The sequence below is a fragment of the Pongo abelii genome, chromosome 2 (assembly GCF_028885655.2).
Source record: "Pongo abelii isolate AG06213 chromosome 2, NHGRI_mPonAbe1-v2.0_pri, whole genome shotgun sequence".
Classification (NCBI taxonomy): Eukaryota; Metazoa; Chordata; class Mammalia; order Primates; family Hominidae; genus Pongo; species Pongo abelii.
In genome coordinates, this window is record NC_085928.1 from 175,653,131 (window position 1) to 175,797,309 (window position 144,179).

The following is a 144,179-nucleotide window of genomic DNA, read 5'->3' on the forward strand; positions in this document are numbered from 1 at the left end:
CATGTGAAATTGTAATCCCCAGTGTTGGGAGTGAGGCCTGGTGGGAGGTGACTGGATCGTGGGAGTGGAGTTCTTGTAAATGATTTAGTAACATCCCCCTTGCTGCTGTATAGTGAGTGATTTCACACAAAATCTAGTTATTTAAAAATGTGTGGCACTTGCCCCTTGTTCTCTCTTCCTCCTGCTCCATCCATGTAAGACGTGCCTGCTTCCCCTTTACTTTCCACCATGATTGAAAATTTTCTGCCTCCTTTCCAGAAGCCATCATTCTTCCTGTACAGCTTGTGGAACTGTGAGCCAATTAAACCTCTTTTCTTTATAAATTACCCAGTCGTACATATTTCTTTATAGTAGTGCAAGAATGGACTAATATGCTCTTCATGCTAATAATAATCAGTAGCCAATTTCTGGAAAAACACAACTAGCTGTAATTTTTTTAAGGAATGTGACTTGTCATGTTAATCTTACAATACTACATAAATACCAAATGATAAAGAATAATTACTTTCCAATACTTAAAAAACCGATTGGGCTAAATGCCCTGATACTGGTTGGACTTACTACATTTGTTCTTTTCTAAACTTAGAGCTAATTTTCTCTCACACTTTGGAGAAATATACCTAAAAGGTTTATCAAAATTAGGTAATAGTTCCTGTGGCTTTGTGTATTTATGCTAAGATAACATCTCACCACAGTCTGCCCTGTGGGAAGGGTTTTATTCCATTTGGTGTTTTAATACTTATACACTGTTAATGTTTAAATTCACCAAACTTTTTGTCATCTATGTGCCCACTGAAGTACCAAGGAGAAGCCGAAGATACTGACTTCCATGTTTCTACCATCACTTGGGAGTCCCTGAATTATATTCCTTCCTCTAAACTGACCTTTAAGTGGTGATATCAGTAAACAAATTCACATAGATTCTGTTAAGCAACTGTTTTTGTGGGTTTGTTGTTGTTGTTGTTGTTGTTATAACCTTAACCTACATTTCTGCAACAGTGCTGGGAAAAGTAGATTCATGTTAGCTTTTTATAGAACAAACATGGAGAGGTTTATGTGCTGGCTAACACTTCTTGTTGCATTTGGCTAAATGCTTTACAATAAGTCAAGGAATGTCTAGATATAATTCAAGAGCACACCAATTGGTTGTCCAATATGGGACAAAGTAGTTCATGGGATCTTTTTATATGACTAGGACTTGTTATATCAAGCAGTTTAAAGATGTTCTGTGAACATTTGTTGTTTTCCTAATGATTAATCTTAACAAGTATATTTTTAAAGGGTCTTTAATGGTGTTGAACAGGTGTCATCCTGTTTTATATATCAGAGTATTCTACATCAAAAGGAGACTTAAGTGATTGAGAAAAACACAGTGCAATCCGGAAAGAATGACACCTGAAACAAAGATGGTGAGTCTAATAACCCATCTATCCTGTGTGTGGTTGTTTTTTCTCAGAATGAGGGAGAAGCTATAAAGCAAATATCTTTATTTACAACAACTCATAAGTAATATAAACACTGACTTGGCTCTTATTATAACTGTATCTAGGGTACTATGAACTTTGAGTGGCTGAGTGAAGACGGCAGACCCATACTGTATCTAACTATAGACACTTTTTGACCAATAAACAATGGGGCGTGCGGCCAGGCGCAGTGGCTCATGCCTGTAATCCCAGCACTTTGGGAGGTCAAGGCAGGTGGATAACTTGAGGTCAGGAGTTCAAGACCAGCATGGCCAACATGGTGAAACACCGTCTCTACTAAAAATACAAAAATTAGCCTGGCATGGTGGCACACACCTGTAATCCCAGCTATTTGGGAGGCTGAGGCAGGAGAATTGCTTGAACCTGGGAGAAGAAGTTGCAGTGAGCTGAGATTGTGCCATTGCACTCCAGCCTGGGTGACAGAGGGAGACTTCGTCTCAAAAAAACAAAATAAAACAGAACAAAACAAAAAAACAAAGAAACAATAGGACATGCTTTAACCATCAGTATACAGACCTATACATTCAATTTGTCCTATCCTGAAGGCAAATTTTCAATGCTTAATTAGCATAAATAATATACACTCCTTTGTTCTGGAACTTAAAATACTCTGACTTCTCTCCTTTAGTAAACTACTCAGTGAATTTATTCAATGGCATGTGCTCCCTTGCCAAGCATGCTAATAAATGCAGCTCTGTAATTTTTTTAATTGCAAAAATAAGACAGTTTGTCTACAGAAAGTACAACCATTTCTCTTCTGGAATTGAACAATTTTCCTATTAATATGTTAATATTTCTGGGTCCAGGCAAGGGTTGCCCTGTCCCAGATGGTACACAACCTAACTTTAGACTTCTATGCATCCACTTTTTAAAAACGTTTGAATTACAGAAAGGTAATTCACATATGTACATGTTTGTGGCGATTTGAGGATAGAGGAGGTGAGGCAGAGAAAGAGTCAAATGAAGAATATAATTTGAAGGCATTACATAAATAATTACATTATTTTATATTTTGTTTCTTGGTAGCAGCATTCTGTTTCTATTATAAGGTGTTTTAAAGTGGCTGAGCCTCTCATTTTAAGATTCTTTCTTGCCTTTATATAAAAAACAAAGAGACCAATGATTTTCTGTGCTTATTTTAATATCTCCTATTGACATTCAATTCTTATTTTAATTAGGAAACATAATATTGTAAACTATGGTGTACAGTGCTTCAAAATTTAATTCATTTAAAAAAGATACCTTTTTACGAGTGGTAATGAAAATACACGTGACTAAAAGCAGAGCACTGATAATTTTGGGGGGAAAAATTTATTAAGGAAAGAAAGAAATTGAAGCAGGCCATTGTTTTAATATGCATATAATTAATTGTAGAACTTTATATTGTGAAATTTAATTAAACACGTTCTAGCCATTTGGGTTTTAAAATGCTAGGTAAAATACTAAGTTAAAGATGTGAGGAATCAATATTATCCTTCTGGCATTTTTGTTTCAGCTACATAATAACTTTCTTAGTAGGTGTGTAAAAAAGCCCCTGATATTTTTGCCTTGATCTAAAGGAAAATACGTTCTATAAAGGGTAAATCTATTAATTAGAGACCCACACAACTTTCTTTCTTGCTGGTGTAATCGTTAAATTGATTTTTCCAGTCCATCATGTAATTGTTCCAGCGATGGAATCCTGCTTTCCACTCCCATTCTGCTTCATCAATATTTCCTGTAAAATATGGAATAAGTTGTATTAATCTAAATTTTTATCTGTTTCATTAACTGAAAAATAATTTCGAATACAAAAGCCATTTTCTCTAACTACACTGTAAAGCATTATTTTCTTTATTTATTGTTTATTATTTGTTATTAGCTCTCTCTGCCTGAAAAGAGATTTTAATAAAATCTTTACAGATTATGTGAAAATGCAAATAATACATATATAATTTATATAATATATAACATATAAAATGGAAAATGAGTTTATATATTGTATTATGTATAATTACATTACATATATTTTCTTTAGTTTTCAGGAGGATATGTGGATATTATGCTCTTTTCTTGACCTGCTTTAAAATAACACAAATTTCATTTAATGGTCTCATTTACATATATAGTTATATAACAGATAATTATTTCTGATGAAAATTATATATTAATACAGTCATCCTTAGTATTTGTGGGGAGTTGGTTCTAGGACCTCTCAGGGATACCAAAATCCTCTCATACTCAAGTCCCTAATGTAAAATAGCATAACATTTTCACATAAGCCATGCACATCCCTAGATAATTCATACCTAATATAATGAAAGTGCTGTGTAAATGTTTATTATATTATATTGTTTAGGGAATAATGATAAGAAAAAAAGGTCTGTATATGTTTAGTATAGATGCATTTATTTATCAAATGTTTTTGACTCATGGTTGGTTAAATCCATGGATGTGTAACCCGCAAATACAAAGGGCATACTGTATTTATTAATGCATAAGGATAACTTTGTAATTATCATTCCACATGGATTTTTCCCTTATTATAATACAATGTTTTATTTTATTTATTTATTTATTTTTGAGACAGAGTTCACTCTTGCCACCCAGGCTGGAGTGCAATGGCGCCATCTCGGCTCACTGCAACCTCCGCCTCCTGGGTTCAAGAGATTCTCCCTCCTCAGACTCCCAAGTAGCTGGGATTACAGGTGCGTGCACCACCATGTTTGGCTAATTTTTGTATTTTTGATAGAGATGGGGTTTCACCATGTTGGTTGGCCAGGCTGGTCCCGACCTCCTGACCTCAGGTGATTCGCCCACCTCGGCCTCCCAAAGTGCTGGGAATAGTCATGAGCCACCATCCCTGGCCAATACATTTTAATAGGAAACAATGTTAAGTCATTGTTTCAGCCACTTACCGTGAAAGCAGTTTATTAATTGTGTTGTAAAATAGAAAGATGATTAAGATAATTCCTGCTTTCAAGTAGTTTGCAAAGTATATGCATGTGTTAGGAGAAAGGAGCATGTAGGCAGGAATAGTGTGAGGCAGTGAACCACAAACGGTCTATATACTTCAACAACTTTGAGATTCTGATTTATTTGGAAGTGTATTGTTAAAAAATACAGATTGTGAACAGTAAAAACTATTAAATTACAATTTTTTAAGACATATATTTCTGTTCCTGGTATAAAGGCATAATAAGCATTATATATAACTGTGGTTTTCTTACTTTTTAAACTTTTAGAATGCTAAGCTACAGTCATTAAACCAACAAAAAATTTTAAGTAATTTCATGTATACTGAAAATAGGGACTGGCAACTCTTTTAATATATACTTTTCAGTTAGAAATCTTTGAAATTAATTAAACTTTGTAAGATGTTACTTTGGAGGAGAAAATTTAGTGACTACTTTTAAGCTAGTACAAAAATAAAAATATTTAAACATTTGTATAGACATTACAATATCCCTTGTAATTTAGGATATATTTAGGTTTGAAATGTTCACAATGCTTGGACATTGGAAAAATATTTGAAAGTTTACATAAAATGTTTCACTGTCACTATAATCACAATTTTTTTGTGAATAATAGAACTTCTATAAAGGGTCAAAAAAGATTAGATGTGGAAGAAAGATGTTAAATATCATATCAAATCATCCATTTTTATGGTCTTTTAAAAAATAACAAAATGTTGTTTTAAATATTACTTATGTAAAATAAAAACTCTAAAGTCCAGAAAAAAAATTTCTTGATAAATAAATTTTTGGTAATTTAAAATTTAGACCATGAATTTTAATCCTTATAGAAAGAGTCCTAGATCTGATTTTCCTTTCTTGTTCGTGGAATAATACCAAATTCACTGATTTACATAAATTTACATTTTTTCCTGTGTGTCTTAATCAAATGTCTATACAATTTAGTATTTTGAAATGCTTTTTAGTTCACCAATGCTGTATAAATCTAAATCTGCTTTAGAAATAGAGGGCATTGATTGAGACAATAAAATATGAAACATTTAATTATTTCTTAATGAAATCCAGAGAAAGCGAATACACCATAATGAGTAAATAAAATATTGAGTTTGAAATAAATCAAATTCAAAATTAAACGTTTTCCTCTTTCCTCTCCTTTTCTTAGTCCTCCTCTCTTTCTTTTGTCTTCTTATTTCATATTGGCTTGTTTATTACTAAGAAGACAAAATCTAGTCACAAGTCAATTTTCACATTATTATCAACATCAGCAATATTCATGATTAAAAACCATGTAACTTAAATGGCTGGAACATCACAATAAAAAATTTAGGGCTGGCACATTATAAACAAGGATTAAACTTGATTAGCAAATTTTAACTTATTTAAAATTTGAGGGAATAAAGACCTTTATGGTAGACAATGTATTTGCTTTACAATTGATTAATTAAAACATAATTATATTGTAGAACAGTCATAATGCTCAAACAATGTAAGTTTCTTAGAATTGTAACCTCAACCAAAATGCAGGCTTCTAACCCAATGTACTTATTGTGAAGGGGATCAATATATATTTTGTATGAATTCAGAGATACAAAGGAAGAATAATGCTGCCACCAATGTTTCTTTTCATGCCTCATGGTGTCTGAAAGTCCACAAATATAATGAAAATAGCAAGGTTGATTGTCATTCTCTAAGTGTAAATATTTTTTATGAGAAAGGGAAAAAATAATCAAATTCTGAATGAGAGGAGAAAAGGAAATGTGTAGAAAAGAGAAAAAGAAAGTGGAGGCTTGATACTAAATTCACAGGTCAAATATTGATGTGACATTTTCTTTAAAGAAGATAAAAATTAATTTTAGAAATAAAGAACCCTAACTTATAGAAAGAGTTTTATTATTATTTTTTCTTCTTTATAGTGGTAACATTTTGTGTTTTGGACACTGTGAACATAATGGAAAGATTACCATAATATATTATGGCTTTAATTATATTTTATAAAGAAAAATGAATCAATTGATTGACCTTTCCAGATTCTTATGTAGAGAGTAAATATAAAGTCCTCTTTATTCATACTACAATGATCATACTATATAATAATATGTATAAAAAGTGTCTTAATTCATAATATCAACAATAGGTCACATAGTATTTATCCATTGACCTCAGCTGATGGCATTTAAATAATACGTGTGAAATACAGTATTACAGAGAAGTGAAAATAAAAGAACAAGGGCAAATATATAGCAGAAATGTAAATAAAAGAAAAAAATTAGAGTTGGCAAATGTATAGCAGGCATGGTAAAAATCAAGGCCAAAAAATAAATGAGTAAATAAGTATATATTAATAGGATTTTAAATCTTCAATATTAATAAAGCTTACAATTCTCATGACTATTTTTCAGAGAAATATCTTCATTCTTGTAGAATTTCATGCATCTTTATTATTTCTTAAATAAAAATGGAGCATAAATAAATAAGGACATTGAGGACCTTAGTCATATAACTATGTAGTAAGAATATAGTTGATTTAAAACATATGTAACCTTAGAGACAGATAATTTACTTTTTGCCAAAGAAAAATAATGTGTTAAAAATAATGTGTTGTTACATTACTTATCACCCCCAATAAAGCTTATAAAATTTGTATTTAATAAATATATAAATATGTAAAATAGGAAACTGTATTATCTATGTTTACAAAATAAAAATTTATGTCAAGATTTTGAATGATCAAATAGACATATCAGCTAAAAAGATTATCTAATACTTAAGATAGTTTCTCAATATTTATAATGTACACATATGTATAGAGATATTAAAAACAAGTTTCTCCAAAGCAGATCTCTGTGTGCAAGGGCAAAGCAAATTTGCAAGTACAAATGTTTAAAAGAAAAGGTAAAAAATATACACACAGTTGACCTTGAACAACATGAGTCTGAACTGCACAAGTCCACTTATATGTGGATTTTCTTCCACCACTGTCACTCCAGAGACAGCAAGACCAACAGCTCCATTTCCCCTCCTCCTACTCCTCAGCCTACTCAATGTGAAGATGACAAGTATGAAAACCTTTGTGATGATCAACTTCCGCTCAATAAATAGTAAATATATTTTCTCTCTTATGATTTTCATTTTCTTTACACTAGCTTACTTTATTATAATAATATAGCATATAATACAAATATTATTCATAAAATATGTTAATCAAATGTTTATGTTATTGGTAAGGTCCAGTCAAGTAGGCTTAATTAGTCAACTTAATCAGTAGTTAAATTTTGGGGGATTCAAGAGTTACAGACAGATTTTCAACTGTCCAGGGGTTGGTGCCCCTAACCCCCAGGTTGTTTTTCCAGAGTCAACTGTTTATGCAAACATAGATGATATTTCCAAATTTGCATTCAGAGACAAATTTACTAGTAAATACTTTTACACTAAAACAAGAAAAAGCAAGTTTAGAATAATTTTTAAAGCATAAATAAAATAAAATAAATTAAGATAAGTGAATATATTCCTGATGCGAATGAACTAGCAAACAAAAGCAGCTATTTGGAAGAAAGACCCTACCTCAGAAATGAAATTATTATGTTGATGCCATATAATATTCTTAAAGTCTAGACTCTAAGAAGACAAAGGTAAAAAAAAAAAACTCCTGAATATAGTAAAAGCTTATACATTTATGAATCAATAACCAGAACATGTCAGTTTCTCATTTAAAATTACTAAATGGCTTTACTTAGGATATAATTTAAATTCCTTAGCGTGATGCACAAGACACTTCATCTCTGGTTCCTGCTTATCTGGCTTCTCTCCACTTTGCCTTCATATTGAGATTCAGTGCAGGTATCTTCTCTTCTTAAAAGCTTTCCATGGTCCTGGGCCCTGACTCCACTTCACTGTGAGTAAGCAGACCCTGTCATTTTCATCTGTGCAGCTCTAGCTGCTAGTGCAGTTCCTGGCTCACAGCAGCAGCATATAGGCTCTGTAAATGTTACCAAATTAGTTGACAAAAAAGATTTTTTAAAAGATAAATTATATTTCTATTAGGTATCTTGTTATACATCTGATAAGATGTCCTGAAAAACATTCAGAAACTAGTTAACTGTCAACTACCTAGGAAAGATAACCCATTTAAAACCACCACAAATGTCTATTTAGAATTTTTTTCTCTTTCAATTTTTTATATTTTTGTGGGTAATTGCTATTAGGAACATTTCACATTAATCTTCATTAATAAATATTTTGCAAACCAGTCGCCCTCCCCACCCACAAAATACTTATGTTGGCTTTAACAAAAATGTTAAGTGGTGTTTTGGAGAGGGGATTATACCAGGATTACTCATACTCATTGTAATTTTGACAACATATTAATCTCGTACTACGGATGCAAGTGCATTTTCCACTCTGTAGGAAAATAAACTGTTTGAAAATTCAGCAAGGGAAATGGCCTTCGATGAAATTCAACATCCCCTCATGTTAAAAATTCTCAATAAACTAGGTATTGAAGGAACATATCTCAAAATAATAAGAGCTATTTATGACAAACCCATAGCCAATATCATATTAAATGAGCAAAAGCTGGAAGCATTCCCTTTGAAAACCGGCACAAGACAAGGATGCCCTCTCTCACCACTCCTATTCAATATAGTATTGTGAGTTCTGGCCAAGGCAATCAGACAAGAGAAAGAAAGTGTATTCAAATAAAAAGAAAGGAAATCAAGTTGTCTTTGTTTGTAGACAACATGATTCTATGTTTGGAAAACCCCATCGTCTCAGCCCAAAACCTCCTGAAGCTGATAAGCAAATTCAGCAGTCTCAGGATACAAAATCAATGTGCAGAAATCACAAGCATTCCTATACACCAGTAATAGACAAGCAGAGAGCCAAATCATAAATGAACTCCATTCACAATTACTACAAAGAGAATAAAATATGTGGGAACACAGCTAACAAAGGATGTGAAAGACCTCTTCAAGGAGAACTACAACCACTGCTTAAAGAACTAAGAGTACACAAACAAATGGAAAAACATTTCATCCTCATGGATAGGAAGAATCAATATTGTGAAAATGGCCATACTGGCCAAATGAATTTATAGATTCAATGCTATTCCCATTAAGCTACCATTGACTTTCTTCACAGAATTAGAAAAATCTACTTTAAATCTAATATGGAACCAAAAAAGAGCCTGCATAGCCAAAACAATCTTAAGCAAAAAGAACAAAGCTGTAGGTATCACGCTACCTGACTTCAAACTATACTACAAGGCTACAGTAACCAAAACAGCATGGTATTAGTACCAAAAGAGACATATAGACCAATGACACAGAACAGAAACCTCAGAAATAACACCACACATCTACAACAATTTGTTCTTTGACAAACCTGAAAAAACAAGCAATGGAGAAAAGATTCCCTGTCTAATAAATGGTGCTGGGAAAACTGGTTAGCCATATGCAGAAAACTGAAACTGGACCCCTTCCTTGCACTTTGTACAAAGATTAACTCAAGATGGATTAAAGACTTGATGGTAAAACCTCAAACAATAACAATTCTAGAAGAAAACCTAAGCAGTACCATTCAGGACCAAGGCATGGGCAAAGACTTCATGACGAAAATCCCAAAAGCAATTGCAGCCAAAGCCAAAACTGACAAATAGGGTATAATTAAACTAAAGAGCTTCTGCACAGCAAAATAAACTATCATCAGAGTGAACAGGCAACCTACAGAATGAGAGAACATTTTTGCAATCTATCCATCTGACAAAGGTCTAATATCCAGAATCTAAAAGGAATTTAAACAAATTTATAAGAGAAAAGCAAACAACCCCATCAAAAAGTGGGCACATAATACGAACAGACACTTCTCAAAAGAAGACATTTATATGACCAACAAACATATGAAAAAAAGCTCAACATCACTGATCATTAGATAAATAGAAATCAAAACCACAATGAGATGCCATCTCACACCAGTCAGAAAGGCAATTATTATAAAGTCAAGAAACAATAGATGCTGGTGAGGCTGTGGAGAAATAGGAATGTTTTTACACTATTGGTGGGAATGTAAATTAGTTCAACCATTGTGGAAGACAGTGTGGCAATTCCTCAAGGATCTAGAACCAGAAATGCCATTTGACCCAGCAATCCCATTAATGGGTGTATACCCAAAGGAATATAAATTATCCAACTATAAAAACCCATGCACCACCAGGTGCAGTGGCTCATGCCTGTAATCCCTGCACTTTGGGAGGCTGAGGTAGGCGGACCACCTGAGGTCGGGGGTTGGAGATCAGCCTGACCAACGTGGAGAAACCCCGTCTATACTAAAAATACAAAATTAGCAGGATGTGGTGGCATATGCTTGTAATCCTAGCTACTCAGGAGGCTGAGGCAGGAAAATCGCTTGAACCCAGGACACAGAGGTTGTGGTGAGCCAAGATCATGTCATTGCACTCCAGCCTAGGCAACAAGAGTGAAACTTCATCTCAAAAAAATAAATAAATAAATAAAGCCCATGCACATGTATGTTTATTGCAGCACTATTTACAATAGCAAAGACATGAAACCAACCCAAAAGCCTATCAATGATAGACTGGATAAAGAAAATGTGGTACATATATACCATGGAATACTATGCAGTCATAAAAAGCTATGAGATAATGTCCTTTGCAGGGTCATGGATGAACATGGAAGCCACCATCATCAGCAAACTAACACAACTAACACAGGAACAGAAAACCAAACACTGCGTGTTCTCACTTATAAGTGGGAGCTGAACAATGAGAACACATGGACACAGGGAGGGGAACGATACACACTGGGGCCAGTCGGGGGTGGAGGGTGAGGGGAGGGAGAGCATTAGGACATATAGCTAGTGCATGCGGGGCTTAAAACCTAGATGGCAGGTTGATAGGCTCAACAAACCGCCATGACACACGTATACCTATGTAACAAACCTGCACGTTCTACACATGTATCCCAGAACTTAAAGTAAAATAAAAAAATAAAATTCTGCAAAAGACCAAATGGCTCAGTATACATAAAACAGTTAAAATCTGGCAGATTATAAATTTTTATGTGGTATGAAAAATAATAAATAATAAAGTTTTTATTTTCTAAAAATAATTGCCTAATGGATGAATGATAAACACACACAGAAAATGTGAATTTGTATGATACAATATGCTTAAGTAAATGTAACAACTCATATTGTTGACCTGAGTATTCCTTGGAAAAAGGATAGTACTTTATACCTAGGCTAGCAATTTTAGTATAAATTTTCAAAGCATATTAATATGACATAAATCTAATAAAAGGTTAGAGGCTCTCTATATAAATATGAATATATCACATATATATTCACCTTGATACATATGACCTATTAATTTGTTATATTTTTATTCTTCAGCTTTCTATGCCCAATTTTAAATCGATAATAATATCTTTTTTAACCAACTCGGTAATATGAGTGATTTCAGTACTTTAAAATTATTTCAAATGTCACCAAGTCTTGTTTTGATTGTAAAACAGAGACAACTTGCTTTGTGTGTGGGTTTTGGGGAGATAGAAAAGATGGGAATCAATTTTTTTTTAATGCCTCACAGGGTAAAGAGAAGGGAATAGTCGTGGAAGGCAATTTGTGAAATAGTAAATTTATAAACATATTGGCATAACTTTTTCAGTTCACTTCTTTGTGATCTTTGTTTTGCATGTATTGTCTCATTTAAAAAAAAGTCGTTTTCTTTCCTATGAAAATAATAATTATAGGTTTTTTTGTGTGGTTGTTGTTTTTTGTCTAGCCGAAAAGGACACTGAGTAAATTTTCACCAGAGCTAAGTCTATTTAACAAAGTCTAAGGAATTAGAAAATATTTTAGTCCACTCAGACTGCCATAACAAAACATCATACACTGGTTAGTTTATATATAACAGAAATTTATTTTACACAACTGAGGAGGCTTTCCAGCAGATTAGACTTCCATCTAAGATCAAGCAACAGTAGACTGTTGTCTGATGAGGACCTGCTTTCTGGTTCATAGATGGCAGTCTCATTGCTATGTTCTCACATGGAGGAATGGGGGAGTTCCCTCAGGATTTTTTTTTTTTTTTTTTAGAGCATTAATCCCTTTTAAATGGGCTTTTTCTCCATGAACTCATCACCTCCCCCAATAATTCACCTTCTAATACCAGCACATTAGTGGTTAGGATGTCAACATATGAACTTTAGGGGGACACAAACATTCAGACCCTAGCAGAAGAGAATGCAAAGGTGAATTCACCCACAATTGCTAGTGGAGGTGAAGATAGAAGAGATTATACTGATATTTAATTAAGTCTGCCATCATAATTAAGAAACAACAACATCATTCTTCATGTATTTGAGTGTTCACTGAAAATCTCTTCTGTCTCCATCACATTATTATTTTTCTGTTTTTGATCAGTTATTAAACTTATCATGGAATGCATACTTCTTTATGCAATAAATCTCAATCATTAATTGTTCTGTTGTAATTTTGAGTATGGGGTAAGATCATAGAGTGAACTAGTATAAACTTAGGCTAGGCTTTGTGAAGACTTCATGTAGTTTAAAGTGGAACAGTTAATTTAACTTGATTATTAAGTTATTCAAAGCCACTTGTTTATTTGTTTTGTTTCGCTTTTAATGAGGAATTGATAATTCAGGCATATTAAGACAATAAACTAGTTGCATTATTTTCTCCAAATCACCTTTGCACTCCCTCATCCTTGACTGCCAGTCTTGCTAACTGATTAGCAAATAGTAGTAAATGATTCTCAAAGTAACCAGTTCAAAGGGTATTTTGGCCCTTAAATTTACACGTGCTTTTTAGCGTTGGTAAGCACAATTTATTCAAAGGTCAATGGAGGAATTATTGGATCTAACTTTTTTCCTTCATTAAGATAATATGAGGGACTTTTGTTCTTTAAATAAATTTACTCTTCCACTTTTACTGAAAAAATATTATTATCCTTGACAATGGGTCATTTTTCTACTTCCTTTTCTTTTTTCAAACAGGTATGAGATTGTAATATTGAATAGTTATATCCTTGTGGAAATCTGAATTTGATAACATTTGAAATAAATATTGTGAATTTTATTTCTTTCAGGTGTATGCAATAACAGCATAGCCATGTGCTGAAGTATGGTCTGAAAGTTAAGTGTTAGAATTTGTGTGTTTAAACAAGTCTTAAGAATCATTTTATTTGAGAACATTTATTGCTCAAATGTAAACTACTGCTGAGGTGGTACTTACAAAGGTTATTAGGCTTCCATCTTGAGTGAGGTAAACATTTTTCCTTTTAAGAAAGCCAGCTAGTAGTTATTCTTTGAAATTTTTCTTTACATATAGAGTTGCTTTAAAAAAAATTCCAAAAACTTTAGCCCAGGTCATCTGAATAACACATTCTCAAAACATTAAAGATTAAAATATTTGAAGTTTTGTGACTTGAAAAATATAAGGTATGGCAAGAACATGGGCCCTTAATCTTTTTAATCTGTCCACACTATTTATTTATAAAACCTAAATCCTTGTAACTTCAAACTGATTTTGTTCAAATGTAACATTTTTATTACTAGTGAATACGTTACGATAATTGTATCATGCATTTACTTCAAAATTATAAAATATATCTAATATGAAAACCTTATTATGGGGGAATTAATTAGAAAAAATGGTATAATACAAAATTATATTTTCAAGACACACTGAACCTAACCTCAAGCGTGGTCCTAGACCACAGCTAGGTAGGTATTTCCATAGAGCTCAGCGTTACACAAGCTAGGAATTTGTTCAACATTGTATGGAAAATAGCAGCAGCTGGCAAAAACTTTGGAGGTTGTTTATTTAATCTGCTTTCTGGCAGGTAAGTATTTGGAAATAGAAATTTGTGAAGGATAGTTTTAAAAAATGCTGATATTCAAATTTTATTGTATCATCACATAAATTGCAATAGATCACACGTGATTTAACCAGAAGGGCTCAGCTTGGCTTATAATAAATAAGTCACTTAAAATAACTCACTCATTTTATCTCAAGTTATAACCTTCTCATATAAAAATATTTTAAATAAAGATTAATAATATATAGTATGTGATATGATAAATGATAGTATCTCTTTGGGTCTCTTGGCAGATTAATGAGTTACCTCATCGTTATTTACACCCGGAGGACACAAGGATGGTACTGTTGCTCTGCCAAGAGAAGCAGAATCCCATCTCTGGTTATATATTATGTCACAGAACATTTGGTAATACACAGAGCACTGGTATATCAGAAACATTTCCCAAGCAGATGGAGTACATAATTATAATTTTTGTGGGTAACGTCTGATAATCAAAAGGCAAATTAAACAATCAAATACAGCTCTGAGATGCCCATATTTGCTGAAACTAGCCCCCAACTTATCTAAACAAGAAATGGAAAACATCTCTGTATTATGATACCTAATATACAGCCTGAAAATTACAGAGCGTCATGATGAACAGAATAGCAAACTCTGAAGGACTTGACCAGCAATATGTCCGATGGCTGAAAACCAATTACTTTTAGAAAGTATACTTAAGGAACCACATGGATTATACACAGCTGAAATTTTAAAAACTAGACAGTGAGTTGGATATATGTCATATTTGTCAGAGAAGATCAAACTAAGGTGACACATGTTTGATCACTCAAGTGGATTGAAATATTTTCTTAATAATGAATATTGAGATAATACTCTGAACAAATTTTCATAGTATTTCCTTACCTATTTCTCATCAATCACTTTCTTAAGACTAGTTAACTAAATAACTATTTGTTTACATTATGTAATATTATATAATATTACATTATGTAATGTGTGTGTGTGCTCTTAGATAAATATTTCCAAGTTCAGAATATTTAGAAATTTTTTTATTGTGTTTTTAAATATGTAAACTTTGGAGATTTTTCTCCATTTAAATCAAGGTTCTATTACTTATCAATAAATCTGTTTTTACCAATTTATGCATATTTATTTTTTAGTTCTATACATTATGATTATTTGATATATTTATTTCTTTGTCCATTAATTAATTCCACAAAGATTTTCTGAATAACAAGTACGGCTCTATTTTAGTTTCGTTTTTCTATTTTGTATTTCCACACGGTGAAATTTATATTTTAGTTTTCTTTATTTAACTACTAAAGTACTGGTCATATAGTAAGGGTTCAAAACATATCTAAACTTGATAGAAGAAAGTCTTAAAAATAATGTATTCATTAAATCAAGTTATTTTAAAGTCAAAGATACATATAGTAACTCCATCACCATGCCTTGGAGAGTATACTTCATCCCTTTTTTACATAACCCATCATCAATTAAATAACCAAACACTAAAAACACACACACCTGTCATTTCCAAGACTTTTGGAAAAAATAATGTCCAGAATCGGCATTGTTGAGCACGTAGTTTCGTCATTATTCTTGTTGACTCTGTATTCAAGGTTAGATATTTTTGTTCAGTGCTTTTGAAGACAGGCCATCTTGTGCTATTGTTCTGAGTCCCATTTGGATTCCTAAATAATAAAATAGAGACATTATGGTAAAATTGAAATCATTGTTAGATTAAAAAGAATATTGTTTTCTAACACTGTTCACAAGAGCTTTAAAGAGTTTAAGACAGAAAAAATGTGGGCATATATTGATGATATGAAATATAAGTGAACTGGGCTTAGTGGTTTTAGTACTGAGAACCACTATGTTATTTAAAATTGTAAGAATTAAAATTTAAAGTTGAATTTTTTATCTGCATTTCTGCTTAACATATTGGAAGAAGAAATTTTTTATTTCAATAAAATATATCTTCATTCACACTTAAACGTGCTCAAAGGGTGGTGTTACTTTTGTTTCATTATCTTCCCTTATCCTAGGCCCAAAAATTTCACAATAAGGAATCATATCATCTACTCATCTTTTGCATCTATTTCTTTCTATATACTCTTATTAATACTGCCTGAGTTTAAGACCAAGTTTAATTACAAATCTTATTATGTAATAATCTCATTACTCCAGGAAACTTCTTTCAGTCCCACTTTTAAGTTTATCTAACATTTCATAGATCTGTTTACTAATTAAAAATCTTTCAATAATTCTTCAGTGGTTTCATATTAAGGTTAATGAACATGGTACCACCCACATTTCCAAATTTATTTTCAGATATTCTTTTTATAAACCCAGCCAATAGGAATTAGAGAATTAGGTAGAGTTCCCCAGTAAATCCCTCCTTTTTTCATTTCTTCTCTTTGCTCCAGCTGTTACTTTTGCTTGGAATTCTTTTATTTTCCAATTTTATGTGTCTAAACTCATTCAAAACTTTCATATTATCTTTTTATGATGTTTCCCATGCTTATAGTTGTGATTTGAAAATGAATAACTGTCGACTCTATCTTTTCAATATCTACAGTGTTGAGCTCATTTATACCTTTATAGCACTCAATAATATATTAATGCCAAGGTCACACAAACTCAGAGTTTTTTAAAAGTGACTCTACACAGTCACTACATCTGTAGATTTCCTTATAATATATCTTTATGTTATTAGTATGAGTTAGACACAGATCTAGCCTCTAGAAATATAAATATGAAACACGAAGTTTTCCTTAGGGAATTTATAAGCAAGAAAACCCAGGGAAACAAAGAACTACAACATAAGATAGCATAAAGGAAGTCTAAAAGAAGGGCCACAAATTGTTCAGAAGAGGGAGCAGTCATTACATGCTTGAAAGGAAATTACCTGATGGAATGGGAATCTGGCTGAAAGACAGGAAATAAGGACCTGAGCTAGAAAGGAAAGTTGGGAAAGCTAGAAAAAGGGATAGAATTAACATAGACATTAATGATTAATCTACTTCTTAGTTCAAATAATGATGAAAAAACTAGTTTTGTTGAATTCTAGGATAGAAGGAGATACCATTGACTTTATGGACTTAGGATATTAGTGTTGTCACATTAAGGTCTAACAGCCCTGGAAAATTGTTTGAAATCGAACTTGTAGGCATTTACTACTCTTGAGGAACTTTTGACTAAATGGCTAGTGTGAGCATAATCTTTTAGAAATATTGATCTGAAGGCAGTATTTAGAATAATCAAGAAACTATAAAGTTTTTCAGCCTTTTCTAACATAAACAAAAGATTAAAGTGACAAAGATAAGTAATTCATTCCTTGCTCTTATTCTACCTTATGCTAAATCATATAAGAAAAACTCTGGTTGAACTTTTCTAAAAGTTCAACACAAAAAATCCTTCATCATTCAGATACCTTCTGTATATTATTAATAGATAGAAATTTTGGAGTAGTATGAGCTGATCTAAGTTTGTTTTGTTTTGCTTTGTTTGGCCAAAGTCTCTAAGTCCAGTAGAATTTGGAAGGAGAAGTAAACATTCATCCAGTATGATTATCAAGGGGCAGATTTTTGCCATCAAGAACTTATATTGAATATGCACCATAAATTCATATTTTATCAGAGATGCAGACATGTTCAACCATGAATTCAGGAGCTTTAGAGACAAATAGTTTCTTGATGTACTAGTTTATTTTATGGAGGAATTGGATAATTTAATAAGAATTATTAATAATCAGAGCTATTCAAGCAAAACCAATATCATAACAGGATTGAAACCTCCTGCTTTAGGGTATTATTTGAGAGAGGTCAAGAAGAAAATTTCTCCAGATCACAGATGACACATTTGTCTAGGTAAATTATGTAGTCTTTTTTCTTTCTTTTAAAGCTGTAGAAACTAACAAGTACAGCTGCTGGAGGCTGGATATTAAACCAGGAGAACCGATGGTCTGATTCAGTACAGCAATTCTTATGTTCCTAAATTGCCCACTTTTCTTCTAATTCTGCTCTAATTTACTTATGGCACCATTTTAACTGCGCATTCATTTCTGTCTTCTGTGAATGGCGACTTAAACAGAGCTGACTCGTACTTGAGTTCAAGAGCAAAGCACTAATGACACTGCCAGTGAGTGTTCATTTAACAAACTTTGTCCTATGAAATAACTCATGACATACCAAATTGTAATTTAGAGATAATAAAATTCCTTTGCCTATAGATGCAGATACAGTTTTCAAAAGATTGAAATAGCTATTGAAGTGATGAAGTATTTTATTCTATAATTTGAAGAAATCTCCAAAGACTTACAAAATAACAAGAGAGACAATTCTGTCTGTATCAATTAAAAACTTTGTGAAATACAACATATTTCCACCATACACAATTCCAAAACACTACCTATTTTTATTTCAAAATTATAAGATAAATTTAAACATCTTGACTTTGCTATTTCTCAAAGAATTTTTTGTTCTCGTCACAAAATAAATACTTCAAAATAGTAATAACTAAAATTTTCCATGAAGTTGTATGTGCTCTATTTTTAGTATCAGGTTCTTTTTCTACTTTGTGGTATACCAAAATGCTCTACAGATCATCCATTAGAATTTTCTTTATATGTAGGTTTGAAAGGTTTTAAGACATAGCTAATTTAACAACAACAAAAAGCAGAATATATATTTTTTTACATCTGTGTTACAGAAAATTACTTGCTTGTCATTGATATTTGAGTACATAGTTGATAACTCATTTTATGAACAGATTAAAGAAAAAGACATCAATTGATTCAGCATGCCCTGATATGAAGAAAAATTACGCATCCAGCTTCAAAAATAAAGTATTCTTGGAATTATAGAATCCTAGTGTTGCCTACCTAAGCCTAAAACGAGAATTAAAATTATCCTTAGGAATTCAGAGACAGTTATTTCTAAGTAAGCTATAGTAATTTTTGAGAGAATATATTTTAATTAGCTTTAAAAATCTAGTAAAATGAAGCTATAGTTAATAGTTATATATTAAAAGTCTAGATGAAATCTTTCACTGTCATAAGAGGTTTGAGGAAAATATATTTTTAAAATGTTAAAATATTTATAGTTTCCATTCCATGTCACTTAAATGAAATTCTATTTTAAAATAAGGAATAGAAGGGCTATAAGAAGACCTAAATTTAGAAAACAGATTCATTCATTCGTTCAACCAATATTTTTAAAGTGTGTACTAGATCAGGTATTATTTGAGTGATAAGAGATTCAACAAATACAAAATAGAAATTCCTTTATCTTGCCATTTTTATTTGATGAGAAAGACAATAAATAACATCAATAAAGAAATGATGTAATATGTTAGATGACACTAGGTGCTAGTGATAATAAAATGAGGAATGGGGATAAATAGAAATGGCAGGTGAGTAAGTATCAGTGTGTGCGTGGCGGGGGGAATGATGAGGGAGTCTGTAATAAAACATGTGATTGTCCTTTGTCTCTGGTTCTCACAATGTAATCTCTAAACACTTGGAATCTCATGCTATGCATGATAGCTTATGCTAACATGATGCCTTATGGTGAGTATCTAATAACTTATGCTCATGAAATGACTCAGGGTGGGGATGGCCACACTGATCATCTTAGGGTAGGGACTGGCCCTGCCAGAAAGACCATCCATGTGGTTAGAGGGTTGAGACTTTTAGCCATGTGATATCATACTGACCTCCATGGAGGGGAAGCAGCTGAAGATTGATTTTAACCATGCAAGCAATGATTCAATAGATCATGCCTATATATAATAACAAAATCCCAATAAAAACTAGAGATACAAAGCTCAGGTGAGCTTCTTAGATTGGCAATACTCCATAAGTACACAGGCACAATAGATGTCATGAAGATAATAGATCTCTGAGGACAAAGAAGTTTTGCATTTGGAACATTCTAAATCCAAGATGCTCTATGTGTCTCATTCCTTAGCTGGTTCTAATTTATATCTTTTTGCTATAAGAAAACTGTAATTGTAATTACAGGGCTTTCCTGAGTTCTGCGAATAGCTCTTGTGAGTTATAAAATCTGACGGAGTCCACAGGGACTCCATATTTGTAAACAGCTAGTCTGAAGTGAGGGTAGCCCTACGGACCCTAAGCTTCTGACTGGTGTGAGAAATTTTGGACCAATTTAGCAGACTGGAAGATTAAACTTGACTTTCTCTAACTCTGGGTAAGGGAGCTTTGTAATATTTAATAGAAAATGAAGTGAAGACTTGAGGAGAAAAGGGATGAGCCAAACAGTTGTTTGGGGAAATAGTATTTCAGCAGAAGGGATGGAAAACAAAGATCATGAGAAAAACATGTGCTTAGAGTTTTCCAAGGAAAGCAGCGGGGACAGTGTGACTAGAGTGGAGGGAGCAAGGGAGTGAGTGTAGGAGGTGAGGTTGGAGAGGGGACAGTAAGATCACATTATTTAGTGCCATGTATGTCTTCGAAAGCATTTTGTGCCTACCCAGAGTAAGAGAGGGAGGAATTGGAGGGTTCGCACAAAGAAAGAACAAGATTGACCAGGCACGGTGGCTCACACCTGTAATCCTAGCACTTTGGGAGGCAGAAGTGGGCAGGTCATGAGGTCAGAAGTTCAACACCAGCCTGGCCAACATGGTGAAACCCCGTCTTTAATAAAAATACAAAAATTAGCCGGGAGTGATGGCGGGCGCCTGTAATCCCAGCTACTTGGGAGGCTGAGGCAGGAGAATGGCTTGAACCCGGGAGGTGGAGGTTGCAACGAGCTGAGATCATGCCATGGCACTGCAGACTGGGTGACAGAGCAAGACTCCATCTTGTGGGGAGGTGGGGAAGGAAAGAATAAGATCTAATTTACATTGTTTAAAAGATCAACTGTCTGTAGTGCTGGGAATAACTACCGATGGTTCAAGGTGACCAATTAGGAGGCTACTAAAATAATTTAGGTGAGAAGTGATGGTTGCTTGAACTAGAGAGGTAGTGGCAGAAATTGAAATAGTCAGATCTTACATGTATTTTGTAGGTAGAGCCATTACTAGGCAGATAGATTAGATATAAAGAGGAAAGGAGCAGGCAAGGTTGACTCCAAAGATTCTGGCCTGAGAAACTGGAAGAATGAATGTAGTTGACATTGCTGAGATAGGAAAGACTGCAAGAAGAGCATGTCTGGAATGCAATATCAAGAGTTCACGGCTGGGCATGATGGCTCACGCTTGTAATCCCAGCACTTTGGGAGGCCAAGGCAGGCAGATCACTTGAGGTCAGGAGTTAGAGACCAGAGTGACCAACATGGTGAAACCCCATTTCTACTGAAAATACAAAAATTACCCTAATGTGGTCATGCCTGTGATCCCAGCTACTTGGGAGGCTGAGGCAGGAGAATGGCTTGAACCTGGGAGACAGAGGTTGCAGTGAGCTGAGATCTTGCCACTGACTCCACCCTGGGTTATGGAGCAAGGCTCCATCTCAAAAAATAAAATAAAATAATAAAATAAAATAAAATAAAATAAAATAAAGAGTTCACATGTTAAGTTCACGTGTTAAATTTTACATCCAAATGGAGATGGTAAGTAGGCAGTTGGAAATTTGTAGTTACTCTTGATTTTACTGATAGAATCTCTGCATTTCAATTAGATCCACAAGTTCTTATTCAACGTGTATTTTGTATTGGAATGACCTTGCCTAGAATGTGACACACATTCCATGATTAAAAGTGAAAAAATAACAAAAGTTAGAATAGCTTTGTACTGAATAGGAGATTAGACAATATTACTTCAAGGAAACTTCAAATTCATTTAAAGGGCATAATATTACTTTTGATAAAAATAATCTAAGCAACAGAAAATTTTCTTTTAGGAAAAATTACCCGGAAAAGAGTTAACTGAAACAATTTAAGAATAAAAAATCTTTGATTATGAAATACTTCTGATTATATGCTAATAAAATAAAGTGCTTCCATGAGAAATATTTGAGGGCTGAATTGTGACATCATAAAGCTCAAATAATAGAAGACATGAATGGGATATTTTTACTTAGTAATGATTAGTAAAATAATTGGGAGAAAAGAATTATTGAAAAACAAGATGCCATTATATGTGGAAGGTAGCAAGCGTATCTTTATTGTTACCTCTCTAATATTAATATAGATTTGAAATTATTTTGGTCAAAGGTTTTCACCAATTAATTAAGAATCTGAAATCAATTACTAAGATAAAATAGATTATTTTGTATGTATCACTATTTTAATGGTTACAAATTCAGTGTTCTTAGATACTCACTTTGAAAAATTCATTAAACATGATATGGGCTCAATTCTGTATGTATGTGTATTGCAATAAAAACTGATTTAAAATGTTTGTTGTGCTGATGTCTTCCTCCAAAAAGTGCTATCATTGCTGTCTGGGCACCTTAAAGTGGTACATTTGGTTGTTTCATCTTACTTTTCCTATAAACAATGTCTTTTATTGATTTGCAAATACTTTTTCTCATTCTGGAGGTTGTCCCTTTTCTCTGTTGATTGTTTCCTTTGCTGTGAAGAAGATTTTTTTAGTTTAATACAGTTCCATTTGTCTAAATTTGCTTTTGTTACCTGTGCTTTTACAGTCTTAGCCATAACATCTTTGCCTACATCAACGTCCTAAAGTGTTTTCCATATGTTTTCTTCTAGCAATTTTATGGCTTTAGGTCTTAAGCTCTTTAATGTAATGTTCTCCCAGCTACACTAACAATGTTACTCAATTTACAAATTTCAATACAGCTATAATATTATAAAATATACATAATGCACTATACCAATTCATAGGATATACAATGCCTATATTTCCCCAAAGCATAGCTCCTTGTCCTATTCTTGACCTACCGTCTCTTCAGACAGACCTTCCTCAGGAAACAAATTGAAGTAGCAGTGTTTATCACTTCATATTGTTCTATGTACTTTAGCTGTCCTTTTTCCTTTTTTCTCATGAGAGGGTAAGTCTCATTCAAACTGTCATTTGATTGCTTTGTTCACAACCTGAAATTGTGCCTGACTCATAGTGTGCAGGCAAGAAATATGAGTAAAATAAGTAAGAAACATCACAACTGATGTGTGGTTACCTCTTCGTCCTTCACAGTAAATGTTCACATTTAAAAACTACTACCACAAGGAAAATAGTTCACAAATGACAATTTCTGTATTTTTAAGAAACACAGTATTCCAAACCAAATAATGTGAAATTCTGCTTCCAATAACTATTTGTTGTGGCAATCAGACACCCTGGGACAACTTTTCAGTGTCTCACATGCAAACTATTTTTTACCATGTTCACGCCTGTAATCCCAGCACTTTGGGAGGCCAAGGCTGGTGGATCACGTGGGGTAAGGAGTTTGAGACCAGCCTTACCTATATGGTGAAACCCCGTCTCTACTAAAAATACAAAAAAATAGCGGGTGTGATGGTGTGCACCTGTAGTCCCAGCTACTCGGAAGGCTGAGGAGGAGAATTGCTTGAACTTGGGAGGCAGAGGTTGCAGTGAGCCAAGATTGTGCCACTGCACTCCAGCCTGGGCGATGGAGTGACACATCCATCCAAAAAAAAAAAAAAATACACAGATTGCTTAAATTAAATAAATTAATTATAGTATTTATTCTTAACTATATACCCAAATAAAATGAGTTTAATATCCACTGAATTTTATTACAGCAACTTAGTATTAATCGGCGAATGCATTACCAGTAATTTAATCACACTGGCTCCATTTTAATCCACAAGGCAATGTCCTAGGTAATTTGTTAGTTTTATAAAACCTTTTATTTCATGGTTTTCTACAAGCTTCTAAGATGAATCTTTAAAGATACAAGAAACATGTAAGTATTTTTTCTTTGCATACTTACACATATACATGAGCTGTCATAGATGATATAACAGAGTACCATAAATTGGATAGCTTACAGACAACAGAAATTGGTGTCTCATATTCTGGAAGCTGGGAAATTCAAAATCAAGGCACTGGCAACTTTGGTGTCTGATGAGAGAGTTTACTTCTTGGTTCATAGACAGCAGTCTTTTTTGCTGTGTCCTCACATAGTAGAAGGGAGAAGGGAGCTATTTGAGGTCTCTGATATAAGAGCACTAATCTCACTCATGAGGGCTCTGCCCTCATCACCTAATCACTTTCCCAAGGCCCAACCTCCTAATACCTAATATCATCACATTGGGAGTTAGGATTTCAACATATGAATTTTGGAAGCACACAAGCTTTCAGCCTATAGAGCAGACAAATGTGTGTGTGTGCATGTCTGTGTGTTTGTGTCTCTGTATTCTGCAACTTGAATATTAGAAATACCCAAAATAACTGAACAAATATCATTTATATAAAATTTTATTTTATATTATAACATACAAATGAAACACTGTAACAATGCCAAATTATGTAAATTAAAAATTATATTTTGAGCTTCAGAGAAAATCAGTCTTGTCTATTTTTTCATGTCCAGTGCCTATCATAAACCCAGGAAAACATACACTGAAAAAAATGCTTTTTGCAGTAAGAATTAAGTGAATAGCTTTTGGAACTTTGGATGTATCTTGGATCAATTCAGTATCAGTTCTAAAATAAAACTTTCCACTTTATTAAAAAAGAAATTCATCTTTTCTCATGTGTTAAGTTAAAGAAAAATGTCTTGTAAATATTAATCTTCTAAAACTCACATTTATAGAAAACTCACACTGATTCTTCAAGTGTCGTGAGATAGCAAAACGTTTGACTTCAATGTCCTTCATCTGCTGATGAGGAGTCATTATATAGATGACTTTCTCTTAAGCCTGTTCACAAACTAAAATCTAACTCAGATTTTCCAAGGCCCACTTATATTCTCCATCTTGACTTACTATAGTTTGTTAGGAAGGTCTTTATAACTATTCTTTTTGTTTTCTGGAAGATGTAATAAAGGCAGAAAAAATTAGTTACTAAAGCAATGTGAACTGTATAATAATGCAGCTGTGCATAGAGAATGTAAGAGGATTATTTGCAATTTAGATTATATTTAATGCAAATATCTCAATCTAGTTCATTTTTATTAGTTGCTTCCTCCCATCTCCAGATATTTCTATTGCTAATGGTAGAAATGAGAAAAATAATTACCAAAGAACAATTCCCTAGATTAATTATAGTTTGTTCAGTTTTTTTCTTTGTCAAATAATAAGGTTTGTTATTTTTGGGCAGGAATCAAGGTACCTAGAGGGACAGGATTATAATAGCATACCTTAGAAATTTACAAAAATTCATAAATTAACTAAGGATGATTTCTTGTATCTAAATATACTGTGCTATAAGAGTCCATGGCCAAGTGGCTTATTAAACTTTTACTGTTTCATCATTCCTGACTTGTGGATTGGAATACATTCTCAGCTTCACAGAGAATTTGGATATAGGTTTTTATGAGAAAAAGAAGGGAAGAGAAAGGGAGAGGAGAGGAGAAGAGAAGAACCCCACAGGAAATATATAATCTGTATGATCCTTTACACAAATTTGATCAAAGGCAAACCATTTCAATGTGCTAAACTTTCTAGGAAATAAAAAAGACTTATTTTCATTCAGCACTAATAAAGAGGAACAAATTACACTTCAGTTAAATAAATACTAGGAAGATGACATATTAGCTGCACATAATTTTCAAACTTTAAGAAAAATTAACAGCTGTAGTAAATGGAGGCATGCAAAAATATGGGATGAGGTTTCATCACTAGCAATAAACAAAGACCAATTATGATATAATATAGCTTGACATGTGTTATCAAAGTGGATGCCTCATAAGTAAGAAAGAAACATTTGGTTTGAAGGGGAAATAAAAACACACATAAAAATGTAAAACTGAATCCTGCATATAAGGTGAGACATCTTGAGTGATTTCTGGTATCAGAAGTCTTACTTTACTCTAATCATTTGTTTTATTACTAGATCCTAATGAAGAGCCTTGTTCATGTTGTCAATCAGTATTGTTAAGCTCTGTTCTGTTCAAGAAATAAAATCGAGTAAAAAATGCCTTAAGCACACAGAAATATTTTTTTCTTTTTAATCCAAATCAAAATCTTCACGTATTTTCACCGTTGCTGAGATGTAGTGTGTTTTTTTAATCCTAAATTTCTAACTGGGAATCAAGTGCCCACTTAAAGCATATTTTTATATATTATGTGAACATTTTAATCTTAATAAGTATTTAAAAGAGGCTTGTGTACTTAACCCACTCTCCTAAATACTTCACTAAAGTAGTTGGATAGAGTCATGAAAACAAATTGATTCCCAGTGCACAGTTCTCTTTTAGTAATTTCTTTGTATTGCACATCTTCAGTTATTCATCAGCTGAAAGGGCAAAGAGTTGCCACACAAAAGATCTCTAAGATCTTTAGTACACTGTTGGTATGATGGATGAACAAAGCTTTCATGGTCTGGAAGATTATTCTGTCTTCTTTCCTCTGCATTGTTTGGATATAAAGGTTTGCATAATTAGCTGGCGAGTTAAAAAGGAGATACGAGGCAATGTTTAGCCTCCTCCAACTTCAGAAAATGAATTGAGCTGAATACTAAATCATATTAAAGAAAATCAGAAACTTTTTCTTTCCCTTCCTTCCTTCTTTTCCTTCCTTCTTTCCTTCCTTCCTTCCTCCCTCCCTCCCTCCAGTCTCTCCTTTCTTCCTTCATTCCTTCCTTTATTCTTCCATTTTTCCCTTTATTCATTAGCTGAGCAAGTGCATCCAGATGTCTTCCCTAATTTGTAAATGTGAAGATGCATTATGTTTGTACCCATTTTCATTTTCTAACGACAGCAAAGCAACTGTTATTATTTGGATGTGATCGTATGAATCCCAGAGGAGTGACAGCCTAATGATCTGTAGAAAGCTCAAATGTACTTTCAAATAATGGCACTAGAACACTTATTTTAATAAGAGGGCAGACTTTGCATTAATTATAGATAAGAAAACAATCTCAAACTTGAAACAAATTGGCTTCTTTTTTGAGTCTTCCAAATTCTATCGGTTTTGCTCTTATTCATGTCTGTTTGCTTTAGTCTGTGCCATAAAATTGATGGCAGCAAGCCCACAGTTTCAGGAATGAGCCTAGAATTGCCAAAAAATATCCTGGAAACTTAGTTTTGTAGTAGCATATACAAATCTTAAAATAGCTTGATTTTAAATGAGTACTTAAATATTAGAAAAGACTTGAGAAATAATACTCCAAGAAAATTATACAAAAACTTAACTGTGATGTTTTCTTTAACGGATAGTTTCAGCATATCAAATAATTATTCTTGAATTCAAAGTTATTGACTTTATATCACTATTCACTGGAGGTCCCTATTTTTGACTAATCACCTCCATTAGACTTTAAGGCTCCATAATAGCAGACAACATGTCTGTTTTGTTGACTCTTGTAGCCTTGCATAGAGTCAGTGTTTGATAAAAGGCTGTTTGGTAAAGGTTTTACCTAAATAAGTAAACCATTAGACTAATTGTATTAGAAAGAACCTTTAAAGTGATTAGAATTGTACTGCATACACTTGAAACTACAGTGTATCTTTTCAAACGAAAAATCAAAGTGTGTGTGTGTGTATTTTCTCTTCTAAAAAACGGGTGTGGATATTGGCTAAGAGATTTTGAGGTTGTTTGAGATCTGTTTCAGAGGTATATGAGTAAATTTAAGAAGAATATACTTTAAAAAACATTTGTTAGAAATTTTGTATCTATTAGACACTGAACTAAGCACTTCTTATGCAAAAACTCAGTTAACATTCACTATAATTCTTTGAAAGAGGCAATTTTATTATTCAGATTATATAGATAAGGAAGCTGAGATTGTCCAATATCACACAACTCGAATGGCTGAGGTAGGTGAATTTTCAAATCTCAAAGCCTACAATGTCAAAAACATAAATCTGGTGTTTTCATGATTTCAACTAAGTACCTCAACATTAACGTTAAAAAAATTGATATTACTGTTTTCTAATAAAAAGCAATTTTGCTGAGTGTTGTGGTGTATACTTATAATCCCAGCTACTTGGGAGGCTGGGCTGAGTTAGAAGGATTGCTTGAGCCCTAGGGTTCCAGATATGCCTGGGCAACATAGTGAGCTCCCCGTCTGAACAAAAAAGAAGAAAGCAGTCTTCTCATGCAGTTTTTCTAAGACAAAACAAAACAAACAAATAATAAAAAAAAAAAACTAGAGTATATAGTTGCATACAGAGATACAAATGGAATATAAACAAATTTCATTTTCAATGACAGAATTACAAATAATACAGTTTTTAGGATAATATCTAGCTGTGGGTGACTATCTCATCTCCTTATTTCTTTACTGCTTATTCAAAACATATATCTATATCATCTTACAGATAACTTAGTAAACTTTGATAAATAAAACATTTTTCAACTTTTAAGTTAAAATATTTTCTCTATTTTATTTGAAATCTTTACAAAAATCCTATCCAATTTTCAAAATATTTTGTCTCTATTTAGCGTTGTGTTTCCTTCCAAATGGCATAGATCTCGTCTTGGAATCATGAGAATATAATTGCCTTACATATTCTTCCTGCTTTAGAAAAGCTGACGTTATTTTAGTTGAACTTCCTTTTATGAACCTACACTCCTGCCTAGTAGTGAATTTAGGTTAAAAATTTTAAGGTGTTGAACCTAGTGTCATTTTATGTATTAATATACACAGTGTCTAATATGCAAAGAGGGGATTTTAGGTAATGTAATGAATTTAGTGAAGCCAAAATTTTAAATATATCTATGTGTATTTAATTTTATTCGTACATCTACATAAAAGATGTTGTATATAGGGAAAGTAAGATGAAACAACCAAATGTGCCACATTAAGGTGCATAGACAGCAATGACACTATTTATGGAGGAAGCTGTCAGCACAACAAATAAACATTGTAAGTCAGTTTTGTTACCATAAACATACATACAGACTCGAGCCTAAATCATGCTTAATGAATTTTTCAAAGTGAGCATTGAACATTGAATTTGTAACGATTAAAATGTTGATAGACACAAAATAATCTTATTTCATTTTAATAATCGATTTCAGATACTTAAGTAATTGGTGAAAACTTTAACCAAAATAATTTCAAATCTATATTAATATTAGAGAGGTAACAATAAAGATATGTGTGCTACCTACCATACAAAATGCCATGTTATTTTTCCATAATTCTTTTTTCCCAATTATTTTACTGATCATTAGTAAGTTAAAAATAGCCCATCCATATTTTCTACTATTTGAAAGTGTTACAATGTCCCATTTAGTCTTCAATTATTTCTCATGGAAGTACTTTATTTTATCAGCGTGCAATCAGAAGTATTTTATAATCAAAGATTTCTATGCTTAAATTATTTCAGGTAATACTTTTCTGGGTACTTTTTCCTCCAAAATTTTTTTTCTGTTACTTGAATACTTTTTTTTAATCAAAAATAATATTAGGCCCTTTAAAAGAATTTAAAGTTATCTTGAAGTAATATTGTCTAATCTTCCATTCAGTGTTTTATTCTCTCTAGTATATCTGCACAAAGCTATTCTAACTTCTGTTTTTTCACTTTTAATAATGGAATATGTGTCACAATCTGGACAAGGTCATTCCAATCCCTGACAACTTTATTTGTTACTAAATCTAGTTGGAAAAACAGACCTGCATTCAGGCCCTACTAGAATTCCAGGCCCCAGGGCTATTTTTACTTTTTTTCTCAAAGACAAATATGTCTTTATTAATACCAAATATAATACTAAGCTCAAAAATATCCCCATAAATTTTACCCAGGGTTTCTCTGCTTTTCCTATAGAATAAATTTAAATTCTCCCTATGACATAATTTTAATTGTACTTGACATCAGATGTATTCACTGCTGCTACTCTCTGTATAGATAGACCTCAAGACTAAAGATAACCTCTTCATTGTGAAAAAAATGAGATTACTCTTATCTGGAGAAATAGCATATGAGGCCCAGTAGTCTGTTGATTTTTTAAAAATCCACAATAAAGAAACTGAACTGACTTTTTTTCAGGAAGCTGTTTGTTATTCAATAATTGAATTTTATTGCCTGACATGTGCTAGGAATGTGGGCAATGGATACAACAGTAAACAGAACCTGTAAGTCACTGATCGCTGAGATCCATCAGTTTAATGATTGGAGATTAATAATAAATAAGTTGATTAATAGATATGAAATAAGGTAGTAATATCATCTATGAAGAAAACATAAGCAAGATAACCAAATTTTTTTAAAAATGTGGTAATTTGGAACTGGCTATTGAGTCATAGAAAGGAGTTCTCAGCTGAACTGAAGAAGGGTATTGAAAGCCAACCTTCCTTCCTGCCCTTCTTGGCTACAGCTTTCTAGCTTTTGCAAACAAACAGAAACATGAGAAAGATGAACAGACTGGACTTTACAGCTCTCATGCATGCTAAATATAGCACAAGCAATTCCTTCTAGACTCTTCTGAAATGACAGTGATGAATGTGATTTCTGAATGACTTGCTAATTGCAGCTAAGTCAGTCACAGGATTTTGTTTCATATGTCCAAGGCGGATATGCCATAATGAAAACCGCAAGGATAATTATTTTACATTGAAAACTATTATTTAATAACTTACAATTTAAGTGTACCTTGGAAACAATCTCAGGACTTTCATTCAAAAATGTCTATCTGAGGGAATGCTGAAGAATCAGAAGCATCTTGTTTTATTAAATTTTATACTGCTTTATAATTACAGCTACAGAATATTGTTATGATCAAATTTGTTTTTTGCATTTTATATAAGTACATCATTATGAAATATGGAACAAAGCATATAATATACATTATAAAGATAAATAAATAGAAAGATTTTGAAATTAGAAATTAAAAAACTGTCTTTTTGGATAATGTTTACTTACTACACCGAGCATGGTAACTTTATAAGAAAGATGAGAAGTATTCCTGCCAATAGTATATTCATCTTATGTTTAACTATTGTTTTTCTGATTTTAGGACTCCTAAGGTATTATTTTAGGTACCATAATTTAAAATAATATTTTACAATCAAGACACACAGGTGGAAAAAGTAACCCACAAAAATTAAAATATTAAAAGAAAGTTGTGTGACCTAAACTTTCCAATCATCGGTAGCTTTATTTGTAAAATAGGGATATTGATGCATTTTACACAGAGTGTTTGTAAAGAATACATGCAAAATCTATGTGGAATACTTAGAACCCTGCTTGGATCTTAATGAAACTTTTAATAAATGGAAACTATCAAAAGGAAGAAGAAGATCATGAAGCAGAGGAAGGGACTTTAATGAAGACAGCTACAATACCATCCTATTATCAATCTAGCTGTTGCTTACAGACTCATCCATACATACACCCAGACCTATTTGCATCTACAATAAAATACATATATACATATTACTCACTGGGCAAGTTTTCACAATAACCATGTGAGGCAGGTTTTATTAGAGAAACAGAGAAATAGAGGGAACAATTAACTTTGCAACTATGTGCCAAACATGGCTTCAAAATCCAGCTATTTTCCTCTAGTGACATGCTCTTTTTGGTGCATCATGTTATGTTGGAAATTCAAGTAAGAGTCAAGGCGTTTTCTTTGGAGGTGAAAAAACCCAAGAAATTCATACTTAAGTGTGTGTTTCAGTTTTTAAAGTCTAACCTGAATTATTTCAATATTTTTTGAAAGTAATAAAAAGCATTTCTAAAAATTTAATTAAAAGTAATTAAAATAAATAGTATTACATTTTTAAAAATGTTTATAATTTTAAAAATCATCATTCCAATTCTTTTCTAGGAAGTGCATTCTTCCAGGCATGCGTTTACCAGTAAGTCACACTATTTTTTTATATTGTTTATACAATGATAAGAGTTTTAGCCACAAAATAGTTTTTAATCAAAGTACTTATTTATTTTTAGGCTGTACCTGTTTTGCTACTACCATTTTAGCCGGTCATAAGCTGTTGGGAATAGGTCTCTGAATCTTCTTCTGTTTTTGAGTGCTGCCCAATTCATGAATCATTACTTGCTCAAATAACCTCTGTTAAATTTAGTTTTCCCAAAGTATTTTCTTTTAACACTATAAATCAATGATTCTCAATGGAAAGAAAAATTAGAATGAGGACAAATTTTGGTAATTAGTAGACACATCCATGTAGCAGATGGTACCAGACTGATTTTCAGGACTTTTAAATTTTCCAACCAGAGATTGTAATAAAGATATATATGTCCCCTTTTTACCTTTAAAATTACTGTTATTTTGGCCGGGTATGGCGACTCACACCTGTAATCCCAGCGCTTTGGGAGGGCGACGTGGGCAGATCACCTGAGGTCAGGAGTTCGAGACCAGCCTGGCCAACATGGAGAAACCCCATCTCTACTAAAAATACAAACATTAGTCAGGTGTTGTGGTGGGTGCCTGAAATCCCAACTACTCGAGAGGCTGAGGAGGGAGAATTGTTTGAACCTGGGAGGCGGGGTTGCAGTGAGCTGAGATAGCACCACTGCGCTCCAACCCCTGGGCGACAAAGCAAGACTCCGTCTGAAAAAAGAAAAAAAGAAATTACTGTTATGTTGACCTAGTATTACAGAAACAAGTAAGACCTTACTACTTAAAGGTTGTAAAAAGTAAAAAGTCAAACGACCATTCAGATTCTGAGTTCCCGAAACATAACTTCACCCAAATTTCTGTTCTCTATACACTATTTTGACAAATGTATCCGTTTTTGCCTCTAATTATTCTTATACAAGGTGATTAATATCTGTCTCTCCACATTCTTTCATCCACAATATCTTGCTAGGGTCTAGTCATAATATTACACACACTGCATATACACCTATATTTAGCTATTACCCACTTCAATTTTGCAGGACCACACTATATTAACCCTCACTGTCCCCAGCCCAAACATTTTATGTTCTGTAATTTCATTAATGTCCACAGCTTGTTTCCAATAGCACATTACACTCTGAGGTGAGAACTGTATGCTGCATGGTTTGGAATCACCGGCTTTGCAACCGGAGTCTGCTACTAAAAGCTGGTTGAATTTGCATGAAGTTATTCAAATTATCAGAGAATATTTATCCATTGATTTGCAGTAAGTGATATCAAGGAGACCAAGTTAGTTGGAGTATAGTGAGCAGAGAGATAATCTTATCAGAGATTGTCAAATAATTTGTCATATGGGCCCATTTAGATAATGATAAGAAATTAAGATTTTATTCAAGATAAAATAAAAAATCACTGAAGAGTTATTATCCAGGCAGTGCTAAGATCTGGCTTATATTTTTAAAGGATGGCTCCAACATAGGGAGGAGAATAAACTATGGAGAGAAAAGGGCAGGACCAGGGAGACTGGCTATTGTAGTAAACCAGAAAATATACCTTGGTGGCTCAGATTAGGCTTGTAGTTCTGAAGATAATGAGACCTAAGTTACGTTCAGATCCATTTTGAAGATCAAGCTGATAGAATTTGCTGATGTGGAATGGGGAAAAATTTTAAAAATAGGAAAATATGTTTTGTTTTGTTTTTTTGTAACTTGTAAATGGAGACATTTACAGAGATATACATTCATGAGCATTTACAGGATGTTTAATGTCATAGAAATAAATGATTTTTTTGTTTTGTTTTGTTGTGTTTTTTTGAGACGGAGTCTTGCTTTGTCGCCCAGGTTGGAGTGCAGTGACCCGATCTTGGCTCACTGCAAGCTCCGCCTCCCGGGTTCACGCCATTCTCCTGTCTCAGCCACCTGAGTAGCTAGGACTACAGGTGCCCACCACCAAGCCCGGCTTATTTTTTGTATTTTTAGTAGAGACGGGGTTTCACCGTTTTAGCCAGGATGGTCTCGATCTCCTGACCTCGTGATCCACCTGCCGGCCTCCCAAAGTGCTGGGATTACAGGCATGAGCCACTGCTCCGGCCAATGGATGATATTTTTTAAAGGAAGAGTACAGGAAAAGAGAAGAAAAGAGATCTAAGAACTGAGCTCTGGGAAGATTTAGAGATTGGGAAGGTGGGAAGAATCCATATAATAAATAATTACTCGTATATTCAAAAATTATTCATTGACTACCTATTGTGTGCCTAATAATGTCGTAGGTACTGGGAATATAATTGCAAACAAAATAAATGAAAAGTCCCATCTTTTTAGAGCTTACATTTTGGTGAAAGAGAGAAAGATGAGCAAGAGCAATCAGTTAAGTAAATACATGCTAAGGAAAATTTTAAGTGTGTAGGAAGTTGTAATGAGTTTCTAACTCATTCTATTCACTTGCTTAATTCTGCAGTACAGACACTAAGAAATTTAGTACGCACTTCTAAAAAAAACTAAAAAGTCATATTCTTACTGAGCCAAAACAACACTGTCACACTTAATACATTTATTTAACAATAATCTGTTAATATCATCCAATTCCCAGACTATATTTCTTACTATTCTAAATTACTAAATATGTAATGGACCTAATAATTATAAACAATGTACACTCTTAAAGAGAATTCTGGTTTGGTTATTTTTCTAAAGGTCAAGTTGACAGCATTTACTAATTAAGTGGCTGTGGAGAATGATGATCAATATTGATCTCGAATTTTTTGGCATAAGCAAGAGAAATAATGAAGTTTTTTTTTAACTGAAGTGGGGAAGTATGTGAGGAGAATGTTAAAAGTAAATTAAGAATATATAAGTTTGAAATGCATATTAAATACTTAAGTAGATATGTACATAAGGCACAGGGGTTTAGTCAGAGACCTGGGCTGCAGATACAACTGGAAGTCATCAGTATGCAGATGTTAGTTAAAGCAGTAAAACTGACTGATATCACCCATGGAATAAACATGTACAGGAAAGAGTGGTCCAAGGACTGAGCTGCAGTACGTTACAATATTTTGACATGAGAAGAAATCACAAAGGAGACTAAAATGGTAAGCCTAGAAAGGTTAGAAAAAAAAAAAAAAAACTCTGATGATTTCTGGGTTTCCATGACTCCACTGAAACAGATGCTTCAAGGAGGAGAGAGACTACACACACATCAAATACTGATGATAGGCTAAGACGATTCAGAAATAATTAAGTGACTTGGCAACATGGAAATACAGACCAATATGAGAGTAGCTGGAATGAGATAATGGGATAGTGAAATAGTTTAAATTTAGAATGAGGGGATAAAAGTGAGCAATTGGTAGAGGTAAATTATTAGTGAGTTTTGCTTCAAGAAGAATATGAAAATGGGAAAGTAGCTATTAAACAATGTGAGGTCTTTTTTTCAGATTACATATTTTTTTTACAGTAGTAAAACTACATGAATAATTAAATGGAGGGCAAAAATGATTTTTTAAAAAAAGAAGAAAAATACTTTTAGAACTAAATTCTTGCATAGTCATACGTTGATGGGCTCTAGAGAATCCCACCGGCAAGTCTAGATGGGAGGACACTGGCATAATCGACATTGCAACTTGAGGGAGGTAGAGAGGATTTGGCCATGGTTTTTGATAGGTTAATTGATTTTGCGATCTGATTAATTTTGGGTTTTGTTTTCTTGTATGTGAGTGTGTAAAACGCAAGTTTGTAGCTGTGCAAGTAGAGAAGAAATTTTTGAGTTTTGAGAAGACAGAACAGGTATAAATATCCTTTAGAAGCGTTGAGGGAATAAATTGGCTAGAGACATTAATGCCAGGCAACATTAAAGAATCTCCTGAGTTAAAGGTCTTGAATTTATTCACATAGTGTTTATACATGTTTATATCCAGACACATTAATTAAGCTGTTTGATAGCAATCACATATTTAAACATAAACAAGGTTGTGATTCTTGCAGGTGAGAAAGATTAAGAGAAAAAGGCTAAAGCATTGCACAGTTTATTTGTATGAACACTGAGATAATTAAAAATGTTTACAAGATTTTTAGTAGATAGAAAGAAAGTAAGCTAGATGCTAAAACGTCTTCAATGGATGAGTAAGATTCAGCAGGCTTTAAGCAGATGAATGCAGCAAGAAAAAAATGTAAATGGTATACTCTGATATAATCTGGTAGAATCTACTTTAAGAGAGTTTATTCTGTGGAAGAAGGAGGAATAATGTTTTGAAAACAGTAACGAGCTCTTAGTAGATATATATACATATATATGGCTCTATGGTACATGAAGAGCAGAATAAAAAAGTCATCACTTGAGAGGGGTGAAGATGGAATAGAATCTTCACAATCAGTCAGGCATCTGTTAAAGCCAAAAGGTAAAAGAAGTGTTCATGTTCATAAATTGAAACTGCAGTTAGTTTTGCTGCCAGATTGCAAATCGCAAAAGAAGAGTTGAGGGCTTTAGAAGCTTAGAAAATGTGTTAGTTTGACTAGTGTAGATTTCAGCATAGGTTACTAAAGGTTACTGCTAGGTTACACAAACCTGTTTCTGAAGGACTTTAAAACATGTTTCTTAGTGGCATACAATGTTTTGTTACATGTTTTAATTATTTAGCATGATATTTGCACAGTCATATGCACATAGGCAGATGGAAACACATGTCTCTTCATATGATTCTGTAAGATCTGAGACACAGCACAGATGGATGATAGCAATAACCTAAATCATTAAACATAAAGATCATATTTTTAATCTTTACCAATCTTTTACTTTTATTTTTGTTAAACTTACTTTCTTTGCCTTTAGAAATGACACAGTTCTTTTTCTAGTTTTTAAAACACTTCTTCTTACTTTAATTTTCAGTCCTACATACGTTCTTAACTCATGAAATGGCCCTGGGTATTGCTAAGTAAGAAAACTGAATAACATTAATTGATTTTCCTTCCTTCTCACACACTCTCCATATCTACCTGATTACCAGAGCTCATAGATAATGTTCCCTGAACATCTGAAATCCATCCTCTGGCTTGTCTTTTCATTCCCAAAGTTACTCCCCAGTGTAGACCATTTGTATTGCTGCCCTGGAACGACAATGTGTCTCCTCTCATTCTCCCTGTCAGCTTTCTTACTCTCTTCTATGCCATTCTCTCTTCTGCACACAAAATGATTTTTCTACAATTCAAATTTGATAGCATTCTCCCCTCACAAAAAAAAAAAAAAAAAAAAGTTTTCACATGGTGCTCTTGGCATGTAATCTAAAACAAGCTTGGTTTACAAATGTACAATCTGGTTTCTTCATAGCTCCCCAGATTCATGTCTCCTCACACCTGCCTTTTTACTTTCTCTTTCTCTATCACCTCTCGGTCTTTGCCTGTACTGTTTCATCTTACCCCAAAACTTTTTATTTCTTTGAGAAAGGTTTTTATAAGCTTCTAAGACTGGACTGAGGTTCTCCTATGTTTTATTTCCCAAGCCTGTAGTTAATCATAGTATAGTTCTCATTATGTGGTTTGATAAATTGCTTATTTGCTGTTATCTGCCAGCAGTAAGTGGTAACCTCGGTGATGGTAGGCCTGCATTTTACTCTACAATATATTCATACTGACTCCATAGCACCTAGCCCGGTGCCTGGCTCACAGTTGGTGCTCAATAAATATTTGTGAAATGATTATAGTAAATCATACAGATGTGAGGTAACATTTAATATGAAATATCAGATACTTTATGATCATCATTTACATTCATAATGTTGGATAAAACCAAAAGGGATTAGAATCAGATACACAAATAATGGTGTAAACACATCTTTATAATAATAATTATATAGTTTTTTAAATCTGCCTAAATAATAGCCAAATCATAAATGAAGTATTATTCTAATTGTTTAATAGCCATATTTGGTTCTCTTTATGACAGTGTTGAATGATTATGCAAAACTCAGTTATTAAATTAGAGAAAGAAAACAGCATGACCAGAACACTATAATCTTATAGAAACAATTATAAATCATGACACCGTGTCTTTAGGAGGTTCTGTTAAATAAATACAATCAAAATCTCTAACTTTAAAACAACTATGATCGATCATATTTTCCTTAAGAAATTATTACTTTTTTGGGGGGTTGATGGAGTGGAGTAGGAAATGTAAATGGTATCTAATTTTCATTTCCTTTTTAATTTTAGAGCTAAAAGATGACAAAACTGAAGAAAATGTTTCACTGAGTTCTTCATGTTAATTCATTTAAATTTTTTGCACTGGTATTTTTTATAAGTTCAGTACAAAAACCTTGAAGATTGAGGTAAATTATAATTGAATTACAATGTTTGTCTACCTTTCTGACATAATATGATTTTTATTTTTTCTGCGATCTCTCATGATAAAGGCCATTTTTAATATCAAGTCATATTTTCTAGAACCTTATTTGTCTAATAAATTTCCTTAAGAAATATAAAGTTCTCCCTATTTAGAATAAAATAATACTTTAATATACCTAAAACATAGTTGTTTTCAACAACCAGTTACCATCAGCGGCATAGTACACGCAGATATTTACTTAATAATGATTGAGATAAAGACAAAGAAATGTTATTATGAGATTTATTTATTTATTTATTTATTTTTATTTATTTATTTTTGAGACAGGGTCTCATTCTGTCACCCAGGCTGGAGTGCAGTGGCATGATCTTGGCTCATCACTGCAACCTTTGCCTCCCAGTTTCAAGTAATTATCTTGCCTCAGCCTCCAGAGTACCTGGGACTACAGGAACATGCCACCACCCTTGGCAATTTTTTTTTGTACAACATTTTTAGTAGAGACAGGGTCTCACTATGTTGGCCAAGCTGGTGTTGGACTCCTGACCTCAAGTGATCCACCAAACTGATCCTCCCATAATGTTGAGATTACAGGCATGAGCCACTACACCTGGCTGACGTATTTTAATGCAAAAATTATTTACTCATAGTGAAAATTTTATGCTTAACATTTGTTTATTTGAATTTCCTTTAATGGAAACTGACAACCTAGTATATTGTTGCTCGTTTTTTTTTTGTTGCTGTTGTTGTTTTTTGAGACAGAGTCTCGTTCTGTCACCCAGGCTGCAGTGCAGTGGCGCGATCTCAGCTCACTGCAAACTCCGCCTCAAGGGTTCACACCATTCTCCTGTCTCAGCCTCCTGAGTAGCTGGGACTACAGGTGCCCGCCACCACGCCTGGCTAATTTTTGGTATTTTTTTTAGTAGAGACGGGGTTTCACCGTGTTAGTCAGGATGGTCTTGATCTCCTGACCTCGTGATCAGCCTGCCTCGGCCTCTCAAAATGCTGGGATTACAGGCGCGATGTTGCTTGTTTTAAATAATGCTAAGTGTTTCAACTCCAGCTATTGAAAAACAGTGACAGATTCTAGCCATTAATTTATATATGCTGATGGAAAATAGATTTCAAGATTTATTTTAATATGTCAAATACATACCTAATTTTTGCATACCAGATACCTATACCATATGAAAATAATAAAAAAGTCATATTCCTTTTAGTAGCTGTTGATATGTTTAATTTGTAATACTTTAGTCACTTTTATGAACAAATGCTACATAATCTGTGATGTTGTAAGATTATCTTTAAAAATGTATTTTACTTGAATACCAATTTGGTCTTTTATAAACATAATAAATAGATATTTAATTTTAAACTCTATGAGTATAGATCTGGTGAGGTGGCTCATTCCTGTAATCCCAGCACTTTGAGAGGATTGTTTGAGCTCTGGGTGGTTGAGGCTGCAGTGAGAGCTGTGATTGCACCACTGCACCCCAGCCTGGGAGACAGAGCAAGATCCTGTCTTTTCAAAAAAAAAGGCTATGACTATACTGTGGTTACTTTATTTCTGCTAAGACTCAAAAAGACTAATTTTGAATCACATCTAGATTGCTATAAATGTACTTCTAAAGAGCCATTCATATCTACAAAACACAGGCATATACTGCAGAAAAATGCTAAATACAATTTTCTCTCTGGATAAGTTAAGAAAGTAAAACATAAGAAAAAAGAAAACTATCAATTATGGAGTAACATACTTACAGTTTTTATCCCTTTTGACTCTATATATTATGTTAAGTTTAAAAAGTAAGAAAGCCAACGACTATGCTTACTTTATTTAAAAAGTAAATGATCCGTATGTATTTCTCAAAATATTATTAAATTTTTAATGGATATTATAATGTTATTTGGTATTTAGCTTATGGAAGAAAAAAACCGTTATGGACTTTCATGTTTCTATATTGCAAAAATGTTAATTTGTATTTTATGTGGTCCTCTTGAGGGATTGGATGGGCAAAATTAAGCCAATATAAGCAAACATATTTAAATCCAAGTATAAAACCATAGCTAAACCCAACTTCCATGTGGTTTAAATTTTAAACATGTTTGAGAGTTTTCAGCTTTTGTGAAAGCATTACATTATTGCCAAATTTGAATGTTCATGTATTTTTTTTGTATGGCATTCTGAATAAAACTTACTTTTATTGTATACTTTTAATGTTTTTATTATTATGCACTAAACATTTAGGATGAATGAGCAGATTTTAAATTTTTTATATCCAATGTGCATTACAATGTTATTTTTCACTATGTATATGTCTATATAATCCTACATGTATAACTTTTTAGATCCATTGCACAAATTTATCAGAGGTGTATAAGGCAAATGTTTGTGAGGTATATTTTACTCTAATAATTCACCCAAATTTCCATGCATTTTCATAACACAAGGGTTATGTGCTTTCATAATATAGGACTCCCCAATGATAATGTACACAAATCCTCTAAGAGAAGTGTCATGGCTTTTATAATGATTAAACTTACAGTAATAGCAGCAGCTCACTTTAAGGATGTCTAGTACATCATTGTCTTAGTTAAATTTCTTTAACGGTCAAATTTTTAAAAAGTATTATCATGCTAAGAATTATTTTATCATAGTTTATGGGAAAATGCTCCTATTTCCACTCTTTCATTAGTATTTTACAGGGGTCAGTAGAATTTTCCACATGCCTAGGAAACTTTTATATGTTTATTATTATTGGTAGTGTAAGTTACTATTAAAATTACTATTCTTAGTCATGCTTACTAAGTGACAGACATCAAAATAATTCTTTAACATCAGTTACAGAGTTGAGATTTATTTTGTAGACAAAGTAGTATGTTTCAGATAGGCTATCTTTTGCTGAGTTTTTAAATATAAATATCTGATAACAAGTATTAGTTGTGTTATCTTCAGTTACACCCAGTGTGAGGTAAGGATATTCTTCTGTTCAAGTTGTGATATTCTAGCAGCAGATTCTAGTTCACAGAAAGTGTCTATGAAAGTTATCCATATTATCCCTGCTAGGAAGATTATGCCCACTCAAAATATCTCAATAGACATTACATATGGTGTTCCAGAAGAATGCAGAGTCCCAGCACATCCATTTCCTTCCTGTGTGTGCAGATAGGCGTATTTTAAGAGATTCACTGAGTACTTTGCATGGATTCATCACTTAACGTTGGTTCTTATTTTATCTTTGGATGTGTTATTTTATTGCCAGATTTCTACACTGAGGCTAGGCTAGGATATTGTGCCAGCCAAATCATCTACTGAAGGCATGATAAACATGATAGGAAATATGAAAACAAACACCACTAGTCGAAGTGCTGCTGGGAGTGGGGATGCATTCTGTTCTTTAGTTCTGTTTTGGGGCTATCTGGAGAATTAAGTTCCTCCATTTGAAATGAATGGTAAGTTTTTCAACATTGGCTCCCTTAGCAGTGTTTGAGGTAAGCTTGCTGTTACTGTTTCATTTTCTTTCAAAATATTTTGGTCTTTAGTATACGGTTAAATGAAGAACTGGTGTGGTGCTTTCATCTCAAAGGACACACCATGACATATCCAGCTGATAAAACTGATGGGGAACTTTTTTAAGAACAGAGGATTTGGCTCAAGATTAATATATTACAACTCTAACTAAAATACGTAGTGGAGTGAAGTATCCTTTTTCTTCTACGTCTTATTGGAGTTATAAGTTAAATTGACTGAAATTTATTGCACGGTGATAATAAAAGTAGAGCTGCATTACCTAATTGATATTTAAGATGCAAGAAATCTTTATTTTAAAAAATTGGTCATGAAAAGAGCAGCAATGTTATATTTTAATTTGCAGAATATAAAAACCCAACAATTGAAACTATCTTACTCAGAAGTGAAAAAGTAAAATTGTAGGTGAATTTAAAATTGAAGATTAGATCTCTCCATTTTGTAGGCAGTTAGACTCTTGACAGAAGGGTTAAATTTAGAAATGATCTCTACATATGCAGGTGCAGGTTTAAGGCTTCTTCTATCTGAATTTCCATTTGATACCTAAGGAAACCAGGCTGATAAAAAAGTGAAAACATACTTACCTACATATTCATGGATGGATAACAAGTTGTATGTAGATGTGCCTAAGAGAGCAGTGTAAGTGTGTGTGTGTGAAATGCAAGAATGTGTGATAAATGAAAAAATAATAAAATTATTTTAAACATAAGGGAGGTTTTGCATGAACAGACAATGGTAATGCTCTAGGAATAACTGAATTCTCTGTGTCTACCAAAAAACACTGAACTGACAAAAATTAATTTGATTTGCTCTTAGAAAATTCTATTTTTGGAATTCTGTTCTCAGTATTATATTTTTAATTTGTAAATTTCAAATAAAACAATATAATAATTTAGAATAATATTTCCTGAGCAAGATGATAGTATACACAGATAACCATAGTTTTACCTTCCTAATGCATAGAGTTAGAGCCTAAACACAGAAATATTATTAATAATAAGTACTGAGCCCAGTGAGGATTAAGAAATAATAATCAAAACAGTAAATTTAGAGTGACAAGGTGGCTAGGTGGTCTAGTGAAAAGAAATGGGCTTTGGTGTCAGAAAGACTTGGATACAGAAGCCCATTTCAAACCATATATAGTCTTTTGACTATTTTTCCTCCTTTCGTTCCTTTCTGTCCTTCTCATCTTTCAATCTCCAGAGATTCCTTTTAGTGTAGATTAGTTCAAGCTCAAAGTATCTGAAGGCTGTATACTAAACACTGTGAATACTGACCTTCAAGAACAGACAGAGGACCACCTGAATTACATCAGGAATAAACAAGTTTATATACATAAATGTTTTTGCATTCTCAATATTTTAGTACCAAGTCTACGATATACAATTTTATCAATAGCCGAACAGTTTGGAAGTTCTAAAAATACTATAATATCCTTATCCAACTATTTCTTTGAATCAATCTATCAGTGGAAGAAAAATGGATCTCATGAGTCTTTTGATTTTTTTTTTGAGGTCCCACTACAAGAGTTTATCATGTATTTTATCAAATCTTTATCACATAGTTTATCAAGTATTTATCAACATTTATACTCTCTATATAATTTTAGACATTATCTGTTCTTATTGGCATGATAATCTAACCATTTATTTTGCATGTTACACATAAGGAAACAATAAAATGATTTTAGTGTACTTTCAAACAAACGGACGGTTTCATGCTTAAACTGGATTTAGCATGGGCATTTCCAATTTTCTGTATAATAACATCTTTATTTCATTTGAAAATTTATCTCTTATTTGTATTTAGAACTCAACTACTGTAGAACAACAGAAAAACAAAAAAAGAGTTATATGTTTTACATAAAAATTTCCATTTTGTTTTTCATTGCCAGTGGCATAATTGTTATTTATTTGGGCTGTATTTTAATCTGGTAGTTTCTCATAACGAAAAAGGTTTCAATATTCTCTCAAAGAAAGCATAATACAGTGAATATGCATATACTCTAATTGTGTGTGAGTATTGGAGAGGTGCTTCCTTAAATGCCCCCTCAGATATGAAAGTACAGTCTAGACATTAAAGGACTGGGGTCCATAGCACTTTACACCAGTATTAGTTCTACGAGAATTTTTTTCTATACCTCTTTCTCTGTGTCCTCATTGAAAGCTACTAGAAATGTTCAATATCCTTCATAATGTAATAGGATTTTTACATTTTTCTAATTACTCTATCATCATTACTTTTGGTCTGAAGCATTCCATGAGAGTCCCTTTTTTTTTTCTATCAGGATAATTGTTTAAAACTTTTTTACCAGAAAAAAAATCATAAAATGAGAGACTACTGTGGATTTAGCAACAGAAGTTGCAAAATTATAATAAACAGTGCTCTGAATCATACTATTAAATAAGGCTACTTACCAATAAAATTTACAAGATAATTTAATATGTAGTTGAAATCTTTCTATTGCTGTACTAATTTTTATATTATGCTTAGGTATTAAGTAATCAAATCATTACGTTTAATATTTTACAATAATCATATTTTATTCTCTTTTATATTTTCTTCCTTATTAAATAAATAATTTCTCATTCTAAAATTACTAAATATTGCATTTTCATCATCTTATTCTTTTCCATTTGTAGATATTTGATTATGTGTCTATATCTAAAGTATGTTCAAACTTCTGGTTTACCAGTATTTTGTAAAGTCAATGCTATCTACAAAATAATATTTATTCTTTTTGAAATCTCATTGAAAAGTTTATTACAAGCATACTGTGTTACAACTGTGATTGAACTTATCATTTTGATTCCTTTACTTCAAAATCTTTTCTAGTCCAGAAAAGAAGGAAAAAATGTTGAAACACAATAAAAATAAATATATGAGTTAAAAGCATATTTTCTGTAGAAATTTCAAGGATAACAAAGGACAATTATAAAGATAAGGTTTAATTTTATATTTAGTAGATAGCCATTTATCTGACTCTAATATTATTTATTCTTTATATACAAATGATCTGCACTGTACTAAAGGAACATAAATAATGTAATTAAATTTAAAAAGATAAAAAACAACCAGTTCAGCTATCACCTATAATTTAAGGTAGAGATTAAAAAAAAAGTCTTAATTTACACATACTCTAATGTAAGTCTGAGTAACTAACAGATTATCTGACCCCAAAATTGATGGAGAAAACAAGATTAGGATTTGTACGTTCTAGAAATTTAGTAATTTTTCATAAGTGTTAGGTTTCTTTGACTTCCGCAATGATTTCATTATAACAAATATAGGTAGTATTCCTCATATTACAATATCTGAATTAATTGTATACTAAGTATATAAGATTATTGTAAGTAGTAAATTTAGTAATAAATAATTTGCACATGAAATCTGAGATTGCAGTCTAGTGCTGCAAATAGAGTTAGTTTAAGGTTTTGCAAATAACACGTTTTCTGGTTTATGTTATTCTCCTCTCATTCTCTATTTCAGGGTTCATTAATGTGATTCAAAATTTTTATGACTACCTTCTTTGAAATATTTATTCCCCAGATGTTTCCATTTTTTAAGAAGATAAAATGAAAGAAAAATCCAAAAAGAATAAAATAAATGCAAATACATAGTTATAGCTTTAGAGATTCAAGTTAAAGGAGAAGGCAAGCTTATTTTAATCATAATGTTAATAGTTTAGTTTTTGCTCTTATGATGTTAATCCTTACATTCCTCAGCTCACTAATCCTTACTGGAAACCTGAAACGTGCATGCTGAGCCCTGCCTAGCCGAGAGCCAATCTTCAGGAATTCAGCCAAATCTTAGAAATGCAGCTTGTCCCTAGAGTCCCCATTCTCCAACCCTTGCTGGCCTGATTGCTTTTCTGTCTACCAACCCCTGGGCCCTTTGCTAAACTTCTCTAAACTTATGTCTGACATACTTTTCAGCTTTTGTCAAAATTTTTTTCCTTGGGGCTACTTCCTAGTCTCTGTAGTCCCTAACTTGCAGTTAGGTTTACCAGATTTAGTGAAAACAAAGCAAAACACCCAGTTAAATGTGAATTCCAACTAAAATACAAATAATGTTTAGTATAATTATGTCCCATCAGACTTATGGGTCATATTTATACTAATATATATTAGAATTAGTATTATACTTACACTAATTTTTAATTTATACTAATGTTTAATTATAAATCATATTTATAATATATATTAGGATTAGTAAATATTTATAATTAAATTAGTATTAGGATTAGATTTATAATACATATTAGTATTAGTATTATATTCATACCAATATATGTTAGTATTAGTGTAATACTTATATATTTAAAATAATGTATATTACATATATATATTCCTGGTTTAGCTTATTTTCACATTTAACTGAATGTCCTATATTTTATCTGGCAATATTAATTATAGTATGTATCTGGAATAATTACATACAGTTTCTCAAATTTCCATAACAGCCAAGGAGATAGGTATTAACACTTTGATTTTAGAAATAAAAAAAAAAAAACATTAAGGGCAAAGGAGATTGAATTTTTGCTCTTTTCCTTCCCTAGTGGTTTGCAAAAATTCTAATAGCGAGGGAGCAAAGTTTAGGGAAGATGGATCTGGGTTCCTCCATCACACCACAAAGTTCAATTTGGAGTTCTGGTTTTCACTAATAGCTGTGGAATTTTGAGTAGCTTCAGCTCTGTAAGCCTCCATATCCTTATCAACACCTGTTGAGGATGATGATACTTCTTTAGAGAATTGCTATAACCATGAAAGTGAAGTCCTGAGCAGGGAGCTAGCAAATGTTAGCAATTAATAAATTTAATTGATGTAATTTTTAATATTATAGATATAAAATTATGACTCCAAAGGCTACCTGGTCAGTACTTTCTTTAGAATATCCTGACAATACAATAGGCTAAATTATTATTCTTGTTTAAATATTACATAAGAAGTATATTCTTTAAGGACTCAATTATTTTTATTACAACATATTCATTATATTTTAACAGATTAATTTTCTATTAGACATTACATAATACTTCTATGAATGTTCAAGGACACACAGAGAGCAGCACGTACATGTTTTGTGGTCTAGGGTCAATATTTTGTGACTACTTATACCAGCTTGCTTATGAGAAGTTATTTTCCCCCGGTTTCTTGTCATGCAATTAGACGGTGACCGCTCAGTTCTATTGTAAGATTACTTGCCTTCTGCCTATGCCTTCTTAGAAAATTGTTGTTTCTGATTTGTCTTTCATCAAAAAAAAAAAATCAATGAGTAATTCTTTTAAAGTTTAGGGCACACTACAAATCAATAGGTTTCAATATGACCTTTTCTATGGAATACATATCAAAGAAATATTTGTCATACTTTTTTAATGTTCAGAATATCTAGGATGTTGTCTATTTTTCTCTTTGCTACTTGTCTCTTGATTCCTTTTATTTTAGATCCACGTAGTCTTAATTACTGATGATCTAAGTTCTAACCAAGTGGTTTGCATTGTATTTACAAGGATAGTTTTCTATAAAGAAAGTAAATAAAATTAAGTAGATAGAGATGATGATTACACAAAACCAGATTAATCTCTATAATCGCTATACCATTCCCACCAGTTCACAATCATGTTGCAATATTCCCCATGAAAAGGCAAAGTCAATAAAAAACACCTCTACCCTCTCTTGTCCAACCATCCCCTGAGTTGACTTCCCTGATCCACTTTAGAGTAATGATCTTTGAAAGAGTTGCCTCAAATTGCAATTACTGATTCCTCTCTTCTCATTCTCATTTGCATCTCTGTTAAGGTTTTAGTTCCCACCATCCCATCAAAACACCATATATTTGCTACCAATATGTCCACATTTCCAAACCCACAATCATACACAATTTCACATAATTTTCTTTGTACTCATTCTGTATTCTATACGGATACTCCTTTCCTGAAATATTCTCTTTATTTAGTCTTGAGTGGATATCATGTTCTCCTAGTTGCCTTCCAATTCATTTGGCTACTCCATTCTCTCTCTACAGTTTTCTCTTCCTCCTCCCACCCGCTAACCTTGAGGTGCTTAGATATGTGTTTTATCTAAAACCTCCGTAAGTGAAATAAACCTGTCTCATAGCTTTAAACACCATCTTCGTACTTTTAGATACCAAATTTATATCTTTGTTTTATCTAAAACTTCCATTAAGTGAAATAAACCTGTCTCATAGCTTTAAACACCATCTTCATACTTTTAGATACCAAATTTATAGCCCCTTTTTCTCCCTTGAATTTTAGATGTCTTGGCACAATAAAAATTTAAATATAAATTAAACAATTTAATTTAAATATTTCTGGAAAAACAGGTCCCTTAAACGAAATGTCTGAAATAGCACTTTTGATTTCACTCTCCCAACCACATCCTCCAATAGTTGTCAATATCTCAGGAAATGTTACCTCTACTCTTCTGGTGGCTCAAATAAAAAATTTTGCAGTATAGTATCCTTGTCTCAATTTATTCTCTCGTATTCCACATCCAATATCTCAGCAAATATTGTCAGACCTTCCTTCAAAGTATAACCTGATTCTGATCATTTTTTCCCACTTTTACCTAATCTATGATCATTTCTTAACTGGACTGCTGTAATAACCTCCTAGTTCTTCTGTACACTTCATTCTTGTATGCCTACCAGTCAGAGATTTCTTTATAATGTTTGAGCCAAAATATACTACTCAAATTCCCGAATATTTCATAACTAAATGTCTCACTCAGGAAAGATTTCAGAAACTCATCCAAGCTTCAAATCATATATCTTGGTTCTTTGTACTTCTCTGACCTTACCTCTTATCACTTCCCCTTCACATACCTATTCCGGCCGCACTATCTTTCTTGCTGTTCCTGCAACATCCCAAATACTTTAGTGTTAGAGGTTGTTCTCTCTTCTGGGAAAATTTTTCCCCAGATATTCACATGATTTACTCTGTCCCTCTATTTTAATAGAACTTTGTCAGAAGCTTTTCGTGACTGCCTTACAAATGATAACACATTCTATCTGCATCTTGCTCTATGCTTCTGTGTTTTATAGTTTTTTCAGAACTCTCACCATGATAAGATACAAATATATTTGAAAGCCCACATGCATCAAGCATTATTGAGGTAATAGGGATGCAGCAGTAAACACAACATAAATAGGCAAAGATGACAATGACAAAGCAAATAAAAAACAGTGAGGCATGGAGAACAGAGAGAAAATCTTTACCCTCAAGGGCCTTACAATCTAAAGAAGGAAAATAGCAGCAGGTATAATTTATTAAAACTCATCAATCTGGCCATAATTATTTTATACTGAAAAGTATTGTTTAATAACTTGTGATTTTAAAAGCAGTGTACCTTGAAAACAATCTCATGACTTTCATTCAAAAATGTCTATCTGAGGGAATGCTGAAGAATCAGAAGCATCTTGTTTTATTAAATTTTATACTGCTTTATAATTACAGCTACAGATAAATTGTTATGATCAAATTTATTTTTCACATTTTATATAAATACATAATTACAAAATATGAAACAAAGCATATAATAAAGCTATAAAAATAAATAAATAGATTTTGAAATTAGAAATTATAAAATGTCTTTTTGGATAAAGTTTACCTCCTATAATGAGAATGGTAACTTCATAAGGAGGATGAGACATATTTCTGCCAACAATATATTCTTATGTTTAACTATGGTTTTTCTGATTTTAGGACTACTAAAGCATTATTTTAGGTACCATAATTTAAAATAACATTTTAAAATCAAGACATGCAGGTGGAAAAATTAACCCACAAAAAGTAAAAAATTAAAAACAAATGTTAGTCGTATGACCTAAACTTTCCAATCATCAGTGGCTTTATTTGTAAAATAGGGATATTAATGCATTTTACACAGAGTGGTTGTAAAGAATACATGCAAAGTCTATCTGGAATATTTAGACCCTTGCTTGGATCTTAATGAAACATTTAGTAAATGGAAGCTATCAAAACGAAGAAGATCATGAAGCAGAGGAAGAGACATTAGTGAAGACAACAACAATACCATCCTATTACCAATCTAGTTGTTGCTTACAGACTTATCCATAGGTATACCCAGATCTATTTGCATCTACAATAAAATACATATATACGTATTATTCACTAGGCAAGTTTTCACAGTAACCATGTGAGGAAGGTTTTATTAGAGAAATAGAGACATAGAGGGAACAATTAACTTGGCAACTATGCGGCAAACACAGCTTCAAAATCAAGCTATTTTCCTCTAATGCCATGCTCTTTTGATGCATCATGCTATGTTGGAAATTCAATTAAAAGTCAAGGCCTTTTCTTTGGAGGTGAAAAAATAAAAAAAAAAATAATTCTTAAGTACTGTGTGTTTAGGTTTTCAACTTTTTTTTTTTTTTTTTTTTTTTTCCTGAGACAGAGTTTTGCTCTTGTTGCCCAGGCTGGAGTGCAGTGCCACAATCTTGGCTCACTGCATTCTCTGCCTCCTGGGTTCAAACGATTCTCCTGCCTTAGCTTCCCGAGTTGCTGGGATTAAAGGCGTGCACCACCACACCCAGCTAATTTTTGTATTCTTAGTAGAGACGGGGTTTCACCGTATTAGCCAGGCAGATCTCGAACTCCTGACCTCTGATGATCCTCCCCTTTCGGCCTCCCAAAGTGCTGGGATTACAGGCATGAGCCACTGTGCCCGGCCTAGGTTTTCATCTTCTAACTGGGATTATTTCAACATTTTTAGAATTAAAAGTAATTAAAATACATAGTATTACATCTCTTAAAAATGTTTATAATTTAAAAAATTATCATTCCAATTCTTTTCTAGGAAGTACATTCCTTCATAAATGCATTCACCAGTAAGTGACACTAATTTTTATATTGTTTATAAAATGAGAAGAGTTTTAACCACAAAATAGTTTTTAATCAACATACTTATTTCTTTTTAGGCTCTATCTGTTTTGCTGCTACCATTATTTTATGCTGTTAACCTTGTCTTCTGTGTTTGTAGTTTTAAAAATATTTTAGGTGTGTTTCTGTTCTTATGTTTTTGCTAAATTCAATAAATAGAGAATCATTAGCCTGAGTCATATCTGATCGTGGAACAAAAAAACTCCATACAGAAAAATATTTAAATTCACATTTTATTTACTATGTTTTGTTACTTTGCAATATTTAAGCTATTATTTCTGACAGGTCTTTTGAAGCATTACATCTATGTGTACATTCCTGAAATTATTACTTTGATTTCTAAAAAAAGATTTATTAATATTAGACTGAACTTAATATGTACAAGTGTCCTGAATGTTATACTTTTTCCAACTAAAAAACGTGCAGAAACATAGAAAACAAATCAGATTATTTCCAAGTAAATCGATCCTATAAATGAGATTTTCCATGTTTTAATGAGCCATTTTATACTAAAAGTGCATTAGTTCTTTTCTGCTGCACTGCGAGAGAGCATTCTGAAATATTTGATCAAACATATCTCAGTTTTATAGCTCTCTTTATAGATTTGCCCCTTTGGGGGACATCGGATTTCTCTATCTCATTCCACTGTCATTCATTGTAAAATATTGCTGCACTCTGAAATGGTTCTGAAAGTGATCTTATATACACTTTAAATTGTCTCATAACACAATTCTTTCTTTTCAAATACATTACACTAATGGGTATCCATTTTTTTTTTAAACCTACATTTATATTCTCTCTGTTAAAATTAAGGTAAGTTACAGGAATACTACAGTGCATTTTTGCCTTATTCTTTTCTGAGTAACTCCTAAATTAATTTCTAAGGAGAAAAAAAGATTTAAAGTGATAGAACATTGATGCTGTTATGATAGCAATAAAATAAATCCAAGGGGATTTAAGCCCTGATTCTTTTTTAAAGCTATGAAAATGTTCCATTGGGTTAATTATGATAATATACCACAAATAATTGTAGAATCAGAGGGTAAGAATTTTTCTCTTCACTCTGGAAGCCATGTGAACTATTATCTGTCAGAAAATATAATTATAAGTCTGATAATAATTGGACTAGGTGGTCAGATGACAGTCTCACAAACTTAAACTTGCCTCTAAGTCTCATGATGTCTAATTTTAGTCTGTTCTCTGCCCTTACCTCTATAACATTAACCAAGCAGGTATAAGCATGCTAACACTTAAAATTACAAGTTTGCAACCAAATGCATTTTTGTAAGCATACTTAATGACTGCTTTTAAGAATTCATGGTGAAGGCAGCCTGGCGAATGTGTAATACAAGGAAATGAAAGTTAATAGCCTTGAGTCACAGTTAATCATTGTTCTGTCACCTATTAGTTGCAATTCACTTTTCTTCTATGGAACACAATTTTCTCACTTAAAAAAGTTAGATAGTCTCATCATTTCAGCACTTTTAAATTCTAATAATAGAATGCATATACCTCACACCTTGTCATTGTGATAGTACACTGTTCATGTTAAGAGTATCTTTAACTGATATTATTTTGATATATTGAAGAGACCTCTAAGAATTGTATTGTGGTAAAGTTCTACAATATTTATTAGTTGAAAAATATAACAAAAAGTAAATTCAATTATAATTTGGAAATTAATTTCTTGGTGAAGGGATTTCCACAAATACTATATAATAAGTATAAATATATGCTAAATTCTTATACAGACATTTAGAATGAAGTAGCACGATTTCTCCACCCATAATTTCTTTGACATTTCCCCAGTTTTTCTGTTGTCATTTAAAAACATGGAATGATTCCAATTAAAAAGAAAATATACCCATTTGGGAAATAAGTGATGTTAAAATACTGTTCAGTCCATTTTTTATTGCGTCATATAAAAATATACAAATTAAATGCTAAATATTAAATTAAAATTACATTAAAAGCATTAGAGAACAAATTATGGAGTGTATTTCAGGTACTTTAATGACGTTATGGACATCTATATGGCCACCCTTCCTTCAGTGTGGGTGTGTGTATCTCAAATCAGAAACAAAATTGATTCCTTTAGGAATCTGTCAAATCTGCAATTTCTGATTATTACAATTAAAATTTAGTAAAAAGATGAATATCTATTTTCAAATTGTCCCAATCATTTTAAAATACCTTGTGTATTAACAACATTTGGTTAGCGTGTAATTGTCTTACCTACCCCCCATTACAAAAATCAAGAACTGTTCTCATTTACTTTTTTCCAGATCAGTTAACTTCAGTGGTGAAAAATTTATTAATACATTTTTGTTCAAGTTTAATAAATTGCTCATTCTGTGATAAATGTCCTTAAAGTGTAAGGGAATAAAAAATAAAATATTATGATATGAGAATAGCAGCATGTGTGCTGTGATGTTACTTTCAAACTACTTTGTTAAGTAGCTCCTGATTTTATGATATCAAAACAGGACAAAATAAAAGTGACATGTCAGAACATTTATTCCTGGCAAAAAGCATTAGAAAATATTAACCATTTCAGAGAGGTTCAGAATAAATAAGTGATAAATAAATAAGAGGCTATGAATGAACGAATGAATGAAAAAGTATAGAAGCAAGTAAATTGTCTCAATATTGAAGTTTACCTTTATTTGTTTGAAAGCTTAATTGATTAAGTAGTTTTGAGTCAGGAAATTAAACAATTGTACTTTTTTTGGTGCGGAAGCTAAGTTTAATCTTAGATGAGAATAGAGCATGAGGAAGAACTGATTTTTTTAAATAGAGAAGTGGAATACAATTTTCTGTCAATGACAAGTTTTAATGGCAATGAGAGAGTTATATTTATATTCCCATTTTACAGATAAGAAAAAAATATCAGAGAATTTTAAGTAGCTTGCCTAAGTTTACATATACAAAGGATCTGTAAAAAGATTGACACTGGGAACATTACATTGGCTATCACACATGATCTGGAAGGCTGTGTAACTGCACTGTGAATGGTTCTCTCTGAGATTTTACACTGAAGAAGCTCTGAATGAATATAGCACCAAGGGAGGATATTATAAAGAAAAGATTATCTGCAAGAGTAGAAAGAAGCTGGAGGGGTTTTGTAAACCAAGTTTAATTTCACCAATTTTCTGTACCACTGGGATAGTATTGACAACATTTCATTAAGTTCTGGTTAACTTAATTTTTTTCACTATCAAGTTATTTCTTGGATGGGTGATTGGTAAACGTATTATGTTGTACTGATATTTTCACATATATTATAATATAAAAGACATAATGCACATATAGACCTGTGTGCTATTTAGGTAAAATTTTAATTTATTTCTACAGGTAGCATTAGAGGAAGAACAAAAGCAAGTAAAATATATATAGGTAGCAATTCCAGTTAGCAAAGGCCTAAATTATATTATGACTTCTATTTTGTAAGAAATCTTACAACACTGAAACCGAAGAAACCAAATTTGCATGTCCTTTAGTGCTAGCTCAAAATAACCTTTAATTTTACTAAGAAATCAAATTTAAAAATCTTATATCTCTTTGATAATGTATAAAGTAACTGAAAAATGAGTTTTATATAACTGAATGAGATCTATAAAAGTTAAGATGCCCTTAAAATACCAATGGAGAGGAAAGTTTTGGACCTTCACCTTCATCCATGATAAGGTGAGATTAGCCTTCTCATCATAAACAATTATAATACTGGACAGAACAAACAAGGCAATGAATTTCAGAAACTGGATAATGGGCAATGCAAACCTACGACAGTTAAGAAAAGGGGAATGCCAATTGATAATGGAATAACTGGAAAAATAATCCTTGAAAACTATAACCTATCAGTACTGAATCAAGAAGGAATAGATGTCTAGATAGCTCTATATCCTATGAAGTATTATATTTATAATAAGATATTTTCCCATAAGGAAAACTCCAGATCTAAGTGGTTTCATTGACGAAATATGTTAAATATTTAAAGACTTAAATAATTCCAATGGTTTGCAAACTAAAAAATCTTGAAGCAGAAGGAAGATTACTACATTTTTTTTTCTCAGAGATGAAATCTGTTCTGTCACCCAGGCTAGAGTGCAGTGCCATGATCATAGTCCACTACAGCCATGAATTCCTGGGCTCAAGTGATCCTCCTGCCTCAGCCTCCCATGTAGCTGAGGCTACAGGTGTGTGGCACCATACCCAACCAACTTTTTTTTCTTTTTTTTTAAAATGTAGAGATGGACTCTCTCACTTTGTTGCTCAGGCTAATCTTGAACTTTGGGCTTCAAGCAATCCTCCTGCCTTGGCTTCCCAAAGTGGTGGGATTACAGGCATGAGCCACCATGTTCAGCCTAAGATTATTCTTACATGAAAGCTTTACAAAGAAATTAAAATAAATAAAATTGTATACTTAACATTTTTCATGAATAAGAGGAAAACATCAATAAATTATATTATTAGAAAACAATATAAAAATCTATTAAAATGACACTATATTATGATAAAGTTGTTTTTATGCTAGGAATGCAAGATTGTTTTAACATAATTCACCACACTAACAAAATTAATGAGAAAACAAAGCAACAAAAATATGATGGTCCTTTCAATAGAAGCAGAAAGAGCGTTTGTCACAATTTAATATCTATTTATAATAAAGACTCTCAAGAAACAGGAATAGAGGAGAATTTCCTAAATTTGATGAAGGGCAAAACTATAGTTAATATAGACAATAGTAAAATGGTGAACTCATTCCCTCTAAGATTTGAAACTATATGCTCTCACATCTATTATTTAATATTGTGCTAACAATCCTAGAGAATGCAATAACAAAATCATCAACAAGAAAACAACAGATATAAATATTGAAAAGGAAGAAGCCAACTGTCTACCATCATTCACAGAAAATAGCTTATTTAACCCCCAAATTAAAAATATTAATAAATCTACCAAACTTTATAAGTGAAATTAGCAAGGTTGCATGACATAGAAAATCAAGCGTATATTTAGATACTAGCAAAATCTAAATTTTAAAATACATAAAACTCTTAGGGATAAATTTAATTAAATATATCCAAGGACTGTACATGTAAAACTTTTAAATATTTATAGAAACTAAAAAATAACAAAATAAAAGGAAAGGTATACCATATTCATGGATTTAAAAGCAGTCATGTTAATATGAACATTCTCTTTACATTAATCAATAATTTCAATGCCTAATCAGCTTTTGTGAAAACTGAGAAGCTGATTCTAATCTTTATTTGGAAATGCAAAACTAAAATAGATATAACTGTTTTTTTACAAATCGAAAGTTTTGTTTGTGAAAACACAGTGTACTCCTTTAAACTCTCCAATTAAAAAAATACTGTGTAGACATACTATATAAGACACTCCAGTACTGGCATAAGAATAGACATGAGACCATTTAGTGGGACAGAATAAAATGTACTACTTCATATCCACACATACATGGTCAGTTGATTTTCAAGAAAGTAGCCCAGGTAATTTAGTAAGTAAAGAAGCGTCTTTTCTAAAGAATAATGATGTAATGTCTGAATATTTATATGGGAAATAATGAACCTCAATGCCTACATTAAAAGTTCATGGATATGAATGTAAATATATTAGGAATCAAAACTAAAAAGCTAAAACCATAAAGCAAGAAGAAAACAGAAAAAAAAAAACAGTCTTCACAAATGTTGGTGTAGGGAAATATTTATTTGATAAGCTGGAAATAAATTAATAAGCTGAGATTCATTGAAATTCAACATTTCAAAAATCAAAGTAAGATATAAAGTGGGAGAAAATATTGAAAATACATAGGATATGTATCTTTTCTTATTGTACTTTAGGTTTTAGGGTACATGTGCACAATGTGCGGGTTAGTTACACATGTATACATGTGCCATGTTGGTGTGCTGCACCCGTTAACTTGTCATTTAACATCAGGTATATCTCCTAATGCTATCCCTCCCCTCTCACCCCACCCCACAACAGGGCCCCATGTGTGATGTTCCCCTTCCTGTGTCCATGTGTTCTCATTGTTCAATTTCCACCTATGAGTATAAGAATTCTTACAAGTCAATGAGAGATAAACCCAATTAAAAATTGGCAAAAGACTTCAACATTTCAAAATAGAAAAAATACCAATGACCAGTAAGCATAAGAAAAGATGTCTCACATCTATATCCATCAGAGAGAAACAAAATAAAAGCACAATGAGATGTCATTACAAAGTCAGAAGAACAGCTAAAATTGAACATTGATTAGTTGCGAGTGATGCTGAAGATGTGAAATAAGTGGGGCTCTGGTACATCATTGCTTTTGGGAGTATAAAATTCTCAACTAAGGAAAATAGTTGAACAGTTTCTTTAAAAAAATAAGCATGTGCTTAAACAGAACCAAAGACAAAAACCACATGATTATCTCAATAGATGCAGAAAAAGCCTTTGACAAAATTCAACAACCCTTCATGCTAAAAACTCTCAATAAATTAGGTATTGATGGGACGTATCTCAAAATAATAAGAGCTACCTATGACAAACCCACAGCCAATATCATACTGAATGGGCAAAAACTGGAAGCATTCCCTTTCAACACTGGCACAAGTCAGGGATGCTCTCTCTCACCACTCTTATTCAACATAGTGTTGGAAGTTCTGGCCAGGGCAATTAGGCAGGAGAAGGAAATAATGGGTATTCAATTAGGAAAAGAGGAAGTCAATTGTCCCTGTTTGCAGATGACATGATGGTATATCTAGAAAACCCAATTGTCTCAGCCCAAAATCTCCTTAAGCTGATAAGCAACTTTAGCAAAGTCTCAGGATACAAAATCAATGTACAAAAATCACAAGCATTCTTACCAACAACAGACAAACAGAGAGCCAAATCATGAGTGAACTCCCATTCACAATTGCTTCAAAGAGAATAAAATACCTAGGAATCCACCTTACAAGGGACATGAAGGACCTCTTCAAGGAGAACTACAAACCACTGCTCAATGAAATAAAAGAGGATACAAACAAATGGAAGAACATTCCATGCTCATGGGTAGGAACAATCAATATCATGAAAATGGCCATACTGCCCAAGGTAATTTACAGATTCAATGCCATCCCCATCAAGCTACCAATGACTTTCTTCACAGAATTGGAAAAAACTACTTTAAAGTTCATATGGAACCAAAAAAGAGCCTGCATCTCCAAGTCAATCCTAAGCCAAAAGAACAAAGCTGGAGGCATCACGCTACCTGACTTCAAACTATACTCCAAGGCTACAGTAACCAAAACAGCATGGTACTGGTATCAAAACAGAGATATAGATCAATGGAACACAACAGAGCCCTCAGAAATAATGGCGCATATCTACAACTATCTGATCTTTGACAAACCTGACAAAAACAAGCAATGGGGAAAGGATTCCCTATTTAATAAATGGTGCTGGGAAAACTGGCTAGCCATATGTAGAAAGCTGAAACTGGATCCCTTCCTTACACCTTATACAAAAATCAATTCAAGATGGATTAAAGACTTAAATGTTAGACCTAAAACCATAAAAACCCTAGAAGAAAACCTAGGCATTACCATTCAGGACATAGGCATGGGCAAGGACTTCATGTCTAAAACACCAAAAGCAATGGCAACAAAAGCCAAAATTGACAAATGGGATCTCATTAAACTAAAGAGCTTCTGCACAGCAAAAGAAACTACCATCAGAGTGAACAGGCAACCTACAAAATGGGAGAAAATTTTCGCAACCTACTCATCTGACAAAGGGCTGATATCCAGAATCTACAATGAACTCAAACAAATTTACAAGAAAAAAACAAACAACCCCATCAAAAAGTAGGCGAAGGACATGAACAGACACTTCTCAAAAGAAGACATTTATGCAGCCAAAAAACACATGAAAAAATGCTCACCATCACTGGCCATCAGAGAAATGCAAATCAAAAGCACAATGAGGTACCATCTCACACTAGTTAGAATGGCAATCATTAAAAAATCAGGAAAAAACAGGTGCTGGAGAGGATGTGGAGAAATAGGAACACTTTTACACTGTTGGTGGGACTGTAAACTAATTCAACCATTGTGGAACTCAGTGTGGCAATTCCTCAGGGATCTAGAACTAGAAATACCATTTGACCCAGCCATCCCATTACTGGGTATACACCGAAGGACTGTAAATCATGCTGCTATGAAGACATATGCACACGTATGTTTATTGCGGCATTATTCACAATAACAAAGACTTGGAACCAACCCAAATGTCCAACAATGATAGACTGGATTAAGAAAATGTGGCACATATACACCATGGAATACTATGCAGCCATAAAAAATGATGAGTTCATGTCCTTTGTAGGGACATGGATGAAATTGGAAATCATCATTCTGAGCAAACTATCGCAAGAACAAAAAACCAAACACCGCATATTCTCACTCATAGGTGGGAATTGAACAATGAGAACACATGGACACAGGAAGGGGAACATCACACTCTGGGGACTGTTGTGGGGTGGGGGGAGGGGGGAGGGATAGCATTGTGAGATATACCTAAAGTATAATAATAATAAATAAAAATAAAAAATAAAAAATAAAATAAGCATGTGCTTATATATGTTCCTGCAATTCCTCTCACTTTTTACTCAAAATAAGAGAAAAAAAATCTTCTACAGATTTTGTACAAGACAAAAGTCTTCCAGAAAAGTATTTGTAGAATGCTAGTCATAATATCCCCAAAAGGAAACAACGTATGAGTGAATGGATAAACAAGTAGTGGTACAATCATCCACAGGAAATAGTACTTAGCAGTGAATAACAAATAAACTACTTACACATACAACACAGATGAATTGCGACTCTATTATGCTGAGCAAAAGAAGCGAGACACAAGATTATATAGGCTATGATACCATGAATATAAAGCTCTAGAAAAAGTAAAACTAATCTGTAATAAAAATAGAATCAGTGATTGACTGGACATGGGGAGTAAGAAGGCTGTTTGCAAAGAGGTGGGGGGACTGTGTTCTGAGGCAATGGAATTATGCTTTATCTTTATGGAGTTGTACATATTGGTAAAAATTTACTGATCTTTATGCTTATTATGTATATTTTTACAGTATGTACATTATATTTCAATGAAGATTATAAATAGTAAACATAGATTTACTAATTAAGAAGAATTTATTAAAACATTTCATGAATCATGAACTTGAAAACTCATTTTCCTAAATGATGATTACAGTTCCAATTCTACTTTTACTTTCTTAATAAGACATTTTGAAGTTCTGAGGAAGTAGAGACTAGAAGAGTTTCTCAACCTTGGCGTTATTTACATTTTGGAATGAATAACTATATCATTGTGGAGTGCCACCCTGTGCATTACAGGGTGTTTAGCAGCATGCTGGGCCTTTACCTTGCTGGTATCATCTGTATCCCTAGTACTGACACTCAAAAAGGTTTCCAGACATTGTTAAATGTCATTGGTGGGTAGAAAGAAAGGGGCCTAGGAGGAAAGTCTTTGCCCTTGGAAATTACAGATTTGGGACATCAAGTCTGTGGTCAGAAAGACGTGGATAGATTTCCAGACCTAACAGTTATCAACTTTGTTTCCACTGCAGTTCACTTAATTATTCAAACTTCTATATTAATTCACATGTATACTTTGAAAATAGATAATGAACATCAGGATATTAACATTATGCTTGACATCAAATCAACCCTTAACACAAATATATAATGTTATTACCTCTGTTCAACTGTGCGAATATCGTCTGCAAATAAAATTACTAAAATAACATCTTGTTATTGCTACACTACTTTACAGTTTAACTGTTTATAGCTTATGATCTCCATAACATATATGTATGATTATTATTAAAATGTCAATTTTTATTTATTTCCCATTATAAGGTTAATATTAAATAACCTTATTAATTAATTAATAATTAACTAAATAATTATTAAATAATCCTATTAAGTGTCAAAGATTTTCTTCTTCGGTCTGTTATATGGGTGCCATAAACAAGGCATTTAACACATCTGATTCTTTGTGTTCTCCATTGTGAAATGAGAAAATATAAATTCCTTAATGATTGCAACTGCAAAAAAATGAAGTCCTTTGAAAACTTTAGGTTTCAATAATTTCAAAAATCATCCTTAAATCCTTAAATGATTTACAGTTCCTAGAATTTAAAGAAAGAATTAAAAACATATATAAATGATGTAATATGGATAAAGCCTCGAGGGAGAGAGCAGAATGAGATATAAGTAATTCTAATATACCTCTAAAAATAAGCTGATCCTTCTTTCCTTGAGCAGAAATTTATGCTGATGTTGAGAAGGAATAAAATATTTTACAGCTACAGGTAATATAATAACCCACATATCTTGAAAAGGCAATATAATATTTTTTACTCATACTATCTTTTACCAGCTCTCGTTCAATCATTAGCCAAATATTTGTTAAATATGATACATACCCATCATAGTACTTCAATGAATACCAAATCAAAACCACAGATTCTGTTTCAAGAACGTAGTTTAGTATGGTTGAGGAAGAACAGCTTACAATGAAAGAGGAAATAGACAAGTTACAGTCAACTTCTGTGAGAGTGAACAAGAGGTCTGAAGCAATTGCAACTCTAGGAATTAAAGAAATGCTGCATGAGATGTGTAGTAGATTAAGACCTTAAAAAAGTAGGACTTGGTCATTAAAGAGGAAAGAAGTAGGTGTTCTAAACAGGGCACATTGCGAGAAGAAAGTTCTAAGCTTCAGTTAAGCTCAGAATCTTTGGTATTAGTGAGATAACTGGCTTACCCAGAACCTGGTGTTACTGAGTAATGTGAGTTGCAGCAAGATTATAGAGGCCTTTTAATGCTAGGTGGAAGAATTATAACTTTATCCACAGTGAATAAGTATTAAACGATTTTGAAAAGAATTGTACAATTGATATTGTAGAAACATACATACAGTAACATGACATACAAAGAATTCCAAATGGAGGGTGGAAAAGAACACCTGAAAGCAATAATGTAACTATCAGCGTTTTGTTTAGTTATAAAAGATAGTGTGATAGACTGAATTACTGCATCAGTCAACTTATGATTGATGTAAACACTTCTTGTATAAATAAATTTCTAAATTTCTATTTTTTTAAATTATTCACATTGGTGCAATTTACTCCCATGTATAAAATGTGATTTGGGTTTACAAATGTAGTGGGAGAAAAAAAAAACTACTTTATTTTCTATAGATACACACACACATTTAGAAAATATATTCTAAATGGTTATTTTTTCTGACTCTTGGGGACACAATATCACAATACTTATAATATATGGGGGAAATACGTTTTTTGTAATGTCTCTGATTATCTAATGTCATCCATAAGACTGCTCAGGTGGAGAACGGCTTAGCTAAACCCTCATGGCCCCAGTCAAACACAGGCTGCCTCAAATCTGATCAGGCCTATTAGGAAAAAAGAAAAACCAAACAATACAATGGCAAATGTTGTGTATTTTGGGTAATCTGAGGGCCAACTGCATCACCATCATGTCCCTTCAATTTCCTAAGCAGAGATATATTACTTCATGTATCAGGTATCATGGTACCAAGCTGAAGAGCTTGGGAAGAAATAGTCCTACTCTGATGTAAATCTGTGAACGTTGTAAACTTGCAGGTTAAGAAGTATTCTCACATTAATTTTAGTTCTCCAACTAAGCATCTTTTTCTATAAAAACTTTGTCTAACATTGTTGAAATACTTTGAAATATTTTGGAGATGAAATCAGAAGATATTTTTTATAAAATTTCTATGATGATGATTTCTTTTAAACACTCTGACACACGGAGTTGAAATGCACTTCATAAGAAAAAATAAAATCAGCTTTCGTACGAATAGAACAAATAATTAAAACATTTCTGTGTCTTTATACTAAAGTCTACCCCAGAGACCAAGCAAAGCTAAGCCAAACAGATCAAACCAAGCCAGAGAACAATGACAAAAATCAGCACTTACCCATATTTTGCAAAATTTGCCCAACGTTTCACTAGGGATCTACTCAAAATTTCCTCATCTTTTGTGTAATTATCTCTTCTTTCCAGAGGTAAACCAAAGACAAATTCAATTTCATAGCCATGCATCACTCCCATCCATTCTGGCCACGGAAGTTTGGAGGATCGGTGTTCAAAATAGTAGAAAAAGGCATTATTTCCCCATTCTGAGAACTTCTTGGTGAACTCCAAGGCAGGGCATATGATATTATAATCCCCAACAACATCATCCAAGGCCTCACGGTAGTTTTCAGGTCTCTGATCATCTACCCAGTCTGTGTAATGAAAAAGGATGGATTCCTTTCCAAACTCACTCACTCCTGGAAAAAATATTTTTAAACCTTCCTGAAATTCTTTTCTAGTTATGATACTATTGTTATCTTTGCTGAAGCCAGGAGCACCATAGACTAAAAAAGCTGTCCCTTCATCTTTATTAACACCCACCAAAATCTCGGTTTTTTTAAATTGTCCAAGTTCAAGTAATATGTCTGGCATGTCAGTGAGAAAATCACCATCCACGGTCGGACCAAAGTTTACTGACAAAAGAGTCCCATAGGGGACAACAAATGCTTCATTCAGAAGAATTTCTTGGGGATCTTTATTTCTAAGACACTTGATTATTTCAGTCTCATTCTCTCTAGAGCAACCAGTCAATTTAGCTAAGGTCAACGTTCTGTTCCTAGCTTCATAAAGAGATATTACCGCCCAAGGGGCATTAGAGGATCCACTTTGCAGAATGGCTCTGGTGAACAATGAATGGCTTCCAGGAGAAAGCAAATGCAGGCTAACTGAAGCTGCTCCTGCACTTTCTCCAAAGAGAGTTACACTTTTAGGATTTCCACCAAAGGCTGCTATATTTTTTTGAACCCACTGAAGAGCCAACTGTTGATCAAATAAACCCATGTTCCCTGGAGCCTCAGGATTTCCTGGTAAAGCTAAGAATCCTAGGGCACCCACCCTATAGTTCATTGACACTACAATAACTCTTTCAACCCGAGCCAGAAACTTGCCATCATAAACATGTAAAGATGATGTTCCAGTTTGAAAACCACCACCATAAATCCATATCAATACAGTGGCATTTTTTGGTTTAGGTGCTGGAATCCATACATTTAGATATAAACAGTCTTCACTGAGGTCAGTGTTTGGGTTCCACATCTCTGATCCATGGAAGCCTGGAAAACTTTGATCTATGTTCTGATAGCAAGAATTTGCATATTTTGTGGCATTCCAAATATCAGACCACTTGGTCAGAGACTGTGGCTTTTTGAATCGAAGTCTACCAAGAGGTGGCTGTGCATAGGGAATTCCAAGAAAGGCTGTTACCGTGCCACCAAGAACTGTCAAGTTCATCCCTCTGACTTTTCCATTCTCTGTTGCAATTATGATGTCATCTTCAGTATGTGACTTCCCAATAAGCATGCAGAGCAAAAGAAACCAAAAGAGAAATCTGATGCATATGATTGTGACTTTGCTACGCATATTGATTTCTGAAAGAGAGGTAAGTATAATGTTTTATAAGCCTTCTGCATATAGCATATTATACTTTATTGATGATAATTACCTAAAATATAGTAGTTAGTAATTCTACAAATTATGAAAACAAATAAACCTGCTTCTGTAAAGGCCTACATAGGAAAAAATAGAAAACAGAGATATTTTAGTTTTCGATTTAGAAAAAAAATAGTGGAATGGAAAATTTAAAATATTTATTTTAGGGATATTTATTGTCAAATCTTTGTAAGGAAGAGCTAGTATTTTAAATAGAATGTTTGTCCTAGTCAAATTTAATGTTACTTCTGACTATATGTACAGCTCCACCAAAAAAGCAGTAAACAGTAGTCTACCTATATCAGATATAATTTCTGCCTTGGTAAGAGGAGAAAATACAAGTTCATATATTCTCTGAAATATCATGGCTGGCTGGTTCTTGGCAGAATTGTTAAGTAGGTTAAGAACTTTTAAGGATCAATAGATTGTCATTATTGTCCTTTTCTGTTTTCCTTGTCTTTTCTGTAGTCCCTTTTGCCAAGTGACATCTTCCTCTATACAATCCTATTATACAAACTGAAGAGAATTTAGACAATTTATTCACAGAATATTAAGTAACAAATATATGGTAGTCACCATTTATTCTACAAATTGTGAAAACTAATAAACATGCTACCACTAGTAAGGGCTATGGAAAAAATAAAGAGTGAAGGCTGAGGATATATTCCAGGTAATTTCTCTAAAATTTAATAAACATGAGGGACTCTCTACCAGATTTATAATGTCGACAGAGAGAACCAGGGGCTAGTTTATAATGTCTGGGAGAAGATTGTGGCTTAAGAGGAATTTTATACTCAGTATTACTTGATATGTATTAATATTTGTTATAGCAATTTGTTAACAGATTAAAGTATATGCAACCAGTGAAGCTAAATGTGTTAGCACAGTCAGAATTATTTGTATTTTTTATAGTGAAAAAAATGACCGAAATTAGAGGATCAAAGCTTAGAAACTATTGGGCCACATGGCAGAAGCAAAAATAATCTTTGTGACCTACAAAATCATAAGTATTTGACATTTATGAAATAATATTTAATGGATGACATAGACTATTAGAAGATATTTAAGTTTTATCAGAAATTCATAATGCAGATGTGAGTTTCTTTTCAATAAAGAAATTAAAAATCAGATTTGGAAACTCTGTGACAAAGAGGGACAGCAAAATGTGATGCAAATATCATTTAAAAGAACTAATGTCTCTTTTATTTTTTGAGATAGAGTCTCACTCTGTCGCCAAGCTAGAGTGCAGTGGTGTGATCTCGGCTCACTGCAACCTCTGCCTCCTGGGCTCAAGTGATTCTTCTGCCTCAGCCTCCCAAGTAGCTGGGATTACAGGTGTATGCCACCACACCCAGCTAGTTTTTGTATTTTAGTAGAGATGGGGTTTTACCATGTTGGCCAGGCTGGTCTCAAACTCCTGACCTCAAGTGATCTGCCTGCCTCGGCCTCCCAAAGGGCTGGGATTACAGGCATGAGCCACCGCGCCCGGCCATAAAAGAACTAATGTGTTTATATAAATACAAGAAACCTGACTAAAATAGTCAATTACAAATACTGATTCTCATTCACATAATAATAACAAAGATCCATTAACGTACAAAGTCTTCCCTTTATTTTTTCTCATGCTGTAATTAGGTTGCTGTAATCCAACCTACACAACCAATAAACGAATCCTACAAACACTAAGCATTTGTATTAGTTTTTTCTTTGTTTATTTAATTTAGATTTTCTCAAAGAAAGAGAATAAATAACTATTCTAATGCCTATGTCCCAAACCTAGGATATCATATTTCAAATCAGCCTAATTTACCAATGATCATAGGATATCTAGTGACCTACAAGTATTTTTTGTCCCAATAAATATCTGAATTTATTAATCCATGGTCTGGAGCATTTGGTTCAGGGCTTGATACTTAATGGATATATCTATTTCTATATCTAACAATATTCATATGTATATGCGTATATATTTACATATAAAATGACTGATATAATAATAAGGTTTTAAAAAAGTCAAGCCACAAGATTATTTTTTCAGTTATGTTTGGTACAATTAGATGTGTGCTAAGATCAATAAAACATAATTAAAATATATTTTTAGCAGCATTTCTACATTCATGATATTTAGGTGCTATTATATATAATTTAGGTATTATTATATAATGTATCCCTGTCATATGCCATTTATTGACAGGGATACAGTCTAAGAAATGCATTGCTAGGTGATTTAATCATTGTGCACACATTATAAGTGTACTCACGCAAACTTAGATGCCATAGCCTACCACACCTTTAAGCTATATGGTATAGGCTGTTGCATCTACGCTACAAATCTGTACGACATGTTCCTGAATACTGTAGGCAATTGTTAGAAAATGGTAACTGTATGTGTATGTAAACATAGAAAAGGTACAGTGAAAATACTATATTATCATTGTATAAGACCACCATTATTGATTGAAGCATCATTATGTATTGTATGACTGTATCATAAATCACAGTAAATAAATAAGTAAAATATAACAATGACTTAAAGTTTCCTGTTACCTGACACTAATAACATTTCAGACATAATCAAAGTTTTAGAGGCACTACTGCTTCAGTTCGTTTTTCTTTCTGATAACTGCTAATCCCTTTCTCTTTAATAAATGCAGGAGAGCATCTGGAGAAAAACAAAGTGCTAGTATGATTTTTTTATTTTCTTTTTTGAAAACATCCTCTGGGAAGAAAAAGTGAATAAGGTGCAAAGCTGATTGGGCGGTTCGTTCTAAGCTGCAATTTAATTAATTAATCGCATCATCCTTGGTTGTACCCATTCTCCCTCTTGCCTAGCTCAGTCAATGTTCTAAGTCTAATGTAAAAATCATCTATTTTTTTCCTTGATTTTATTTGAATATTAGTTTGTCTTTAGAAACCAAACACAAAATTGAAGTAAATTTTGTTCTCTGATAGTTTTCAAACTTGTTCTACAAACAGTTTATATTATTGCAAAGCAAGTACTACAGTTGCTACAAAACTGTATTTGTGTTTTGTGTAATTATGAAATGTGATGTTTCATTGTTTATGTTAAACAGTTGCTATAACATCTAAATGGCTGTAATATCTTCCCATGTCACTTAACTTGATTTAATACAAAATTTATTTTATGTTTATATTTATATTTTATGCTGAGTAGATCTTGTTATATAACAATATGGTATGAATTAAAGTCTTTAATTTTTTGATAATGATATCTTGATATCTGAGTCATCAACTTGCAAATAATGTAATTGGTAACAATCAAAGCAATCCTTGTAAGTATGCATTCATTGCAAGAATGACAATATAATGCCAATTCATATGTATTGTTGCAGAGTGTTATATGACATATTATTTAATGTGTACTTTAATATAAAAATATGCAGATGTTCACACACTGTTAGTGTATCGTAGGCTAATGTTTTTATATTTAATTGCAGTACTTTATTTTTTAAATAAGCATCACTTTGCCCTTTTTATAATCTGGTATTATCTATTCTAACATGCTACTCTGTAGTTTTGCCTTAAAAGACTTTAAAAATTTTAATATGTTTATCATGTAATTGAGCAATCAAAAGAGAAATAAATGAAAACATAATAAAAATATTGAGTCTATATCTCAAAATTTTTATTAATGATTAGGATATTCAACAAAACATTATCGTTGTTCTTTTTTTTAATTTTATTGTTATTATACTTTAAGTTTTAGGGTACATGTGCACAACCGTGCAGGTTTGATCATTTTTCTTTTAATAAATTCTGGTGCAATTGGATACTGTCTCATATGATTCTGAGAGAACATAGTATCATAAACATTATCATAAACATGGGGCACATTTTCACAAGTACAGCTATGTATCTGAATTTAGATCAATTTGCTTATCAAAATAGTATTTAATATTGGAAATAAAGACAGGAGTTTTTGTTTGGAATTGAGACAATTCTAGTTTTTGAGGAATTGAGTTTTTGAGGAATTTGAGTTTTTGAGGAACTGAGTTTTTGTTTGGAATTAAGAAAATTTACTGGCAATTTTTGAAAATGCTAAACTGTTAAAACAATAACTTTCAAATAAAAAAGGTGACTAATCTTTTTTTGTATTTTTAATTCAATTTTGAAAGTACTATCAAAATTCCCTAGCTGATTTTAACAAAAAATACTAAATGTTATATTATAAGATGTGAGTGTGATAAAATAATTTGTATAAAGAGCTATTTATTTGGGATACTTGAATATCAATCAGATTTTCAAAATAATGGACAAGCCAAGAATTTTTAAAAGATGTTCAAGCAAATATTCAAAATATTTTCCCTGTGTATAATTTCCCTATCTTTTAAAAAGTTACAATTAAATAAATATTTATTTCTACTCGGAAATAAACCCTCTTAAAATGGTAGAGAAACAGCCATCTAGATAATATTAATATGGTCTAGAACAAGCGCTCTTAAATGTATTTGAAGAAATTGGAACAACGACGTCTTTATATCAAACTTAAAAAGCTTGTTTTGTTGCAGACTAAGTGAAGTGGGGAATTGAGGAAGTCTGATTATAAATAGACTACATCACTGTCTTTCAGGGATTCTTCAGCTATGCTTTAGGCATGTATACATATAGAAGACACTACATTAGATATAAGAAACTTACGATGTGTATCTGTCCTCAATTAGGAAGAACATTTACAAACTTCATTGTGTGAATAATTTGAACATTGATTAGAGCGATTTCTTGAGTCTTCTTTGAAAATTAAATCTTTTCTTAGGTTGCTATCTATTCAATTACAATTCTCTTAACATCTGGGACCGTCTAATTTTGGTAAGAATGAGCAGATGCTGGCAAGAAACCATCGAAATGAAGATAATATTCAATGTAAATATATATTATACTTATCAAGAAATGACTCGAAGAAGGAACCAAATTTATAGATAAGATGTGACTTATTTAGCTATTATTAGCTTCTGTTTTATAAAAATGAAATATGGAATACATCCCAAACATATTTTTACAATTAAAAAACTAGGACAATACAAACAAACAACAACAACAAAAGATTATGAGAACAAAACAGAACTTTGATAACCCAATTAGAAATTTATTTGGCATCCAAAAGGCTACTTTATTTTATATCCAGAGAAAATTCTGAAGATTTTTATTCAAATGTTAAAGTCACACTTTAAAAGCTCATGCTTATCCTTAAACAAAGTAACTACTTATATAAGTAAACTATATTGTATTTATTGTAACTATGAGATAGTTTATATTAAGGAAGGCATTACACAGACTAGTGACAGGAGCTCCTAATTGAGTTTATTATCATGAAATATATTCATAAAAATGTAGAAGACATACTCATAAAATAAAAGTATATAATAAATAGAAATCATAAACAATGAAATCACATTTCAGTTTACTTTTAATCATTGATAGATTTTATAATCCTTAATATTTAATTCTCTGGTTAAAGTGGAACTGATGTATCAAAATAATAGTTTTACAAGATTATAGGATGAGCAGAAAGTATACTTGCTTACTATTTCTATAATAGTAAAATAATAGCAAATGTAAAATATTTGCTACAATTTAAACAAACATATAAAAAGGGAACAAAAAGGGCAAAGGGGACATGTTCATAAATCACTGTAAATCAAATTAGAAAACAGGTTTTGTTTTTATTTACATAAAATAAACAGACCTTTCATTTGCCAATTGTTAAAGTTTTAGGTGACAAAATGTTGATTTAGAAAAGTATTTTGTTCAGGAAAAAATAAGTTAACTACTAACTTTATCCCATTTAAAAAGAAAAAAAAAGTAAGACTAATCAAAGATTACACAGAGATTCAATAAACAATGCATTTAAGGGTAAGCCAGTATGAAATGTTTTTTTTTAGGAAACTCACTAAGAATATCACAGTGATTCCACACGTGCTATGGTCCTTTATACAGAGTTGAATAAATTCATTATTTTCTCAGCAGTTAAATAAACAAAGTCTGCGTTCCCTGAATAATAGGAAGATTTGATGCATGTGCCTGCTGGCTCACTTCCTCTGTCCCATTTGCGAGCTTCAGTAACTGTTCCCCACAGAGCACCAAAGGGACACAACAAACACGTGAAGAGATCACTCTCATCCCACAGAATGAGCTTTACAGTAACTTGGATCTCTACACGAAGATGTAAATTCAGAGCAACTTACCCGATTCTCTGCAACAAAGATAGTAAAGTTTGCAAGGAGTGAAAATCATGTAATACTTCGGGGAAATGCAGGATGCAGCTTCTGCTCCAGCCTGTAAATCGGACTGCACTGACATTCAGTGTTACTGAATGTAACAATCAACTGTTACTGACAAAGCTCGCGAGAGTTGGCAGCAGCAACTTGATCTAGAGGCAGCCAATCTTTACTTTCTGACATCTGTTCAGAGGCTAATGGTATAAATGCAATAGTGATTCATTTACAGAAGTATTACAGGATGCATGCTTTACAATCGCAGGTAGTCTTCTAAGAATGAAGAAAAAAGCATAGAAGGCTCTTTAACTAAAATAATCTGAAATGTAACAGAAAATGCATGTTTCTTTTAACACTAAACTTTAAAAATAATTTCCTTTTTTTAAGAATATACATATTTCCTATGCTTGTCTTAAGATTTAAAGATGTATACATCATTCTAAAGAAGTGCTATTATCAAAATCCATTATAGCTTCAATCTGTGCTAATTATGTAGTTAGAGAAGATAGTAAAATAGAAAATAAGAAACAGAATGCTCTAGATATAAGCTATGTAAATCAAAAACTTAGTTCTATTAACTGAATGGATGTCTCTGATATGTATCTCCTTTCAACCCCCACACTTCAACACTTATTTAAGTCATACAAATTTCAGCATTGGTAATTTCCTATTCACAAGACCCTGCAGGCAGTCATACATGATGAGAAGCCACAATTTTCTGGTCAAGACAGGAAAAATAAAATGAATAACCTTCACCAAACTCTATAAAAGAGCCACATTTGTCAACTTGCAGTGCACATGCTCTGGAGAATATATTTATGTCTTTGGCGCTTATCTTTCTTGAAATGATGTTCAGGAAAATAATTTTTTAAAAAACCTTTAATGAACTCCTTAATCCCTATCTTCTCAATGCAATATATTCTTAATCTTCTGTAAGTGATAGCTTTCACTTTTAAATCTCTTGCTTTTGGGCTCTCTATGGACTAAACAGAAGGCATGTATTAATATTTGCAGGTGAGCACTTTTTTTTGCCTTTTAATAGAGTGTTAAATTTTCAAACAAACAAATATAATTGGCATTTGTTGTAATTCTACCTTATGCCAGTCACTATAATTGACAATTTATATTAAATATTTTATATTATTTCAACAAATATGAGTTAATATTATTAACCACCTCATCAGATGAGAAAGCTAAGGTTTCTACAAATCAGAAGCTTACTATATTTCTTACCACTAGTAGCTGTTGGAAAACAGAATTTTAATCTGTATTAGTCTGTTATTTCATGTCAACTGCTTCCTAGAGAATAACCATTTTGGTCTTTTAAAATTATCTTTTCTGTGAAAATTGCTACTTAGGCAGTATTAATTCAATAATAAATATCACGATCACAATAACTTATAATATATTTAGAATATAGTTTATGTAATAACAAGTTAGTTACACAAAAGGTACAGAATACATAATCTATCTAAAAAGGAGGAAAAGGAGATGGAGCACAGTGGTTCATGACTGTAATCCTAACATTTTGGGAGGCCTAAGTGGGCAGGTTGCTTCAGTCTGGGAGCTCAAGACAAGTCTGGGCAACATAGCAAAACTCAATTTCTACAAGAAAATGGGTCAGGCATGGTGGTGCACGCCTGCGTTCCCAGTTACTTGGGAGGTGGCTGAGGTAAGAGTATCACCTGAGCCTAGGAGGTCAAGGCTGCAAACCACGATTATGTCACTGCACTTCATCCTAGATGACAGTGTGAGATCCTGTCTCAAAAAAAAAATTAATTAATAAATCAATAAAAGCAGGAAAAGGCTTTTTAAATGGAAGTATATTGACAAATTTGCGATGGTTTTTATAGTGATGGCATTTCTGTTTAAAATATAGTAAATCTGATGTTCCACATGAGAGTTCATGGGTTCAATATACATGATTTTTAAAAATCCAAATGTCAAAATTCTTCTCTCCAACACAAGTCCACTGCATTGTTTCCTGTGCTAGCATACAGTCAGCCTATCAAACCCGGCAATTATTAAAGAATATTTTGTGTCGTTAGTGAATTCAGCAGAGCATTTTACATGCTTCCTGCATCTACTCACTGCTATGTAAAATATGTCACATATGTATATATACATATTTCATTTTCAACTTTAAACAGGAAGCCAAACAATAAAATAATTGGTTTCAAGCAGATCTTTATCTTTAACGCATGTTTAAACTGGCTGACTAGCAACATCAACTGATTACACAAGTTGGCAATTTTTCTTCTGCTCAATGTCTTTACTTCAAAGAACCACCTTCTGTTACTGTCCCTGTAGTTCTTTTCCTCACATGAATTCACAGCTATGCCACATTAGTTCATTCATTATTTTAATGCACCTCTAAAGCCTTTCTTCTTCCTGTCTTGAGAGTTTCTTCCTTGTGGCTCAACTTACAGCAGCTGTTTTGCTTCTGTGGTGTCATCATTTTCTCACACACATCCAGCGGAAGGATGTAGGTCACACACAGTGAGCTTGTTTCAGGGTTAGTAGGGAAGTACTATTCCATTACATCACAGCATGGATGGTTAATGATCCTGCTGTTAAATGTTGAGTATGCCTTGTAAGCGACACTGATGAAATACCACAAGACACTTGACACGGCATTAAACTGCTCACATTTTGCAACCATATATGCTGAAGCTTGGGTAGGACAATCATTATGGTCTTGGCTTTGTGATCACTTTCAGTTAGCCAGTCACAGTGGATTTTTGCTTTTAAGGTCCCATTGTAACTCAGTTACCACTGTTTTCTAGATAGCAGCATTCAGTAAGATTTGAGACGGTGTGAAAAACATTAATCCTGTATTATACATTAGTTTTCCTTAGGCATACTGATGCCAAAAAGTGCTCTAAACTTATATTAATTTTATTCATTTTTTTTTACAATAGCACTGCATTCTCTGAAATGAATATGGATAACAAAGAAAAGTATAAGTAAGGATAGATAGATAGATAGATAGATGATAGATAGATAGATAGATAGATAGATAGATTTTTTTTTTTCCTGAGATGGAGTCTCACTCTTGTCGCCCAGGCTGGAGTGCAGTGGCACGATCTTAGCTCACTGCAACCTCTGCCTCCTGGGTTCAAGCAATTCTCCTGCCTCAGCCTCCTGAGTAGCTGAGATTACAGGTACCCACCACCAAATCTGGCTAATTTTTGTATTTTTAGTAGCCACAGGATTTCACTATGTTGGCCAGGCTGGTCTCGAATTCCTGACCTCAGGTGCTCCACCCGCCTCGGCCTCCCAAAGTGCTGAGATTACAGATGTGAGCCACTGCATCCAGCCCAGAAAAGTATACTTCTACATTTTACATATCACAGAGAATGAAAAGATCATTTTGTGTATTCCAATTAATTTTTTAAAATATGTGTATGTGGTTATAGTTACATAGATAAATATAGTGGTAGTCAAATGGCTTATCACCATTCTTCTTGCTTTTTATCTTATGATATTAATTTCCCGTTAAAATATTTTGATTACTGTGTGATATATTATCATATGGGCATATTATGGTTCATTGTATCTCTTGTTACTTATATGATGATAATAATAATGTTAGGTAATAAATATTATTTGAAAGCACTATTCTATCCACTTTGAATACATGAATTCATTTAAAACTCATGAGTACCTTTAAAATAAACACTATTATTATCCCTATTTTACATTTGAGAAAATATAGCCACAAAGGGTTTAAGTAACTTGCTCCAAATAATACAGATACTGAGGTTAGTTTCTGACTTTTTTTATGTATTATTACAATAGGCATTTTGTATATTGATATTTGAGTGCATCTTTTAATTATTTTCTTAATTTATTTTCCCAGAATTGGAATAACCGAATATGACATGGACAAAGTACATATACATATATGTGTGTGTGTGTATATATATATGTGTGTGTGTATATATATATATGTGTGTGTATATATATATTGATATATATGTGTATATATATTGATATGTATGTGTGTATGTATATATATATTTATATATGTATTCAATCTTCTGAAATCCTACACAGACTGTTGAATAGAAATAATTTTCCAGCAATTCTGGCAAAAAAGAGAAATGTTCTTATAATCAGAACTAACCTGAACATGTCTCTAGAGCCCAGGGACTAGACCCTCACAGCTGGATGTGGCAGGTGTTTGAAGGTGGATATCTCCATAGATATTAGAAATAGGTCCAGCGCCACAGGTAATAAAATTCTTTAGTGATGTTGTGGCAACTAATATGGAAGGCCTTGCAGGAAGTGACATCTGTAAGGGATAACACATAGATATTTTGGGGTTAAGGGAGAGTGAGTGATGGGAGGTCTGTGGTGCTTTTTACATGAAGATACAGATAGTTTGGTTAAAGGAGTTTTGGAAAGAGACAACAACAATTTGGTTAGACACTAGAATATTAGACTCTAAGAACAGAAATAAAATCAAGAAAAAGCAACAGCTTCTAAGGAAATGTGGTGCCAAGTGGATTTTCATGGAATTGGCAAAGCCAGCAGAATCAAAGTAAGTAAACAAATTCTGAACTAAATTGTTCAGGGCTTGAGCAAAAAAAGGAGAAACTCATTGTTTTAAAACATAAAAAAAGAGAGAAAAACAGCAAGCTTCTTTGTTTATTGCCTAATTTACTGAATTGGCTTAAATTTACTCTTCTCAAACCCTTGACTATCCTTGGAGTCTCACTCTCAGAAAAATTGCAAAGTAACACGTTATCAAATTAATCAAAGTGCTATTTAAACATCCATATTTCTAGGCCACATGCCTGGGCTTTGGTTTCAGTAGACATGAGGACGGCGTTATACTACTGTCCTCTGTGAAGCTGATAGAGGAAGTTCACAAACTATACACTAAGAGGAAAAGTCCTGGAGCCTGGATACTGAGGACATTTTTGTGCTACCATATATATATATATATGCTTTTTCTTTTTTTATTCCTTATTCTCATGCACAACCGTACCTTTTGCTTCAAGCTAATTTGGAAATACATCATATATAGTCTTTGGTAGCCTACTTTCATATAACCTATCTTAAGTTTTTCCAAAATAATGCTATGAAATATTTTTTTAACTTCATTTATATGCCTATGTATTAATTATTTGTATAGGTACAATATAATTTATCTAACTTGCTTTTATTGTATATGAAGCCTATTTTAAATTTGTCCTGTAAATAGTAACATAAAAATGGACTTAATAATTATAAATATTTTTAAATATTTCTTATTTTCTGTGGAATAATTGCTTAAAACAGAATTCTTCAAAAGGTTATCTATGCTTTTATGGCTAAGACATATCAACCAACTACCTTCACAAAACATCAGCAATTTATACTCTCACCAGATGTCTAGGAAAGTGTATGTTGTTCTCATGCTCAAAAATGCAATTTATTATTACATATCTTCTCTTTGGTCATTTCATTTGATAAAAATGTACCATTTTTAATTTATTTGCTTATAACTATTACCACCCATATTTCAGGTGTTTAAAAGTAATTTTTATTTCTGTACAATTTTAAATTTATGGAAATTTTCAAATTAGTGCAGACAACTTCTATATACTATTTACTCAGATTCACCATGTGTTAATATTTTAAGCCATTTTCAATTATGTCTTCCTTTATACGTAAAATAAAATATGTGCATTTACAAATTATTTTTTCTGAATTATTTCAGTTATTTGCAGTACCAATGTCCTTTATCCCTTACTGCTCTGGTAAGAGCTATGAACATTCCCTTTTCTCTGGCTGTAAATATAATAAGCGAATTCAGTCAACAATCTGGTAATAGAATACAAGACTATTTGTGAGGAAAAGCCCTGTTATTATGGAACAACTCTAATTTAAAGAAGAAAGACAACTAATATATGTAGAAGGAATAACACAGCAGAAAAAAATTTTCAAACCTTGATGAACATACTCATTCAGTTAAGAATTAACAATTGGTGTTAAGATCACTAGATGTATGATTAAAGGAAAACTGGATAGGTGATATTCTTGAGAAACCACACATGCTACAATCCAAATTTTATAACTAAAGCAAAGGGTAAATTTTAATGTCACAAACAGCAGAATCAATAAAATGTTAGGTAAACAATATCACCTAGTCTATCTAAAAATTTTAATTTGAGTCTTTTATTATCACATTGAAGATATGAATTCAACTTTATATTTATATGAAATAAAGAAAATAAATGAAAGAAACAAATTGTATCTCAATGGAGCACCCAGACAATTCCTGAAAGTGGAACATTCTGGCTTGGTCATTTCAACAAAACAATGAAAGTAAAGTTCTATAAAAGCCTGGGCAAAATGCAAGAGACATATTCACATGTAGTATGTGGTTCATGACCAGAAATGGGTTTCTTGGGGGGTATATTTTGGAAATTTAAATAATTTGGTGGTACTAGCTTAGAAAAAAATAACTGAGGTGAAAATTCTTGAAGAAGTGGCCTGCAGAACATTAGGAAAAATATAATCCCATTGTGGTATGCGTGTATACAGACAGACACACACACACACACACACACACACACACACACACACACATACAGAGAGAGAAAGATTTGGAAGAATAGAAATTAAATGACTTTATGCTGAGATTATTTGGCAGAGATATTTATACAAAATCATGGAACCAATTTATTTTTATTTTACCTTATATTTAAGAAAATCAGGAAGAGAAGGAGCTGCCAAATTTTCATTATTGAAATGATATAAACTTCATGTCAAAGCAAGTTAAGAATAATAAAAAGCCAGCACTTTGGGAGGCCGAGGCGGGCAGATTACGAGGTCAGGAGATCGAGACCATCCCGGCTAACACGGTGAAACCCCGTCTCTACTAAAAATACAAAAAATTAGCCGGGTGTGGTGGCGGGCGCCTGTAGTCCCAGCTGCTCTGGAGGCTGAGGCAGGAGAATGACATGGACCTGGGAGGCGAAGCTTGCAGTGAGCCGAGATTGCACCACTGCACTCCAGCCTGGGAGACAGAGTGAGACTCCATCTCAAAAAAAGAATAAAAAGAAAAGAGAAGTTGGAGTTTGAAGAAACTGAGGCAATGAGATTTTAAGGGGAAATGGAGTAAACAAATTGAGAAGAAGACTAAAGATAACAAATTAAAGAAAAAGGAGCAATTTGGGAAAACACTCTAGTAAGAGTAGAAGTTTTGGGGAGGTAGAAGCATAATAAAGACTTCTAGAAAGATATTTGTGGTGAAGTGTAAATCTCTCCTGAGAATCTTCAAACTTGTTGGGAGAAACCAACACTGTTTTTTAAAAGTTCTGGAGCAGATGTGTATGTGGGTTTTTGTGTGTTTCTGTGTATCTGTGTGTGTGCATGTGTGTGTGTGTGTGTGTGTACATGTGCTACAGAGACAGTGGATACAAAAGTATCCAGAGTTGGGCTTCAAGGGATAAAATGGTACAGTCTCATTTAATAAAATAAAGTGGCTGAATATTAAATATGTTAATTAATTAAAAAAATAAAATTGTTATGCTGTTATGTTTCTGAGGTAGAAAATTGTACCATTTTATATGATTTCTTCATTTCTATAATTTGAAAAGTTTCCTAATTTGCATATAATATGTTCAAGTAAAAATAACTTCTTATAAAATAAATTTGATCATCATAAGATCACATTTTGGAGCCATGTAGTCATTTCTAAGATGAGAGTTAAAGAAGAGCATCCAGTGGCACCCTCCACAGCAGGGTCTCACCTTCAAAACCAGGGTCATCTGATGCTGTCTTCTCAGACCTTTTTCTCTGCCTCAATGTTTGTCTTCAGTCTTCTTTCCCTTTATGATCTTTGCAATATTCCCAGATATCTGTCTTTCTGTTATTTTTTTTTGAAACTGTGTTTTATTACTTCAGAATAGCTTTGTAAATGCCAAAATTTACATCTTATTTCTTGGCGAGAGTCAAAAGCTACAATGCAGAAATTGTGAAGTGCTGAGATTCACCTTTGTTTTGGACTTGGATCACCAATGTAATGCCAAATAATCTGATATTTAGCTAAACACTGTATTGCTAGTATATGACTGCAATTACTAAATATAATTAGGCAAATAATAATCTTGATATGTCTTAGTACAATCTGTATCTTAACATTGTTTTTCAGTCTGCTCTTATTTGGTGATCATATTCACAGCATGATTTTATCATAAAAAAGAGATTTACTCAGGGTGTATTTCTAAATACATAGAAGCTTATTTTGCTGGCCATGAAAAAACATCAGTATAATTTACTGCCTCCAAGTAATTGTTTTATTTCTGACTTCCTCCTTAAACCCAATTAATGGTACTTTAGCCCTTTTCTGTATCATCATTCTCAAGTCAGATTTTTGGCTCTGTTTAAATGATCAACATGACATAAAACATAAAGATTTGTGTTACAAATCCCCAGAAACATGACTGGAAGGGACAACTTATTTGCAGGCCTCACAAAGTATTCTTCTGCAAATAGACAACCACATCTAACTGATTTTGATGGACAAATTGTTAAAACTATGTCTACATTAACTTTGTAAATTTAAATCAGTAGTCACAGAAAAGGCATGAAAAGCTCTGTGATGATTGTGTCAAATTAACTGAGCAAATGAATGCCCTAATAACTGGGAAAACTTTTTTTTCTTGGTCTGTCCAGAGGAGATCAGCATTTGAATCAGTAGACTGAGTAGCTCTCACCAATATGGGCAGGTGTCATCTAATCCCCTGAGACCTCACCTAGAGAACAAGAAGGGAGAGAAACAGTGAATTTGCTCTCTCTTCTTGAGCTGGGACATCCATCTTCTGCCCATCCTCTGCTCATCTTCTGCTCCTGGTTCTTGATTCTTGGACATATATCATCCCCACTCAATTGTCAAGCCTTCAACCTTGGACTGGAAATTCCAACATTGATCAGTTCTTCTGGATCTCTGGCCTTCAGATTTGGACTGAATTACACCAACAGCTTTCCTGGCTCTCTAGCATGCAGATAGCATATTGTGGGAATTAGCCTCCATAACCATGAAAACCAGTTTCCATAACAAATTACATCTTCTCCATCTCTATATATCCTATTGGTTCTCTTTCTCTGGAGAACCCTGACTAATACGAGATCTCAAGAGAGAATATGCATTTCTGTCTTGCCTATTTCATTAAGTTTTGGGGAAAAAAATCACATGGAGTAATGCACAGAAATCTTGTTATGATATTGCCAAAAGTTCCATTTATCACCTACCCCATCTCTTATCCTATAGATATTTTATAATTTTCACATCTTTGTAAAACACAGAAGTATACATGTTGAAAATCACTTATAAACTATTTCTGGATTAAAAAAGAAGAATCAAATTGATATTACAAAATAATGTATAACAAAAACACTACATATAAACCCATGGTAACTTGCAACTGAATAAATATTATTGTTAAAAGAAAACTGATAGATGTAAATGCTTGTTGGAAAAGAAACAAAATTGTAAACAGTGAAGAATCCCATGCAAGATCTAAAGAAAAGAATGATAAAGAAAACCAAGAGACAATATAACATTAGAAATTGTAGTAATGAGAAGAGAAATTAATAAAATAGAAGATGGGAGAATGACAATGGGAGCAGCAAAAGAAGAACTGAGTTCTTTGAAATATTCCTATCAAGTATCTGGGAATAATTATAACAAAACGTAAACTTTGTATGATAAATATTTTACATATTTATTAAATACATCAACAGATGACCTCTTCTACCCCAATAGAAAACTATATCGTGTTCACACATGGGAAATCTCAGTCCTGTTAGATGTTCAGTCTCTATTTGTTACACAATTCCAAATAAATTCCCTTCAAAATTTTTAACAAACTTGAAAATTCACTTGAAAAGTTTTGAAAAGTAATGAGCTCAAAATAGCCAATATAGTTTTAGAGAAGAAAAATAAAGAAAAATTATTTTTTCTCATTAGATATATTTAATAACGCACTTCAATGATTAAAATTACATAGCATTTGGGTATATTGCATTTGGATAGTGATAAATAACCTTGTAGAAGAGAATAGAGATTCTGTATCCTCAGTTGTATATAAGGATATATTATATGGTATATTAGAGGGATATTAGAACATGACCTATGTAACAAGTGAAATGAAACAATTGTTCATTATATAGAAAGCATTTTGATTAAATTTCTACTTTAACTATAAACCATACACAAAAATATTTCTGCATGAATTTAAGACCTATGTATGAAAAACAAAATTTTAAAATTAAAAAAGCATGAGACTACTTCAATGGCATTCAGGTAAAGGCAATTTTTCTAAATAAGACACAAAAGGCCATTATAGAGAAACATTTAATTGGAATCATTAAAATTCTAAAATTACTAAGAAAAGCTTAAAAAGTTAAAAAATACACAAAGACAGAAAGATGCATATAACAAGAAAGAACTATACTCACAATGTAGAAAGAACTAGAAATTAAAAATAAGAAGACAACTCAAAGAAAAAAATGATAAAAAGATCTAACAAGCAGTCCACAAAATGGAAAGCCTAGTGGCCAATCAACATGAAAAATCTCAATTTTTCTAATCACTGATGATATGAAAATTAAAAAACAATTAGATGCCAATTCACACAAATAGAAGTTGTCCCAATTGTATGTCTGTTATTGCTCAGTATTAGCCCAGAAGGGAACTAGGAATGTGAAAACATGTTACTGAATTTTATGTTGGTATAAATTTTTAAAAATATTATTGAATATATCAACCCTAAAATCAAAATTCTAGGCATATACACTAATGAAACTGATGCACATATACACAAAAGTCATGCAAAAAGTCTAGATTTTTATAATTTTTTAATAATATAAAGATACTAGGAAGGACCAGATTATGACTAGAAAAATTTTCATGGTCCTAGAGTAGAATAGCATGTAATAATCAAGAATAAAGATAGGCCGGGTGTGGTGGCTCACGCCTGTAATCCCAGCACTTTGGGAGGCCAAGGCGGGCATATCATGAGGTCAGGAGATCGAGACCATCCTGGCTAACATGGTGAAACTCCGTCTCTACTAAAAATACAAAAAAAAAATTACCTAGGCGTGGTGGCAGGTGCCTGTAGTCCCAGCTACTCGGGAGGCTGAGGCAGGAGAATGGCGTGAACACGCGAGGCGGAGCTTGCAGTGAGCCGAGATCACACCACTGCACTCCAGCCTGGGCGCCAGAGCAAGATTCCATCTCAAAAAAAAAAAAAAAAAAGAACAAAGATAAACATCAATACCAAAAGGCTGAGAGAAAACATTGGCATGTGGAATGGCATGATGTATTTTTAATACATTTTAAGTACATACTAATTTTTGTTTTGTTTACCAATGCATATGCATTTGCTTGGATGAATATAATATTTGGAGAGTTGCTATATATGGAGAGATAATATATTTGTAATATATCTATACTATTTATTGAACTTGTTGACTCTTGACTCCTCACCATAGCCCTTAGAAAATTTTGAATTTTAAATTTATTTGTACGTTCATTATTAGTTTTGTCTTTTTCCCCATAGTTACGGATTTTAAAATGAGAAGAAGGACCATGTCCAGTCATAGTCCACTAGTGCTCAGCCCTAACAGTGCAACTCTGGTGGTCATTAAATAGTTATTGAATGAATAAATCCCCATATTGTATACTCCCAACCACATTTGCTATTTTCTTTTTCTAATAATTGTATACTTATTATTTAAAGTCTCTTTGAATGTTCATTTATTTGATTTATATATTCTGAAAAATTATTCCATTCCATTTCAGTTAAATCTTAATGTATTTTTCTTCTATTATAGTTTTTTATTTAAAATAATAGTATGTGATTATTTTCCCTCTCTAGTTTGAAATAGAAAATTTAATAATTATAAATTACTAAAGTTACTAAAAGGTATAAATACCTTTATATTCTTAATTTAATCATTATTCTCCCTTCTTAATATACTTTCATACTATAAAATATGAATTTGTTGACTCCATTTTGTGTTCTACTACTGTATATTTTCTTTTTTATATATTACACTATATTTGGATCTGCATGTTTTATGTTGAGGTTTTCTTTTTTTTTTTTTTTTGTAACCAAATAATATGAACTTTTTTCCTTCAGCCTTTATTTAATTTCTGGGGTACATGCTCAGTATGTCCATGTTTGTTACATAGGTAAATGTGTGCCATAGTGGTTTGTGGCACAGATCAACTCATCACCTAGGTATTAAGCCCAGCACCCATTAGCTATTCTTCCAGATGCTCCCCCTTCCCCTGCTCCCCCAAAAGGTCCCAGTGTGTGTTGTTCCCCCACAATGTGTTCATGTTCATGTGTTCTTATTGCTCAGCTCCCACTTATAAGTGAGACCATGAAGTTTGATTTTCTGTTCCTGCCTTAGTTTGCTAATAATCGTGTCCAGTTCCATTTATGTCCCTGCAAAGGACATGATCTCATTCCTTTTTATGGCTGCATGGTGCTCCATGGTATATATATACCACATTTTCTTTATCCAGTCTATCATTGATGGGCATTTGGGTTGATTCTATGTCTTTGCTACTGTGAATAGTGTTGCAATGAACATACACATGCATATATTTTTATAATAGAATGATTCATATTCTTTTGGGTATAAACACAGTAATGGGATTGGTGGGTCAAATGGTATTTCTGCCTCTAGATCTTTGAGGAATCACCACACTGTCTCCCACAACGGTTGAACTAATTTAAACTCCCACCAACAGTGTTAAGTGTTCCTTTTTCTCTGCAATTTCTCCAACATCTGTTGTTTCTTGACTTTGGACCTTTTTATTTTTCCAGATGAAATGTCATTTTTTTTAAAAAAAAAAACCTAATAATATATCCATCCATTAGAATTTGGCTTATACAAAAGCAGCAGAAAACCAACTTGTATTAGCTTAAGACAGCATAGGTTTTATTTTTCCTACATAAAGAATCTGGAGGTACATGGCCATGAAAGGAAACTAAAAAGTGAAGGTGTTTGTAGTCTGCCATATTGCAACCCTGAACAGAATTTGTATTTTGTTAGTAAGGAAAAGGCAAAATTTGCATAGTATAGAAAACTATTAATATTTACCATTGTGTAGTATTTTTAAAAGTTCCATCAGTTAATTTCATTAATTAAGGAAAAGTGTCTTCTTATAAGTAAAATGGATATTGCTCAATTTATTTATCCATGTACCTAAAAGTTAATGTAAAAGAATTATGATATATTTTAAAATATGGTTTATATCCTATGTATGTTTGTATGACTTTAGTTAACTTTAAAATAATTGGCAATAGTTTGTAAATATATGACCAGAAAAATATTTTTATTTTATTTTTTTTTTTGGAGATGTAGTCTCACTCTGTTGCCCAGGCAAGAGTGCAGTGGCACGATCTTGGCTCACTGCAACCTCCACCTCCTGGGTTCAAGCGATTCTCCTGCCTCAGCCTCTCGAGTAGCTGGGATTGCAGGTGCATACCTCCATGCCCAGCTAATTTTGTATTTTTAGCAGAGCTAGGTTTTCACCATGTTAGCCAGGCTGGTCTCGAACTCCTGACCTCAGGTGATCCACCTGCCTCGGCCTCCCAAAGTGCTGGGATTACAGGTGTGAGTCACCGCACCCAGCCAATATTTTTATTTTTATTGCTAAGCATATTCTGTTTCCTAAAGCACAAATTGTAGTGCCAATAATGATTAGTCCTATTTCTATTTTTCCTCCTTTTCATCTGCCTAAAAAATATAGGCATAATTTTAAGTGTAAGTTGTACTCAGTGCTTAGGTCAATTAAACATCTGAAAAGGCTGGGGTAGGTAGTCACAGAAAACAAAAGGGATGCACTTAGAGTAAATACCCCATTGTTGCTTATGTGTTAATTTTCTTATGTCACACTCCTATATTCAAATTTATAAAAGGGACCTAATTTTGTTTGATTTTGTGAATTTACAAAGATAAAATTCACCTTGAAAATTTCCTGGCACATAATATATACTATATAAAAATTTGGTACTTCCTTGACTATATTAACGAAGTATAAAATATGTCTATTCTTTTTCTTAAAACTTCTTTCAATGTACAGTGTGCCTCTTTCTCTAAGAATTTCATCGTTAAAAAGAGAAAACACACTTAAAAAATGCTACTCATCACTGGGGATATTTTTTGAATTAATTCATCTATTATAGGCGGTTATCTATTACAGGGATTTGTCAGTACCTTTCCCCAGGGTATTCTCTCAGCCAGTTTTATTTCAACTGGATGCACTCATTGAAGCAATTTATCTGAAGATTGAGCATATCTCTTTTATCTAAGGAAGGCAAAAGAAAATCTGGAACATCAAATTCAGAAAGATATTCCTGAATTAGTTAGACACTTACCCAAGGTGATTATGCCGATGGTTGTGTTCATGAAATACAATGGCAAAGGGAGACTTCATGGAATGCATAGGTGCACGTAGGCATTAGTAATCATGGCTCCAATCAAAACCTTACTGTTTTTGCTTAGAGGAAGGTTTGTATAAAATTTTAATATACCACACCCAATCTTAGTAACAGCTGATTATTTATGATACTTTGAAGGCAGATCATTGGCAATGTTTTGAGAGCTACTTTAATCAGAATTTACGTTTTTACTTAAATTTTACAATATTTAATGGGGCTCAATTTCTGTAATCGAAGACTTGAAGTACATTTGTCTGGGAGACTTCTGGTATATGCCTGTTTTCTCTGTATTTTTATCAGTAACACAAGCTTTTCACTCTAAGATATTTAATGACCAATTACATAAACCCCTACTGATGGTAAAAAGAAGTCAATGAGAAATGCTATAACATATGTCTACGTGACAGAAAACAAATATGAACTCAGAGTTTTTAGTAATATATTTTTGTGTAATGATATGGATATTAATGATTTATATATATTCAAGAGGAGAAAAACAGTATCCTTTTTGTGAGATCACTCTGTAAACAAAGACAGATCTTCAAAATCCCATTAGCGTGATTACTTTTCATCATGTTTTCTTAAATTACCAAAGCATTTCATCACCTGTTAAGATAAAGCAGTTCATGGCATCAGCCTGGCACAGAAAGGATTTATTGACTATGTAGTCTGGAATGTTACATAGTAATGAACATCAACCCTGCTTGTTGCCACTCACACTTCACCTTGCAGTGTTGCAGCTGTGCTTAGCAACAGAATGCCAGATGGCACAGAGACATCAATTGATTACTACTCAAGAACAATGTCACTTACCAGAACCGACGACAGATAAATTGACAAAGACAATGCTATGTTTGCAAGCCTGAATAAAGAAGCACTTTAAGTAGATTTATGGCTGCATTTTAAAACATATATTCTTTGGAAACTTTTGTCCAAGGATAAAGCAACAAACAATTATATGCACATTCATGTTTTGCTAGAATCTTTTTTTTTACTGCTTAGATTTCTGTGCCGGTCTACACATGTAGAAGATAATATATTAAATCTTTTTGTTGTATGCTATTGCAAACACCAAATTATCTAAACTCTGTTTTAAAAATGCATTCTTAACTATCTTTTTGTGCTGATCAGTTAACATTACAAACTTGGGCTACAGAGAAAGGCAGTAGAAAAACTGCCTAAAGAATTCTGGAATTCACAAGCTGTCAGCATGAGTTATCTGTTCACAAAGAATGTCTTTTATGAGTAAGCCTTGTTTTTGTAGAAGGCATTTATTATCACATTTGGCATCACTTTATGTAGCATATCTTGGATTGTTTGCACTCATATCTTGGCTGTGCAATATATCTGATGTCCTGGAATGGATGTCAATGCTGAAAAACACATATGCCAGGTTACTCAACTATCTGTGGTAAATAAGTCCTATTGATTTTCAAAAATAATATGCCATCTTGATTGTTGTAGCTTCTTCTCAAATTCATTTGAAGAGATGCTAGTATGATAGCAGAAATTCCATTTCAACAAATGCAGTTTATCGCTGCTTTTATGCAGTGCATGAATTGCCGATAACTATTGTTCCTGATAAAGAATGTGCATTTACTTAAGTTCAAACATAATATTGCTTTGGATAGAAAATTGATCTACTCATATGAAATGTTACCAAAGTGCCTCACTTGCTGCAAGAAGAGCTTTACTTGGAAGACCTAAGAAGACCATTGGAAAAGACACGTCCATGGATCACGGCTCCTTCTGTGTTGAGCTATAATTTTAACTCTGCAAATGTAAATTTATTGTCTATAACTGAACTCATTGTCTCTCAGAACACACTTTCTTGCTGATGGTGGTGGCAGAGGAGTGGATCTTACACTTGTTTCTTAAACATAATTTGATCTCTTCTGGTTTAAAATAGTTGTTTTCACTTAAATATTCTGTCAATATAAAGTTGAAACACACTACGAGAGCTATTTTCTGCTTCAAAGGGTCTCTTTCTGCCATGACTTTCTGGAGTTCAGTGCCTTGCTTCAGTGTGAAGCATTTTAATCTTTATCAAAGGTATTATCCATACACATCATCTTGTCCTCACTGAACTTTGCACTGGCCGTCAGTCGTGAAGTGGTGGCTGCAGGTAGTGCCCCCTGGTTCTAACTGGTTCTAGATTATCAGGCCGGCATTCACTGAGGATGACTGTAGCCCCCAACAGCCTCAGATCACAAGTTTACCTGATTCTGTTCTTCTCTGATTCTAACTTGGGGTGTCTTGCAGGTCACAGGTCCTCTTGGTATTGTCACACATCCAAAGAGAAAATGAATTTCTACAGCTCTTGCATGCCCCAAGCAAGCTGTGAGATCTTTGTGGCACCATTTTTGCCATTCCTTCTGCGTGTGCATGTCAGGCCTCTATTTCTAGTCTTCTTGGTTATCACGTACCTCAGGTATAAGGTCTTCTCTTTAAGCTCACCCCTTTCCCTACCATAGGTTTATTTTATCTTTTCCCAATTCAAGACTTGGGGCCTGGGTCCTTATCAAAGATCTCAAGAACTTAAATATCTGGATATTTATATTCCTAGCACTTTTCAAACATTTATTTCATTTCTAAGTCACAGTAAAGCTGCCATGATATCATTTATCTATTACGTCCTCTATGCACTTTGGCTTTGGCAAAGAGCCATGCTCAGATTTTTAAGTTCCGTCTAGATGTTTGAAATGAAATTTCTAAAATGTAGGGGGAAAATTAACAATGCCTATTATCTTTCTGTAAACTAAAAAAGACATCTAACTTAAAAGTAAAAATTGAACAATAAATACTTTATTTGGGCCGTATTTGACCTTGCTCTAATACAAAGCATGCCATTATTTCAATAGGTATGGAAGCCAGGGTACAACCGAGGTTATTAGGAATAGAATTCTATTGCTTTATCTATAAAATGTAATCTCGATTTCATCCTACCTCAGTAAGACTTTTCCTACCTGGGAAAGACACTTACTCTTACGTAAGTGTGCCATTTAATCCTAGAAGTTGAAAGCTGAATATTATCAAACTTGATTGTTCTACCACTTGCCATCTCTCCAAATTTGGCTAGGTAAAATCTGGAAACTAACTTTTATTATCCTATGTGAACACTAGAGGGTACTACGCATTTCCCTAAAACTGTAGTTCTCAAATAATTGTGCCTCAGAATTACTTTATGGGCATATTAAAGAATATTGCTGACCTCCATCCTCAGAGTTTCTGATTCTTTAGGTCTGAGATGGGCCCATGAATTTACATTTTCTTCATTAGTGGCTTTGCCACCAGCACAGGCAGAGCTTTCTTTGAGCAATTGTGCATCATTATCCTGTTGTGACTCACAATGACATCTGGCTCAAGAGTGATGGAGATGTCCTCATATCTTAAACAATAACAAAATTCAGTGTGATATTCTTCTCTGATTTCCCAAGACCTCGAAAAAGTGATTTCGTGTCCATATTTCCAGTTGCAAATTTTCTTTCTGGCCTTCATACTGGCTCTGGTCTTTTCCTATAAATTCCACCCCTTTCAAATATTCTCTAGGCCACAACACTTTGAGCTTAAGATGTTGCTGTGGATATGTTCATTCTGTACCTGAAAAGAGGCTTAATATGGTGACAGTTCAGAGTCCAAGAAAGAAGATTTACAGATTATTTTATAGGTCCCTCTTTTTCTTCTTTTCTTACTTTCCCTGAAAAACCTGTTTCTTCCTTGGTGTGCATGTATATATATGTTTGTTTTCCTAAAAGATCATGAACTTGAGCTCAAATAACTAGGCTTCTGGTTTTTATTATAGGGATTGGTAATTATTCTGTCTGCCATATGGATATATATCCTCATGAATAACAGATTTGGGACTGGACTCCATAGTGCAATCACTAAGGTCTTTCCTGTGTATATCACTGTAAGTTCGTGAATTCTCTTACGATGTTCAAAAGGCCTACAATTGTGCGAGAAGTAAATATTGGAGTGTCCACATTGGCAATTTTGAATAAAGCTCAGAAGAATCTTGCAGCATGTGTGAGAATCACTTCCATGGGATGATTCACAGGCAACCTGCAGGAAATTGTTGATGAAGACCTTGCCAAACAACAATAAAAAGCATAAGCTACATGACTTCTCAATCCAGCTTATGTAAGGCATGTGCTTATGTGAGAACTGGTATGCTTCAAGCCTTGGCTTGCCTTCCATGGTGCTCAGTGAGAGTGGTAGGGCTCATGCTTGCCAGGCTTATGATGCTGTATTTGCTTCTTGACACATGGTCTCTGCAAGTTTCAGCACTCACTATTGCAGGTTCATTGTCTTCTTCTAAACTCTATTTCAGACCAGATGAGGTATATCTTCTAGGGGCTAAGCTTCCCATCTTTATCATTTCTCCAGTTATTGATGTGACATAAACATATGTCCTTCCATTTAAAGTGACTTCCCTTTTGCTTTTGGAGAACATTTTTGACATGGTTTGGCTGTGTCCTCATCCAAATCTCATCTTGAATTCCTACATGTTGTGGAAGGGACCTAGTGGGAGGTAACTGAATCATGGAAGCAGGTCTTTCCCGTGCTGTTCTTGTAACAGTAAGTCTTATGAGATCTGGTGGTCATCTGATGGTCATTTTAACAGTGAGTTTTCCTGCACAAGCCTTCTTCTTCTCTTGTCTGCCGCCATGTGAGACATGCCTTTCACTTTCCACATGGTTGTGAAGCTTCCCCAGCCATGTGGATCTGTCAGTTCTCCATTAAACCTCTTTCCCTTGCATACTGCCCAGGCTCAGGTATGTCTTTATCAGCAGTGTGAAAACCAATTAATACAATTTTATTCTCTTACAAAAGCTAAATTATGTAAATCAAAAGTTTTGACTTTAAAATAGACCCTCAAAAAGCCTATATTGTAAGGACTTTTTTTTTCTTTTTATATACCTGCTATCTTAAGTTTCCCTGAGGCAGCATGTATTGCCCAGATGCACACTGGAACTTGTGCAACTCAAGCACTAGGATCTTAGGTGTAGGAAGGCAGTAACTTTGATTTAGTGCTATCATTTCTGCTAAAGAATAGCTAAGGCAAAATAATTAACGTAAAAATACTGAAAGCACTATTCAGTAAACAATGTTTTGTGTCTGAAACATGCTACAGTATCACAAGCGGGTAGCACCCCTTTATTGATTAGCATATACTAGCTGCAGGACACTGTTTTTTTCTGATATAGACATGGGGTTTTATGGACCCTTTTAGCCCCAGTGCTTAGTACAGTAATTTGATTATTAAAATTCTTAATATATTTTCACTGAATAGGATAAGAGAAAAAGAAACAGGAGCTCCTAGTCATTTTAAGTTTTTATATTCGTAGAGAAAATGGCAATAATCTCAGGAATTGTAGATTGATCTAGGACAGAAGTTTTCAAAGTTTTGAGACTTTGGACACCTTTATATATTTAAAAATTATTGAGGATTTTAAATATTTTAAAAATATAAACTATACCTATTAGTATTTACAGTATTAGATCTTAAAATAGAAAAAAATTAAAAATATTTATGGATTAATGTATTTAATTCAGTAATAAACTTATGTGTTAACATAAATATATTTTTTTATAAAATAACTCTTTTTCAGATCAGCAAACAGTATAATCAAAAGAGTGTCGTTGTTTCACATTTTTGAAAATTATTTTAAATATCTACATTAATAAAAGACAGTTGGACTCTCATGTCCACTTCTGAGTTCAAACTGTTGTGATATCACATGTTGTGCAGCCTCTGGAAAACTTCACTATACACTCTTCAGATAATAAACGTGAAAAGGTAAACAAGGTCTTAGTATTAGGAAAATAGTTTGACTTTATGAAAACTCTGAAAGGGTCTTAGGGAAATGGAGGCATCTCTGATCACATTTTAAAAACTGTTGGCCTCATTATTCATGAGTGGTTTTGTTGTTTTCTTATAGCTACTAAATACAATCCCGAACAATTAAAAAAAATGTAAAAGTAAATACATAAGCAAAAGAAACAAAGGAAATATAGGGAAAACTATTCATTCACTCTATGTCTATTTAATTCATACCCTTATAAATATACCTGTATGTTTAAAAAATTTTCCTAAACCAGAGTATATTTAATGCGAACTACAAACTGAAGGAAGAAAAAGTTTCCACATTTTTGTATCGATTTGTTTTGTTTGGTACATTTACAAAGGTATGGTTAAAAAAAATGTGTATTATATTTTTCTTAATGAGAAAAATATGACAACCTAGGACCACATAAGAAGAATCAAAATATCACACAATTATTAAATTTTAGTGTTTAATGCTGTCATCATTTATTTCAATAAAAGTTTCAGATATATTGAAATTTTAATAAAATGGAGACATCAAATTTATTATATATCAACCAAATTCAAATTTATACACACTTGAAGCAACTCTCAAATGTGCCTGGGTAAAAAGTGTTTGTAATTCAATTTTGAAATATAAAACTGAAAGATAGGTTGCACATAAATTGGATTATAATTCATCAGCTGTGGTTTGTAGTCTTAAAGTTCAATAATGACTGCCAATATAATAAATATGTAGATAGGTGAGAATTGTTATTTATAATATCAAAATATAAAGCATACAATGAAATTAAAACATTCAGAAATGTTTGTGCATGTTCCAAATGGTCTCATATCTTCTTCCACTGAATTTTTGGAAAGTGTGTTTTTGTAAGCAGAGTGGTAAATGAGAGACATACACACAGAACAGAGAGTAATATAAATAAGCTAGGACCTAAAATATGCTAGAACCTTTGTGTCTTTCTCCATACATAAATCAGAGGAACAACATTGATGTCAGAATTGAGACTCAGACATTCAAATGGTAGAGATTTAATATCTCAGTATTAAAGAACTGAGAAATATACCATTATGATCTGTGTTTCTGCCAGTTATTTGTATTTGTATTATATGTGATTTATTTGACTTCCTTGGGCATTATCACTCAAGATTCCAAGTCACTAGCTCTCTATTTATATTATCTAAAGTCCTTTACAACTCCAGTTTGATTAGCCTTGTTCCTTTGAATAACAGCTTTTATTTTTTCCTGAGTGGTTCATTTTACCTATTCTGTAACCTGTATTTAGAGAATTGATATAGCACCTCAATTCATATATCTTGATATCACCATTTATTTTTCACTTGAAATAATATTTTCTCCATGTAAGAAAATGCAGTTATTCTCAAATGATAGACTGGAGAGCTCTGTGGTTAAGGAGTAAAATTGTATTGAGATCTAGAAAATACCCTGGGCTTAAAGGTGTTGACAAAACAAAAGGTGTTTTGTCAACACCTTTAAGCCCAGGGCATTTTCAGCTTCCTTAAAAAAAAATGAATAAACTTTAAATTGATACATTCCATCAAAATCTTCTCTTAGAAATATTTTACCTTAAAGATTGAAACCACCAAACGTAACAAATATATTCACTGGGGAATACATCATCCTTAAACCAAAGCAGTGCCACTAAACATTTCTAAAAAAACTCACCACATAAGCTTCTTTCATAACAGAAGGATCTGTTATTCTCTGAATGTACAAGTAGTATGTGATCATGAACATCTCATTATAAGCATCTGTGCAAAGTTTCCAGATTCATGCCATGATTCCTACATATTGGATAATTTATCATAGTGCCATCTGCTTAAAAAATGTAGTTGCCAACATGGATGGATTATCAGAAAAAATAAATTATTTTGTGTCTTTTTGTAAATGTTTTTGATGATATATGCATGAAAATTCTGCATAGATCATTAGCTTTTCAAAGCAAAATAAAGTTGTAAACATGGAAAAACCTTTGAAAATAAATTTAATTCCAATCAAAGAAATAACTCTTAACCAAAATGATAACCAAGTATCAGTTGTTCTGGTCAGTTCATGAAAAAATGCATAGAAATAAGCAAAGTGATATTTTGGGGAGAAAAATATTCCATCTCTAAACATTTGTGCTGGTCTCATATAGTTACAAACTTATTTTCATAGAAACATAGTAAATACATATGGTTATTTAATTTCTATGTAAAATTTCCTATTGCAATTTATTTGTAATTACAATTATTGTCCTTTAGAACTAAAGATCATATTATAAGTGATTAACACTGGAAATAAAACGCAGTGCATCCAAGCTTTTCTATATCACAGTTTGTTGAGAAAATGACCTAAAATTGTAGTTCACAGACAATTTGGATGCAGGCAAATTTGAAGTCAGCTAGTCCAACTCCCTTATTTTAGAGATGGGAAATTATTATTCACAGTGATTAAATGTTCACTGTTACAAAACTAGTTGTATTACTCAGGGAGATAGAATACACACACACACACACACGGAGATAGAGAGAGAAAAAATTATTCTAAGGAATTAACTCATGTACCTTTGGAAGTGAATGTCCAAAATTTTCAGGATTGGCCACCAAGCTGGAGACTCAGGGGAGACACAGTCTAAATTCAATGATAGTCTACTGGCAGAATTCCTTCTTGCTCTGGAGAGGTCAGTCTTTGTTCCATTCAGGCCTTCAAGTGAGATTGAATGAGGCCCACTCATATTATGAAGGTCATCTGCCTTACTTGGTGTCCAGTGATTTAAATGTTAATCTCATCCAATAAACATTTTCACAGAAACATCCAGAACAGTGTTTGACCAAACCATGGCCCAGCCAAGCAGATACAAAAAATTACCCATTCACACTAGTGTTTACATTGCACTTTCAATGTTCTATTTCCATTGCTGAGGGAACTCTTTGGGTATTTATACATTTCCTTTCACGGTATTTCTTACACATCACTCTCCCTTCACAGAATTTAGTATATATGAAATTGCCATTACAAAGTGTATTCTAAAAATATAGTGAGTATATGACTCCCCTATTAAATGGAATGAGATGTCTGTACGGGTTAAATAATAAGTTTCATATGTTATATTGATCCTAGGTAATAAGGATCTATAATTTCTAGAATTTTTCATGCTGGTTATAAAATTTAAATAGGATCATAACCTTAGAACTATTTAGAAAGGAGAAGGGACCCTTAAAACTAAGTAAAAGTAATTAACTAAGAGGTTTGCGCCACAAACATTCAAAGGGACCTTCTTGAATAGACTTAACATGAAGTATTTCAATAAAGGTACACATCAGCCCTTTATAAAATTCTTTTGCACTTCTGTGTCCTTATTTCTGCTATTTCTTTTCTGATTTTCAACTCATTCTCATTCTCCAAAACAAAACTGAACCATCACCTACTCCTCCAGTTATTTTCTGGTGGCTCCTTCCTGTGTGCTCCCAGAGTGACTTGTTTGTATTTTCATATTTCAATCCAGACAACTTCCTGTAGCAGAATTTACTCATGTAAGTGAATCAGTATTATTTTCTACAACAAAATTCCAACACATTTAGTTCCCTATAACAAGCATTTATATATTCAAAGTTCTTTTTTTTTTTCTTTCTTTTTGGAAGGAGTCTCGCTCTGTCTCCCAGGCTGGAGTGCAGTGGCGCAATCTCAGCTCACTGCAAGCTCCACCTCCCGGGTTCAGGCCATTCTCCTGCCTCAGCCTCCTGAGTAGCTGGGACTACAGGCGCCCGCCACCACGCCCGGCTAATTTTTTTTGTATTTTTAGTAAAGACCGGGTTTCACTGTGTTAGCCAGGATGGTCTCGATCTCCTGACCTCGTTATCCGCCCGCCTCGGCCTCCCAAAGTTCTGGGATTACAGGCGTGAGTCACTGCGCCCAGCCTCAAAGTTTGTTTGTTTTTTTTTTTTTTTTGAGGCGGAGTTTTGCTCTGCTGCCGCCCAGGCTGGAGTGCTGTGGCGCCATCTCGGCTCACTGCAAGCTCCGCCTCCCGGGTTCACGCCATTCTCCTGCTTCAGCCTCCCGAGTAGCTGGGACTACAGGCATCTGCCACCAGGCCCAGCTAATTTTTAAGTCAAACATTTCTGGAACTATGAAAGGAAACCTTTTAATCATTTAGGATTGGTCTTTAGCAATTTTATTATCTGAAACAATTCAACTTCCTGATGATTTTCACGATGACAACTAGTATGTAGATATTTGCTAATATTTATTTTCTTTATAAAAAAAGACTATAGTCATCTTTCAGTATCTTCAGGGGATTCATTCGAGGACTCCTTGCAGATACCAAAATCCACTGATATTCAGGTTTTTTACAGTTGGTTCTCTATAGCCATGGGTTCTACATAGATTGACATGGAGGGACCACTGTAATGTCTTCTGTAATGTTATAGTTTTAGATCTAATATCAAAGTTTCTTTCTGGATTTACTTGTTTACTAATTGCTGAAATATTTGGCTTTTAATTGGATCATTAATTTTAATCATGGTTGAATCATATATATTTAAGGTTATATAATATTTTCATAGGTGTGAAATATTTGACAAAAGGTACTGTGCCTATTCACCCCTTTTTTGCCTTTTTAACTTTTTTTTTAATGTTGTGGGTATATAGTGGGTGTATATATTTATAGGGTACATGAGATGTTTTGATACAGGCATGCAAAGTCAAATAAGCACATCATGGAGAATGGGGTATCCATCCCCTCAAGCATTTAACCTTTGAGTTACAAACAATCCAATTACACTCTTTATTTTAAAATATTCACCTCTTTAGCAATGGCACCTGTCATCTTCCATAATAGGTACTACTCAATAATTGCTATTTTAAAACAATAAATAAATCAGATACACTATGTGACAGCTATTAAGGTAAATTGATTTTGGATTTCCATCAAGACAAACCATAATAAAATTACAAATTTCTTTTTATGCTATTCTTACTATTTTATTATGAAAAGGCTCAAACATATATAAAAGTTGAAATAATTATATACTGAACACCCTAATATCTACCACCTAGATTCTACAATTACCATTTTGCTATATTGGTTTTATCCCATAGCTATCCATCCATCCACTTATCAATCTATCTTAGTTTTTTGATACATTTCAAAGTCATTTGCAGACCTCAGTACACTTTATCCCTAAATACTTTGGCATGCATATCATTGACCTGAGTTCAGTATTTATTTATAACCTTTTTTGAAGTAAACTTTACCACACACCACTTGGTTTTTTTGTAAAAAATACTATGCCTTTCCTATCAAGCTCTTTAATATTGAAGACTGCTTCTTACTCAACTCTATCCCCACCCACCAAATATCTAATAATGACACTGGTAATGAGTGATAAACACAATGAAAATAATCATGGCTAACATATATCAAGCACTTCCTTTGTCCCAGGCACTGCTCCAAACATTTCAAATGATTTAACAAATTTATTTTTCTGTACCTTCTACACCATTTTGCTACTAGCACACTTTTGCACTTTACTAAATTCAGGAGCCCTATGCTGTCTTCGCTTCCGTCAGAAAAGAAGTTAAGATTTAAAAAGCTCTTGAGAGTGTTGAATAATATAAATGGATACATCACCAAAGGTTTTTTTAAAAAAAATCCATCTAACATGGAAACATCAACACAATCCGGAAGAGATAATTATAAATCTATGTTGACTACACCTGATGTTTAGGTACATTTTATTTTGAAAGTCATAACTAAAATGAAATATTAATATCTTATGTGTGGGTAGAGCAGCACTTTATAGTAAACACATCCACGTGCACACTCAAATTTTATGCTCTTTCTAAAAACCTGTGAGACACATAGGACATTTCTTAGTTTCAACTGCATAAAGAAAATCTAATTGGTCCAGTTCAATTTTTAAGTGTGATCACTAAGGTCAAAACATCTCTTAGTTTAGGAACTGGCAGTTGCTCTATCCTAGTATAATCAAATGTGGTTGGAATAGTAGGAAAAATGATCTCATCTGATAAAATTCAGGGCTTCTATTGGGTCTATTGATATGATAGTATCCTTTAATGTTTTTTTTTCTTTTTTCTTTTTTTTTGTCATCGAGAAGCCACTAGGTCTTAGTTCTCTGTTGCTTGGTGACAAATTATCCCAACCAAAAAAATAGAAGGATAAAAACAACCAGGATTCATCGCTTCACAGTTTCTATGGGTCAGGAGCCTGAGTTAGGCTGAGCTTTTTTGTGTGCCTAGCATCTCATAAGGTTGCAGCATAGGTCTGCCAGGGCTGCAGTCTTATCTGGATGCTTGATTGAGAAAGGATCTATTTTCGAGCTCACTCAAATTTTTGGCAAGATTCATTTTTCTTCACAATTGTATGACTAAGTGCCCCAGCTTCAGGCTGGGTAGTGGATAGAGATCACCCACAGCTGTTGTAAGTTGCCCCCAATTCCGGCAGGTGTCTACCTTCCTTGTCATGTTGGGTTTCCTAACATGTCTGTTTACTTCATCAAGCCACTAAGGAGTGTCCCTAGAGCCAGTCTGAAAGCAAGATGGAGTCTTATATAATATGATATATCCATAGGAGTGACATCCCTTCGCCTTCCTTTGCCAAATTCTATGTATTAAAAGCAAGTTACACCTCCTGTCCACAATCAAAGGGAGATTATTACACAAAGGTGTGAACCTCAGGAAGACCCGAGCTTGTTGGGTGTATGTATTCAATAAAAACAGGTTTTATCAGCCCTAGATGAAAACAGCAGAAATAAAACTTTCTTTGAAGTTTTAACATCACTAGCAAATGATGACTCCAGTATTTAAAAATGAATCACTCTTGTTCCCAGAATTAAAACCTCAATATGATGAAAAGTTTATATCCGGCTCTTTTTCTTGGCTCTTTGACTTCCATTACACAGCTTAGCAGCATGAGTCAGTTCAGCCCTGGCTTCAAGCCCCTTCCCAGGTTCATCCCTGGCCTTCACTCGGTATTCCCCAGTGTACCTAGTTGGCAGATGATGAGTTTCAGATGCCTGCACGCCACACTTGCTTCCGAAATTTCAAATACAGAAAGGCATGGCATGGGAAATAGGCCCACAGGATACTGTCTGGGAAGAGAGACCCCAAGGCAAGCAGAAAGTAACTCAACAGAAAGCAGAGGAAAATCAACTGACGAACAGAGAAAATAAGACGATAAAATGAAGGAAATGGCAGGAGTGGAGGGAGACTCTTCTCTTTATGTTCTACATATTTTATCTGGAATATTTTTTAAAATGCAGACTTGGCTATAAGTACAAAATTCTAGGGGACAAATTAATACCCTGAGGGCTGCATATTTTAAAGATGTAAATGTTTGTGAAGCAGGCTGCAGGCTGCTCCTTCTCCATTGGGAAGGATGGCGAAGGTGATTCTGGATGAATGGTGAGCAAGGATGCAATATAGAGACTTAGATGGAAGGGCGAGCAGTTCAGTGGTAGTCCAAAGCAACATCAACATGAAGGGACCGAAACTGAGGTTCGGTCCTGAGGCATATAGTTAAGGATCAAAGAGACAGCTAAGCAGCAAGGTCTTTGGAGTATTATTCTGGGAAAATCCCTAAGAAAGAGGTTGTTCTTGAAGATAATGCTTGCCACGTGGTGAGCTGGCTGCACGTGTCAGGAGTGTAACAGACTGTGGTAGACAGAAGATGTGTCCTACAGCATCAAGAAATCCTGAATGCCCTCTGCTTTAGTCATCCAATGTGAGGCTACTCATTCATTCATCAAATATAGCAGTCAATAAAAGAGATGGAAACATTTTCTTTTGTGGAGTCTGGTATTTTAGTCAAGGGAATCAGACTCTCATATAATAAATATGTACATTAAATAATGACAGTTGATAAGTCCCATGGAAAACAACTAATAGGGCAAGGGGTTTCAGAAGCATTGAGTTAACTATAAAATAGACTTCACTGAGAGAGTGACATTTAAACAAATTATTGAAGAAAGTGAAGGCATAAGCTGTACAGATGTGTCCTGAGATGGAGTCACATCTGCTGTGTCTGAGAAATAAAAAGGAGGTAAGTTTTCTGAGGAGACTGAACAAGGGGTATGTAGTTATAGATGAGAAGAGACAAGTAAGGAAAGACCTTATCATGTAGGACCTTCTAGGACATTAACAAAACTTTGGCTTTTACTCTGAGTGAAATAAGAAGCTATTGGAGTGTTTGGACAGGTAACAGGAGGCCTGGAAATTTTGTTGGTAAGATGCTGCACCTATAAGCAGGCTTCAGTGTCCTCCTCTGTGATTGATTTCAGTTCCTACTCTTTCTGACCTCCAAGCTATAATAATCCTATCAAACATACAGAAATCTCCTGACCTTGCATTTGCCCCTAATTCCAGCAGGTGATACTGCTGGAATATGATCTGGGAAATAAATTTCAGGGATTGACAAATACCTTTGCCTTTTAACTAAGCAGTACCTGAGGAATGTGCTTTAAAATTTTATTTTTTATATTGATGTTTTTGTAGTATATGAACATAAAACAAAATCTAAGTCAGCAAAGGACAATTTTGATGTATTTGCAGGTCACTAAAATCTGATGATAGTGATCTGTATAATGTAAGTCAGGGACAGAGGGCAGTGATGCCTAAAATCATATTCTAATTTCACATATTTTCAGTATACGACTTTTAATTATTTTTAAATGGGAAATGACCCACCTCCATCCTTTGGATTTTAATGTGCCCTAAACACTTCTCCCTTTCTCCACTTCTTACTTTTATCCACACAGATGTAAGCAATTACCTGGTTATTGGACAAAATCTGTTGGTATGCATTTTTCTATTTGACAGAGCTGATCTACCAAACAATATAAACACCGGGGATTTTATTTCTTCTTCCATCTCCATCTCAAACCAGTGTAAAACAGAAAACAAAACAGGAGCACTTGCTCTTCAGACTTAAACTCTTCCCCAGGTGAGTTCTGCCAGGCCTGGATGGAAGCTCAGCAGATACCAAGCCCACATGATCTCACTTAACTCTATCAATCAAGATAGGCTTATAAAACTGACATTTTGTACTTTTTTGCCTTTTTTCTCAATCTGTTAGAAACATTCGGGTGATGTAAAATGTTTATTAGACCTCTTTAAACTCTAGACACTCTTTGTAGATTAAAGCAGACGTTGGTCCTGAGATAATACAAGAAATCTGAAACCCTAGTGATTAAAAGATGGCTATATCATTGTGAAACCATGATTTTTCACTGTTTTCAGCTTTGTGCTGAAATTTCTTGTCAATCTCAATCTTGCAATAGTAATATACTGCTACTAGGTGAAAATGATGCTACATATTCCAGACTTCAAGCTTAATTCCTTTTGATTTACCTAGAAGAATTGAGCACATTTTTATGTCTCTGTTAATAAAAAATAAATGGCAAGTGCAAAAGTCTATCGTAAAATGCAAATAAACAATACCAACACAACCCATGTGGTTTTTTCAATTGAAGAAGATTTATTTATGGGGCATTTATGCATAATCTTAATTGTATAGTTTAATAAGTTTTGACCAATGTATATACCATAAAACCAACAGGCAATCAAGCTGTTCCATCACCTCAGGATGCCTCTAGTGTCCTTTAAAGAATATGATTTTTGAGGACATAGGATAAAAATATAAGTAGTGGAAAACCCAATTTAGAAGGATATCAGGATTTCCAGGGTTGGGTATAGTTCAGAAAGCATCCTTCACACAAATCACATGGGAAACTGAGGGTGTATGTCTTACTTCTGCCTTAAGAGTGTTAACTTCTGAGAATGTGTTGTGAAAATAAATGCTCTAAGAGTGAAAAAAAATGGGTGGAATATCTAGAACATTTAATCAAATAAACCCCTAGAAGCAATACAACACCTACTTTCAATATCCCTGGATGAAACATCAATCTTAAACATCGATTTGCCCATTGTTGATTTGAAGGCAAAAGATTTCCCCTAAGACCTATGTTTAAGTTAGGTGTTTCAGATAGCTTTTTCCTTATTGTTAGACAGAATTGCTGGACATAGACAGTTTAGTTAAGTAATCAGAGTACCTCTTTAAATTTTCAATGGCCTCATGTGTGGCATAGCAGGAGAGTAAAGAGCTTCTACCAGCCTTGGAGTGTTTACTTTTATCATAGGAAAGGAAATATAAATTTATTTACAAAGATAAGTTGCTCACTCATTAGATATTTCAGCTGGATTTTTCCAGACAGTTATAATTTAATTTTTTTTTCCTCTCCTAAAATGGCTTAGCAATCTGCAACATTTATAAAAATGTGATGCAGGATTTTTCTCAGCCCCTTCACTGAACTCCCTGGAGGGGCATCTCCCTACCAGGCCTGTGGGCTCAACCCCTCACAGGAGGAAGCACGTGAGTTGAGCAGGTGTGGGATCCAGGCACCAATATAGGAACAAGCTCTGCGCGGGTACCCCAGCCAGACCAGGCATGTAACCTCTGGGGGAATGCAGTGGCACCCAAGGGAGGGTGCCCACGACACCGAAGCCCCGGAGGTGGTGTTGCAGTGCTCCCTTAGTTCTGCCATCCATGGACAGCAATGTGTTAGCAGCTCAGTTGACCGCTTGCCCCATCATGTGAGGTGGCTACCCTCCATAGGAAAAAGGAAAAGGGCCGGTGTGACAGCCTTTCTGTGTACCCAGACTTAATGGGTCCCAAGCTCTTATCCAGTGTCCAAGAAGAAGGTCACATGGATGGTTGAAGGATGGTGAAGGTGGAGAATTTTCTGAGCAATGAAAATGGCTCTCAGTGGAGAGGGGAGCTGGAGAGGGGATAGGAAGGGCAGATTGTCTTCATCGAAGTCAGGTTGTCTCTTCTCCAAAGTCAGGTCATCTTCTCTCTACTGGTAGAATCTGGGCTCTTATAGGCCCGGGATGGGGAGTGCATGCTGGTTGGTTTGTGAATATGCAAAAAGGCTAAAGTGAAAACGCCACTCAAAGGTGAGTGTGACAGTGTAGAAAACCAATTAGGAAAAGACAGGTATATGTAAAATAGATGAAGGGTGGAAATCAATCAGAGGAAAGCATGCCAAACAGGAGGACAAATTCTTAATCAGGTCTGAGGATTTAACTTTTAGCTTGGCTTTCAGGCTTTAAACAGTCTTTGTCTTGGACTGGGGTTTCACCAGGTACTCCTCTCTCTGCCTAGGCATTTACCTGCCTTCTGTAACTATCAAATGCAAATTGCTTTAGTAAAATAGCTTTAAAGATTTCATGTCTTAGGGAAACAAAATAATCTACCCCAAACAAAACTCAAATAAAGCAAGTGTAATTGTAAATACTATGAAAATTTAAATAAATTTTAAATAGTATATTATCAAATAAATAGTAAAACATTAAGAGAAATTTCTTATCTTTTTTTTAAAAAAATATTTTTCCCTAAGTTATTGGGTTATAGGTGGTATTTGGTTACATGAGTAAGTTCTTTAGTGGAGATTTGTGAGAACCTGGTGGACCCATCACCAAGGAGTGTACACTGCACCATATTTGTTGTTTTATCCCTTGCCCCCTCCCACTCTTCCCCACAAGTCCCCAAAGTCCGTTGTATCATTCTTATGCCTTTGAGTCTCATAACTTAGCTCCCACATTTCAGTGAGAATATACAATGTTTAGTTTTCCATTCCTGAATTACTTCACTTAGAATAATAGCCTGTAATCTCATCCAGATCATTGCAAATGTTAATTCATTCCTTTTATGGCTGAGTAGTATTCCATCATATATACATAACAGAGTTTCTTTATCCACTGGTTGATTGATGGACATTTGGGTTGGTTCCATGATTTTGCTATTGTGAATTGTGCTGCTATAAACATGCGTATGCAAGTATCTTTTTTGAATAATGACTTCTTTTTCTGGGGTAGATACTCAGTAGTGGGATTGCTGGATCAAATGGTAGTTCTACTTTTAGTTCTTTAAGGAATCTCCACACTGTTTTTCAAAGTGGCTGTACTAGTTTACATTTCCACCAGCAGTGTAGAACCATCCACACCAACATCTACTGTTTTTTGATTTTTTGATTATGCCATTCTTACAGGCGTAAACTGGTATTGCACTGTCGTTTTGATTTGCATTTCCCTGATCATTAGTGATGTTGAGCATTTTTTTCATATGTTTGTTGGCCATTTGTATATCTTCTTTTGAGAATTGTCTATTCATATCCTTAGCTCACTTTTCAACAGGATTGATTTTTTTTTTCTTACTGATTTGTTTGAGTTTGTTGTAGATTCTGGATATTAGTCCTCTGTCAGATTTATAGATTGTGAAGATTTTCTTCCTTTCTGTGGGTTGTCTGTTTACTCTGCTGACTCTTCCCTTTGCCTTGCAAAAGCTCTTTAGTTTAATTAAGTCCCAGCTATTTATCTTGTTTTTATTGCAATTGCTTTTGGGTTTTTGGTCATGAAATCCTTGCCTAAGCCATTGTCTAGAAGGGTTTTTCTAATGTTATCTTCTAGAATTTTTATAGTTTCAGGTCTTAGGTTTAAGTCCTTCATCCATCTTGAGTTGATTTTTTGTACAAGGTGAGAGATGAGGATCCAGTTTCATTCTCCTACATGTGGCCAGCCAATTATCCCAGCATCATTTGTTGAAAAGGGTGTCCTTTCTCTATGTTTTTGTTTCCTTCATCAAAGATCAGTTGGCTGTAAGTATTTGGATTTTTTTCTGGGTTCTCCATTCTGTTCCATTGGTCTATGTGCCTATTTTTATACCAGTACCATGCTGTTTTGGTGACCGTCGCCTTATAGTATAGTTTGAAATCAGGTAGTGTGATGCCTTCAGATTTGTTCTTTTTGCATAGTCTTGCTTTGGCTATGTGGGCTCTTTTTTGGTTCTATATGAATTTTGGAATTGTTTTTTCTAACTTTGTGAGGAATGATGGTGGTATTTTGATGGGGAGTCCATTTAATTTGTAGATTGCTTTTGGCAGTATGGTCATTTTCACAATATTGATTCTACCCATCCATGAGAATGGGATGTGTTTCCATTTGTTTGTGTCATCTGTGATTTATTTTAGCAGTGTTTTGTAGTTTTCCTTGTAGAGGTCTTTTGACTCCTTTGTTTTGAATATTCCTAAGTATTATTTTTTTTGCAGCTATTATAAAAGGGGTTGAGTTCTTGATTTGATTCACTGCTTGGTCACTGTTGGTGTATAGAAGAGCTACTGATTTGTGTACATTAATCTCATATCTGGAAACTTTGCTGAATTCTTTTATCCATTCTAGGAGTTTTCTGGAGGAGTCCTTAGGGTTTTCAACGTAAATAAACATATCATCAACAAACAGGGACAGTTTGACTTTCTCTTTACTGATTTGGATGCCGTTTATCTCTTTCTCTTGTCTGATTGCTCTGGCTAAGGCTTGCAGTACTACATTGAAGAGGAGTGGTGACAGAGGGCATCCTTGCCTTGTTCCCATTCTCAGGGGGAATGCTTTTAACTTTTCCCCATTCAGTACTTTTTTGGCCGTGGGTTTGTAATAGATGGCTTTTATTACATTAAGGTATAACCCTTGTATGCCGATTTTGCTGAGGGTTTTGATCATAAAGCGATGCTGGATTTTGTTGAATGATTTTTCTGCATCTATTGAGATGATTGTGTGATTTTTGTTTTTAATCTGTTGATGTGTTGAATCACAATTATTTGTGTATGTTAAAGCATCCCTGCATCCCTGGTATGAAACTCACTTGACCATGGTGGATTATCTTTTTGATATGTTATTGGATTCAGTTAGCTATTATTTTGTTAATGTTTTTAGCATCTATGTTCATCAAGGATATCAGTCTATATTTTTCTTTTTCGGTTGTGTCTTTTCCTGGTTTTGGTATTTAGGTGATGGTGGCTTCACAGAATGAATTAGGGAGGGTTCCTTCTTTCTCTCTCTTGGGGAATATTGTCAAAAAAAATTGGTACCAATTCTTTGAATTTCTGGTAGAATTCTGCTGTGAATCTGTCTGGTACTGGACTTTTCTGTGGTGGTAATTTTTTAATTACCATTTCAATCTCGCTGGTTGCTATTCGGCTGTTCAGGGTATCTAATTCTTTCTGATTTAAGCTAGGAGGATTGTATTTTTCCAGGAATTTATCCATCTCTTCTAGATTTTCTAGTTTATGTGTGTAAAGGTGTTCATAGTAGCCTTGAATGATCTTTTGTATTTCAGTGGTGTCAGTTGTAATATCCCCTGTTTCATATCTCAGTGAGGTTATTTGGATTTTCTCTATTTTTTCTTGGTTAATCTTGCTAATGGTCTAGTAATCTTATTTATCTTTTCAAAGAACCAGCTTTTTGTTTCATTTATCTTTTGTACTGTTTTGTTTGTTTGTTTGTTTCAATTTTGTTTCTCTCTGCTCTGATCTTGATTATTTCCTTTCTTCTGCTGGATTTGGGTTTGGTTTCTTCTTGTTTCTCTAGTTCCTTGAGGTGTGACCTTAGATTGTCTGTTTTTGCTCTTTCAGACTTTTTGATGTAGGCATTTAAAGCTATGAACTTTCCTTTTAGCACTGCCTTAGCTATATCCCAGACGTGTTGATAGGTTTTGTCATTATTGTCATTCAGCTCAAATAATTTTTTAATTTCCATCTTGATTTTGTTTTTGACCCAATGCTTATGCAAGAGCAGGTTACTTAATTTCCATGTATTTTCATAGTTTTGAGGGTTGCTTTTGGATTTGATTTCCAGTTTTATTCCACTGTGGTGTGAGAGAATGCTTGATATAATTTCACATTTCTTAAATTTATTGAGGCTTATTTTATGGCCTGTCATATGGAATATCTTGGAGAAGGTTCCATGGGCTGTTGAATAGAATGAGCATTCTGCGGGTGTTGGATGAAGTGTTCTGTACATATCTGTTAAGTCCATTTCTTCCAAGGTATAGTTTAAATCCATTGTTTTTTTGTTGTTATTGTTGACTTTCTGTCTTGATGCCCTCTCTAATGCTGTCAGTGGAGTATTGAAATCCCCCTCTATTTTTGTGTTGCTGTCTATCTCATTCCTTAGGTCTGTTAGTAATTGTTTTATAAATTTGGGAGCTCCAGTGTTAGGTGCATATATGTTTAGGATTGTGATATTTTGCTGTTGGACAAGGCCTTTCACCATTATGTAATGTCCCTCTTTGTCTCTTTTAACCACTGTTGTTTTAAAGTTTGTTTTGCCTGATATAAGAATAGCTACCCCTTCTTCACTTTCAGTATCCAATTGCATGAAATGCCTTTTTCTACTCCCTTACTTTAAGTTTATGTGAGTCCTTATGTGTTAGGTGAGCCTCCTGAAAGCAGCAGCTAGTTGGTTGGTGAGTTCTTAACTATTCTACAGTTCTGTATCTTTTAAGTGGAGCATTTAGGCCATTTATAGTCAATGTTAGTATTGAAATTTGGGGTACCGTTGCATTCATCATGCTTTTTGTTGCCTTCATTGTTTTTTTTTTGTTTGTTTTTTTGTTTTTTTGCTTTTGCCTTTTAACTTGTATCTTTGTTTTATAGATCCTGTGTGCTTTATGCTTTAAAGAGATTCTGTTTTGATGTTTCCAGGATTTGTTTGAAGATTTAGAGCTCCTTTTAGCAGTTCTCGTAGTGGTGGCTTGGAAATGGAGAATTCTCTGTTTTCATTTGTCTGAAAATGACTGTATCTTTCCTTTATATATGATACTTAGTTTTGCTGGATACAAAATTATTGGCTGAAGATTGTTTTGTTTGAGGTGGTTGAAGATAGGGCCCCAATCCCTTCTAACTTGGAGGGTTTCTGCTGAGAAGTCTGCTGTTAATCTGATAGGTTTTCCTTTATAGGTTACCTGGTGCTTCTGTCTTACAGCTCTTAAGATTCTTTCCTTCTTCCTAACTTTGGATAACCAGATGACAATGTGCCTAGCTGAAGATCTTTTTGTGATGAATTTCCCAGGTGTTCTTTGTGCTTCTTGTGTTTGGCTATCTAGGTCTCTCACAAGACCTGGGAAGTTTTCCTTTATTATTCTCCAAAATATGTTTTCCAAGCTTTTAGAATTCTCTTCTTCCTCAGAAACACCGAATATTCTTAGGTATGGTCATTTAACATAATCCCAAACTTCTTGGAGGCTTTGTTCGTATTTTCTTATTCTTTTTTCTTTGTCTTTGTTGGATTGGGTTAGTTCAAAAACCTTGTCTTCAAGCTCTGAATTTATTTCTTCTACTTGTTCAATTCTATTGCTGAGACTTTCCAAAGCTTTGCATTTCTAAAATTGTGTCCAAAGGTTCCTGAATTGTTGATTGTTTTTTCTTTAAGCTATCTATTTCATTGACTATTTCTCCCTTAACTTCTTGTATCATTTTTTGGATTTACTTGCACTGGGCTTCACCTTTCTCTGGTCCCTCCCTGATTAGCGTAATAACTAACCTCCTGAATTCTTTTTCAGGTATGTCAGGGATTTCTTCTTGGTTCAGATCCATTGCTGGTGAACTAGAGTGATTTCTGGGGGGTGTTGATGATCCTTATTTTATCATATTACCAAGGTTGGTTTTCTGGTTCCTTCCCATTCGGGTAGCTCTGTCAGAGGGAAGGTCTAGGGCTGAAGGCTGTTGTTCAGATTTTTTTGTCTCATAGGGTGTCCCCTTGATGTTGTGCTCTCCTCCTTTTCCTATGGATGCGGCTTCCTGTGAGTCAAACTGCAGTGATTGTTGTCTCTCTTCTGGGTCTAGCCACCCAGCAAGCCTACCCAGCTCCTGGCTGGTGCTGGGGATTTCTGCACAGAGTCCTGTGATGTGAACTGTCTATGGGTTTCTCAGCCATGGATACCAGCACCTGTTCTGGTGGGGGTGGCAGAGGGTGCTGGCTCTGTGAGGGTTCTTAGCTGTGGTGGTTTAATGCTCTATTTTTGTGCTGGTTGACCTCCTGCCAAGAGGTGGCGCTTTCCAGAAAGCATGAGCTGTAGTAATGTGGAGAGGGACCAGCAGTGCGCAGGGCCCTAGAACTCCCAAGATTATATGTCCTTTGTCTTCCAGTACCAGGGTGAGTAGGGAAGGACCATCAGGTTGGGGCAGGGCTAGGTGTGTCTGAGTTCAGACTCTCCTTGGGCGGGTCTTGCTGTGGCTGCTGTGGGGATGGCGTGACATTCCCAGGTCACCAGAGTTGTGTACCTAGGAGGATTACCGCTGCTCCTGCTGAGTCATGCAGGTTGTCGGGGAAGAGGGGAAAAGCCGGCAATCACAGGCCTCACCCAGCTCCCACGCAAACTGAAGAGCTGGTCTCACTCCCACGGTGCCACCCACAGCCTGTTTCCAGGCGGAGAGTGGGCTTAAAAACTTTTCCGAGGCTTTCCGCCTCGCAGCTGCAAAAGAAAAGGGCTTCAGTTCTTCCCCCACCTGTGAAGTCTGCAAGCCAGATTCGCACCCTCCCCTGTGTTCTGGCCAGGAGGCTTCTCTCCTTGCTCAAATTGTTACAAAGTTCAGGTGCGGAAGTCCTTCTCCCAGTATGGTTTTACCCCCTGCCCCTCTGGCCACCCTCCTGATGGATCCCTGTGGTGCCAGGCAGGCAGGAATGGGCCATGGGGATTCAGTGAACTCCCAGGGCCACCCTGCTGCCTCCTTCACCCCTGTATTTCAGTCAGCTCGGCTCTCTAATTTGACTCAGCTCCAGGTAAAGTCAGGAACGTCTCCAGTAAACAGACCTTTAACTTCTCCGGTGGGGGTGTGTGTTCGGGAAAGGAGGGTCTCTCTTTCCCACTTCTGCAGTTGGGGCACTCACAGTATTTGCGGTGTCTCCCTGGTCTTGCAGGAGCAGTCTGCTTCCTTCAGAGGGTCTGTGGGTCCTCTCTGGGTTGCTGGTTTGTTCTTGCAGTCAATCTGGAGCTAAAATTCACAATGCAAGCCTCTGCATACTGCTCTGTCTGGAGCTGCAATCTAGTCCTGCTTGCTGTCCGCCATGGTCTGCTGTATCTCTCATACCTTAAATATTTTTAATATGGAGTTTTACCATGATGATCCTATGATGATGGTGATGATGATGACGAGAGAACTTAATCAGTCTTTCCTAGTACCAGTCTCTGGGCCAAATGCTTTGCATGCATAGCCTCAATGCATCCTCACTGCGACTCTGTGAAATAGAAAGCATGTTATTCCTGGCTTGCAGTTGAATTAACTGAGACTTAGCAACACTAAATAAGTAATGCCTGAGTTGGCTTATCTGAAAAAGTGGCGGACTCAGGGTCCAAAACCAAACAGTATTAATCCAAAGACCTATGCAGCTTCCATGACAATATTTCTCCAAATATGGGCCATGAAACATTTACATCATTGTCAGTGGAAAATGCAGATTTTGTTCTCACACTATGCCTTCTATGTGTATGTCCAATGTTAATTCAATAATTACATTTTGACCATACTCAATTCTTAATACACAATTCCAGCATCTACATTTTCCTAAGAGCTTAGTGTAACTTCGAAGGCCAAGAATGAATAAAAAGGATTATTTCATCCATATGACCAGCTTTTGGAATGGGAAAAAAATAATTTGTGTAGACTTTTCTTGTCTATGAAAATTGCCTAAATATTATGGCATCAGAAGAGAATGACTTATTTTTACTAAATATGAAATTCTGTTTAATGTATAATAATGCAATGATTCTCAGTCATTTGACTATCCCTCTACATGACACAACTAAGGAATAAAACGCATTCCTGTCAGTAAAAGTGGCTGACTGAAGCAGTGATCTGAAAATGGGAAGAAAAGGAGACGTGTAGTTAATTAAAAGACTCTTAACCTCTGATTTATTTGAGAATCCCTAATGGCATTTTTGTCAACCATTACTATTGTTAATTTCAACAATGTGCTGTTTTGAGAGTTGGTGAAAAAAATCATAGAAATATTATTGGCAATATTCACAAGATATTTATTTGTGGATCAAACATTGTACATATAGTAATAGAAGTATAGAATGGTTGGGAATTAGCCAAGAGGAAGGTCCATTTTATCTTGTTTCACTAAAGAAGGATAAAAAATTGCTTGCAATTCAACAAGAGGAAAAGTATATTCTTGCAACACAAAATTGTGGGTAATACATTTTATTGTGTAGTAAATATGTATAAGAAAAAGAGGTTTATTATGTACTGTCCATGCTGACATAGCATATTGTTTATGACATGAATACATAATTTATAGAAAATGATTAAATTATTTCAGAGATTATTTTACATTCTATCACTTATAAGCTATAAATATTTTATTGCTAAAAATTCAATGATCAGTTTTAGCTTAGACTGACAGATGTCCCCAAATTAAGATGTCAGATATTTGAGTTATACATTCTGAATAAAACCACAATGCCAAATGCTGTCACAGAATGTAAAGAAAATTGTCATATCAAATAAGATGAAGTCAGTAACGATCCATATGTTAAAAAGTCGTAATTGTGAAGGCTGAGTCATTACTTAGGAATTTGAGTTTTAGATCTTTAAGAATACATCATTGACATATTAACTATTTCTCTTTCTCTGCATCTATATAATGCAGCAGTACTTAAAATAACATTTTGTCAGCAAATTTCCAAAATTTTTGGAATTAAAAAACTCCAAAACTTACTGCAAATTGATACCCTGTACACATCCCTACATTATCTCGGCTGTATGTCTTCACATGCCTGCAAAGACGGTCACAATGGAGTGTTTGAAACCATTTTCTTTGTAACTTTTATACAGCACATAGCCTCTTCAAATCTTGTCTGTATTGCAGCTCTCTGTGTGCACCTTTTATCATCTCTACTGAACTCTAAGCTCTTTGAAGGTAGAGTCCCCGTGTTCATCTTTGTTTCTGTGCTTATAGATTAGAGATTTAACAGTAGTAGGTTTTGAGTTGAAAAAAAATGTACTTTCCCAATTTTGTTCTTCCCATAAATGACCTGAGCAGAGAGGTTATGAAAACAGGTATTGCATTTCTATGATATAATTCAGGGGAGAGTCAGGACCTGTGGTTTCTGCAAGCTGTTATCACAAACATAGGCCATTTATAGTTGTCATAAACATTTGTTGCAACAAGAGAAATATTTAAAAAGCATTTTCTCATGTGGATATGACTGCATTATGAGTTTTCAAGTATCTTTTCTCTAATATATTGTGAGAATTAAAAATACTTATTTATCATCTACTACATGAGGCAGTGGGTTGTGTGGAATGGGGAGGAAGAGGAAGCTGAAGTACTAAATCCGTTGATATCTCTCTTGATCATGTTTCTATGTGTCTGGAATCAGTGGCCAGAGTCAAGAAATCTCAAGAAGTTTTGTATCTCTAAATCCCGTTCAGAGACAAGGGATATGGAAGTACAAAGATGGACTCAGTAAATTGCCTGACTTATGTGAATATCCTCAAATATCATTAATTTCAATTTATTACTTTTTATCAAACCCAAAGTACACTCAATTTTTTACATTGGTTACCTTAAATTGTACTTCCTTTCTATGGAAATAACTGTTAATACACAATCAATATCTTCTTATATTGATTAAAAATTGTTAATCAAATTATAAGATCTTACATTTCTATTAACATTAATATTTGAATTATTAAACCTGAACAGCTACACACTTAAATTAATAAAATTTTCTTTCATTGACAAAAAGAGAGCTGTCAGACTATATAATAAAACTACCTCATTTTAAATACCAAAATACTGAATAATTTTACATTCAACTCATTTATTAAGAATAATACAGAATATGTTGCATGACAAGCATTAACAAATGTGAATATAAGATATTGACATAACCTAAATTAGAATATACAAATATATTTTATCACAATATTTTATGTATAAGGATGAAAAATGTCATTTCATACAATTTAAAAGTGTGTTCAATGTGTCTTGAAACAACAAAAAACTCTATTCAAAAATAAGTGTTTCCAGAGGAAAAAAAGAGTAGGTTTTTATTTTTTTATTTTTACTTTTTATAATATGCAGCCATAAGAAAGAATGAGTTCACCTCGTCTCTACTAAAAATACAAAAAATTAGCCAGGCATGGTGGGGGGCACCTGTAGTCCCAGCTACTTGGGAGGCTGAGGCAGGAGAATGGCGTGAACCCGGGAGGCGGAGCTTGCAGTGAGCCGAGATCGCGCCACTGCACTCCAGCCTGGGCGACAGAGCGAGACTCCATCTCAAAAAAAAAAAAAAAAAAAGAAAAAGAAAGAAAGAAAGAATGAGTTCATGTGTCCTTTGCAGGGATATGATTGAAGCTGGAAACCACCATTCTAAGCAGACTAACATAGGAACAGAAAACCAGACACCACATGTTCTCATTCATAAGTGGGAATTGAACAGCAAGAACACATGGACACAGAGAGGGGAACATCACATACCCAGGCCTGTCGTGGGGGTGGGGGCAAGGAGAGGGAGAGCATTAGGACAAATACCTAATGCATATGAGGCTTAAAACCTAGATAACAGGTTGATAGGTGCAGCAAACCACCATGGCACTTGTACACCTATGTAACAAACCTGCCTGTTTTGCACATGTATCCCAGATCTTAAAGTGGAAAAAAAAAAAAAAAAAGTGAGAGAGTTTTCTTGTGTTAGTCGTAGGGCAACAGCTCACTTCATTTATACTGACAGTTTTCTGTATTAGTTACATAAATTGTGTCAAGAAAAGAGAGACATATGGAATTTCTAAATACAATCATCATTGTTAAAGTTTCCTATAATTTAACTTTTTAAAGTTTCCTTATTAAATTTTGTTTATGTTGTTGTTCCTGTGACCTATTCAACTCATTTAACACTTTAATACTTTGTGCCTTTTCCTGATACAAATTTCCCTCATGGTTCCCCTTTCCCTTCAATATTGTTAGCAACTAGAAGTCAGAATTGAGAGTCCATCTTACTCCCCCTTGTATTTCCCACATAACTTATTGTGGGTTCATAAGAGACCTCATAATTGTTAACACCAGTGGAAAGAATTCTCAATAGTTGACAAATATGTGGACAAGGGTGAGAAGTAAAAAGAATAATGCTCTCAAGAATTGCATGTTATCATTATCTGAAATGATCCTCAAGTTTTCAGTAATAAAGTATAAAATGGTAAAAATTAAAAAAAAATTGAACATCTCCTTATCTAGAGGCATAACTTTAGAAATAACTATACAGTCTCTTAATTATTTTCATCTTTGATTAATGACCAGGTTACACTGGAGAAAAAGTCAGTATTTTCTACTGGTAAATTATGCAATTCTACCAGTAAAGATTTAGGCATGATTTGGACTGTTCTAAATAATTTGCATTTTGAAAATACTCATTCACCACCCTAATGTGTCACCACTATACACTCCATATGGTAAGGTGAAGGGTATGCATTGAAGTTTTTAGTCACATTGAAGAATGTAGATTTAAAATTCAAATGATGATGGAATCAGCCTGCATTAGAAAGCTGCTTTTCAAATTATTCGAATGGATATTTGCATAAATCTGGATAGTGAAAACAAAATTATCTTCTACAGTAAAATGATAGATCTAAATATACAAAATCAAAGCAGAGTTACGCTGTGTCATCTTAAAAGAAAAGGAAGTGTCAAAAGTTGGTTAACAGTATTAAGATCCCTGAATAAATAATAAAGTATAAGATGATTACTAAAGGAAAAACGGAAAAATCACCAAAGCAAATTTATTAGTTTATTTACATTTCCTGTGTTCAAAGGGCTGTGATCATTTCTTAAAATATAGCAGTAAGTTCATTGTGTTCATCAGATTAAATCAGCAAATTTAAATGATTAAAAAACACATAATAAACATGTTAATAAAATAAGCAGATACATCAAAGCATAACTATAATGAATGTATATAATATATGTATATACAAATAAATTCATACACGTGTATATATATACAAGAAGGCAGAGTGTGTGAAGATAAGAGGTGACAGAGTGTTCTACTTTAGATTGGTAAGTGAAGCAATCTGAATCATAGCTCTCAGAGTTTATGTTTATATCTGAAGAGTGACCAAAGGGTAGCGTAAAGAAGTGGTGGGGAGGGGCACAGTTCGGTCAAATAAAACAGGAAGTGCGAAAGCCCTAAAGTGAGATTTACCTGTTAGAAAACCGGAAAGCAGGTCAGTGTGGCTACAACCTATCAAGTAAAGGTGATACCAATGAAAGGTAATTTTGTGATAAATTTGTGAAAGCCGATGGGAATTCTTCACCGTCTATTTCATGCTTCTGCTACCCTCTGTGTTGGTTTCGTTTTCAGGCAGTTTTCTTCCCATGATAACAAACATTAGCAGCTCCAGTCTTTAGGGCTCACAACCCATGGACATGACCTAACTTCACAAACCTGCTCCTTTGAAGTCTCTCCCATCCAAGTTAAAGGGAATTCCATCTTTCCTATTATTTAGGGGCAAAAAAGTTAGGATTACCTTTGTCTCTTCTTTTTCCTAAACTCCAAATATAAGCAGTAATTCTGGTAGAAGTCACCTTCAGAATATTTCCAATTTCTGTCCATTTTTACCACACACGCCCCAGCTGTTATCTTCTTTTACTTGGATTATTACAATAATCTTGTCAGTGATCTCTCTATTTTATACTTGTACTGCATTCTATTTTCAATGCAACAGCCACTTCTCTGACCTCATCTCTACCTCATCTGCCATCCTTTCTCTTTACTCACACAGCTCCAGTCACACTAATAAGCCACACTGTTTACATAAATTTTTCTGAGCTTTAATTCACAGAATCTATCTCATGAAATTATTTAAATAATTACATGTAAACATGCATTTAAATGTTTCTTATTATGTTTCCTAAAAACTTATAATTAAATATCAGCAGGTATATTAATATTATTACTGACTAAAATTTTGGTTTCTCAATAGAGAAAAACATCATACCATTCAAAGAGACTTTTATAGTTTTGTTTCTAGTTGTTACTTAAGTTAATATATTATAATTTGCACACTGCATCTTATTTTGTAATGCACCAAGTTAAAAATAAATTATTAATTTTGTATTAACATTGCTGTAAATTTGAGCCAAGTAGAAAAATAATATTCTTGATTCAAGATTTAGATTTTAGGTGACTATAAATGCACAAAAACAATATCCTTCAAAGAAAGACGGATTATAGGTCAAATTAGCACAGGGACTTAACATAGTCTGTGATTCTTGTGTGAGTGAGTAAAGAGTGGCAGGAGGTTCTTAACATCCACAAACACTGAAACTAATGAGTGTAATCAAGAGGACATTACAAAAAATGTGTGGTCTTTTTTATTACTTCTTTGCAATTTTTCACTTTGAGTTCCTTATTCTTGCATCTAAAAGGCAATTAAAAAAGGGACTTGGAGAAAATACTTTAACTGAGAATAACTATCTGTATCTTACTGTGAACCCCAAATATCTGAGACAGGTCTCAGGTAATTTAGAAAGCTTACCTTGCCAGGGTTGAGGACACGCACCTGTGACACAGCCTCAGGAGGTCCTGACGACTTGTGCCAAGGTGGTCAGAGCACAGTTTGGTTTTATACATTTTAGGGAGACATGAGACATCAATCAACATATGTAAAAAAAACATTGATTTGGTCTGGAAAGGCGGGGCAACTGGAAGCAAAAGCTGGAAGACTTGAATCAGGGATGGGGCTTCCAGGTCATAGGTAGAGAAGAGACAATTGGTTGCATTCTTTTGAGTTTCTGGTTAGCCTTTCCAAAGGAAGCAAACAGATGTGAATTTATCTTAGTGAGCAGAGGGGTGACTTTGAGTAGAATGAGAGGCAGTTTGGCCCTAAGCAGTTCCCAGCTTGACTTTTCCCTTTAGCTTAATGATTTGAGAGCTCCAAGATTTGTTTTCTCTTCACATTACTTTCAGACTTTTTCTTGATCTCTAGTTTTCTTGTTTGTGGTGTTTTTCTTCTTACTGCTTAAACAATAGTTAGATGGTAGTTCATGAGAAAGGAACAAACATTAAAAAAAATAATGCCCTGTATCCAATGGTAAAAACACTATCTGTTTCACTTTCTGCACTGCTTACTTGAAAAAAGCAATGGTGGGCATTATTAGCTCATCCAATTAACTTTAAAGATTGTGAAATATCTTCAGTCTCTATGCCCTTAAAAAAATGGGACATCGCATGTACTTAATATTCTAATTAATCAATTATTTATGAAATGATAGCGTAATGACCAATCAAAGACAATATGCACAATAATGTACCTAAACCCCTTTCAGGAGGAATCTCTTGCCAAGAAATAATTGAACGATATGCATAATATAAAATATGCATTTCTGTACAGGTCTTTAATCTCCACAAAAGGAGAGGCACTCTCTTGATAAATAATAATAGAAACACATTACCATTTAAAATGCTTAATAAGAAGGCATTCCTAATCTCCAGTACTTTATGTGAATTACTGCTCTTTTTCTGGCAAAATGTAATTTGGTAGACAAAGCCTAAGTTTTGATAAACATAAGTATAAAATATGTCCTTTGTAAGGCAGACTATTCCACTGTGTTTCATAAAAATTTATCATGACAAAAGTATAAATCTTAGTTTATTCTTTAGTCTGTTTTTCTTTCCTTAATAAAACATGGTTTATAAGGTAAATTAGAGTTGAATGGCATATTTGTTGTCATTAATAAATGAAACCATCATTTATTCATTAGTGAAATTGAAAGTATTATGTAATAGGACCTTAGAGCATGGGAAGAGTATAGAAAAATAGAGTAAAAATAATCAACATCAATATTTATCAATGTTAGCATGTTATAGTTACCTATAGTGTTTCAATGTGCTGTCATTAATTTAAAAGAAATATGATCATAGGAAAATGTATAAACTTAATTAGGACTTAAAAAGTGTATACCCTTTAATAAAAGGGATACTTTCAAGTTAATAGATTCATAATGAAGCATTAATTGACTAAATATTTTAACTGGGAAGTTAGTGAAAATATAAATATAGGCTCAACTTGAAACCCTATATGTAAGTTACAGATAATGCTCCAAAATATATATATATACACACACACACGCCTGAAAAATGATAAAGATATTTAATAATTAAGTTTGTGGTATCCATATTTACCTGACATTGAAGATGTCACAAACTTGGCAGAAATATATTTTGTCATTTTCCTGTTTGTTGACAGTGTTGATGTTAATACTTAATTATTCCATTAGCAAAGTAATTAATTAAAACCTAGCTAATCTGGGCTCTATGCTATGAAATAGTATTATATACAGCATAATATTTGGTCCTAAACACAAAGTTCTCATCATCAGATTGTGGAAACAAAGTATAAATACAATGAACCCAAATCCAAATGGAAAATCATCAGGTAGCATCTGGACCATTATAACACTGTTTTCCCAAAAATTGAACTGGAGATGTGGAGATAGGGACAGGTGTTTGGAAGCAGAACTGAAAGATTATAAAGAAATGTCAGTGTACAACATATGCCAGTGAAAACCACAAAGCATTAATGTAAGTCACGCAGAAACAGAAGCTAAGATGAGGCAAAGTTATGGAGTGGAGATAGGAAACACAGAGTAAAGGGAGAAAAGTTAATTGTAGCCACAGGTGGAGTGTAGTCAAAGAAAAAAATATTTAATTTTAATGATGAAGTATGACATTTTCCCACTGTTGTAGATATGCTTGAAATACATTCAAGATCAATGAGGCAGTTTAATTCAACCACTGGGAGCTGGTTGTGTTCTTGCTGTGGGATATCATGACATAAGACAACGCTTTGTGACTTTTCTTTCTATTCCATTTCTTTCTTTTTCCATCTACATCTTTAAAATAAAGCATCTATTTCACTGTTATATGAGGTTACCACATATATTAATTTCCTATTACTGCTGTAACAAATGACTACAAACTGAGTGCCTTAACACAAATTTATATCTTACAGTTCTAGAGGATGGAAGTCCTAAAATGGGTCTTACGAGGCTAAAATTAATCTACTGGTCAGGCTGCAATCCTGAAAGGAAGACTGTAGGGAAGAATCCATTTCCTTAACTTTTCTAGCTTCTAGTTTTCCAATCTCTGTCTCTGACTTGGGCCCTTCTGTCTCCGTTTTATAAAAACCTTTGTGATTATATTAGATCCACCTGGATCAGCCAGTATAATCTCTCTGTCGAAAGACACTTAATCACATGTGCAAAGTTCCCTTTGTCATGTAAGGTAACATATTCAGAAGTTTTGAGGATTAGGAGGTGGACATCTTTGGGGGGTCATCTTCACCCTCCCACACTTCACATAATAAAACTTCAGTGAACAAGTTGACAAATGGTTTTAGTATGTGATGGAAGTTTATTAGCAGGAGAAAATCCTTTGAATTTGGCCCACCAAAACATAAACTTAGTTAATGTAGCAGAGGGATTTGTGAAGATTGACTACAATTTTGAAAGAAGTTCTACTGTGGATAAAATGCTATCAAACAGCATTGCATGCTATAGAAAAATATTTTGTGAAAGAGTCAATCTGTGTAGCAAACTTCATTGCTGTTCTATTTTAAGAAATTAACACAGCCTCCCCAACCTTCAGCAAGCAGCACCCTCATCAGTCAGCAGCTACCAATATTGAGGCAAGACCCTCTATCATCAAGATGATTATGACCTGCTCAAGGCTCAGATTATCATTAGCATTTGTTAGCAATAAAATGTTTTTTAATTAAGATATTTACATTGCTTTTTAGACATAATGCAATTGCACACTTAATAGATGACAGTATATTGTAAACATAATTTTCATATGCAATGGAAAGCCAAAAACTTTGTGCGACTCATGTTATTGTGCTATTTGCTTTATTGCAATGGCTTGTAACTGAACCCACAATATCTCCACAGTACACCTGTATTTGAAAATAAAAAAAAAGAAGCAAGTTGAATTGAATTTTGAAGATTAGACGAGTTTTCTTATTATCAAAATAAAGGAGTAATTTAATGCCAGGCTACAGGTAGAGAAAAAAAAACAGCATAAACATAGATATGAAGAAGAAATAGGTTCAAAAGAGAGATACTTTGATCAACTAGTGACAGCAGAATGTTCACAGAAGCAAAGAGAAAGAGAATAATTTAAGAATTTAGATTTGGAGAAAGTATGGAAAAGTTTGAAAAGGTAACAAAAAAGCCTTCATCTTACCCCGTAAGCATTGGCTTTCCAATATAATAACAGTAAAGAAAAAGAAAAGTTGTGGTAAAGAAAAGGCTGGAGGGAGAATTCCAGGTTGCTATTACAGTATGAAATCAAGAAATTCTAAGTACCTACTTCTATAATGAGGTTAACAAAAATATATGTATAAATGCTAAATCTTACTTTGAATTTGAAGAGAATTTTTTATTTGGTGAATATAGATATACAAAATATTATAATTTTTGAGTGTAGATAGATGTGATTAAAACCTTCTATTTTTACTATGATTTATCAACATTTATTGTCAGTTAACATAAAGAAGTAATAGTAGTTTCTTCCTATAGCAACAAATAAAAAGTAACATTTACATCTAATTAGAACATACTTAGGCATAAATACGATTTTAAATCTTTCATGCTTATATGTGACTATGAATAAAAATATCTGAAATTCAAAGTGAAAACTGATGTTTTACAGATAAAAAGAACTGTGTTGCTTTTACATTTTTACACTATTTAGAAGGCTTTATTGTTCTTCTTGGCTTGTTATCGATAGTTTCATCTTCATATACAGCCTAAATCAGAGCTTGCTCTATTGCTATGAGAGTGATGTGTCATATTATCACAAAGGTGAGAAAGAAAAAAAATACATAATTCTTTTTGGTTTAGGAAGCCCTCTTTCAGAAAAATTCTTCTACTACTGATGTAGTAGAATTGATATGTTCATGTCAATCAAAGACAGTTAATCCCAACTCTAACTAAACAACAGTGACTATTTGAAAACAAGATTTACCTTGAATACTACTATCTTTGATATTAGACAATAGATGATAAAATGCCTTAAGAAATAATGGATAGTGGTTCAAAAAAATACTATATGCCTGGTACTTTATAAGATATATTTCTCACGAAAAAATACTACCTTCTGTCTAATATAAGGATACTACAATCCAGAGAGGTTAAATGTTTATTGTCACCAAGCTAGAAATTGGTGATTGGAGTGTGGAGAATCAAACACTTTATTTCTATTTTTGCCCCCTGGTTGCCAAAATTCTTTATATTAAACAGTATTGCCTCTCTGAAAACTAAAAATTTTAATTATGTGTTCTCCAAGGTCCATCCAGTATCAACATTCTATAAATATTAGTGTAGCTAGGATAAGAATATGACTCCTAATTATCTCCCTTATAATAGAATTGTAATAAAATAAAGAATCATTTTATGACATTAAAAAAATTAATGACCTAATTCAAGGACAGGAAAGCACAAGCCATGAAGTAAGACACAACTTTCAGAAACTAAATTGTTGGAAGAACTGGGTTGATACATGCCTGTCAGAGTTTTTGATCTAATCAGATATAGAGTGTATTTTAAATATGAACACCTGACAAGGTCTTATGGTGTAGAAATGTGCTGAGAATCTAGCAGGAAACAATGATTATCTGCACTCTAGTCACCTAACAAACAACAATAACAACAAACAAACAAAAAGGCGGTATATCAGTAAACTGTTGGTGAATATCAGTCATTCTCAAACCTCTTTGTGCATTTGAATCATCTAAGGTGATTTTTAAAAGATGAATATCTGGACCCCTCTATCATGAAATGCTGATTTAGTTGATCTGTCATGAGGATTAATTATCTATATTTTTAAGTATCACTTTGCATTTATATCTATTATAGATGCTGCTATAAGAACCTCATTAAAAACAGTGAGGAAATATGTTCCTCGAAGCTTGGCAGTGCCACAATATTTATTGCTGTTACAGTAAATTATTAGGGTAAGAATGAATTCTTCAATGAACAATAAATATGCTAGATGTTTCAGAACATGAGAAATTCTTATTGTATGCCAAAAATAAGCTCTGGGACCACATGGAACATTTTTTATGAAGGCCATAGAAACCCTTGCCATTAAAATAATGTGCCTTCTCATTTCGTGAATATAAATTCTTAAGTTTTTATTTTTTTCAGTAGTATCAATGGATGAAAATATTTCCAGATTATGAATTTTCAAATGGACAACACTGAAAATATTGTATCTGGTTGGCCATTTGTTAAAAGGTGAGATGCCTGAGGGAGGGACCCATATAAGGAAGTTTTGCTTTTGTTCTTATAATTTAAAGTTATAGAAGGGTTATATCTGGGATATGTTTTCTAAGATGAACTTAAGTTTTTATATGCTCCTTCCAGGCTTCTCAGAATGTTATTACTCATACATTTAAAATTTTGTCAAATAGATAAAAGGAAAGCTCCAAAATATATAACTGTTCTTGGACTGGTTCCTTAAAAACAATGTTCACTTGGATTTCTGGCTTACAGCTTAAATAATAACATTACTATTGCTAACAAATCTTTGTAAAGACAACTAGAGAGAAATACTTACATCACTGCAGCATATGCGTGGTTTTCTCCACAGGCCAGCATTTCCAACTCTTTGGTTTTTATTAAGGAATTTACTAACTCTCAGGGTTAACACATTTAGATGGGTGATTTGTAATCAAGAAAATCGTTATTCCAAGTTCGGATGAACCACCATTGCCTCATAAAATAAAGCAGAATAATAATTGCTTAAAAAGGAAGAATTGGATCTGGAAAACAAATGTTTTTACTGGTAGTTCTGGGTAAAAAGGAGTGCATCTTGTGAGGTATACATGATGTTAATAGGGATCTATCTTTGTCAGTTTGTGTTGCTATAAAGAAATAGCTGAGGCTGGGCACGGTGACTCATGACTGTAATCCCAGCACTTTGGGAGGCCGAGGAGGGCACATCACCCAAGGTCAGAATTTTAAGACCAGCCAGGCCAACATGGTGAAACCCCATCTCTACTAAAAATACAAAAATTAGCCAAGCATGGTAGCAGGTGCCTATAATCCCAGCTACTTGGGAGGCTGAGGCAGGAGAATCACTTGAACCCAGGAGGTGGAGGTTGCAGTGAGTGGAGATAGTGCCACTGAACTCCAGCCTGGGTGACTGTTTTCAGAGTGAAACTGTCTCAAAAACAAAAAATAAAAAAATTAAATAAAAATAAATAGCTGAGGCTGTGTAATTAATTTTTAAAAATGATATTTATTGGCTTATGGTTCTGCTGGCTAAAAGATTTTACTTCTGGTGAAAGCCTCAGGCTGCTTCCGTTTATGGCAGAAGGTGAATGGGAGCAGGTGTATGCAGAGATCACATGGTGACAGAGGAAGCAAGAAAGAGAGAGAGGAGGTACAAGGCTCTTTTTAAACAATCAGCTTTCCCAGTATCAGAGCAAGAGCTCACTCATTACTGTGAGGATAGTACCAAGCCATTCAAGAGGAATCCACCCCCATGACAAAAACACCTTTCATTAGGCCGCACTTTCAACCCTGAGGATAAAATTTCAACACGAGGTTTGAAAGGGACTAATATCCAAACTATAGCATGATCCATCTGTACTTGTTTGTTTTTTACCTCTGTCACATAAAATAGGAATTAGAAAGCCAGTGTTTTTGAAAGAGAATTTGCTCTTTTGCATGATGGAAACAGCATTTAAAAGCATTCTTGGGATGAAGCATCTCAAGAATGTCATCTTCTTGGGGGAGAGACTCTTTGTCGGGGGTGGGAAGCACAGTCAAATCAGCAGGTGAGTTCCCATGCCTCTTTGCCCTTCCGTCACACCATCGAAAAAATATAAATCTTCAGATTGAATTCAATCAAACTTCTGGTCAAAAACTGGGCCATGGTCACTGAGCCTATTTCATTGGCAGGCACACTGACACTCACTGCCTTCCCAAATATCAATTGTACATTGATATTACATGGCAAACTCACATGCCCCCACCTCTTCAAAATTATTTCAGTTTTCCCCATTATTTCTAAACTGGCAGTAACTTCACTTTATCCATCCTTTTCAGCAGTTGACCTTGCTATGAAATCACTTTTTCTATACACACCCACCATCATTGTTTTATCCTGTTTTCCTTCTATTATAGTGTAAAGGTTTGGTTCACCCTAAGATATATCCTTACACGTGTGTTCTGATGCTCATCTTCTCTATCTCCACCTAAAAGAATGTCTATGCATACATTAGTTGGTCTAAAAGAATCTGTGATAGAGAAACATGGTTCTTTACATTTACGGCAAAGAGTCAATTTACATTAGGGATTAATGAGAAGGAATGATTTTACTAGAGATTTTTACAGGAATGGAAGAATAACTTGTAAAACACTGAATAGAATTTCACTCAAAACTCAATTAAAGGTGTCTAGTGACTATTCAGAATGATGTCCTTTTGCTTTTCTTCCCACATAAGGAGCCCAGCAGTCCCAGTCCTACTTTTTATACAGCTAGGTGTTCCTCATTAAGTCTTAATTTCCTTTTTTCCCAGGTAAAATAAGCTAACTCACATTTATCCTAAATCCATACTTGCCTCATTGCTTAAAACTCTTCTCAGCTATGTGGATTGCCAAAAACAATTTGTACCCAACAGATTAAAGACCCTCCACTTACCAGAAATCACCTTCTTTAGAAGGAATAGATAATTACAAATATCCCAAGAAACTACTCAGCTACACAATTATTCCTTTTCAGTCCCATGCCTTCAATTTTTCCTTCATCAGTTCTTTCCTAATCCATATTTAAATATATTCGAAATGTTTCTATTAGGTTGGTGTAAAAGTAATTGCGGCTTTTGCCATTGAAAGTAATGGCAAAATTCACAGTGGATTGTATTGTGCGTTGTTCATGAGGGACAACATATGAAATATATTATGTAGTGTCATTGGTCTCATCATATATTATAATGTAATAGTGATTCATTATTATTTATATTCACTTATGTTTTCAGACTATAGCTATGCCATTACTTTCAATGGCAAAAACTGCAATTACTTTTGCACCAACATAATAAGGGAAAATAGAGGCAAACAACAACTAAACCTACACCCACATGCAAACGTCCAATCCAAAGGCCTAATTACCATCTGTAAACAGATAATTCCCCAATGCCAACCTCTATATGCTTAACAACAACTCATATACCTAAAACTCAGTATTCCGAAATCGGATTTGTCATTTTTTCTTGCAAATTTGCCCCTTCTTCAAGTTTTTCTGTCTTATTAAATAATCTCCAACTATTTAATCTGAAAAATACCTTTGATTTTGTATTTCTTCTCCCTCTACATTTAACAATGACCAAATTCAGTTGATTGATTGAGTCTTTAATGTCTCGTAAGCCACATGCTATTCTCCAAACATACTGCCCCTAGTGTGGGTCACCACATCTCTGTTCTGACCACTGCAGTAGTCTCCGGTTGGTTTCCCTGCATCCACTTACTCTACTCCAACACATTATTTTCAAATAAAAAGCTAGTTAGTTGCGCCAGTTCTACTTAAAAAATATAAATGAATTCCCATTGCTCTTGTGATACAATCCTAAACATTTAATACAGTTCATAAGAGTCTCCAAATGAAGCCTTAACTTTCTTCCTACTCTGCACCCATAAATTCTTCTTACAGTGCCTCAGGATGTCACATTCTCACTCTGGTCCAGTGCTTTGCATATGCTTTATCCTCTGGTTAGATTGGGCTGACTCATTCAATACTGCAGCTGCACTTCAATAAAATCCACTTTCCTTTATAATATGAGCTTAATGCCATTTTATTATAAAGCCTTCTCTAACTTCATAGACTAGGTTAAAATCCTCTGACATATTTCTTGTATCATCATATTTACTTCTATATATCACATACAAAAGTATTTAGACAATCTATTTCATGAGGACAGCTATTTTGTCTTATTATTCCCAATATTCCAGTGATCAAGACAGGTTTTCATCAATAAATGATTTATAGAATTAATTATATATATGGTCACAAAGTCTGAACACATAGATATTGTGTGGTTTGTTTGTTTTGTTTTTAATTGCAGAGAAAATCTCTTCAGTGGTATACTGAAGGCCCATGCTTATTTAGAGAAAATGAGAGACATTAAGCATCTAAGAAGACAGGAAATAAAAGAAATGTAAGGATAATGCACTGAGTTTATTGCAATTTTGCACAGTGTGGTGTATTATGCATTGTTAATGAGGGACAACATATGAAATATGTAGTGTCATTGGTCACATCATATATTATAATGTAATAGTGATTAATCATTTATTACTTATATCCACTTATGTTTTCAGACTATGGCTATGCTAAAGAATGGACACGTATAACTGAAAATTTTAGTCTTCACCTGAACAAAATTGGTTCAGTGCTTTTTTTTTCCACAATAATAAACTTTCAGCACTAAGTGCTAGAAAGAGTGGCCTCTTTGAATGAATAGATCAGTGAGGCACAGAGATAGAAAGGTGAGGATTTAACAAGTTGCCTCTGGAATAAAAGAAGAATACAAGAAAGAATTTCAGCTTCCAGATATCATCTAAGGAAATGTATTAAGAATTGTGTGAAGAGGAATGCCTTTCTAGAGATCACATTTATAGTCTTTCCTTTTTTATTCTTGTGACATAATAAAGAGGGGCTTTCCTTTGGGCCAAGAGTTCATTTCAAACATTTATGAAATGTGATTTTTTGCAATATATACCACATCATGAGGTTTGTAACAAAGGAAGAAGAGGAGGGGGTAGTCGGTCACTTTAGAAACCGAAGGCACTACAATAATGGCTCTTCCCAAGATACTAACAGTCACTGTAGGAAAAAAATGCATATATATACACATAATTACAATTTAAAGCTTAGTGTAAGCAGATTGGAGAGAAGCATGGCACTGGTCTGTAACCTCTTGAGAGTTTTTTTTGTTTTGGCGCATGGTTCCCGTATAAACAATGCTTGCATCCTTTAATGGCAATGCTTGCAATTGTCATCTGACACAAAAGCATGTATCTATGATATGGGAAAGACAGTACCATAAGTATCTGGGCACAAGAGGACGCTCCAGTCAAAAAAATGACAGAGGGGTCGCAGGTGGGCATTGTTCCTGGGTTCCACCAGAGTAGGCACCTACCAAATTTTTTTCAGAACTCCTAGTGCCCTGGCATATGGGAGGCCGAAATGTTAGAAGGAACTTTACATAGAAGCACTAGAGAATCTAGCGATAGTGAAGAGTGGGTTGCAGATAGCCACATGTTCGAATTATTTCATGAAATGCATTTCTCATGGTAGATATTGATTGGATCATTTCTACTGAAGATCAAATATTGAAGCTTTTTCTTCGCTCAGGTACATGGTAGCTCTGAGAAGAAGCAGCTCCTCCTGATATGTTGAGACAAAGTGCTAATAATGCAGAGAATGGTAGAAATGGTTAGGACTTGCTCCAACTTTTAAGAAGTACTGTCCCAGTACTTCAGGCAGCAAATTGACATTTTATCACTATAGGTCATTTGCATTCACATTCTCAGGATAGAAGCCTATCAGAAAGTCAAACAAAGAAAAATAATACTATCTCTGCTTTCTCTTAGATTTGTACCACGTGAAAGTCCCCAGAGTCCCCACTCAAAAACAGTATAATTTCCAGAACACCTAAGAGAAATAAGCCACAGAAGCCTTTGCCATATCTGGGATTGTGCTGAGAGCAAGAAATACAAAATAAAGCTGCAAGGTGTTTGACTCTTTAGGAAAATATTGTGCTAGTTTAAATCTAGTTTGTGGGAACACAGAAGGCATGCTGATATATTGCATATTCCCTGAGTTCCACAGGCCCTGTGCATCCTCATCTTTTAGGTGCATAAAAAAATCAAGAATTATAAGGCTGTGGGTAGAACATGGTACTCTGAATAGACTTATTAATAAATTGTAAAAATATATCCTGAATTCAGAATGTCCTAGAGTGTTTAGAAAAAGGTGCTGGTTTTCATCACAGGATTTCAAGAAAAGATATAATTAAATAGTTATGGTTAATGAGAATAAGGCAAAATGGCTTTGTTTTCTTCAAACATTTTATTATTTTGATAGGGTGCTTCAAGACAGTGCTTCCCATTCTTCCTGACGGAAGGATATGCATAGAAAATGATACCATTGGCATGAGACACAAAAGTTAGTTGAGAAGGCTGCTCGAGGCAAAAGGTTTTCAGGCCAGGTGACTCTGGAAGCCAAAGGCCCACCATTTAACAGTGACGAAAACGAGTACGACAGCACATCCAAATCCCTTGCTGCCTGGAGGACTGCAGTGGCACACTGATTAGGCAGCTAAGCCCGCAGGTATTTCAGGGGTACCGCTACTCATCTTGACAGAAAACATTCACTGGGGACATGATTTAGTTGGAAGGTTAGTTCATGTTTGTTTTCAAATTTATTCTTCCATAATTGTTTGTAATAGTCCTTTTCATGATTTTTTTTTTTTTAATCAGCATTCTCCCTCACTGCCCTCCCACCCCAGGCTTTTACATCAATATGCTATTTGTGCTTTTCTCTATTTTTCTTTATTCATCTTGCCAGAATGTTAATAGAATTAATCTTTTCACATATTCAGCTTTTTGTTTGTTTAATATTCTATAGCATGTGTTGTGTTCACTGTTTCATTGATTTCTGCAATTACTTTTATTGTTTCATTTATTTTCTCCTTGGATTTATTCTGTGCTCTTTAAAATAATTTTTGACTTGAAAGCATTGCTAATTTTAAAAAGTCATTAAGGTATAACATACATATAGTAAACTTCTTTTCTTATTGTACATTTCTTCAAGTTTTGATAAACGCGTATAGCTGTGCAACTACCACCGCAATCATGATATAGAATAGTTCCATCAACCCCCAGTTCTAACGTGTTTCTTTGTATTTGACACTTTTCACACTTCTAGTCTCTGGCAATGACTGGTGTGCATTCTCTCTCTTTTTTTTTTTTTTTTAATCTTTTCCGGATTATCTATAAAGAGAATCATGTTGTAAGCTTTTGGATATGGCTTTTCTTCACTTGGCAAAATTTATTTTTTTCTTTCCTCCCCCTCCCCCTCCCCCTCCTTCTCCTTCTCCTTCTCCTTCTCCTTCTCCTTCTTCTTCTTCTTCTTTTATTTTTCATTTTTATTTTTTTTTGAGATGGAGTCTTGCCCTGTTGCCCAGGCTGGAGGGCAATGGCACGATCTTGGCTCACTGCAACCTCTGCTCCCGGTTCAAGCAATTCTCCTGCCTCAGCCTCCCGAGTAGGTGGGACTACAGGTGTGAGCCACCATGCCCAGGTAATTTTTGTATTTTTAGTAGAGATGGGGTTTCACCATGTTGGCCAGGCTGGTCTCAAACTCCTGACCTCAGGTGATCTGCCCATGTCAGCCTCCCAAAGTGCTGGGATTACAGGTGTGAGCCACTGTGCCTGACAGGCAAAATTAAATTATAACATAAACATGTTGCTTCATATATATATAGTATTTCTCTTTATTGTTGAATATTGTAGTGTATAGATATGCCACCGTTTGTTTATCCATTCTTCAAGTGAGATACTTTGTGTTGTTGACAGTTTTTTGCTGATTATGTAATATGCCATTAAAATCATATATGTACAGGTTTTTTGTCTTAATATAAGGGTATTAAAGCCAAATAGATGCTAATGTCCTGTACAAAGGTGAAATCTACCTGGATTATAAACCTAAATTTGAAAGATAAAGAAATATACTTAACAGAGAAAAACAGAATTTCTTTAGTAATTTATAGGCAGGAAAAAACTTTCTAATTTTTTTCACATGCACAAAACAAGAAACATAATATTGTGATCTGATCACATTATTTCTCTTCAGTGGAAGAGAAATAGAGAAAATATGCAGCTGAAAGAGAGAAGTTATTTACGATGCTCAAAACCAAAAGGTGATGTTTAGCACGTACAAGGAACTCCTGTAAATTAACAACATGCAAGATCCCAAGTTCAAAAACAGAATATAAACAAATGATTTTCAAAGAGAGAGAAACCCAAGCCTATGAAGCGAGTCTATGAAGGGAGATTTAAAATTATTAATATTTGAAAAAATACAAATTCATGCAAAAATAAAAGATCTCTTTAGGCTGATTTTACTGGAAAAAAAAATGAAGAGGTTGGATCATGCCAAATGTTGACAAAGTGAGGATATATAGAAGCTGCTGAAGAAGCTGTAGGCTGGTAAAGCCATATGGGAAAGCAAACTGGTGTCACTTACTCAAATTTAATATATTTGTATATTGAAAATCAGCAAATCTTCCCCTGGGCATTTAGCCTGTTAGGAAATATGAACTAGATTGTTAATTTTGGTGTTTTTTGTGGTATCAGGAAGTTAGTAAAAACCTGGGAATCCAAACATAGGAGAGTAGATAAGTGAAATAGGAAAGATCCACTCAATGGTATGAGTATTATGAATAGATAGTAAAATGAATCTTAACAATAAGTTTAATGAAAATACTAATATCAGAATAAGATATAGGAAACAATATAAATTTTATGACAAACACGTGCATATAAAACAATTCTCATTTTTGTAATAATACATACAACACCATTAAAATGTTAAATATATTTGAATGATAACTTATGGAGTTGAGAAAGAAAATAGAAGTAGAGTATAGGAGTAAACAATAAACCAGCAAATAGGAATCAAGGTGGCATTGTATTGAAAAATATAAGAATGCATATGTTTACATTCCCTTTCTCTGAGCTTTTTTTTTTTTTTAAGTGCTAAACAGCTAGGTGACAAAATTGGTTTTTACTGGGCCTTAGAAAAATACGAAATCTTTCCATACTGGACTGCATGAAGCAAATAGAATTAAAATTTGATTTTGGTAAGTTTCTGCTGGACTTAGGTAAAATAGGACTGACATAAAGTAATTTCAGTGTAACATAAAAGTTGAGATAGTCCTAAGAGAAATGAAACAAGGTTCTACATGGTTCTAAAATGATTTTGACATTGAGGAGCTAACTGTGATAAAGTGTTTAAGGCTTCAGTAGTTAATTTAGAGTAATGTTTTGACTTTGCATTCTACAACCCTTTGCAAATCTTTGTCATTATACACAAGGATATCTAATTGGAGGGCCTTGAGGTACCATGAAGAGACCTGTTACCTTCACCAACAGGGATCTGCCTATAGTGAAAAATGTAACTTAGTTATTGTTTTTTTAAAAAGGCTTTAACTTAAAATTCTCAACATAAAATATTGAACATCTTTTTATATTCTTTTACATATATATATTTATTACACTTTAAGTTTTAGGTTACATGTGCACAATGTGCAGGTTTGTTACATATGTATACATGTGCCATGTTGGTGTGCTACACCCATTAACTCGTCATTTACATTAGGTATATCTCCTAATGCTATCCCTCCCCTCTCCCCCAACCCCACAACAGGCCCCAGTGATGTTCCCCTTCCTGTGTCCATGTGCTCTCATTGTTCAATTGCCACCTATGAGTGAGAACATGCAGCGTTTAGTTTTTTGTCCTTGTGATAGTTTGCTGAGAATAATGGTTTCCAGCTTCATTCATGTCCCTACAACGGACATGAACTCATCATTTTTTATGGCTGCATAGTAGTCCATGGTGTATATGTGCCACATTTTCTTAATCCAGTCTATCATTGTTGGACATTTGGGTTGGTTCCAAGTCTTTGCTATTGTGAATAGTGCCGTAATAAACATACGTGTGCATGTGTCTGTATAGTAGCATGATTCATAATCCTTTGGGTATATACCCAGTAATGGGATGGCTGGGTCAAACGGTATTTCTAGTTCTAGATCCCTGAGGAATCGCCACACTGTCTTCCACAATGGTTGAACTAGTTTACAGTCCCACCAACAGTGTAAAAGTGTTCCTATTTCTCCACACCCTCTCCAGCACCTGTTGTTTCTTGACTTTTTAATGATCACCATTCTTACTGGTGTGAGATGGTATCTAATTGTGGTTTTGATTTGCATTTCGCTGATGGCCAGCGATGATGAGCATTTTTTCACGTGTCTGTTGGCTGCATAAATGTCTTCTTTTGAGAAGTGTCTGTTCATATCCTTCGCCCACTTGTTGATGGTGTTGTTTGTTTTTTTCTTGTAAATTTGTTTGAGTTCTTTGTAGATTCTGGATATTAGCCCTTTGTCAGATGAGTAGATTGCAAAAATTTTCTCCCATTCTGTAGGTTGCCTGTTCACTCTGACGGTAGTTTCCTTTGCTGTGCAGAAACTCTTTAGTTTAATTAGATCCCATTTGTCAATTTTGGCTTTTGTTGCCATTGCTTTTGGTGTTTTAGACATGAAGTCCTTGCCCATGCCTATGTCCTGAATGGTATTGCCTAGGTTTTCCTCTAGGGTTTTTATGGTTTTAGGTCTAACATGTAAGTCTTTAATCCATCTTGAATTAATTTTTGTATAAGGTGTAAGGAAGGGATCCAGTTTCAGCTTTCTACATATGGCTAGCCAGTTTTCTCAGCACCATTAGTTAAAATAGGGAATCCTTTCCCCATTTCTTGTTTTTGTCAGGTTTGTCAAAGATCAGATAGTTGTAGATGTGTGGTATTATTTCTGAGGGCTCTGTTCTCTTCCATTGGTCTGTATCTCTGTTTTGGTACCAGTACCATGCTGTTTTGGTTACTGTAGCCTTGTAGTATAGTTTGAAGTCAGGTGGCGTGATGCCTCCAGCTTTGTTCTTTTGGCTTAGGATTGTCTCAGCAATGTGGGCTCTTTTTTGATTCCATATGAACTTTAAAGTAGTTTTTTCCAATTCTGTGATGAAAGTCATTGGTAGCTTGATGGGGATGGCACTGAATCTATAAATTACCTTGGGCAGTAGGGCCATTTTCACGATATTGATTCTTCCTATCCATGAGCATGGAATGTTCTTCCATTTGTTTTCATCCTCTTTTATTTCGTTGAGCAGTGATTTGTAGTTCTCCTTGAAGAGGTCCTTCACATCCCTTGTAAGTTGGATTCCTGTGTATTTTATTCTCTTTGAAACAATGGGAGTTCACTCATGATTTGGTTCTCTGTCTGTTATTGGTGTATAAGAATGCTGGTGATTTTTACACATTGATTTTGTATCCTGAGACTTTGCTGAAGTTGCTTATCAGCTTAAGGAGATTTTGGTTTGAGACGATGGGGTTTTCTAGATACACAATCATGTCATCTGCAAACAGGGACCATTTGACTCCCTCTTTTCTTAATTGAATACCCTTCATCTCTTTCTCCTGTCTGATTGCCCTGGCCAGAACTTCCAACACTATGTTGAATAGGAGTGGTGAGAGAGGGCATCCCTGTCTTGTGCCAGTTTTCAAAGGGAATGCTTCCAGTTTTTGCCCATTCAGTATGATATTGGCTGTGGGTTTGTCATAAATAGCTCTTATTATTTTGAGATACGTCCCATCAATACCTAATTTATTGAGAGTTTTTACCATGAAGTGCTGTTGAATTTTGTCAAAGTCCTTTTCTGTATCTATTGAGATAATCATGTGGTTTTTGTCTCTGGTTCTGTTTACATGCTGGATTACGTTTATTGATTTGCGTATGTTGAACCAGCCTTGCATCCCAGGGATGAAGCCCACTTGATCATGGTGGATAAGCTTTTTGATGTGCTGCTGGATTCGGTTTGCCAGTATTTTATAGAGGATTTTTGCATAGATGAACATCTTTTTATATTCTTATTTGCTATCTATATAACTTCTTGGTGAAGTGTCTGTTCAGATCCTTTTGCCTATTAGTAATTAGATATTTCATTTTCTTATTGTTGAGTTTAAGATTACAGCTTAGTTTTGATTCAGAATTGATAGGATCTTAATAATCAAATTGCTATGGGAAAAATTAAATACATATGGTGACTTTTTAAGTATGTGCTTACTTGAAAAACCATGGTGTGAGGAAATAGAGGAAGGCACCTCTAACAATATACAATTTCAAAATTTATTAGATATTTTATCTTTACTCAAAAAGCATTGATCCTACTTCAGGAATAAATTCAGGTCATTCCAAAAATCAAGATATAAGGTGTATTTTTCAAGGCAACATGACCGTATTTGTTGGGTTACCTAAAGGGATTGAGAAGATTATACTCATACAGGTCCTTTGAGAAACAAATGGCAAGATGTTGTTATGTTTCCCAGGGGGTTATTGGGAAAAAAATTTTATAAAAGGTATAAAGGAGAGGAAACAAAAGTAAGTAGGGAAGGATTTTCATCTCTGATACAAATATGGCATCTATGAAAGGAGATGGGGAAGAAAGACAAATTGGATAGGAAAAATCTCAGTCTGTGGTGCAACTTTAAGAAAGTCTTGGTAGGACCTAAGATCAATAGAAAGCTCTGGGACAAAGTGAGTTCCAAGTTGAAAATAAATGGTCATAATACTTTTGCCATATTCAGCTATTGACTGATATTTATGGGAATATCATAACTTCAACTCAAATGTGGTGGTGGATTCCTAGGGGACTGCAGCTAAAGATCACTAGCTAATTTCACACCTCGTGGCAGGTTGCTTAGAAAAGGGAGGTCTGCATAGCACATTTCCATTGTTGCTACAACCTTCCGCTTGTTCCAAGAAGCTTTGTTTCTCCCTCATTAGGAAAGTAGCTCTTCCGTGGTTCTAAAGTACTCTTTCTCTTGAAGGGAAACTTAGAAGAGAAAGGCTGGTGATACACAAAATGGCCCCATTGCTCTCAGGACCATGACTTGTACTCACCCTTTCCACCTTCTACTATCCATTCTTAAACCCTCTTTATTCTCATCTGTGATCTCTTTATGTCTTGATGATTCTTTCCTCATTCCTAAGGAATCTGTTGTGAACAAACCTTTATTTATGATGTGATCTAATGCTCATTTCTGAGGAATCTGAATCCCTTGCATGCATACCCTTTTCAAGCCAGGGTTGTAGCATTAATCCACTTACAGTGTCAACTGGGATAAGAATACCAATAGGCACCCATGTGAGTCACTTAAGCTCCCCACATACTTTTCCTATTCCAATTGTGTAACAGCAGCTCTATCTCATTTTGTCAGTCAGAGGCCAGTTTCTGTGGCCTCTGTCTTGAAAGGAACTCCTCGGTTAATCAGGATTTCTAACAGATCTTTGGATTAGCCAACACTTTCTTAGAGCTACAACACAACCAGGAGTTTTTCTACCCAATCTTCCCTCTTTCTTCATTTCCTTTCACAGGTATCAAATCTGCATTACAGTCTGGATGCTTTCCCTTCTACTACTGATCCCCTCCCCCTGTATCTTTCACAGACGTTATCCCTCAGTAAATTTCTGGCACTATTAACTGTCTTGGCATCTATTTCCCAGAGGACAGAAACTGAAACGATAAGCAAGTGTGGAGAAGGGAAAGAGAGTAATTCAGTTTGAAGATTTCAGAGTCCCCATCTGTTAGTATAAAATAAGTGTAAACATTCTAACGTTATTTTGATTATCTGTATTCACTGCTTTATAGTCGAAGTGATTGGCAGTTTAAGTTGTTAGATCAAAATGTGCCTAATGACTCTTCTTTGGAAGCATCAAAAGAGGTCCTGACAACATTCTGTCATGATTTGCACTCTTAAAAAAAGCAAGTTAAAGTCATAGAACACAGCAGAAAGAGAAAAGAAGGGTCCTTGGAACCTGTCATTCCTTAAATGTACTGCTGAATATTGTACTTATATACGTTTTCATTGCTTCATTGTTTTCTCTAATAAATCCTTTCCTTCTCTCTGGTGTATAGCTTTTATCTATTAATCTATTATGTTAACCTTTTCCTTAAAGCAAAAATATGACTAAAATCATTCATTTTAAGTCTATTTTTATTCATTCATACTAATGCAATATTTCAGCATCCCTTTTTTTTTTTATCCTAAAAGGCAAATCTTATTCCTGATTATATAAGTATATATTCTAGGTTTATATTTAATACCATTCTTTTTCATTTTCATTCCTTAAAAGAGTTATTTGTTATGTTCTCTGTTATGAACCAGATATTGAATTTAATTTGTTTATATTTAATTACATAAGATATAAAATAGCTTCAAAGTCATATCTACAAAATAAGATATAGTCCAAGAATTCTATTTTCTATTCTTATCCCTTGTTCCCTTCACACTGCCTCCTTCCTCCTTCATAAATATATTTTTTTTAAGTTTTAAACTAGCTTTGCATATTTTATGAAAGCAAATGCATATCTGCTTCTTTGTTTTTTCCATTTTTTGTAGATAATAAATACCATGTAATATTGCTTTTTCCTAGCCTTCTGTTTATATTTAAATATCTGTTCTGAAGATTTCTAAAATAAACTCTGCATTGCTATAGGAAAATCATTCAGATAGTTTTTATTAAATAAATATGTTCTTATTTGAAATATGTTTATATTGCAGGGTCTCTTTGAACTCTTCAGATAATTTCTTTGACATTATACTTGGGACCCTCTATGAGCAAATGGCAAAAGCACATACCCATAATATACACAAACATATCTATAACAAAACCAAAGACTAAATGATGAAATAAATCAAATAATGAAATAAATATAAAACACATTGTGTTAACTGATTGAAAAACTCAACATAATAAAGATGCCAATTTTCCCCAAATTGATTCAATTCCCATCAAAATCTCACAAGATGTATTGAAGATATAGCCAAGATTATGCAAAAATTTATACGTAAAACCATGGGCCCAGCAATAGTTAAAATATTTTGAAGTAGTGTAAAGTGAATGGAATTACTTAACCTGATATAAACGCTTATTATATAACTATAATAATCAAGATAGGCTTGTATTGGCAAAGGAATAGATACGTAGATCAGCGGAGAAGATTCAGAACCCCAAAACAGCCCACACAAGTGTGCTTAACTGATTTTTGGCAAAGTACAGAGAAATTCAATAAATAAAGGACAGTTTTTTCAACAAATGGAGGTGGAACAATTACACAGGCATAGGAAAAAAAATAACCTGACCTAAACCTTGCACTTTATACAAAAATTAAGTCAAAAGAAAATACAAGCTTAAATGTAAAAGATAAAACCATCAAACCTAAGAAGAATACTGGCATAAATTATAACATTTTATCAAAAATCTCCTTAAATAAACAAACTTTAATTTGAATTAAGAACCATTGAAGTGATTACAGAATTAGTATTTGGTTAGGATGGTTCAGAAAATATGAACAGCTACAGCCTAGTTAGGACAAAATAAAAATAAAGTACATCTTACATGAATTTATAAAGTAAGATTAATGTAATTTACCAAAACTAGCATTATTTACTTTGAAAACTGGGATATAGCTCACCTTAGTAAAATTCAAATTATGTAGAAAATTGCTAAAGGCCTGTACGTTTGAGCATTCAAAAGTATTGAGTACCATTTTGCACTGGTATAGTCAGAAAGGGAAGGACCTATTTAAAAAAAAAAAATCTATGAATGTTCTGAAATGCATCAATATCTCATTTTTAGTTTACTTTTATAATATACTGTTTGTTTTTACTGCTGTTCCTCTACAAGGTCAATATCAAAGAAATATAAGTGTTTAGGTAAGGGACCTATCTCATTTTATTCACCACTATAGTAAGTCATTATTACCTTAAAAGAAATTGAGAGAGATTAATGGAAGTTCTACCAAATTATTTGAATATTTTACCTAGCTATTTTCTGATTGTTACCAGCAAGATTATAGCAATGCAAAATTAGTATTTATACCTTTGCAGCATGACAAACTTAGAAGAAACTTTTTCTTTCATAAAAAATATGCTCATAAAACTTATGTTAATTTTTTCTGCTTAAAGAAAATATTTAAACATCTTTTTAAATATTTAATTAAAAACCATTTTTGTGTATGAGTTTGGGATTTTATTTGCATATATAAAATTGCTATTATCAATCACTTATGCTGCATATTTTTCTATTTCATATATATTATGTATTTTATATATATTTAAAATATGTATTATGTATTTAATGTATATTATATATTAAAATATATGTAATATATTTTACAAAATACATAGGTTTTTAATATACTTTTTATTTTAAAATTATATATTTAAGGTTTTTTTTTTTTACAAAACCACTAGTCCCACACAAATCATGAATTATAATCAGAAAAATAGAAGACTATGGACCTCTGAAAATTTACCACTTGGAAAAAGCAATGATAAAACTGGTAAAAAAAATGTTCAACTTCTTCAAAATTGATATTAATCATAGGCTAGCAGTAACCTGTTGAGCATTTATTCAAGAAACGTGGCTGGATGTTAGCAATAACAGTTAACTTTTTAACATGTTATGTTACTCTACTCCTAGTCTTCTTTCTGTAGCTCAGTGGTGGCCTTGAAATATGACAGTTTACATCTATATGGAAGGCAGGAGAACAAAGTAGGAGCTTTTCCAAAGTTTTGTTATTGAAGAATTGTCATTTGACTTGTCTGGTGGTTCCTTAAAATACCTGAGTTGAAAGACTATTTGATCTTACTCAAGCCTCATTCAGTGCTCAAAGCCGCTTTTCAGGAGACTTTGCCAAAACTATTTACTGACAAATGATTAAACGTCATTGTTTCCTGGAAAAAATGGCTAGTAGTTGAGGCAAAGAAGAGAATAACAAAAGTTTGAGACGAAAAGCTCAGGAGTTAGATGTCCATAGGGAATTTGAAAGGCTCAGACATATTCCTTGGAGTCTAGAAGACCACAATGCTTGCTGATGGCTGTACACATTCTCAGAAAGTATATAGTGAGGCTCCAAATTCTCACTTCTGACTAATCTTTAGGCTCTGAATAAACAGGAAATGAAGGTTAAGACAGAGTGGCAAATTTAATGGCTAAGTGTTGAAAACATGCCCTAACACACACAAAGACCTTTCTATAAAGACTGAAAGATTTATTGGTTACAGATATTTAAGAAATTCTCTTCAATTGTTAGCTGATAACTAATCAAGCAGAGAATTAGTGGCCACATTTGACAATACAGATTTTCCAGAATTAGTTCAGAAACGTCACTAAAAAATTACTGTAAAAGCAGCACTAACAACAAATCCTGATTTGGTAAGATAATCTGATTTTTCACAAAACATAATACATGTTAAGCAACTGGAAACAGTTTCTTTAACTCATACACAGGGGGAAACAGTAACAGAAACTGTTTCCAAATATCCAATAGAAAATGTAACTAATAGAAGCTGTTACCAAATAACCAATAGAAAAAGTAACCCATAGAAACTGTTCCCAAAGAAGCTCAGATGTCAGACTTAACGGGCAAACATTTAAGTCAGCTATTTTTCATATTATATAAGAACTAAAGGAAATCATATATAAAGGAGTAAAGAAAAATCTAAGAATGATCTCTCACCAAATACAGAATAAACAAAAAGAGGAACGAACCAAAAAGAGATTGTGTATTTACAAAGCAAAAGAAGCGAAATGGGAAATTTAACTGGAGGTACACAACAAAAGATTTGAACAGGTAACAAAAGAATGACCAAACTTGATGACAGGTCAATTGGAATTATCTAGTATAAAAAACAGAAAGAAAAAAGAATGACGAAAAAATACGCAGAACCTCAGAGACCATCAGCCTACACAGAATAGAAGTCCCAGGAAAAAAAAGGACAAAGAGAAAGAGGAAAAAAAATACTTGGAGAAATAATGGCCAAAACCTCATAAATTTGATGAAAAATTACTCTAACAATCACAACGAACTTCAAGTGGGATAAATTCAAAGTGATCTACACCTAGATACATTATAATCAAAGTGTTAAAAGACAAAGACAAATACAGTATCTTGAAAACAGCAAGAGAAAAGTGAGTAATTCCATACAAGTGATACAAAAAAAAAATTAATAGCTATTTCTTCTAAAGGTAATGGAATGAGAAAGTGCTAAAAAAATTAAACTAAAAAATTTGTATCTATCTGGCAAACAAAACCTTTAGGAAGTGAAAAAGAAATTAAGACACTATGCTCTCAGGGAAACAAAAATTGAGAAATTTTATTGCTAGCAGACTTGCCCTATATGAAATAGTAAAGAGAGTCCTTCAGGCTAAAATGAAAGGACACTACACAGTAACTCAATTCCACATGAAGAATGAAAGAATACTTCTTAAGCTCACTGCATAGGTAAATTTAAAAGGCAGTATGAATATATTTTCTATGTTTGCAACTCCTTTTTTTTCAAATCTAATCTGATTTAAAAGACAATCCCATAAAGCAGTATTTATAAATATATGTTGTCACCTAATATATAGTAATATAATTTGTGAAAATAATAGCATAATGGGGGGTAGAAATGCATAGAAACAAAGATTCTGTATTTCATCTATTGAAATTAAGCTGGTATTAGGTTGGTGCAGAAGTAATTCAGTTTTTGTCATTACTTTCAATATTAATATTAAGTAATTGTAATGTTCTTATGTACAAAAAAGCCTTAAAGAATCCACCTAGAAAGTATTAGAGCTAATTTAAATGAGTTCAGAAAGTTTACAGGATACAGAATTGATATTAAAAAATTAATTGTATGTCTATACACTAGCAATGAGCAATCCAAAAATGACATTCACAATAGCATACATTAAAAATAGCATTCAAAAGAATAAAATATTTATAAATAAATTCATCAAAAGTAATACAAGACACTAAAAACTACAAAATATTGTTGAAAGAAATTGTAGCAAACTTTAGTAAATGCAAATTCATCCCATGCAAATGGATTGACATATTTATTATGGTGAAAATGGCAATATTCCACAAAATGACCTACAGATTAAATGCAATCTACAGAAATGGACAAGCTGAAAATACATATGAAAATGGAAGCGTCCCAGAATATTCAAGACAATTTTGAAAAAAAAAAAAGTTGGAGGATTTTATGCTTTCTTATTTCAAAACTTATGGGAAAGTCACAGTAATCAGGACAGTGTAATACTGACAAGAGGATATGCTTATAGGTCAGTGGACTAGAATAGAGAATCTAGAAGTAAACCTGAACATCTATGGCAAATGCATTTTCAACAAGAATGCCAAGACAATTTAATGAGGAAAAGATAATTTTTTTCACAAAATGTTAAAGTGACAAGAGGATATTCATAAACAAAAGAAAGGATTTGAACTACTACTTTACACTATATACAAAATTATCTCAAAATAGATAAAATAATCTAAATGTAACAACTAAAACTATGAAGTTATTTAAATAAGGGCTAAGTCTTCTTTACCTTATAGTAAGGAGTGATTTATTTGCTATGACACCAAAAACACAAGCAATGGAAATTGAAAAAAATAGATTTTTTTCTTAATAAAATAGATTAACTGGACTTTATTAAAATTAAAAAACTTTTTGCATTAAAGGACATTATAAAGGCTGAAAAGACAACTCACAGAAAGGGAGAGAATATTTGCATATTATATATTTCTATATTATGAGACTTTAGTATCCATAAAATATATTCTTAGAGCTCAGCAAAAAATATACAATTGACATCATTAAAAATAGGCAAAGGACCTAAATAGGTATTTATCTAAATTAGACATGCGAGTGGCCAATAAGCACTTAAAAAGATGTTCAACGTTATTTGCCATTAAGAAAAATGCAAATTAATACCGTAATGAAACACTATTTCACACACAATAGCATGGCTATAATAATTATTTTAAGGAAAATAACAAGTATTAGTACAGTTGTGGAGAAACTAGAATCCTCACACATTACAGATGGGACTGTAAAATTCCACAGCTATTGTAAAAAAACAATTTGGCATTTTTTTTTAGAGCTAACCAAGGGGTTATTGTACGATCCATCAACTCAATTACTAGAAACATCCTAGTAATTTAGGTATATCCTAAATATATATATTTAGATACATCCTAGTAATTGATATTGATGAATCATACAATAACCCCGTGTAAACTCTATACATGAGAATTAAAAATAATATGTGCAAAAAGCATATGTATGAGAATGTGTTGATACCTGCATCATTCATAACAATCAAAAAGTAGAAACAATCCAAATGTCCATTTGAGTTAGAACACATAAAATGTGGTGTACCATACAATGGAATATTATTGAGTCACAGAAATGAATGAAGTGCTGATACATGCTATAGCATCAGTGAATGAAAATATGCTAAGTATAAAAAGCCAGTGACAAAATAACACATATTGTACCATCCTATTTGTGGGAAATGTCCAAAATAGGCAAACACCAGCCACAAAGTAGATTAGTGGTGTCAAGGGCTTGAGAGAAAGAAAACATGTTAATGAGTAGAGGGTTTTTCTTTGGGGTGATGAAAACATTTTGGAATTAGATACTGGTAACGTCTATATAATTTTGTAAGTGTATTAAAATCCACTAAATTGTATACATTTAAATGGAGAATTATATGACATATAAATTATAGTTTTTAAAGAAGAAATTGAACATTTGAACTGAAATAGAATTCGAACATCATCTGGCATTAGGTATAATGATATATCTAAATCTGTCAGTGATGAAATAAAATTGTGGATCTATTTTGTTCTACTTTCCCTTACTCAGCATGATCTCCCAAACTGGCTTATCATTGAAATTACTAGAGGAGGTGTCCAAACTGGCTCATCATTGAAAGTACATGAGGAAGTTTCTGTATAATGTACATTTTCTAGACATTTTCTTTTCATAGGTCTAAGGTAATACAAAAAAATATATATTTTTAAAAGATTCTGAGATCATAATTAATATTTACATTCGAGAAACCTTGAATGGAAAATAAAGACCAAGGAAATAGTGACATGCCTCAAGATCAAAGATCTACTAGTAGATAGAACCAGAAGCCAAGACTTTTGGTTTCTCTTCCTTTATCTTTTCAGAATGTTGTACTGTCTCACAGTAGTAACTTTAAACCAATTAAATTTATACACAGATTTTATATGTCTTGTACATGGCATGATAACAGAAAAATCCGTTAAGCTGGGTTTTCATCTTATTTACCCTAGGCCGGCAACCCATTTCTTCTCTTCTTGCCTCTTTCTCTTTAAAATCCCCCTTTGTTCTGTGTCAAGAGAACACTCAAGACTGTCAAGAGAGCAGTAGAGTTTACGCTGCATATTTGGGAGTCATGCTGAGGAAGGGAAAGTAGAACAAAATTGATCCACGATTTTATTTCTTCATAATAGATTTAGGTATATTATTATTGTTGTATTGTTCCTGCCTTTCCCACTTTTTTCTACCAGCTCTTTCAGATTTCTCTGTCTCTTATTTTCTTCCATTTGAAATAACATATTTTACTTCTGAGAAGAAAGCTAAACAAAGTAGAGTTGATTTGCATGATCTTACTTTCTTTAGTATTTGTTAGTAATATCTCTGTGAGTACTTGAAAACTCAAACAGCTATTTGGTTGTATGTCTACAGAGAGGGAGAGAAAAAGAACAAACTCTGATGAAATCATTAATGTGACTTTCACTTGGACCTTTCTGATTACAGGAGTTTCATCCTAGTTGGCCTGAATAACACATTTGCGGAAGAACATTCCAGTTTTTTTTTTTTTTTTTTTTACAGAATGAAAGGAGCATGACATTATGATTTAATATGGTGATTAATTTAATAACATGGCTTAATTGAAAAGTGTTTAGAACTATGTCTGACACATAATGTTTTATAAGTGTTATTACATTGTTAATATTATTCCTAGAGTCCTAGCATAGATTTCTTCCTGTAGTGCAACAGCAAATATACTTCCGCCCCACTTCTTGAGACCATAAGGTTTCCTTCCTTGTGGATGAGGCATAGTTGATGGTATGGAACAGTAAAGGGATCCTGACATGGAAAAGAAGAGATGAAAGCAGGCACATAAACAGTTAAGAGATCAGAGCATTAAATAAATTACCAAGGACTACCAACTTTCTTTTGCCAGCATAAGCTTGCATACAACTTCCCGCAGGCACCATCGTGGACAAAAAGCAGAAAAATAGCAAAGCTATTTGGGAGACAGTATTTTTTTCTAGAGATACTGAACATTAACTGAATGAGAGGACTATTTATATGATAAAAGTTAGTAAAGGTATTAAAGGAACTTCCTTCAGTGTTCCCTTTACTACTCTGTTGTATTGGTTGTTTTCTTCTTAGCATACATTATTCATTCGTTCTGCAGTTGCCCCATTTAGCAAGTCATCTTTTCACACTCTCAATCTGTATGGATGGCCTAATCAAGTAATGGAGTCTATATTACAGCCCTAACAAATCAGTGCATCTCTTTCCTCTAGGAATGCAGATTAGCTGTAGGCACATGACTTATCTAAGCCAGTCCAATAGGACAGTGCTATTAATCCAATAATGGGATAATAATATTTTTACTAGAAAAAAATTGCAACTGTAATTTGTATTTATGGAATATGAATATATTAGTCAGGGTTCTCTAGAGGAACAGAACCAAAAGGATAGACGTATATATAAAGGGGAGTTCATTAAGGAGTATTGACTCACAAAATCACATGGTAAAGTCCCACAATAGGCCATCTGCAAGCTAAGGAGTAAGAAACCCAGTCCCAGTCCCAAAGCTGAAGAACTTGGAGTCCAGTGTTCAAGGGCAGGAAGCCTCCAGCATGGGAGAAAGATGTAGGTGAGACTAAACCAGTCTAGCCTATTTACAATCTTCTGCCTGCTTTTATTCTGGCCACACTGGCAGCTGATTAGATGGTGCCCACCCAGATTAAGGGTGGGTCTGCCTTTCCCAGCCCACTGTCTCAAATGTTAATCTCCTTTGGCAACACCCTCACAGACACACCCAAGAATAATACTTTGCATCCTTCAATCCAATCAAGTTGATACTCAATATTAACCATCACAGTGAGTGTCTGGGTTCCATTTCTGTGGTCCCAACTTTTAAATGTATATAAGTGTTTCAGATAGACCTGCAACCCTGTTTTGTATGTAACAATGTTAGCGGATGACATTTTTCTCAAATGGAATCCAATACAAAATACTTAATACTTTAACGTGATAGTTATTCTTCCTAATTAATACAACAGTGCCAAAGATAAATCTGAAACAGTTTATTTGTACTCATAAAGTACTTCTCTAAAGGGAAATGTACATTTTTTATGTTTGTTTAGTAGTTATAAAACAGTTCCTTTATAAGCATTGCTAGTTTAGACATCGTAAATTTACCATAGTAATCCCCAGGCAAATTCCAATCA

General features: G+C 33.7%; 1 protein-coding gene across 2 annotated transcripts; it reads right to left on the reverse strand.

The window, feature by feature from the left end:
- Nucleotides 1-2,612: 2,612 nt before the first annotated feature.
- On the reverse strand, nt 2,613-70,900 carry BCHE (butyrylcholinesterase). Of its 2 annotated transcripts, none has more exon segments than NM_001134037.1 (4): nt 2,613-3,201; nt 15,825-15,991; nt 62,976-64,500; nt 70,765-70,884. In NM_001134037.1, coding segments are annotated over 3 exon segments (1,809 nt in total). In that variant the 5' UTR covers nt 64,493-64,500; nt 70,765-70,884; the 3' UTR covers nt 2,613-3,076.
- Between the last annotated feature and the right edge of the window lie 73,279 nt (nt 70,901-144,179).

Coding starts and splice junctions, on each gene's coding strand:
- BCHE (XM_054550474.2), bottom strand. CDS start 70,879: ATGTCAGTGCAGTCCGATTTACAGGCTGGAGCAGAAGCTGCATCCTGC. Junction 64,501..70,764: donor TCTTTGTTGCAGAGAATCGG/GTAAGTTGCTCT, acceptor CCTCTCTTTCAG/AAATCAATATGCGTAGCAAA. Junction 8,415..15,824: donor AAAAGTCTTGGAAATGACAG/GTGTGTGTGTTT, acceptor TAACATTTACAG/AGCCTATATGCTGCTGCTGT.